Raw genomic sequence first — 144,179 nt, forward strand, 5'->3', positions numbered from 1 at the left:
GATGAATGTATCAACCGGTAGCCCCATACTTTATACTACAATTGACAACTCTCAATTCCTCAAGTTGCTTCCCTTTCCCTAGAAGTAGGGGAAGGCATGGCACTTAGCATTATTATCATAGGATATATTAAAAAGATGTAGCAGACATAGTAGACACCATGCTAGTAGCCTTGAGAGAGATACCACAGCATTATAGGTGAAGCCCAAGTCACTATATAGAAGAAAAGATAGTTATAGATAGATAAATATAGATATATGTATATAATTTATATATAATTTTCTGAAATAAATTATTAGAACAGAGGAGAAGGGAAGGAAGAGTATTCTTAAAGGTATACAGAGCAGATGTTAAAGTGGATCAAGAAGAAGCCCAGTCCAAATCACACAAAAGACAGAATTGTAACTAAGAACTCTTGTGCTTAGGTCAAGTGGCTAGAGGCTGAAAAATTGTGAATCTGGGAAAATACTATGAGATCAACATGGCAAGGGAACAAGGCAGATCGGGGCAGGAGGATGGAGGGAAGTAACTCACCCTTAACCTACAGAAAGGCCCACAAATCATGTCTTTTGAATTCCCCTACCTTTACCTTTATTGTGCCTATAATGGGAAACAGAAGAATAATTACTTCCATGATTTTGCTGTTTGCACAATTGAATGCCAGGAAATAAATTGTTTGTGACTGCTGATTTGAGAAGGAAGTGATGCCCATCTAAATTTGGGCACTGTTGCTGTGTAACTGTGGAGCAGCCCTGAATATTTATTTACTGTTGTAAATTACTGGCTTTTTATATTACTTTCATTTTCAATATATCCCTCTTCCTCCCGCTACTCCAGAACCATGTCATGATAACCAAAACAACAACAACAACAACAAACAAACGAACAAACAAACAGATAAATAAATAGGGGGAAAACAATTCAGCAAAATTAACCAACATATCAATTGAATCTGTCAGTATATTCCCCTGCCTCTGCAGAGAAAATAGGGAGATGAATTCTCTTATTGGTTCTCCTAGGTTTGGATTGGTTATTATAATCACATAGTTTTCTATCTTAATTGTTGTCATTCTTTCCATTTACATTTGTACTGGATATCTGGCACATATACAGACCCCATCAGCTTGCTCGTGTAAAGAATGCTAGGGAAAGAAATACTAAAGATGAGAAATGTTTGTGGCAGCTCTTTTCATAGTGGCTAGAAACTGGAAGATGAATGGATGTCCATCAATTGGAGAATGGTTGGGTAAATTATGGTATATGAAGGTTATGGAATATTATTGCTCTGTAAGAAATGACCAGCAGGATGAATACAGAGAGGCTTAGAGAGACTTACATCAACTGATGCTGAGTGAAATGAGCAGAACCAGAAGATCGCTGTACACTTCAACAACAATACTGTATGAGGATGTATTCTGATGGAAGTGGAAATCTTCAACATAAAGAAGAGCCAACTCACTTCCAGCTGATCAATGATGGACAGAAACAACTACACCCAGAGAAGGAACACTGGGAAGTGAATGTAAAATATTAGCACTACTGTCTATCTACCCAGGTGACTTATACCTTCAGAATCCAATTCTTACCATGCATCAAGAAAATGGGATTTACACACATATATTGTATCTAGGTTATACTGTAACACATTTAATATGTATGGGATTGCCTGTTATCTAGGGGAGGGAGTAGAGGGAGGGAGGGGAAAATTGGAAAAATTAATACTGTTAGGTTCTTACTAAGTGCTAATGAGATAATGAGATATTAGGTTCTTTCTAAGTGCTAAGTCGGTACTTGACAATTCTCTAGTTACAGCCTTTCCTGGGGAGGAGCTTGCATGCTTAGGAGGAGCAAGTTCATTGGTTGAAGTAATTCTTCCCAGAAGCCCTTGCATTATCCCACGCCCATTCTCTGGGAGGATAAAGAGGGCAGCTCTGGAGGAAAAAGGGAGTTGTTTCTGGACCAGACTTGAGGCAGCTCTCTGCAGGAAGGGAAGTGGGCTCTCTACAGGAAGAAGAATCTGTCCCAGAGATTTGAGTTGACACAGCAGATCTCCTCCCAGAGAGCGATCGACAGCTTCTGGAGACAACAGCACATTACAAGGGATAATGTTATAAAAAAAAATTACTCATGTATATATACTGTCAAAAAATTTTTATAATTATAAAATTAATATAAATAAATAAATAAATAAATAAATAAATAAATAAATAAATAAATAAATAAATAAATAAAAATTTAAAAAAAAAAAAAGAATGCTAGGGAGCTACTTCTGGGAAAACTGGGATGATTTGTAAAGGAAATGCCTTAGAGAGACTTCAGATAACCATTTTTTTCTGGCTAACCATATGGTTGGGAGGAGCCTTTTTTGATTGACTGTGGAATCAGAACTGCCAATATCTTCAACAAGTCTTTTCAGCATCAGTTACTCCCTCTGTCCTATTTGTTTCTGAGGGTACTCAGTAACTCCTTCATATCATCTCAGTGAAAAATTATAGGTAAAGGGAATGATTTCAGGTTTTATCTCTACCACCACCACCACCATCACCATCACCACTACCACCATCACCACTATCACCACCACCACCATCACCAACACCACCACGACCACCATCACCATTACCACCAACACTACCATCACCACTACCACCACCACCACTATCACTATCACCATCACCACTACCACCATCACCACTATCACCACCACCACCACCACCATCACCACTACCACCACCATCATCACCATCACCACTACCACCACCACCATTACCACCACCACCACCATCACCATCACCACTACCACCACCACCACCATTACCACCACCACCACCATCACCATCACCACCACCACCATCACCACTACCACCACCACCACTAACACTACCACCATCACCACCACCACCACCACCACCATCACCATCAACACTACCACCATCACCACTATCACCACCACCATCACCATCACCACTACCACCACTACCACTATCACTACCACCATCACCACTATCACTACCACCACCACCACTACCTCCACCACCACTATCACTACCACCATCACCACCACCACCACCATCACCACCACCACCACCACCACCACCATCACCATCACCGCTACCACCACCACAATCACTACCACTATCACCACCACCACCACCACCACCACCACCATTACCACCACTATTACCACCACCATCACCTCCACCACCACCACCACCACCACCATCACCATCACTGCTACCACCACCACAATCACTACCACTATCACCACCACCACCACCACCACCACCATCACCACCACCACCACCATTATCACCACTACCACCACCACCACTATCACTACCACCATCACCACCACCACCACCACCACCACCACCACCATCACCACCACCACCACCACCACCATCACCACCACTACTATCACCATCACCACCACTACTATCACCACCACCACCACCATCACCACTGCCACCATCACCACTATCACCACCATTACCACTACCACCATCACCACTGTCACTACCACCACTACCACTACCATCACTACTACCACCACCACCACTATCACTATCACCACCACCACTATTACCACCACCACCACCACTATCACCACTACCACTAGTCCATGGTCATTTCACTAAATTCTATTTTAAGGACTTGGATGAGAGAGCAAGCTAAAAGAATCTGAGAGTTAGAATCCAGACCTGGCATTGCAGGCAATCTAGCACTAATGAGCCAATTAACAAGGAGCTTTAGAAATGACTTTCTGGACTATTCCAGTAGTAAGACTCATATGGCAGTCTTGACACATCTGGACATGAACGAACTTGGTGATACCAATGCTATGTAAGAATTGAGCTAAGTTTTGAGCCTACTTCCCAGAGACTAAGTTGGTGTAGGGAAAAGAGAGTCCCTGACATATTGAGAAAAGTTTCTTATGTTTAGTCTTTGAAATAAATATACCTTTGTAAATGCTACTTCATGCTAAGTGATTAAATGGGTCTGGGCTGCCGGTCATAAATCCCTAATCATTAGAAGGAACACAATTTGTGTGAGCTCAACGGCAATAGAGAAAAAACATGCCAAAAACCCTTTAAAGTACCTTAATACTCTAAGGAAAAGATGTCACAAGTTTGGCCTTTGGAAGAAAAGCCCAGTGCATACATGTTACATGTTCTTGTTGTAGTTTTCCTGGTTCTGCTTATCTCACTTTTTAACACTTCACACAAATCATCCTATGTCGCTCCATATTTTTCCTATTCATTATTTTTATAACATAGTAATATTCTACTTCATTAATTTGCCATAATTTATTTAGTTATTCCCCCTTGATAGAAGTAATACTTGGTAGTAAGAAAATATACTTAGTGAGGAAATCATTCTGGAAAGTATTTGGGTAAGTATCAGTGGAAGGAAAAACAGAAGCAATGTATTTATGAAACTACACTACAATCCATGTGGGCTGAAGAAAATAAATTTAGGATTGTAGGAAACAAATAGCAAATCTGGTATTAAGACTAATATCATGGTGATGGGAATTTAAACTATTTGGACAGCTGATAGATTTCTTCTGCCAAAAAAACCCCCAAAACCAAAACATTATAACTGATGAATTCCTATAATGGTAATTTCATTCTTTAACAGATGGCAGTAGTGCCAAGGAGATTTAATATTCTAGACCTGATTCTAACAAAGAAGGAAATGATCATGGAAGTAATAATGACAGTAACTTTGGGGGCCAGTGAACACTCAGTTTTCAAATTCATGTAAAGTAGAGGGGAAAAAGTTGGGCATAACCTGATGTGTACCATAATTTTAGGTTAAGTAGCTTTTCAAGAGTTTAAGACATTTGTGTTTTTAGAATTTCTAGAAAGCCTTCCACGGAGAGAAAGGGAGCATTATCTAAAGAGACTCACACGTCTCCAAGAATTCAAAGATTAACTCAAAGATGTATATAAAAGAAGGAAGCAAGAATCATTCAGTGAAGATGAATATGATAAAAATGAATAACAATAAATAACCATCTGATAAAAAAACAACACAAAAGACTTTTATATGTGGGACAAAGAAAAGAAGGAGGAAAGGCTAGTGCTCCTGCTTGGGGTGAATGGAAGAATAACAATGATACATGATAGGATAGAACTATTGTTTGGTTTTCTGTCCTGTCTGATTTCTTGTGACCTCATTTGGAGTTTTCTTCTAAAGATATTAGAGTGATTTGCCGTTTCCTTCTCCAGCTCATTTTATGCATGAGAAAACTGAGGCAAACCGGATTAGTACTTCCCCAAGGTTTCCCAGGAAGTAAGTATCTAAGAATAGATTTGAATTCAGGAAGATGAGTCCTCCTGATTTCAAGTCAGGTAATTCTATTCACTGTAGTAGCTAGCTATCCCAAATTAGAACTACTCAACTCTTATTTTGCATCTTTGAAGCTAGAAGAAAGGGCCAGTAGACCGATAAATCAGGAGAATATATATATGCACACATGTGTTTGTACATATATCTATACATCTACATAAGTATATATAAATGCATATGCACACGCGCATTCATATACATTGAGGTTCTATTGCTTGTCTTCTTAACTAAGGAAAATCTTCTTTGAACTGGGAAAGATGGGGAAATGGCAATCATAGAAAAGTAAAAGGTAATAAAGATACCTAGCAATCTTCAGTGTATTAAAGTCAGCAAGTCCTGACAGACCACAATCTAGAAACTGAAAGAACAAGCAAATGGAATTCCTGGAGCAGCCATCCTGAACATTGTAAGATTGTGAAAAAAGGTGGTGTTGCAGATTATATAGAAAGGCAAATACTATCCAGATTTTCTGAAAAATGAAATAGTGCAAAGGATGACAACTACAGACCAATAATAGCAAAATTGCATCATTTACAGGAATTATACAAATAATTTATAAATATTTAAAAATGGAAACTGTGATCACATGACACCTTTATTCAGGACAAGTTATGCCAAATTAGTGTCATTTCTTTTTCAAAAGGTTTATTTGACTGATAAATCAGGGGAATGTCATATATACCTGCGCATATATGTGTACAATCTATATATGCATGTGTGTACATATATGTAGGTATGTATATATGTATGTTTATGTGCACACACACACACACACACACACACACACACTGAGATTTCAGCCAAACATTACACAAAGTCTTGTATGCTCTCTTTATCATTGGCACTGGTTATCTCTAATACCTTCCTTCTCACCTCCACTCTTTGGAATGCCTGGTTTCCTTTAAGACTTAAGAGCAAAAAATGTTTGTGGCAGCTCTTTTCCTAGTGGCTAGAAACTGGAAAATGAATGGATGTCCATCAATTGGAGAATGGCTGAGTAAATTGTGGTATATGAATGTTATGGAATATTATTGCTCTGTAAGAAATGACCAGCAGGAGGAATACAGAGAGGTTTGGAGAGACTTACATGAACTGATGCTGAGTGAAATGAGCAGGACCAGGAGATCATTATACAGTTCAAAAACAATACTATATGAGAATCAGCTCTGATGTAAGTGGCTCTCTTTGGCAATGAGAGGATCCAAATCAGTTCCAATTAATAAGTGATGAACAGAACCAGCTACATCCAGTGAAAGAATACTGGGAAATGAGTGTGGACCACAACATAGCATTTATACTCTTTTTGTTATTGTTTGCTTGCTTTTTTGTTTTTCTTCCCAGGTTATTTTTATCTTCTTTCTAAATCCAATTTTTCTTGTGCAGAAAGATGACTGTATAAATATGTGTGTGTGTGTATATATATATATATATATATATATATATATATATATATATAGTATTTAACATATAATTTAACATATTGAACATGTATGGGACTACCTGCCATCTAAGGGAGGGGAGGAAGGGAAGGAGGGGAAAAGTTGGAACAGAAGTTTTTGCAAGGATCAATGTTGAAAAATTATCCATGCATATGTTTTGTCAATAAAAAGCTATGGAAAAAAAAAAGACTTAAGAGCAACCTTGTTGATTCAGACCAGTTCCAATGTTCTTGTGATGAAGAAAACTATATGCACCCAGAGAGAAAACTGTGGGGACTGAATGGGGATCACAACATAGTATTTTCACTCTTTTTGTTGTTGTTTACTGCATTTTGTTTTCTTTCTTGTTTTATTTTTCCTTTTTCATCTGTTTTTTCTTGTGCAGCATGGTTTGTGGAAATATGAATACAGGAATTGCACATGTTTAACAAATATTAGATCACTTGCTGATTGGGGGAGGGGTGGAAAAAAGGAGAGAAAATTAGAACACAGGGTTTTTTAGGGGTGAATGTTGAAAATTATCCATGTATATATTTTGAAAATAAAAAGCTTCAATTTAAAAAAAAAAAAAAAGAGCAACCTTGTGTAACCTTTCTTAATGCTTCCCCTGCCACCAGTTGCTGGTTCACTCCCTACTCCAAATGTCTATATTGTGAATATACTTACATTTGCACATGGTGTCCAATTCATTAGAATGTAAAAAGATAGGCATTGTTTAATTTTTATCTGTGTATTCTAAGTGCCTTACAAAATGTATGAAATCTTTAATTCCTTAGTTTGTTGTTTAGTCTTTCAGTTGTGTCCGACTCTACATGACCCCATGGATTTTTGCCTCTGGGATTTTCTTGGCAAAGATACTGAAATGGTTTGTCATTTCCTTCTCCAATGTGTTCCATTGAGTTCCAATGAGGAACTGAGGCAAATAGGTATTAACTGACTTGCCCAGGGTCACACAGCTATTAAGTGTCTGAGTCTGGATTTGAACACAGATTTTCCTGACTTCAAACCCTATGTTCTGTCCATTATACCACCTCTCTGAACCCATATAAAGAATTATTGGTATACAAATTTCTGCCACTGAGGCATATTGTCAGGGTATCTGTAGTTTGTAATCTTAACTGTTTAGGACACTGAGAAGCTAAATGACTTACCCCTGTTCACACAGCTCCTATATTTCAGAAGAAGGATTTGAATCCAGATATTCCCAACTTGAAGGCCAGCCCTTTAACCCACCATACTACATTGCTTTTTGGCTGGTACATAGTAAATGTTTAATAAATTCTTGTTTATGGCTAATATGGAAATGTATTTTGTATAACTTTATATGTGTATTTGCTTGTCTTCTCAATAGGTAGAGGAAGGGATGGAAGTAGGAAGAGAATTTGGAATTGAAAATTAAAATGTTTTAAATGCTCATTGAATTGGATAGATTAGCATGGTAATCACAGCATCTGATATATAGTAAGCTTTTAATGAATGCTTGTTGATCAATTAATTGATTTGTTCACATCTTAAACATGTCCCTTTTCTTTAGGAAGGTTATTCTCTGGGACTTTGTATTATTAAGCCTAATCAGAAGCAAATTGTTGAGCAAACAAAGCAAACAAAATAGGGCATCTTTTCCCCCCTAGGACTGTGAGTTCTGAAATAAATCAAGAAACTGAGAGGTTTTTGTTGTGAGGTCTCTGAACAGAGTAAAATGATAAATTCTTTCCTCCCCAATGGGACAAAAATTTTTGTCTCCTCTTCTTCCTGCTATCCCCTCTTCCTAAACAACCCAATTTCTTCACTTTATCAAGACTGTCCTCTGGGTTCCAAGACTCCTAAAATCTATCTCCCTTTGAACATCAATATAGTAAGATTCCTCTCTTGCATTAATATAGCTAGGCAGCTAGTAGTGATAGTAATTAATTCCTTAATTGGACAGATGTATTTGAATTAGCATAATTAGAAAGTTATAATTATGTAAAATAAAATAATTAAGTTCAGCCCAATGGAAATATACAATGAGAATTTGAATCATGCCATCACAACCTAACTACATTTCTCTAATCGGACTTCAATACCCCATTGTCTGATACGTTCAAGTAGGAATTCTTTTTGGTTTGGTTTGGATTAAGTGGCTGCTGAGACCTTTCCCAACTTTAAAATTCTATGCTTCTGAATCACAAGGGCAAGAGAAGGCAGGGGTGAAATAAAAAGTCTGGAAGCAAAGAGACAGAGCATTGGAATTAATATAGGAAACTGAATAACTTACTCCTAAGTTGCTGAAATCACTTGCTTGGCTGAAGAAATGCTAGAGTGAAAATGTTTTTCTCATTAGCAATGCTTGAATCCTCAGGTCATGTTCAAATGTGTTAAACTGAAAATAATGCGTCTGAGTTCTCTGTCATTAATTTACTAAGTGACCTTGGACAAGTCACCACCTTAGTTTATTCAAGGGATAGGGGGTTGGACTAAATAATTGCTAAAATCTCTTCCAGCCCCAATGTTCTATTCTATATTAGACCAGCTTAGAGAGTTGAAGGTACTACCAAGTAACTCTGGCTAACATTAGACTCATTTCTCTGAAAACTTCCCAGACCCAGCCAAATGGGGTTAGGCTGAGAAAATGTCTATGTGAGGTACTGAAGAACATCTAATTAGTCACTAAGTCCTGGCAATTTTGCCTCCAAAATAAGTCACCCCCCTCTTTTCATCCCCACAATTACCAACTTAGTCTAGGTCCTCATCACCTTTCAGGGGAATATTCCTAACCAGTCACCCAACTTTCACTCTCTCCCTCCAATTCACCCTTCATCCCACATTATAATTTATGTATCACTCTGACTCAAAATCCCTCTACCGGGAAAAAACAATAATAACAGCAAAAGAATTTTTGATGACTACTTCTGATATGCTAACGTACAAATCCCTTAAGCTGGCAGTCAAAGCCCTTACTCAGTCTGATGTCAACTTACTCTTTCAAACTCCACTCCCTGCTTCCCTCTCCACATACACACTGGAGCTGTAATTCCACTAATACTGGAAGTACCTGGTGAGGATCTTTTTATATTAATACAGACCTATATCAATACCATCTCTATGAGTGAGAAGCTTAGTTTACTATTGAGAAGATAAATGACTTGCCCAGAGTCACACAGTAAGTCTGGGATTTCTTGACTTCTGAGGGTAGCTCCCTTCCTTCTTGGGGCCTTGCCTTTTTTCCCAGTAATAAGAGCTCATATTTTTGTAGTACATTACAAAACATGGTTCTTATAATAATCCAGAGAAGTGATTGGTACAAATATTAAGTTCAATTTATCAGCAATCAGAAATTAAAGGATCTGCCAAAGATCCCATGCTAAGTGACAGAGTCAGGACTCCAAGTCAGGCTTGCTGATTCCAAGTGCAGTGTTCCTTCTTCATGGTCTATCCCACAGTATTCCTCTTCATAGAGCTCATGTTCTTGCCTCCCTGGACTCCTCTCTATCCCCCAAATATATCTATATTTTTCTTACTCAGATTCTTTGTTCACCCTCTTCTATTCTGGTCCCGAATGTCTTCTTCCTTATCTCTACTTATTATCTTCTAGACAGTTCAAGGCTACCTTCTCTAGGAAGACTTCCCTCATTTCTGTTCCCCAAATAGAAGAGTCTTTCCTTTCGCAGAAGCATGTTGCTCTACTTCTTATGGCACTGAGTACCTTCTTCTTTATAGGAGTTATCTATATACTTATCCTAGCCTCTAAATAAGTCTGTGAATTCCATGAGATCAGGAACTGAGACCTACGATTATTACAATATGAAGTAACAGACAAACAAGACCAGCAGGCCAGAGATAAGTGTTCTTTTCCCAGCTCCACCACTAATTTTTTGTGTAATTTTGTACTTGTCATTATTTTACTTCTTTTATCATCTGATTCCTTATTTCCTTCCCCTCTTCCCATCTCTCCCTCCCTCCTATCCCTTCCTCCCTCCTTCCTTCCTTCCTTCCTCCCTTCCTTCCTACTTTCCTTCTTTTCTTCTTCCTTCCTTCCTTCCTTCCTTCCTTTCTCTCTCTCTCTCTCTCTCTCTCTCTCTCTCTCTCTCTCTCTCTCTCTCTCTCTCTCTCTCTCTCTCTCTCTCTCTCTCTCTCTCTCTCTCCTTCCTTCTTTGTTTCCTTCCTTCCTCCTTTGCTTCCTTTTTTAGTATGTGTGTGGCAAATCCAGGGGTTCTACCTGATTAGATTAGATCACCTCTAGTATCTCTAAATTTTTAAAGCTGTGGTTTTTGTCTCTCTCTGAGCACCCAACTTAGGGTTGGACATAAAGTAAATACCACTAAATTATTCCAAATGAACAAAGAAAGGTCTATGGGGACAGAGTCTAGGGCTACAGAAAAATATAATCTTTTCCTAAGGCAGGAAGACAATGAGGTATGTGAGTCTGTCCACAAAAAAAAAAAAAAAAAAAAAAAAAAAAAATCTGAACTGAAAATTAGAAGTTGTCCTGTTTGTTTAAAAAAAAAAAAAAAAAAAATCTACTCAGACACCTTAGTGAGGTTTGCCCAGGATAAGACAGTCCAGGAAAATTAGTTCTAAATTGTTGTCATGGTTTCCATTTGCAAAATGAAATTGAATGTTTCTGAATTTGCTCAAACCCTGTAGGATTACAAAGAGCTTCTGTGTGAGGAGAATGTGAGAGCAATATTTTTTCAAAGGAAGAGATGACTTTAAATGCAATTATCCAGCTTTTCTACTCCAGAAAGAATGAGACCAACCTTTCCTTCATGAAGATCCAGGGCCTTTACTCAGACGCCTCATGATTATAAATAAGTAATGACAGTTGGGACTAGAAGATACTTTTGGTTTATAATATGCTGCATTGATTCCATTGGAAAAGCCTATACAAGTGGATAGAGACACACAAACACACATTGTGAGCAAGGAGTTGTTGGCTGAGAGTTGTGAATTTTAATATTCATTTGGTTTGGATATTCAATACCATTTAGCCAAGACTTCAGGGAATGTAATTCCTCCCCCCACCCTCACTCTCCAAAGAGAATACATTTACTGAAAAGAAAAATCTTTCTATTTTCAGTCAAGGTAGTGAGGATGGAGGTGGAGGGTAACAGCAGCCAAAAAGCTAGTGCTGTCTCAGTCTCCATTACAGAGTTTGAAATGAGAAAAGTGATATTTCTGCTGTCCTCTGCACTAGCCAGACCCATCTGGAAGGACACTGATCAGCTGGGGCTTGTGTATCCAGGATGGGGAAAGGGTGCAAACTCAAGTCATATTCAACAATTAGGTTCAAAACGCATCCACTAAATGGTGTAAGGAGTCAGAGTACCAAGATGGGTATCCTCAATGGACACAAAAGAACAAATAGACAGTCTTTTGGAGATTATTTTCTACAAAATTACAGTCATGCAGACTGTGACATCCATTGTTCATTGATTTTCAAAAAGCATTTGACTGAATAGAATAAAATGAAGCTCTAGGGGCTCTTCTCAGATAAGATGATGCTACCACATTTGTTAAAATTATGTTAGTTCCTATGAGGGTGGATGGAATAAGCATTTTTAAATGACTACTGCATATCAGGCACTGTGGTAAGTATTTTACCAATATGATCTCATTTGATTTTCACAACAACCCTGTGAGGAAAGTGTCATTATCAGCCTCATTTTATAGCTGAGGACACTGAAACAGAGTACTTAAGTGACTCATCCAGGATCACACAGGTAGTAAATGTCTCAAGTCAAATTTGAACTTGGGTTTTCCTGATCCCAGGTCCAGTGTTCTGTCCATTGTGTCACTTAGACTAAGATTTTGGCATCAAGCCAGATTATAAAACAGGTAGACATATACTCATCTAAGTATTCTTCAGTGTCACAGCAGATGTCCTATGAAGAGTTCAGACAGGATTCCCTTTAATGGCTACACTCTCCACGTATTCACAAATTATATCATACTAACTGCACTGAGTTCTAGAATACTACAAAGCCTCCTTAGTAAAAATCCATAGTAATGAGAATGAGTGTAACCACTCATAGTGGAAAAGTAAAATGGATCTAAAATGTATTTTTATCACACTCTAACAAGTGACTAAAGGATAGTCTATATCTCTCTTTCCCTCATCCTCTTCCTTTCCCTCTTTCAATCTCCTGGTTCTCCTCCTTTGATTTCATTCCCTCTCTTTATTTTTCAATGCTTGACCATCTCCCTTTTCACCTCTATACAAATATATTCTGCTTAGAATCAAACCATGTGGATTCCTGGTGAGCCTGCTTCATGAAATGCATGATGTGATAGAGGAATCCTCATTAATTCAGAGCATTCACAGGTAGTATTTGACTATTTCCTGTTAGTTTATTGCATGGGGCTAAAACACTTTTTAATTGGTAGCTGAACTCGAACTGAATATGAACTTGAACTTTTATATTAAAGTCTTGAAAGGACAAAATCTCTCTCTCTCTGGTTGTTTCTGTCTCTCTCTGTCTCTGTCTCTGTCTTTGTCTCTGTCTCTCTGTCTCTGTCTGTCTCTCTTTGTCTCTGTCTGTCTGTCTGTCTCTTTCTCTCTCTTATCCCCTTTAGCTTCTCCCTCCCCATCTCTCTCTCCTCTCTCCTCTCCACTCCTGCTTCAATTCTACCCCTCTACTCTTATAGTAGGAAGATTCAAAAGTGCAACCCTCCAGTGGTTAAAGAGATAGGAGACACTGACATTGGCTGCATTATTTCCCTACCCAACCTATCATGTGCTTTGAAAATCATGATCTTGTGACCCTCAAAAGGTCAAAAGAACCACCAGAGATCCAGCAGCTGAATCAATAGCAAAGTCTATCAACTTTCAAAGCAGCTAGAGCTGGTAAGGAAACAGGTCTGAGGAGTAACCTACTTGACCCAAACCAGTAGCAGAGACATTGTTCCCTGCAAGAAATGAAGGAACTGGTTCACTGGCTAGGAAGCAGTCATAAGTGCACTTGCTGGGGGAGAGGGGGAGAGAGAAGGGGGAGAGAGAGGAGAGGAGGAGAAGTGCTAATAGGCAGTACCTTGTTTGATTCCATCCTCTCCAGAGTTCAAAATAGTGTCGGAGACTGAGCTCTCAGCTTTATTAAGGTATTACTTTATCTTCTTACCTTTGTAAAAGCTAATTGATGTTAAGAATTGATTGCTAAAAAGAAGAGAGCTCAATTAATCAAAATTATATTAATAATCACATATTATATATTATTGGGAAACTATTAATTGATAAAAAAAATATAGGGAGGGAAGAATACACTAAAAATGAACTTATAGGCTATAAAACTAGACAACCAAGTCCTTGGAGCTACCCTTGGAGTTCCTAGGGAAAAATAAGTCAAAGTTGGAGATCATCTTACCATTGTAGAAGTGGAGAGAGAAGGTGAGTATGAGCACAGAGTCTATATATGTAATATATGAATGTATGATATATACACAGATATACAGAAACAAATATATACATATATGCAATTTTTGGCTCAAAGAGAAAAATTGTTTGGGCCTCTTTCTTCATTAGTGTGGAGAATAATTACTCAATTCCTCATGGCTATATGAAGGGCCAGTGAAACCGGTGAGAGCTAAAGAGAAAAGAGCTTCTTTCTGAATACCTTTGGCTTCCAGCTTCAAGAGGAAAGATAAAAGACTGAAACCTTTCTTCAGATTACTGAAGAGAGAGAAAAACTCTAGAAAGTTGTTGACATGAAAGGAGCTCATAGTCTCCATGATGTCCCCATCCCCAGCATGTTACACTTTAAAGAATTTCCTCTCTGGGTGAGATACAGCACTCTTTCTTAATTGAGCCAAACTATTTTTACTCTTAATAAGAAGGTTCCTTCAATCTGTATGATTTAGTATATATTCTCTTATGTATACTTTCTCTGATTTCTGTTTGCTATCTACTTGAACAAACATGTTTGCTTTCTAGTTGCCTATCTTTATTGTGAAAAAAGCAATTTGTGGGAAGAGGATCAAGTCTTGAATATAAAGCTTAGGCCCTTTTTTCCCATGAATAAATAGTGATAGAAGATTAATTGATTCTAAAATTACCCCTAGACTAATAACAATATTTAAGGGAACAGATAGATATAATTCTAAACTGATAACCACTTTCTCTGAAGAGAAAAGAAGTGGCCATCTGCTGGCTTCAACTTCCTATTTTCCAATTCCTTCCAATTTTGTAAGGAATCAAAATTTCCCTTAAGGGTAAGGTGGGTGAAAAGAGATACTAGAGTCTGTTCTTTCCTCCCTTCAAGCCACTTCTAGAACCATATAGATATACAAAATCTGTATGGGTAACAATAAAGCAATACACATGCATACACAAAATATATGAACACAGGTAAATAGCCAATGAGGCAGAACCAGAATTAAATAGGAGAAGATCAGGATAGATCACATTTCTTAAATGTGTAAAAAACTGTATATTGTTTTCAACAATCCCAGTTGTTTGATACCGAAATTCTTGAACACAATGTTTTTCTGGTGATGCTCTATAGTTACACATCATAGAATATCATAATCTCAAAAGGATCAAAATTACAATAACAATGCAAAATTATGTGGTGGTTTAAGTAGGCTAAATCATTATTACTAATGATCTCTCATGTATATTAAAGACAGCAGGGATCTATATAGACTAGAAAAGGGGTTGGTCATATATTGACAATGAATAGTAATAGAAAACCTTAGCAGTACTTTGATCTGCTCAATATATTAAAAGAACTAAAAGAAGGACTAAGTTTTCTTTTATGAGAGAAAATTATTGAAAGTGGAGGAATATTAGTTGGACCTTTATATGGAAGATTATCTTACCAGAAGAGAAGAACCACATTCTGACATATGAAAGATCAGATTATGAACTGTATATAAGAATGTTGTCCAAGATTTAACATGTATTTCAACATATTTAACATGTATTGGACTACCTGCCAGCTAGGGGAGGAAAGGAAGGGAAGGAGGGGAAAATTTGGAACAAAAGGTTATACAAGGGTCAATGTTGGAAAAATTACCCATGCTTATGCTTTGTAAATAAAAAGCTTTAATAATCCAAAAACTCTATGTGAAAAGATACATAAGGTTAAAAAAATAAATTTAAAAAAGAATGTTGTCCAAGGACCAGCCTATATTTGGAGTGGTTCATTGCCATGCTGGCTGCAGAATACTTACATTTTCAGCCAAAACAATTCTAATGGAAACATCTACTTAAGACATAGAATTCATTCAACTTGTTTCAGTGGGGAGATGACATATCCACTGGCAACATAACACAGATCTTTGAAGCATTGACATATTCACGTCTTTTCCTCCTTAGCAAGGATGGCTAATCAAGAGACAGCAGGGAGATTGTAGGATCTTTGAAGATATATTCAGTATCTTAATTGTCCATAACCTGGTATTAGACAAAAGGTTTTCAGACAAGAGTGTTCATTTGAATCATGAAATCTTTTGAGTTAAAAAGGAACAGAGTTTGTGATCATATGGGTATAGTGAGAGCTGAGCACAGGTAGGGTAAAAAAAAGAAAAAGTTCAGGAATGATATCAGAGAGGAAGAGAACCAAGAGAGTGAAATGTCATAAAAGCCATGGGAAAGAGAGAATTTCAAAAAAAGAGGTAGTTAGCTATCAAGATTTGATATTATATATTACATGAACAGGACAAAACTTAGGATGGATCACCAATTGAAATTGCTATTTGCATTTCATAATGTTTGCCATTCTTACATCATCTAGACAGTGTGAGAGAGACAGAGACAAATAAGATACCAATCTAGCCCTATAGGAGCTCACACTCAATTAAGGAGGATAAGACATGATAATATCAATGCTTCAAGGATCTGTGTTATGTTGCTAGTGAATATGTCATCTCCCCATTGAAGCAAATTGCATGGACTCTTATGTCTTAAGTAGATGTTTCCATTAGAGTTGTTTTGGCTGAAAATTTAAGTATCCTGCAGCCAACATGGCAATGACCCACTCCAAATTTAAGCTGGTCCTTGCACAACATTCTTACATGCAGTTCATAATCAGGCCCAAGTCTGAAGCCCTTGCAACTTGGGAGCACCTCTTAGAACTTGTGATTTACCGGCAGGGTTTCAGAAAAGTCAGAGCAATTTTCACTCTAGTGAGGCAATGGGGCAATTTTAGTGAGCTGGAGTGCTAAGGGATACTGCAAGATAGCATGGCTTATGAGGATGGGGGAGAGAGAAATTCCATCCTACATCTTTGTTTTCTTCTGTTAGAGACTAATGGGCTAAATTTCAAAATACTGCTGCCTGCCTAGGCTGATTCAGTACTCTTTTAAGAACAACAAGAGACATATGGCCACAATCCCCCTAATCCTATTAAGGAAACATTCATACTTCATAAAGAGATAACAGAGGGTAGATACATTTTTACACTGCATGTAACACTTTAGCACATCATCTCTCTGTTATCTGCTCCTTACCTTCTGTGATTACATCAATGAAGTTGTACTAACTGGTTCCTTTCCCATCTGCCATCCCCACCTACACCAACTTTAGTGGAGACATGCATACATATGCACAGAATGGCCTTGAAGAATGAATTGTTATTCAGTCATTACAGTCATGTCCAACTCTTCATGATCCCATTTGGTAGTTTTCTTGGCAAAGATATTGCCATTTCCTTCTTCAGCTTATTTTATGGATGAGGAAACTGAGACAAACTGGATTAAGTGATGTACTCAGGGTCACAGATCTCATAAGTGTCTGAGATTTGAACTTCAGAAAATGAGTCTTCCTGACTTCAGCTCAGCATTTTATCCACTCTGCCACCTATCTCCCCCTGAAGAATAAGTAAAATTCATATAACAGAGGAAAGTAAGAGGAAAATCGTTCCAATGGACATACAGATAAGTAAATGGAATGGGATTAATGCTTTAAGATCAATACAATAAATCAAAGTCCATTTGACTCCAAAGAATAGAATGATGATACCTAGGTGAACACTGCATCAAGGAAGACAAGATAAATGTTTCCTTTTTTGATTCTATATAGTTTGGCATTGAACCATGAAACTAATTGGTATGATTTTATACTTAAAATTGGATGTATAGTAGAAATAGATAAGATAATGAGCATTAACACTAAAGAAAGAGATGCATATCTCAGCTTTTACTCTAATGCTTTCTGTGAATTACTTTAGTGTGTTCTGGGTGTGATCAGAAACTAACAAAAATGAGATTTCAATTAAACATATAGAGACATGAGCCAAAATGTACCTTCTTAGAGGCTGTTTGCCAAGCAGCTTAGAAACTATTGTTTGGCTTATTCATTCATTTAAGTGATATTTTATGATACTTATGAAGAAAACATAGATGAGGGAATGAGGTATAGTTGTTGACCTTCAAATGGTTCTCAGAGGGGAAAAGTCTATACACACAACTAATTATAGGGCAAGGCAGAGTGTGAAAAGGCCATAAGTTTGAGTTATGAAGGGATATCCAAAGTGGGAAAGATCACATCTGACTTCAGAATCTGGAAAAGCTCCTGTTGCTCCTTTTGTTTGGAATGCCATTCCCCTTCTCTCCACCCCCTTCTATGTCATTAAATTAGGGTTAGAGCTGAAATCCTGCCCACCTCTGAAAGATATAGGAAGTGTCCTACTCTCCTCAAAAATATTCCTCACAAGACATGATGCTTTGTTCTCCTGAATCTCTATATAATTTTAAAATTATTTTCCTGTACTTCACCATACTTTGCTTTGTAATACAGTGATGCATGCAGGGCCTCCAGAACTTCAAGCACATCATTTCTCACTGGCAGGAATGAGAAAAGATTGTTTAAAAAACAAGGTCACAGTTGTAAAAGAAGAACAAACATGGCCCTAATTATCAAACAATAATAGGTGCTTTCTGTTTTTGGACATTGACTTGCATTCTGTATTTAATCAATTATGCACAAGTTAAGAGAATTTAAAATGGATTTTGTTTTGAAAAATTAGGCATAGCTCTTGAAATACCTAGAGGCATGCTGGATGTGGGTCACTGACCTCTGGTTTTAATTTATCATGACCTGATCTTCCTCTAGAATCCTTTATATCTCTCCTGGGCTTTTTTCTCCTTTCTTAGTTTCTCTCTACTTAACCCTGTTTTCCAGTTTTATTATAGGTTCCATAATCAAGTTTTCCATATAGCACTTTGAGAGGAAAGGTCCAAGTGAGAGAACCAACAAACAAGAAAATAAATGCCCAAATTAGTAACAAGAAAAAATCAAAAGACTATAAATTCCCTGAGGACAGGAACTGTCTAGTATTGCATGGAGCTTTAAAAAATGCTTTTTGAATCATTGGGTCATAAAATCATGCTGTGATAAATACTCTATCAAAGAACTATTGCTCTAAAACTGAAGGGGACCTCAAAAGTAATCAAATCCAATATTCACTTTATATATGAAAAAACTGAAGCCCAGGGATGCAAAGTGACTTTCCTGAAGTCTCAGAGGAAGCATCAAAGATTGGACTGAATTTATGTCCACCTTAGAGGTCTAACTCACATGTTAACAAGCATTTAGTATATGACAGGCACTGTGATAAACACTGAGTATACAAATACAAGCAAACAAAAGGAAGCACTCGTGGAATTTTCAATCTACTGTGGAAAGACCATTAAAAAACAAAAAACAAAACAAAACAAAAACCCAGCTGAAAAGGTTGGAGCACTGGGGAACTGCCTATGCCCCTTATTCTTTCTCTCTGCTCCACTATTACCCATCTCCTTTAACCCCCATCCCTGCAGTTTCTGAACCCTACTACCTATTTTGTTTTCAAAATCATAAAATCTCAGATTGAAGAGGAACAGTAAAGGTCATTTGATCCAAACCCTCTCTGTTATAATTCCCTCCACTGCATCTTTGACAGGTAGTCATCTTGCAGCTGCTGGAACAATTCCAGTGGGGAGAAGGGGACAGGCTTTTAATCTCTCTTTGACAATCCATTCCATTTGGGGGCCTTTCTAATTGTTTGAAAGCTCTTCTTTATGTTGAGCTAAAAATGTACCTCTCTTATTTCTTCTCCCTCCCCCACATCACTCTTAGCTTTATCCTCTAGGATAGAGCAGACTAAATCTAATCCCTCTTCCACTTGAGAGCCCTTCAATCATTGGAAGACAGGGTTCATAGCCTTATGTCTTCTCTTAGTGTTCTCTAGGATAAATCTTTCCTGGTTTTCTAGTTTTAAGTGTTGTTCTTAAAATACAGCATCTGAAGTTAAGCTTATGTTTCTCAGGTTTGATCTGACTGAGGCAGAACAGAGCAAGATGTACCTCTCTCTTCCATATACAGTTAGTGTGAGCACCTAATAGTCCATGAGCCTTTTTAGCAGCTCTATCTTGCTGCTGATTCATAATGAATTTATGTACATGAAAACCTCCAGGTGGCTGGGAAAACTACTTCAGATCCATTTCTGGAAAAGGTTCTGGATCTCCCATTGAGAAATATCTGGCCTACATTAAACCCTGAGGGAAATTATTCTTAATAACAATTTTCTGGCACCAAATGATCACATAATTGAAACAGGATTTCCCCTTTTTTTCTTTGTGACTCTTCTACCAGTGGGGTAAAAGGAGGCGGTGGCTGGCATTCTTGTGTCTATGGGAATTGGATTTGCTCTGTCTTTAGATATGGTTGCTATAAGAATCAGAAGAATATTACCTAAAAACTGAGTACTCTAAACATTGAACTGTTATACCTCCTATTTTCTTCTGGAACCAGCATTCTCTATGCTTCTCAGACCTTTTCCTGTCTTCCACAGGAGAACTGCCAGGGTAAATTGACAGCCTATGAGTCTGCCTAAGGCTTGGGCTTCTGTGATGTAACCTCTCTCCTTCCTCCATGCTAGTTTTTTCAATCTCCTTTTATGCACAATTTTTCCTCTTTAAACTGTTAAGCTCTTTGAGGGCAAGGACTTTTTCTTTTTCTTTTTTTTTTTTTTTTTTTTTGAATATTATCTTAAAAAGCTAATATAGAAATATATTTTTGTAACGTGCCCTCCTGGCAGTTACAATTACTAGTCTGTCCTAGACCCACCAGAGTACCTTTGACCACTGTCCTTTGCAGTGCGAACTCTACCCGGCTCACCTCCTCTGAGGCCTTCTAAGGTCTCTGGCCACAATCTCTTGTATCTATAGCTTAATAACCGGTAGCGCACTCAAGAACAACCACGTGTAATCTTAAAAGCCTTTATTATACTACTCACATAATGCCCTAACTGATGCCCTGACTTGTTGGTTCCCGAGTGAACACCTGGTCAGAAGACCCATGTGTTCACTACCAAAACCCTTACCTCTTTTGGCTACCCATCTCGGCTTGGCCACCCAGGCTGGGAAGCCAGGGTGAAGAACGCCAGGTTAAAGAGAGCGATTGCTGCCTGCAGTGGGCTTACATAGGGCCTGTGAGGTCACACACACAGCCAACCAGCGAGAGAGTCACCCATTACGAAGCTATCTCAATATGGCCAGGATCCCACCCAAGGGCAGTCCTAATATCCACAGAAATTACTTCCGGACCACTCAATCTCCCGATTTGCTGTGGCACCCATTTAAAGGCCTCTTACAATTCCCTTTCTCTTGTTTTGCGGTAACCGCACATCTCACCAAGCTAAACTTTTAGCACCAGCTATAGTTCACTTGATCCATGAGATGACAGTGTTATGCCCAAGGAGGTACAAAGCAGCAGATCAGTAAACAGAAGTATGACAATAAGAACCAGGCTCAACAGTGGCCCAAGTGTTCAACCCATTCATCAAAGTCATACTCGAGATAATAGGCCAAAGAGGTTGGATGCCAATGAGGTAGGATGTCAACACTGAGGTGGGAAGTCAACAAGGTAAAACATCACAATTCTAGTTAACAAATATCAGTGAGGTAGGTTGTCACAATTCTAGTTACATTTATCACAGTTCTAGACCAATTCTAGTTTCTTACAATTTTCTGTTGCACTTGTCACAATCCTAGAACAATTCTAGCTTATCACAATTCTCAATTGCATTTTTCACAATTCTAGAACAATTCTAGCTTATCACAATTCTCTATTGCACTTTTCACAATTCTAGAACAATTCTAGTTTCACAGGTGCACATAAGCAAAGTCACGTCCAATAACATTGTCTCAATAACAACGGCAGGTGGGTGTGTTGGTTTTTCACCCACTAATTTAAAAGCATAGTCCTTCAATAGAAAGCATAGGGCAAAGCCTCTTCCCAGGCCACCATATAGAAAGTAGCCACGGGAGGAGCAAGCAGGCCCATTGTCCATTTACAGTCTTTATATTGCATATCACCCAAACAGTCCATTTCAGCTGCAACACTGGAACTGTGTCTGGTGTCTCTGGTGTCACGGTCAGGAGGGGCATCGCTGCCATCAGCGTCTGAAGGGCTGCGGACATCTGGCTGGTCTCTTCTGGACTGTTGTCTGGTCCTTCTCTTGGATCCCCAGGTTACAAATCTCTCTAGTGGGGATGAACTCTGCTGCTGGATCTGCACCTAGGAAGGAATGTCCCCGGGGCCCAACTTGGGCCTTTCCAAATGCCATCCAGGCCTTTCCACATCACAGTGGAAACAAAGTTGTTGTCATAAAGATTAACAAAAGTCAGTCAAAAGTTAGTCAGTCTATCACTTAGTTGCACTTTCTGTGTATGCCCGAAGTAAATTGCTAAGGTAAAAGGCAAAGAATTTAAAAATGTAAAACCAAAATAGTTTAAAAGTGTAAAACCGAAATAGATTAAAAATATAAAACCAAAATAACTTTAAAATGTAAAATCAAAATAACTTAGCAAGATCAAAATACTTTGAAGATGTAAAATCAAAAATGTTTAAAAATGTAAAATCAAAATTTAAAAATTGTAAGCAATCACATATCCCAAAATTCCCTTCTCTTGTTTAGAAGAGAAGATCTTGGGGATATAGTCTGTGCAATAATGACTTTACTAATAGAATTATAAGAAATGCATATGGAATGGGCAAAGTCAAATTCAATGCAAAAACACCTAAAGGCAAAGTATTTGTAAGCCAATCCATAAACTCTTAAATGCATGTGAAATTTCTACAATGGAAAAATGGTTGATCACATGTCTAGCTGCTTCTCCAGATTGGAATGAAGCCATAATGTCCATTGGTCTTAAAACATCCACTCATACAATTAATGAAAAAAGAACACTCGGCTATATCCCTGAATTCTTTTGCCTAAAAATCAAAGTTTGAGTTTCTGATACCGAATTGTACTCCAGGAGCGTGAATCAATAAATCTGATATCGCTTTTCCTCCTGGGTCAAAGATCACACACTGTCTATTTATTCTAGTGATTAAAACAGCAATTTTCCAAACCATTCTAAACATAAACACTGTTTTATAAGTACCCGTAGGGGGTTGGGAAATCAAGCCCACCTGTGGAAGTGAAAAATCCACGAGGTAAGAAAAGAGGAGTTCCAACTCTCCAAAGACGATCCTAGCAGTTTTACAAGTATAAAACTCCACTCTCTCTAACTGCAAGGTCTTATCCCTGTAAGGTTTCTTAGAAATTAACTGAACTGTATTTTAAAAATTTTTCTGATTATAGTCAATACCCCACAATTCCTTTTTGCCTTGGGGCATAAAGCCTACTCCAGTCCTTTGAAATGAAGACACAGGAGTTTTAAATGGATTAATGGGCAGTGCTGATGGTATTATCGCCCTTCCTTTTTCTCCTCCCCCTTCTCCCTTGGTTCAAGAAGGTGAGGCAGAGGGAAGAATTGGAAAATTCCCCAAAGGCTGATTTAAAATCCAACCTGACCTTTGCATATAAAAAGAACTAAACTTCTTCTCTATGGAAAAGTAATCGATAAATTCCTTAAAACAACAATATACAAGGTAAACCAACAAAACGCTAAGAAGAATTTCTACAACTGAAGTCCATGTGGTTCATTTATTTCCTTCCTTAGTTTCAGCCACTAGTTTGAACTCTTCCTGTTCTATCTGTAGTAACCTAGCTTTTTCTTCTTTCTCTATCTCAATCTGTAGTTTAACCTGCAATTCCAGCAACTCTTGCTGTGGCATTTTGTACTCTATACTGTCATACATACACATAAGCTCTAGGTTGCTCCCTCTCCGATCTATATTTAATGGGTGTGGGGATAGCCTTCTGGGAGCTTGATTACAAGCTTCCTGCTGTTCTTCAGTGGTGATCTTTGTTAAAAGATCTTCCATCTGGCTCTTTATATAAGCATTATGTTCAGCTGTGTCCTTGAGCCTGATCCCAGATTTACCTGGGTCCATATTGCTTCTCTGTCTTCCCTCTTAAGTGGCGTTTCTACCGGATCTTTCAGAATCTTAATTCTGAATATTAAATATTTTCACAACCTGATAATTCCTGATGCGTCCACGTTGAGCGCCATTTGTAACATGCCCTCCTGGCAGTTACAATTACTAGTCTGTCCTAGACCCACCAGAGTACCTTTGACCACTGTCCTTTGCAGTGTGAACTCTACCCGGCTCGCCTCCTCTGAGGCCTTCAAAGGTCTCTGGCCACAATCTCTTGTATCTATAGCTTAATAACCGGTAGCACGCTCAAGAACAACCACGTGTAATCTTAAAAGCCTTTATTATACCTACTCACATAATGCCCTAACTGATGCCCTGACTTGCAGTGGGCTTACATAGGGCCTGTGAGGTCACACACACAGCCAATCAGCGAGAGAGTCACCCATTACGAAGCTATCTCAATATGGCCAGGATCCCACCCAAGGACAGTCCTAATATCCACAGAAATTACTTCCGGACCACTCAATCTCCCGATTTGCTGTGGCACCCATTTAAAGGCCCCTTACATATTTTATTATTACATTACATGTATCATATCATAGATATGTCTTGCCTTCTCTTTTTTATTTTTATTTTTAAAACTTTTTATTTTCAAAACATATGCATGGATAATTTTTCAGCATTAACCCTTGAATAGCTTTGTGTTTCAGATTTTCCCCTCCTGCCCACCCTTTCCTCTAGATCCTCAAGCAATCCAATATATGTTATACATGTCAAAATATAGGTTAAATCCAATATGTGTAAACATATTTATACAATTCTCTTGCTGCACAAGAAAAATCAGATCAAAAAGGAAAGAAAATGAGTAAGAAAACAAAATGCAAGTGAACAACAACAAAAAGAGTGAGAATGTTTTGTTGTGATCCACAATCAGTTCCCATAGTCCTCTCTCTGGCTCTCTTCATCACAAGATCATTGAAGCTGGCATCAATCATCTCATTATTGGAAAGAGTCACATCCATCAGAATTGATCATCATTTAATCTTGTTGTTGCCATGTACATGCTCATTTCACTACGAATCAGTTCATATAGGTCTTTCTAAAGCCTCTCTAAAATCATCCTGCTGATTGTTTCTAATAGAACAATAATATTCCATAATATTCATATACCATAACTTATTCAGCCATTCTCCAACTGATGGGCATCCACTCAGTTTCCAGTTTCTTGCCAACATAAAAAGGGTTGCCACAAAAATTTTTGCACATGTGAAAGACTCTCTTTTTGCTTGTATTTGTAGTGCCTGGCATATAGTAACTGTTTTAAAAATGCTTGTTGATTTGGCTTGACCTCCAGTGGTTATCTCCACAGATAGATTGCTGCATACAAGCTGTAGGCTGACTAGGATAACCCTGGGAAATCCCATTCTGTAAATCCTATGTTTGTTCTTCAGATATAGTCTCCTTTGAGTACTCTACCCCAGGCAGATAAGGCAAAGGAGTGAGCAGCTGGAGATACAGCCTCACAAGCCAGACTAACCTGGGAAGAGTTATTTGAATAGCACAGTAGAGACTAGCCTACTGAAAGGAGAAGTAGAACTGACAGCTGAACTAAGATTAGTTAGAACTCCAATACTGCTGATTCCGCACACATCCTGGCTAGAAAATTTTGCTTCTCAGGATGTCACTGTTTCCTGAAGTTCAGCTAAGGCTGGTGGCACCTATAACTTCAGCATTCAGGGGTTGGGTTTTTTTGGGGGGTCACAAGGACCTTAGCCCAAAAATGAGCCTTATTGACCCAAAGAAAGGAAGCCCCATACTTATACATGCAGTACTTAAGTGGTCCCTTCTGCATGTGCCACAAGTTCAAACCAAATTCTTGGAAAGCACCCTCAAAAAGCCCCCAAAATTTTTAAAAATTACTTATATTTTTAATGACTACATGCCTCATTTTTTAAATGTCACTTTCTCCCCTTCTTCACAGAGAGCTTCTTCTTATAACAAAGATTAGGAAAGCTGAGTAGAATGATAATTTTAGGAGAAGGAGGAAAATGATGAGTTCTTTTGGGATCAGCTCACCAGTTAGATATCTCCCATTCTAGTAAAGGGTTGGGAAAAAGGTAAGTCTGGAGCTCAGGAAAAGGTTCAGGAGTTAGGGTGTGCTATTTTTTCAATGGCTCCCTATTACCTAAGTAAAACCATGAATTCCTCAGCCTGGACTATGAAGCCCTTTATAATCTGATTCTCATTTAACTTTCTAGACTTATTTCATATGGCTATCCTTCATGAATTTTGTATTCTAGCCAAATTAGCTGTTCCTAAAACATGACATGCCATCATCTCCCTTCTTCATATGTCTGCAGAGACAGTGTCCCATATCTGAAATAAATTCCTTCCTTATCTGTCTCTTACACTTTCTAGCTTTCTTCAATGCTCATCCTGAGTGTCACTTCCTACCATCAAGCCTTTTCTAGTGTATTGCTGCTCTCCCTTCCACCCTTAAATAACTTTGTACTTAAAGTTAGTATAGTTGAATCTCCTCAAATAGAATGTAAATTTCTTTAGGACCAGAACTATATACAATTTTAGTGCTTAATAAAAGTTTATTGAATGTAATTTAATTGGTAGAGATAGTAATTGAAGGCATCTACTATATGGAATATTTTCTTAAGCACTAATGCCTCACAAAGTTTAGATAACTACAGAATTTCAGAACCATTCCCAGGACAGCACCCTGGGGGAGATCATAAGAGTAACACCCCCCCCCCCCAGGCACCACAAAGCATTCTTAGATTCAGCTTCCACAGAGAAGTTCCATTCAGGTCTGTTGATAGAACCCAAGAATTAACGTAGAATGAATGTGGTATATATACAATGGAAAACTGCAGTGAGAGTCCAGAATCTTAGGTTCTTTCACTTATTTAGTCTTTGTCCCTTCCTCTTGTGAAAGTGATTACATATCTGTAAATCGAGTAGGTCAGATTAGATGATTTCTAAGGCTCCAAGTAGGTTTGGTGTTACGAATATGAAGAAGACTACTAAAAAGAGGGGGGGAAAGAGGGGTGGGGTTAGAGGAAGATAGCCCTAATACACAAATCTTCCTTTCTTTAGCCCTGCCTTGTCTGGAGTACCAGCCATGGAGGGAAGGGCTGAAGGAAGTTCCTAGCTTCATTGCCGACCTTCGCACTGAGTCATGTGCGGGGGCTGCCGAGGGGTGCGATAGATAACGCCCAGTGGGTTGCTGCAACCAGAAGCTAAGGAATAAATTTCCAGAATGAGGAATTTATTCTCCTCACCCCAATATTGGATATGTACATAGTGCTGCTTCTTTCGAATCCACGAGGAAAATGCTAAATAGTATATTTATGACAAAATCATAAGATGCTTGGAGAAATAGGACATTCTCCACCAGAGCGATGATGTGCACCTAGGGAAGGTAGTCAAGCTAGTCAAGGTGCCCCTTCCCTCTCCCCGTCCGGCCCATTGCCCCTGTTTGTCCAGCAGGTAAGAGGGAATGCCTCCCAAGCTAGCTCAGCATTCCCCTCGGATGGGCTAGCTTTCTGAAGATGCCCTGAGGGCTGCTCTAGCCTCCGTCCCCAGATAGGGCTTGCGCCTAATTCCCAGACTTTTCATAAATGCCTTCTCAGGTCCCACTTCCTGACAGCGGCCGCCGCCCCCCACCCCCACACAGCCGTCAGGCCATCTGCTGTCCACTCAACGACGCAACGCCGCCAGTGCAGACGCCACCCACTAGGCTCAGAGTTCCCGCTCCTCTCCCTTCTCCTTTTCTTCCCTTTTCTCCCTCTTTCGTTTTCTTCCTTCTCCCCTCCTTTTGTCTCCTTCCCTTCTTTCCTCTCCTGTCTGTCTCCTTCTAGTCCTTCTCTTTTCCTCTCACTCTCATTTTCAGTTGCTGACTCTCTCGTACCCTTCTTATTCTTCTATTCATCTTCGCCCCCTACCCCACCCCCTTCCCCTGGGGAATCTTTCCTCCCACCCTTCCACCGTTCCCAAGACAACCTACAACCAATGAGGAGCCGGGAAAGGAAGTGCAGCCTCTGCTCCGAGCCTTCACTCCCCAATCCACCTCCCTTACCACCCCCCTCCCCAACTCCACTGGCTGGCCCGCAGCACATAAGAGGCGTGCTTCTGGGCGGGCGCGGGACGCTGTGAGGGAGTCGAACTAAGGCTAGGAGGGAGGACGAGAAGCGTCGGAGCAGAGCTGAGCTGAGTTAAACTGAGCTGAGCTAAACTGAGCTGAGCTAAACTGAGCTGAATTAAGCTGAGCTGAGCCGAGCCGAGCAGAAACCGAGCCGATAGTCCGACAGTGGACGCGCCAGCCGCACAGCAGCCCGCAAGAGACGCGACACTAGGCGAGGTAGAGCCGGAGCTGACAAGATGTGCGGTGAGTGAGACGAAAGCGGATAGAGCCGCGGCTATTGCCGTTGCCTCCGCCCCTGACGTCCACTAGCCCAACTGGGCCCCGATCCAACCGGTCCCTGTCCTAGATCCCGCCCCAGGCAGGATCGCGCCGCCGATTCGGGAGCTTTGAGATCTGCCCACCGACTCTGGCGCATCAGGATCTGCCTAAAGGCGGAGCTCTGACCTGTCCTGGTCTTGGAAAGAAAGGAAACCCCGAGCCCCACAATAGAGGTGTTTCCTATCCCTAGACAGAGGGATCTGTCTTCCTCCAAACAGAAAAGTCTGCCCACGTCCTCCGCAGAGAAAAAATCCACCCCACCCAACAGAGGAGACCACCCCCAATGGAGAGGGGTATCCCCAAAACAGGGATCTGATCCTCCTGTAGAGAAGGAAATCTGCCCTTCCTAGCAATCTATTCCCTCCTTCTAGAGGAGTATGTCCACCCATCCAGCAGCATTTCCCCACTCCCGTCCCCAATAAAGGACTATGTCAAACCCACCAACAAAGGAGACTGTTGTTACCCCTACCCCAAGAGGAGAATGTTCTACTCCCTGCAAAGGGGTTTGGCACGCTCCATGTTTGGACCCTATATGACCACTCCCGCCGAACATTTAGGTCTTGTCTAGTTACAGTGCCCCCCCTCAAAAGTCTTGCCCTGCTCAGCAGAGGTGTACCCCCTCCTATAATACTTCTTTCACCTCAAGTCCTGTTATTAATAAAGGAGATACTCCTAGAATCTTCTCTTTCCCCTACCAACCCAGGCCTGTCTATTAAGAAGGTTTTCCAATACGTCCTCCCCAAGCCTCCCAAAATGGGAGAACCCTCCCTACTCTCCACACCCCCTTTCCCAAAGTTGTTGGGATCCAGCCGTGATTTTCCTTTCTCCTCGGCTCTCGTATTCCTGAATCTAGAAAGGCATAACTCACTCCTTATCCTATATAGTAGGAGTAGTGAATGGACTTGCCCATCCCCCTAGTCTGGGAAACCTAAGAATTATAAATACACTCTTGCCTCACCTTTCCCCCACCCCCAGTTCCAGAGGTGTTAACTGAACAGCTCCCTTATGCTGTCATTTTCCTCCTTTTTCTTTTCCTTTCTCCTACTTTTTCTCTCTCTACTTTCCCTTGCCTTCAAAAGGTTAATGGGAGTCCCTTATTCCTTTGGGAGGCTGATTTTGAATAAATATTTAGAAGCTCAGTTCTTGTTATAATCCAAGCTTGAAATAGTAGGTTTTCATATCATTAACATATTGCTAAACAGAGCATGTTATTAAAATATTGCTAAACAGGAAATATGATGAGGGTGGGGGAAGCTGTTTCCTTTTAATAGAGATGTTGTGTGAGTCAAGGAGGACAGTAACTCACTTCAGGTGAAGGCACAGAAATTTGCCTTCCTCAGAATTAATAGTGTAGTATCATGGAGACTGAAAGAGGGAAAGTTTCTAGTGGCTGAGCTGTGAACATGCACACATCTGTAATCCCTTTAGACTTCCTCCTGGTATATCTGCAGCCCATAAGACCCTCTGGAGAATAGGAACAGGATAAGTCCAGCTGGGACAAAAGGTCACTGTGTCTTTTTTTTTTTTTTTTTTTTTCTAAAGTGGCATAAAGTTACTCAAAACCAATGAAATGTGGCTGAATACCAGGTCAAACTTTTAAAATAAAGGTCTCTCACTGAGACCTTTTACTGTAATTTGTGTGGCCATCTCTCTATTTACAAGAATTGGATCTAGTGAAGGAGAAAAAGAGATTATATATAATGGCTGCACATTCCCAACTATTCATGTTAAAAATGGATTTGGAGGAATAAAATTACTGATGGCATTTGCTTTTTTAGATTTAAGAGAATTGGTAGGACTAGAAGGGCCCTAAAAATATGTTTATCCAATTCCTCTTAGTGTTGGGATATACATAGGGAAAAAAAAACGAGACCTGTACTTTGGGGAACCTTAAGGTAATACAGCTAGTTCAAGGGCTTTAAAATCTGGCTCTTGTGACCAGTGTGCTCTTTTTGTTTTACTTTAGGGCTTTTGAGAATCCGCATGTCTCAATAGGTCAACTAGACAATTTAAAGTCCTGGGCCCCTCAACAAAAGCTTCAGGAAGTACCTCTCTGTCATTTGTCTTTCACAAAATAAACAGACCTCCCGTAGAGAAAAGCCTTTTCTTTTGTTATGTTCCCTGAAGAGTAAAGAGGTAACTTGGTGAATATTTACTCTTGTGAAGAGGAAGTAAGGAAATAATTAGGGGTTCCCTCCTTTATCCCTGTGATGCTTGTAGGAATGCCTTTCTTGACAGTTTATAGATTTATTTAGTAGTCAATGAACACTTGTTTATTAATTAAGACTTTAGCATTTATATTGTCCAACTCTTTCGTTTTACATATAAAAAACCTGAATTTTGAAGAGATTGAAGCAGTAAAGATAAGATTCAAACACAGATCAAAAACCAGTGCTTTTTTTCTTTTTGCCATAATGTTTATCTTCCTGGCTCCTAGTAAGACAGAGTTTCCTTGAATATTTCCTTCATCATACCCCTTTTCCTTCTTAGAAGTTTCAATGGTTTCTTATCTTGACAGTTAAAATTCATACTTCATAGCATAATATTTAAGGTCCTCCCCACTGATAGAATAGGCCCTTCACATCAATAGAATGATTCTATTACTACCTTCTCCAACCCAGCTCTATGAATCTCTTTCCAATACAATCCTCATAGAACACCATTCCTATTCTCCTCTATGTGTTTAAATCTTACTCAGTTTCTAAAGACAGGATCAAATGTCATAACCTTTTTGAAATACTTATTTCTTTTACCTCACCTTAGTCATTTATATAAGTTACCATCTATTCCATTCATAGATTACCTTACAATACTAGTTATCAGTGTGTTTATTTCCTTTCTCCTTAAGGAGAGTTTCTTGATGGTGGGAACAGATCTATTTCAGCAAATGGTTTTTTGTGTGCACTATGATGTTTTGCACACAGTAGTCATTTAATAAACGTTTGTTGCTTGACTTACCATATGCCAAGGACTAAGGAGATTCAAATATTAGATAATATACTTTGTTCATTATCATTGGTTTATAGTCTAAGGAAGGTTAAGAAGGTGGTATATGACATTTATATAAATAACATAATATATGATAACAGTAGAAATGATTCGGGGAAGGAAAGAACATTATCAGGTTTGGTGGTAAGAGGGAAAATAAAGATTTCATCATATTGGTTCAGAAACACTTATTTGTGTCCTCCATAGTACCTTGTCCATGGTAGTTTTGATTCTTTGATTCATTCAACATTTTGTTAAATGCCCACTGTGTGTAAGTGCCCTGCAAGACAGTGGGAGATAATCTTAGTGAGCATTTATATCATGCTTTAAAATTCATTACTTGACTTAGGTCAACCAGTTAGGAAACACTGGGGCAGGATTTAAACAAGTCTTTTTGACCCTAAGGCCATACAGAATTAGACATCTATGCTTTGCAATATATTAGAAACAAAACCTTAAAAGCTTTGTGAGGTTTGAGTGGGAGATCAGAAAGGACTTCATAGGGGATGTGGCATTTGAAAAAGGGGAATGAGATCCTAAAATGCTAAGCAAAGGAGTTTATATTTTCTTCCGGAATATTGGTGGAATGAAGGTAATATTTAAAAAAGAAAGGCATAGAATCATTAGGATTTTTGTAATCTATTTGAGAGGTTTATGGGACATCCAAGTGAAGATATCCAATAGGCATTTAGAGAGTTGAGAGCTGGATATATATCATCTGCATAGATATCATCACTGAATCCTTGGGATTAGATGAAGTAACCAAGGGAGAAGATGTAGAGAGAAAAGAGAAGAGGTAAAGATTGGGGCACACCAATCTACACATAGATGGGGATCCAGCAAAAGTTTAAGGAAGAATGGTCATACCATTACGGAGAGTTCCAAGAGAATGTAGTGTCACAAAAAGTTAAACAGGTCAAGAAGAAAGCTTTTGTTGGGTATAAAGTAGATCTTTATTTAATAAGAATTATAGAGTTTCAGAGATTATTTAAAGGATTGTGACCTAGTAGAAAGAACCAGAGATTAGGAATGAAAAAATATGGATTCTTAGTCTCTGTTTTGCTATTTTAGCCCTCTGGGATTCAGTTTCCTTATCTGTAAAATATAAGAATCAGACTAAACAGTCTATAAAGTCCCTTCTAGGTCTAACATTTTATGATTTTTATAATTCAATTCAACAAGGATATGCTGATAAATGTATGGCAACCAGGATGGAGGGTAGGACGGAGTACATGCACCCTTTTAAGTTTAATGTGTTTCATTAACAATTTTTAAAGCCTAAATTAATAAAATGTTTGATTTGTAGCAACTGCTGATTTCTGAAGTTTAAATGCTCATACTGAAAATTTAACAACTGGCTCTTTGCAAGCCAGTTAGAGCTGGCTCCAACACACCCCTGAATTCACCATGCAATTTTTAAGCATTTATTTAAGAATTTAAACATTTATTGGCACCTATGCTAGGTGCCAGGAGAAATACTAAGTTAATAAGACTTTGTTTTTGCCCTCATAGAGTTTGAAATCTAACAGGGAAGAGAAATACATATCCCACTAACATAAAACATTGTGTAACAGTTTTTGAGAGATACACAGCAAAGTACTATATGAATTCAAAAAGGAAATGTTAACAACAGTGGAGTGAAGAAAAATCAAAGAAGACTTCAGGTAATAAGCTAGCACTTGAATCATGTTTAAAGTATTGTTTAAAAGTTAAAGAAAGGGAGAGATGACATGTCATACTTAGGAATAGCATGAACAAGACTCCAAGGCAGAGAAGTGAAGGATTTGTAGGGGAAAGAGAATAGTCTACTTTAGAGTATGTTTAGGAGAGTAACACAAGCTAAGACTGAATGGCTAGGTTAGTCCCAGCTTGTGTAGAGGGCCTTGATTATGGAACAAAAGCATTAGAACTTTACCCAATAGACAGTGGGAAATTACTGAAATTTTTGAGCAAAGAAACAGTATCACCAGTTCTATATAGTATTCCAGAATAAATTTCCACTCAATGTAAGAATTATGTCTGCAACAGACCCACACTGATTGATCTAAATCAATCTAAATTGGTGTACTAAAAGTGGTTATTCAGTCTTGTCAGGTAGGTTCCAGCCCTGTTCCAACACTTCTGGTTTTAGAGAACTCATTACGTTAAAAGGCAGCTCATATCAATTTTGGACAGCTCCAGTTGCTAAAACATTCTTCCTTATATTGTGCTAAATCTGTTTTCCTGTAGCTTCTATCCATTTGTCTTAGTTTTGCCCTCTAAAGGTATGTAATATGTCTAATCCTTCCACATGCTATTCTTTTAATTTAAGATAGTAATGAATTTAAGTTATTATTACCTTAAGTTATTTAATTCATAAGTATTTGTGGTTCTCTTTTCTAGGTTAGGCATTACTAGTTTCTTCAATTCCATATTAAAATGATTTTAGATAAACTTCCATTTTTCTAGTGTCTCCTTTAAAATAAAACACCTAGAAATAAGAAAATCTTACAGGTGTAATTTGGCCAGGATAGAATACAGCAGGACTATTATAGCTAAATACTATATTTCTGTTAATATAGGCTAAGATTATGTTATCTTTTTTGGGCAGTCATATCAGAATGACTCATGGAATACCAAATTTATGGTCAGCCAAATCTCTTAAACCAGGTCTCTCTTGTCTATACTTGTACAGTTAGTTTCTGGAACCTGAAGTGGGGGTCAGGAGGTTACATTTATTTCTGTCAAATTTTATCTTACTAGGTTCAGCTCTTCATTGTGACTTGTTTGAATCTTAAAATATTGATTCTATTGCTTAGCATATGGGTTTTCATCTCAGTTCTATGCCACCTGTAGATTTGATAAGTATGCCTCCATTCTTTTTTTTTTTTTTTTTTTTTTTTTTTTTTTTGGTGAATATCAATTTTTTTGAATCTTAATATTTATTTTTTCAAATACATGTAAAGGTAGTTTACCATACTCACCTTGTAAAACTTTGTGTTCCAAATTTTTCTCCCTCTTCCTGTCCCCCCCCCACAAAAAGAGCAAGCAATCCATATAAGTTAAATATGTGCAATTCTTCTAAACATATTTACATATTCACCTTGCTGCACAAAGAAACTCAGATCCAAAGGAGAAAAAAAAAAACAAAAGAAAGAAAAAAAAGCAAACCAACAACAACAACAAAAAAGGTGAAAATACTTTGCTGTGATCCACATTCAGTTTCCGTAGTTCTCTGTCTGGATGCAAATGGAATTTTCCATCACAAATCTATGTGAATTGCCTTAAATTGAAAAGAGCCACTTCTGTAACAGTAGTTCATCACTTTATCTTGTTACCGTGTACTATATTCTCTTGATTCCACTCACTTCCCTCAGCATCAGTTCATGTAAGTCTTTCCAGGCTTTTCTGAAATCAGCCTGCTCATTATTTCTTATAGAACAATAATATTCCATTACATTATTCTATTAAAACTTCTTCAGCCATTCCCCAACTGAAGGGCATCCACTCAATTTCCAGTACCTTGCCAGTGCCAAAAAACTCATTCTTTTGATAATATTAAATAGTTCAGGATGATAGACAACCCTTCAATCTGCCACTACAAACCTCTAGAAGAAATGAGAGGGTTAGTGAAAATATTGAAAAACTGAAACTTGAAGAAAAATTTAAATATTATGCTCTTTTATCCACAATCTAGAGAAGAGGGTAGCCAAACCAGATGGTAGCAACTATATCCATAGTGTTAGTTCTCATGTAGGTCACACAATGCATAATGCACCAGACCTTGAGACAGAAAGATCCAAGTTCAAATGTGGTTTCAGATACTTGCTAACTTGTATAACCCTGGGCAATTCACTTAACTTTGACTCAGTTCCTCATCTGTAAAATGAGCTGCTGGAGGAAATAGCAAAACATTCCAGTATCTCTGGAGTACTCCAAATGAGGTCATGCAGCATTGGCTAGGACTGAATAACAATAGCAACAGCAGCAGCTCTGAAATAAATATGTTCACTAAGCAGCTTTTATATCTGCAGTTTTGATTTATGAAATCAAACTCTAATGTTCATGTCAGTGACAACAAATGTGAGGTCTTTTTTGTCAGTTTAACTCCCTAGTGTGAGATAATCAGGGCTTTAAACAGAAGTTTGAAGGGCATGGCACTTCTTTAACAGCATAGAAATAAATGACCTTAGTTAACAGGAATAATAACTAGGTAATGATTCAAAGTGAAGTGAGGAGAATCAGGAAAACATTATACATAGTAAGCAATATTTAACAATGACAAACTATGAAAGACTTAGCTACTCTAATTAATACATTGGTGTAAGACAATTCCAAAGAAGTCATAATGAAAAATGCAATCCACTCCAGAGAGAGAACTAAGGAAGTCTGAGTATATATTGAAGCATAATTTTTTCACTTTATTTTTCTTGCTTTTTTATTTTTGCAACATGGCTAATATGGAAATATTTCACATGAAAAATTGATATCATATTACTTTCCTTCTCACCAGATGTGGGGGGGACTGTAGAAACGGGGAGAATTTGAAACTCAATTTAAAAAAAATGAATGTTTTAAAAATGTAAACATAAATATAAAAAGAAAATTTTTTTGAAAAAGAAAAACTAGTTGAAATAGGAAGTCACTTGATGACATCACATTTCAGCTAAGTTCCTACTTAACCAACTCCTGTGCCTTTTTGCCTGACATTCCTTACTTGGAGCTTCCCAGCATGAACATAAGGTGGTTTAGTACCTTCACTCCTGGGGCTTTCTGTCATGCTATCAATCAATTTGTCTTTAAAAATTGACTTTGTGCTGTTTGACTAGATTAGCAGAATTATTATTCATGACTGAACATATATCTGATTCTTTTTTTCTTTTTTAAAATGTATGCATAGTTTATTTTCAAAACATATGCATAATTTTCAACATTCAGCCTTGCAAAACCTCGTATTCAAATTTTTTTCCTCCCTTCCTTCTCCTTCCCCCCTCCCCTGGATGGCAAAGAATCCAATATATGTTAAACATGTGCAATTCTTCTATACACATTTCCACGATTACCATGCTGCACAAGAAAAATCAGGAAAAAAATGAAAAGAAAGAAAACAAAATGCAAGCAAACAACAACAAAAAAAAATGAAAATGCTATGTTGTAATCCACACTCAGTCCCCACAGTCCTCTCTCTGGTTACAGATAGTTCTCCTATCACAAGACCAGTGGAACTGATCTGAATAACCTCTCTATCAAAAGAGGCATGCCCATCAGAATCAATCATCATTATATATCTTATTGTTGTTTAATCTGCCTTGTCTTTTCCATGTTTACCAAAGACATGATGAGTAACTTGATCTTCAGTAAATTCCAGTTTTATTTACTTTTTTTAATTAAAACTTTTTAATTTTCAAAAGATGCAGGGATAATTTTTCAACATGTTCCTATACTGTGTATGTATGCATATATATAAACATATGTGAGAGAGATATACTATATAACATCTATATATATGCATATTTATACACATTCATATACACATTAGCTGTGATTTGTTTTTTTAGCTCTTAATAAATTAGATAACAACGATCAAGAGGAAGTCTTATGCAAACTATGTGCATTCACTATTTGCTAAATAATTAAACTATGAATTTATTTTAGAAAACTTTAAACATCTGGAATCATCCTTGTGACTGTCTTTGTATGTTTTGGATAAGAAAGAATGTTCTGCATTAAAATCAACTTACTAACCTTTACCTCAGGATAAAATAAGAAATTGGATGACCGATTATACACAAGAATTTATATGATTGCATGATTTCCTGGCACCACATATTAATATAAGCCCCTTTTTTGGAGCAACATTAGGAAATTTTGCAGTAGGAATAATATAAAATTGACCCCTCAACACCAAGTATAGAAAACAAGTTGCATTATAACCTTGCTTTAGCTTTTAGGTGACTCGTGGGAATTTCACAAAAGAATCAGAATAACCAGTCTGATTCTAGTTGTTGTCTTTCATCTTTGAAGAGGATCAAAATGACATCATCCTGTTGGAGTCAGGGTACAATGTGTCTCACTATGGCTAATCAGACCAATATGAACTCAGAAGTCTCTGCCACAGGTTGGGCACAAATAATCCCCATAAACATTTGGAGTATAAACATCTCTAAATTCATGCATCTCATTTTTCTTGAATTATTGCAATTCTATTTTGCTCAAAGAACAGAGCACCTTCTTTGATGCTTGTACCTCCATTCCTTTGCCCAGACTCTCCCATGTCCCACTCCAGTATGTCCTATGAGACCAACCAGTAATGTATAAATCAATTGACCTTTTATTATCAATCATGTTTAAGTTTTAAAAAACATAAAGAAAAGCAACAAAAAATAAAAACCTCAAAGACAAGGAGAAAGCAGAGGCAATAAAAGAAAGGGTAGAAGCAGTTTTGTTACAGAGACATTAAGTGTGCTGATGGTCTTCAGACCAGAAAAGAAACAAAAAAAAGAAAGTCAATGATATTCTTTTAGAGTTAGCCCTTGATGCTGGCATACCTAGTTTTATCAAGTTATCACTTCTAGTAGGTACATCGTGGGTCACTGTTACCTTCTCATCAGCATGGCTTGCTGAGGCAGCTGAAAGTTACAGATTTTATAAGGAAGGGATGAAATCTTACTTTGATTGAACATACTTGGCTTCCTGACTCCAGTGCTACAGGTAAGAAGATGGTAGATTTGTTCCTGACTGAAATAAATGTCTCCTACAACCATGGTTGTAGTGTGGATATTAGGCAGGAAAAGGGGACTTGCCAGTGTCCTGAGCAAAAATAATGAACTTCATAAATCTCACAGAGATTCATAGGTTTGTTCATTTTTTTTTCACTTCTCACAAGATATCTTACACACACACACATGAATATATGGGTATGTATGTATACCCTAGGTGATGCACAAAACTTTTCATTGGAATGTAGGAATACTAGAACTCCTCTTTAAACTTTTTAATCAACAAAAAAAAAAAAGAGAGAGAGAGAAAGAAAGAAAAGAAGTTTTATAAGTTTTACTAATAATTAATAGATTGCCACTGGTGCTTTCTTTTGGTTTGTATTTCAAATAGTCATGTGTTGTGTAAATAAAGTATGTAGGATGAGGGAGGAAGAGTGGGGATTTTAAGAAATGATAAGAGATAATGACTTATTTTTATTGAATTGTGTCATATGTGCCAAGTTAAGTGGATCTATGTGTTAAGGAAACATCATCAACAATATGGACGATAACTCTCCAATTTATACCTTTTTCATTAATTCAATATATGTATCAAACTTTTATTACAGATGATAAAATTTAGTGAAAAGATTTTACTATAGGCTTTAATTAATTCATTTGTTTATGTTTAGGATTACAATCTTTAAATTTGATTTTTCTCCTATAATATTGTTATAGTAATTAAATTTTTGTTGATTTACTAGTATCATTACAGTACTACAGTCTATGCACAGGTACATATATACCCATGTCAGAACGCTCTTCCATTCACATAAAATAAATTCCTGAATTCTACTTCTACTGATATGCTTTGAAATCTTCCCTCCCTAAAGAAAGTAGGATCAAAAGAATCTGTAAATGAAAACAAAATTCAGGTTATACACAATGGATAATTTCAGTCCCAAACTGTTAAAGTTAAAACATATATCCTTTCTTTTAACAAGTGTCAAATTGCCAAAATAGAAAGTTACACATTTACATATATATATATATATAGTTGGAACTCTAGAATTTATTTCCTATATTTCTTAATTTCCTACTTGTTGTCATCCTATGCATTTGATTAATCTGCACTTTTTCCTCTTATTTTCAGTACTTCCAGGGAAATTTCTTTTATGATATTGATGCATTTTGTTAATACATTTTGGGAAGAATCTAATTTTTAGATTGTTTCATTGATCTGTGTCCTTTAGCTTCATTATCTTTGTTGAGCTCAAATTTTTTCCAATTGTGCTGTTATTTAATTTGTTGTATTGCCTAGGCAATTTTGTTATCCATTTGAATCATTCTATTCCTCAGAGGATTTGATTAAGATTTTCTGCCAAACATTTCCAAATTTTATGTTTTTATTCAAATTATTAATCACTGAAGATTTTTGTAATATATTCAGTTTTGGTTTTGGAAGTTTTCTGTTATCTTTCCTTCTCTGGTCTTCTTGCTTTTTTTTTTTTTTTTTTTTGTCCTATAAGATTTATTGTGTGTATGTTATTGTATGTAATGGAGCTTTTTGTTGTTCTTGTTGTTACAAATTGTCATTCTCGTAATTTTCCCATGTGGATTTCTTTCCTTTCCCCTCTTTTTGTTATTCTTTTTCTTTACTTTGTGCATGTTGTGTTGAAATAATTGTAAAACCTTTTGGCATCAATTCTCATTCTCTTATCTTTTATCAATCTCTGAAAAAGAGATGCTCTTCTTCACCAAGGTCAATTTCTCTACTTGTACCCATGATCTCATCTCCCATCTCTAGCAGATTGCTTATTCAATCACCTCCCACTCTTCTAATCTTAAGTCTCTCTCTATCTGCTGGCTCATTTCCAGATATCCACCAATACTCCTATTCATTTTTATAATATTTTTTCCTAATTACATGTAAAGACAATTTTTAAAATTTAATTTTTATAAAGTTTTGAGTTCCAACTGTTCTTCCTTCCCCTCTCTAAGATTGTAAGTAATTTGATATAGATTATATATGCAATATTCCTATCTTTAAAACACTTCACTTCATTTACCATTACCTTAAATGTAATCCTAGATCTCTTTTCTACTTCAGCCCAACCCCTTGTTAAAAAAAAAAAAAAGTCATTTTCAAATCCATTGCCTCTACTTCTCCTTTCACTTTCTCTCCATTCTTTGCAATCTTTCCTCTTACCTTATCACTCACTTTATCACTGAAATGATTGAGAATAGAATTTTCCCTTATTCATTTATCTTTTTTGAAGGATAAAATTATCATTAAAATGGGAAAGGTTCAGAAAATACCTGGGTAATTAATATTCAACAATGAAGATTATGTCATTCTTTTGTGTCAGGCTTGACCAATTTCCTAAACTCTTAAACTCTGATTCCTCTTTCTGTCTAAATGGTCTATAGTATATGCTGATAACAATGTCTGTCCTAATTCTGCCTCCATTAGATTTCACCTAATCTTTACTACCATGCTTACTTTCTTTAGTTCCTGAATTTCTTCATGAGTATATTTTCTTAGTATATAATGCTCCCTAACTTTCCCTAATACCTGTCCTGTTTCTTGTCAATCATTCAATAAACATTTATTAAGCATCTACTATGTTCCAGGCACTATGCCAAGTACTGGGAAAACAAAAGAAAAATACAAAAGACAATCCTGCTCTCAAGAAGCTTACAATTTAATGGGGGAGACAACATGCAAACATACAAAGGAAATTGTGTATGGGATAAATAGAATATAATCATCAGAAGGAAGACACTTCAATTAAGAGTTGAGGAAGGCTTATTATACAAAATGGGATTTTATTTGGGGCTTAAAGAAATTCAGGGAGGTCAGTTGTCAGAGAAAAGGAGGGAGAATCTTCTAGGGATGGGAGATAGAGAAAATGCCCAGAGCCAAGAAATGGAGTACCTTTTTAATAGAATATCCAAGAAGCCATTGCCACTGAATCAAAGAGTACACAATGAGTAATAAAGTATAAGAAGACTGGAAACATAGGAGGGAAATAGGTCATGAAGTGCTTTGAATGCCAAAAAGTGGATTTTGTATTTGATCCTGGAGTATTTAATAGGGAGCTACTGGAATTTATGAACAGAAGAGTGATATGGTCATGCTACACTTTAGAAAAGTCACTTTGGTGGCTGAGTGGAGTATATTCAGGATCAAATGTAATTTTTGTAATGGATCTTAGAATAGAGGATGGAGTAGAGTGGGGAGACACTTAAAACCTATGAACAAGCTATTCTATAATCTAGGCATGAGGTGATGAGAGCTAGTACCAGATTGATGAATAGTGTCAGATACATGAATATGTAAAGTACTATGGATAAAAGAATAAATAAAGAAGAAAGTACACATTTAATATTGTTACATTCATTCCTGGAAAAGAAAAAAATGTGAGCTTCTTTGATGCCCAGCCTGAAGCTCTTATTTTCATGGACTTTAGTTGAGCTCTGCTTTTTATGTGCAAAAGCATGACTTGACTTCCTTAGAAACAAGGATTCTTTAACAATTATAGCACACTGGTAACATTGTCAAGGCAGGCCTCCAAAAGGCTGTTTTCTGCAACTCTGTAGTCACAAAGACACCACACTAAACATACGTGCCTGACATATCTTTAAATATATTGTAAAATTTGGCACAGAAATGAGTGAAGGAACTTACTTAACTAAAAAGAGTTCCATGTCTGCCTTCGGGTGTAGGGTAAAAAATTCCTGTTTTTAAATAGTTATATGGCTGCTGATTGATCATTTATGGTTGTTTGCCTCTAGTCATATAGGATGGCTATTAATTAATTTAAGTTCTATTTATTGAATTGCATGCAATATTAGATGTTATTGCCAAGAAACCAGATAAGGACATAAGCCATTTGTGATACTATGAAAAGCACTATTAAGTTCCATTGTCAACAATATAACATCTACTATAGCTATAAAAAGATCTGATGCTAATTATTTAGAGCTACTGGAATTTGATTATGGCCTCATTCATTTGTTGTCAATAGACTCATTGAATCTTGTACAAGGCTTTGCACTAGGCACTAAGGAATATAAAGGTGGTCAGTAAAACAATCCCTTGCTCTCAAGAGGTTTATAGTCTAGTACTTTAATTTACATATTCTTCAACATACAGGAGAATGGATCTAAGCTGAGAATTTGGAAGATTCATCAATTAATATTTTTATTTCAAATTAAAGAGTTTTAATTCTTTCAAGTATAATCAAGTCATAGATTTATATTTTTGATGAATGTGTCTATGTATATGTATTATATACAAATATGATCAACATTCCATTATCTAAATGTAGATTATCTGCAAGACATATTTAATTACAAATATAGCCATTTTTTTAATCCCAAAAAGCAATGTAGTATAGAGTTGATAGAGTGCTAGCCTTCAAGTCAAGAAGACTTGGATTTAAATCCTACCTCTAATATTTACCAATTATGTGACCCTAAGCAAGTCACTTAACTTCTATCTCAGGAAGCTCCTTTGGATTTTTTCTACCAACTCATAAATAGCTTGCCACAGGGACCTTGATCTTTGCTGTTGGAGGGAGTTTCCACACCAAAAGTGCTAAATAGATCATGACTGGTCCTTTACCTATGCTTTTTTAGTTAGAGTTGCTCCTCAGTATGTGTAAGAAAGAAAAATTTGTTTGAGTATTAATGAGACAAAAAAGTAATTAGGAAAGAAAATTATATTTTCCTAAATAATTTTCTTAAAATAATATACATTCCAGGTTCAGATAATTTTGGAATGAATTATGCCAAATGCTTTTTTCTATTAAGTCAGATACATTACAGTTGAGAGTTCATAGAATGCTAGATCTTAGAGTAGAAGGATCTTAGAGATCAGCTTTTTAAAATAATAACTTTTTATTTTTCAAAATACATGCAAAGATAATTTTCAACATTCACCTTGAAAAACCTTGTATCCAATTTTTTCTCCCTTTCTCCCCATCTCCCCCCTTCCCAGACAGCAAGTAATCCAATATAGATTAGAAATCAGCTGTTCTAAGTATACATACTCCCATCCTGCCATTTTACAAATGTGAAAAAAATTGCTTCTAACTAAATGATTCTTTTCATCCATTTCAATCTCATATCTATGCCTTTGAAAGGATTACGACAATCAGATTTCATTTTTTTTCCATTTTTAATAGCTTTCTATTTTGCTAAATACATGCAAAAATAGTTTTAAGCATTCACCTTTGCAAAACCTTGTGTTCCAAATTTATCTCTCCCTCCCATCCTCTACTATAGACAACAAATAGTCCAATATAGGCTAAACATGTGTAATTCAGATATTTTGAAGTCTTGTATCTTGACTTCAATATCATTTCATGTTACTGTCTAATGCATTACAAATAACTTATAAATATGTATTTATTTATTTTTGTCTTTTCCCTGTTTTTCTTTTTGTCTTTTGATAGGAATCTTTGCCTATATGAACTACAGAGTGCCCCGAACAAGAAAAGAGATTTTTGAAACATTAATAAAGGGTCTTCAGAGACTAGAGTATCGAGGCTATGATTCTGCAGGTATGACTTTTTCTGTTAAAATTAGTGTTAATATATTTGTCTTCATTCCTTTTTCTGAACATCAATTTTCTTGTTGCTCCTCACAGCCAAAACATTTTCTAGTGTTTTTCATTAAAGCCTTTTTTAAGAATATTGTGGTGCTGATTTTAGTCCTAAAATTAATTTAATCAAATGCTTAGATTTGGAACATAGAATAATAATACCTCATATAGAACTTAATATGTAATAATACCTCGTGTAATATAGTAGCTCATATAAGTATAATCCATCCAATATAAACCTATATAGGATTTCGTGGTTTGCAAAATATTTTACATGGATTATCCATCCCAGTAAGGTAAGTACTACAGGTATTATTATCCCCAAATTATAGATGAGGGAACTAAGATTTAGGAAGATAAAAGACTAGTCCATGATCACACAGTGTCAGAGCTGGGATTTGACTGAACTCAAATCTCTTGAGATTCAAGATCCAACCCACCTTATATCAGTTTCTCTGGAAATTCCTTCACCTTCAATACTTTTAAGCAGGAATGATAAAAGTCTTTTTTTTTTTTTTTTTTTTTTTTCACTAAAACTGGTTAAAAATACCCTTCATCTCTTAATAGATCAATAATCAATAAGCCTTTGTTACTATTGTTTAGGTGTGTCTGACTCTTTATGACCCCATTTAGGGTTTTCTTGGCAGAGATATTGGAGTGGGTTTGCCATTCCCTTCTTTAGCTCGTATTACAGATGAGGAAACTGAGGCAAGCAGATTCAATTAACTTGACCAGAGTCACACAGCTAGTGTCCAAGGCAAGATCTGAACTTTCATCTTCTTGACACCCAGCCTGGTACTCTGTCCCCTTAACCACCTTTAATAAACCTTTAGTAATACCTACTCCATGCCTGCCAGTAACTGAGCTAAATGATAGATGTCAGAGACAAAAATGAAATGATTCTTGCCCTCAAGTAGCTTATATTCTTACAGAAAGATACATCCATATATAAGTTAATACAAAATACATAAATACAAGTTGGGGTGGTTGTTTGTTTTTTGAAGTTGGTTTTTTTTTTATTTTTTGGAGCATATGGGGTGTAAAGGTCTCATATAGAAGATAGTGCTTAAGTGAAGCTTTGAAAGAAAATGCTGCTAAGGTATGGAAGTGAGGAAAAAACACATTGCTGATATGGAGGATTGGAGAAGAGGAAGAGGGTAGTAATGGAGTAATGCAAAGTAATGGAGACAGGATTATTTCAAGGGGAAAAAAATTAATTAGACCTGTGATTTCACTGGCTTGAGGTAGCTGGGAAAATATTCTATAGGGAAGTAATTCTGTTTTAAACAACTTTTCTGCAATTTATATTCTGTTTTAAACAACTTTTCTGCAATTTATAGTCTTAGGGAGTTGTGTGGGCTACTGAGAGTTTAAATTTAAATTTTTTTTTCAATATTTGAGTATAGGCTTTGACCCTGATATAAGCTTTCTACCCACTATACAGCCTTTCTTCAATGAGTTGGTAAGGCCAAAAATTAGCCACCTGGTGGCCAATTTTTTGTTGATGAGGTCCTTCTTCCCGCTAAGCTAGTCTGGTCTACATAGGACATCCAGACACCCGCTGGAAACCTTCCCAACTTAGAAAAGTCTTTCAGCACTTGAAGGTCATTGATTTAATAGAATCTTAAGCTTTAAGAGAACTTAAACTTATCAAGTCCAACTCCTCAACTTTTTAGATTAAGAAACTAAGGACTATGGAGGTAAAATCAGAGATATGTAATAATAAACAATAGAAGCCAGTATTAGAACTCCATTTATCCAGGCTTTTCCCCCTATACCTTGCTGCCTTGATCTAGCCATTAAAAACCTGTTGTCATTTTCTTATTTTAGTGAAACATAAATGTCTTAGGAAAAGACATTTTTTGCTTGGTATCTAGCTCAACATCAATTGGTCAATGACCTACATCCTAAGCCAAATAATTTCCCCAAAAGAACAAACTATTTTTTTTTAAGATCAAAGAGGTTTTGTTTTAACTTGAAAATCCAGTCAGTCCAAAACATCCATGAATATCTCCTAGATATAGTCCCTTCCTTGGTGCTATGAATAGCTGTAGGAATGATCTTCTCTCTCAAATTGTTAGTTATTAGTCCAAAGGAGAAAAAAAGAAATATACTTAAACATTATTCAATTCCATATATCAAATAGTAGCAGTTTGACTTTGTTACTTATTAGCTGTGTGATCTTGGTCAGTAGATCACTTACACTATATGAACCTTAGTTTTCTTACCTGTAAAAGGATAAATAATACTGGCACATCTTCTCTCATAGGGTTGTTGTAAGAAAAGGTTTGTAAAGCTTGAAGCATCCTCATAAGAGTTAACTCAAGTATTCCTTTACAGAATTACATGTAAGTGCTAGAATAAATGGTGTGACAGATAAATATCAATGAGGTTAGATAAGGATTTCAATGAGAGATGTGTTTTTAAGGAGAATTTTGAAAAGGGAAGCAGTTCAGATTAGTGACGAGGAGGATTTATAGTTTTATATATATATATATATATATAACTATGTATATAACATATGTATGTATGCTCCCCCAACTTGCACTGGGTTAAGGTCTCAGAAGGAGAGCCAAATGGTAATTCTGTAGCTTACAAGCTCTCAGCAATATATTTCCCATTAAAAATCAACTACTAATCTCAAGTAACTCTTACTAAAAGCATATTTTTTCATACAGTATAGCAAGAATGTTAGTTATGAAGGAATCCTCCATCCTCACAAATCTGGGCACCTCTCCCACATGTATATGTGTGATATATATATATATGTATATGTGTGTGTGTGTGTGTGTGTGTATGTGTATGAAGAATGGGTTTAAATTTGGACTACACTGATAGGCAGTGAGTCATACATGTAGGATACATACATGTGTGGCAAGACAACTCAACACCTGTACTTCAAGTCCTGAAAGACTTTCTGTCTTTATAGAGTCCTCATGTTACATTTCCAGGGTCTGTTTTTTGGCAGTCACACTCTTAATACCAAGGTCACAATCCTTGAAGCTGCTTCATCTCTTGGGATGAGTCTATCTCTGTCTTCCTGCAATATGTGTTTCACCTCCCCACCTATCTTCTATTGGCACAGTAACTAATAATATGGGGATAGGGAAGGAGAAAAGCCCCTCCCTGCCTTGCTGGCCCCTCGGACATATGCAAGGTTCTTTTACACAGCTGCCTCCAGCTGTATTGCTTGCTTTTTTATATCTAGGACCAAGAAGCGTGACAGAGTCCCTAAGCTGATCACTAGATGTTTTCTGTGACTTCTGTTGTCTTCAGCCACTAGTCACCAAACCTTAATGTCATGATGCCTTTGTAACAACATAGCCCCACTCATACCAGCTGGGGTCTGGGGTATTCACCCTCTCCCTTTCCAACTGAGGAACTTCTCTAATTGAAGTTCTATCAAGTATCAAGTACTACAACAAAATGGTACTTGACTTTCCCTATTTCCACTAAGGCACTACTCTGCTCTGTACACACATGTATAAACTGGATTTGATTCCCAGGGGGTATGAGAATTCTTGGTCCCTATCACATAAAGCACCTGAAATTTCTCCAAGGATCTACCCAGAGGAACAAACTCACCTTCTCTAGGCTATATAAAATAAATAAAAGAAATAAAAAAGGAAGACATTTAGCAATTTGTTCTTCCTTTTGGAGGACTCCACAGATCTTTGAGCTTAATAAGCCATCAGATAAACCTTATTCTTTGGCCCTATAGTCCATAAGGATTTCAAACAAACTGGATTTATGTAACAAAAAGTAAAACAAATGAACAAACAAACATTTATAAGTTCTTATGCTGTGTGCCAGACAAATTGTTGGATACCAATAATTCTAGGGATGCAAAAATCTATTTATATAGATTTCCATTCTCATAATGGGCATAGTTATGAACAAAACAGCTTTTTATACATAAATATCCAACTATGTAAAAATTATCTCAAAGAAAATGTTCTGACTTATAAAGAAACATACCAGAAAACAGACTATCTAGTCTAAAACAAAAGAAGAAAAAATTTTTTTAAATAATTTCCTCTTTAAAACTAGGTCATCTGTGAAGCAGCATCCCAGATGGAGAATCTCTCCAGCTGATCTCAAAAATGCTGAGGGGACCCAATTATTTGATTAAAGCCTCTACATTGTAGCATTCTTGCTGGGCTACTCCCCCAGCTTGCAGTCAAACTTGCAGTCAAATTAGATCTCCAGTGGGTGGCTACTATTTCTAATTCTTAAGGATAACCTTATGGATAACTGGCTATTTGTCCTACTGTAACTCACATGTCCTCATTGAAGTGATTCCTATTAATAATTATCCAATAGACTCAATATGCTCTTAGCAAAAGTGTTTTCTCAAATGGCATAGCAAGAATAATAGGTGCCAAATGTTCTCCTATAATATTTGTATCTCTAGGAGTACATTATGTAAAATATTTGTTAAATAAAGCATAACATATATATATATATATATATATGTGAAAGAATGAAAAGGTACTATTAAGCACTATGTGCTAAGTACTGTGCTAACCCCTGAGAATAAATTAAAAAGTAAAATAATCATTATTCTCAAAGACTTCACATTCAAATAACACATAAAAGAAAATTCTGCTACAGGGTGAATGGAAAAACCCAGACATCTTAAGAGTATAATGTGATAGATACCTAAGCCTGGAGATTCTTAAATTATATTAGATGGCCTGGTGACAGTGTAAAAGTTTGTACAGTATAGTGAAAGGGCAGATAATAAGATTCAGTATTCATGACTCTCTATCTCATTAGAAAGAACAGAGTTGGTAACTCCAATTTCATCCAAGTCTTGTGAGAAATCAAGTAGGATTGGGTTCTGGAAAATGTGTGTATGTGTGTTTCTATGCATATGTGTGCGTGTGTGTGTATATATATGTGTGTATTTTTTTAACCTAAAGTTGATAAGCAGAAAGAATTGAACTATAAACTAAAGTCCCTCTATTAAGCTAAAATGTAGGTGATAAACATAGCATATATTAGATTAGAAGCAAGATTTTACAATTAAAAATCAATATATTGGCATTACTGGTAAATAATTTTTTAATCTTTCCTAGGTTCTATTACTTGAATATGATAACTTTAAATAACTTTAAATCTAGTGCTGGATAATTTATTATTGAACCATTATACATTCTCTATTTTACATTATTTTGTGAGTTAACAAAATCTTTGTTTCTGAGAAAATTAAATGTTCATAGATTTCCTTATTTTGTGTATGTCTGTATGCTTTTCACTTATATTGATATTTATTATTGGGGGCAGCTAGATGGTGCAGTGGATAGAGCACCAGCTTTGAATTCAGGAGGAGCCGAGTTCAAATCTGAAACCCTGGGCAAGTCGCTTAACCCCAGCCTCAGGAAAAAAAAAAAAAAAAAAGTTTATTGTCACGGGTAAATAGTCTTTTAAAGTTCTTTCCGTAAGCTGTCTGGCTGCAATTATAGAACCTAAGCACCAAAAAGATACATAGATATAAACTATGCAGCTTTGTGGTAATGAAAGCTAAATAAAAATTAAATTATATGGACATAGTCTTTCTTAAATTACAGGTGTGGCAATCGATGGAAATAATAATGAAGACAAAGAAAGACATATCAAGTTAGTAAAGAAAAGAGGAAAAGTCAAGGCCCTGGATGAAGAGCTTTACAGTAAGTAGAAAATTTTGAATTATTACAATGAATAATATTTGAAATATTTTGCTCAGTTTATCTTTCATAAGAGATATTTACTCCCAACAAAAAAAAAATAGCATTGCTTAAAGAAATAAAGAATAATTCTATTATTTGCAAAAATAGATGTTTGAAAAAAAATCTCTCTAAAAGGCAATGTATTTTTTAGACTAATTAAAATCAAATAATTATTAATTTAATTATTGTATATTTTTGTATAATTATTGTAATTTTTAAAACTTTAAAAAATTGTGGTTGGTAGAGATACCCATAAAAGTCAAAAGATCACAGATTTAGTCTTAGTTGTACTATTTAATACTCATGTGACCTTATTACCAATGTAACCTTGAGCAAAGCATTTATTCTCTTTGGACCTCAGTTTCCTCATCTGTAAAATGAAATGATTATGCTATTATATTATGCCTCTGGGGATGCCTTCTAGCTGTAGCTCTATGACTAAACTAGGCAACCTTTCTGAAGTTATATTTTCCCCAAATGAAAAATAGGGATAATACTTGCCCTGCCTATATGACCGGATTGTTAGGAAAGGAACAAATGACATCAAATATGTGACCATATTTTGCACACAGTACAATGAAATCCAAATATAAAGGGTTATCATTATTATTATTTGCTATAGAACAAGATGGAATGGATTTGAAGGTAGAATTTGAAACACACTTTGGCATTGCTCACACTCGCTGGGCAACTCATGGAGTCCCCAATGCTGTGAACAGTCATCCTCAGAGATCAGACAAAACTAATGGTATGTATTGTTTTATCATCTGGAAATGCTGATAAAAGTAAGTGGTTTCATAAACTTTCTTATTCTGTATATTTTTCACTTATTCTGATATTGATTTGTGATGAGTAATTAAAAAAAAAATTCCATCTGGAAAAAAGATCAAGATGATACAAGAAGATACTTAACTGTGTGAAGATCTAGTGAATAGGTATATAGTAAAATTTTATGCACCAAGGTATTGGGAAGCACTATGTCAAAAAAAAATTTTTTTTCATTCCCCTAGTTAAATACACATTTGAAGTGAAACAGTTTTCTGTATTATTAATCTTACAAGGTTAGTGAAGTAGTAAATTGAAATCAATGATGTCAACAAATCTGAATAGTTTATCATAAACAAAAAAAAAAGGGTACAGGGAATCATACCACTTTTTGATATTGGTTAACATGGGGAAGTACTTTTTAGGGTTCAATATATCCTGAACCATTAGCTCATACCTAGAATAAACTCATTAGCCCATACCTAGAATAAATTCACTGACTCTGAGTTGAAAGAGATGTCAAAAGTCCAGATCAACCCATAGCTAGACATGGATTGCCTCTATACTATTCCCAACCAGTCAATCCAACCAGACAATCTAGTCTTTGCTTGAAACTTTGCAGTGAAAAAAATCCCACTACTTGAGAAGGCAACTAATTTCACTTTTGGTTAGCTCCGGTTTTTAGGATGCTTTTCCTCATGTCAAAGGTTGATGCTGAACCATAAAGCACTACTTCTATGGCATCTTTCCCTTCCTCCTTGTCTCTCTCTCCCCCCCCCCCCCCCACACACACACACTAGGACCAGTAGTTCTTTTTCCAAAGTATAGGAAATTCAGCAGCAGCCTGTTTGGATTTATAGTGTGAAACTATGTGCTAGACAGTTTTGTAAGTAAGTCCGTATGTCCATTAAATATACCATTCTCTCCAGAAGCAAATGACCAAAATTGTTCCTCTGTGGATCCCTGCAAACCTTAATTAGGTTCTTTTGTTGTTTGGAAATGTATCTTTTACATACACTCCCCCCCTACCACCCCATATATGGCTTTATCTAGAGGAGAGAGAGAGAGAAAGAATTGACATTACCTCATTACCTTCTACCCAATATATTGCATCTTACTAGAGAAAGATGGTACACCAGGGGGCAGTGAAACATCAGAGAATTTGGTCAAGAGCCCATTAGAACCTATTGGCAATCCTCTGAATAGGATTACAAAATTGGGCCTTTTCATTAAAGTAAATGGAGAGCTAATAGTTGATCTATACTATGTATAATCATCACAAAAATTGCCCAGATAGTGGCTGTTCATTTATAATGGAACAGTAGAAAAAGAACTGACTGTAGAAGATCTGTGTTCATTTTTTTTTTCCTAATGAATTCTACTTTTCTGAGCTTGTGCAAGTTCCCTAAATTCCCTGGGCCTCAGTTTCCTCAACTGTAAAATGAGGGTGAGCCTTTAAATTCCCTTGCAACCCTAGGTCTATGAACCTGTAATGTCACTATCATTGTTAAGAATGTGCAGTATCCATGCAAACCAGTCGACTCATTGTATATCTCTCTATTAAAAACATTCAAATTTATGATTCCTCCTGTACTGGGAAACTATGCCAGTTTGGTACAGATTCTAGATATTAGATTTTTATAAAAATCTCTCCTTTGTTATTATTTTTCTTCTATCTTAAGATGTGGTTCAAAATTCATTTATGCCAAGCTATGATCCAATTTCCTCATCCCTCAAGTTTATATTAAATAAGAATTCTTTTATTTAAGGTTTTTCATTCCTACATTCTCAAACACTTATATCCTCCTATACATATTATATTCTGTTTCTCAGTTTTCTATTTTGTTCCATTGACTATTTTTCTATTATTTTTTATAGTACTAGATAGTTTTTATAATTTGAAAGATAGTGTGTGTGTGTGTGTGTGTGTGTGTGTGTGTGTGTGTGTGTGTGTGTGTGTGTGTATAAATAAATAAATATATATATATATGTATGTATGTTTTGGATGAGGCAATTGGAGTTAATAACTTGCCCAGGTTCACACAGCTAAGACATGTTAAGTGTCTGAGGCCAAATTTGAACTCAGATCCTCCTGACTTCAAGGCTGATGCTCTATCCACTGCATCACCTACCTGCCCCTGAAAGATAGCATATTTTTAACAAATGTAGTTGAAAAATTTTCATAAATTAAATTTTAGTTATATTAGAACAAATGAAATTTCCTTTTAGCATGTAATGTTTCTTCTGATCATTTATTTTAAATGTCATCAGTGGCAACTTCTGTTTTCTTGGGCAGAATGAGAATTATTCAAATTGTTCTATCATTTATTGTAGTATGTTCATAATTGCATTTTTTTTTTCTTTTCAGAATTTGTTGTTATACATAATGGAATCATTACCAATTACAAGGATCTAAGGAAATTCCTGGTATGTCATGGAGAATCATTGGCTTGGAAGTTAAATCTTAAAATACTGAACATTCTTTCATCATACATAGGTTTAGAGATGGATGGGATTTTATGAATAAAATTCTCCCAAATTACAAATTGTTCTTTTGAAGAAAGTGAGGAACTATGAGAAAATGAAGGATCAGTAAGGAAAGGACAAGTTAACAAAAGAAGCAGTTTACACTGCTATCCTAAGCTTGATATTAGCCACTAGCTTAGAGTTATATTTTCCAAATCTGGAGGACCTTTGTTTGTTTATTTTATTGTAAACTTGATTATGCTTTCAACAAATAAAAATAAATAAAATATGCAATTAATCCACAAATAAGACCATAAGATAGGAATCATTTATAAACATCACTCCTCAGCAAATAACCCATACTTTTATCTTTATTCCCAATCTCTTCAGTATTTCAACCTTATTATTTTTGACTTTACCTCAATGTTACATTTCCAAAACTGTACTCATCATCCCCCAGAAGCTTCCTCTTTCGCTTAAATTCTCTATTTATTTTGAAGATACAACCATCTCAATTACCTAGGCCTGTGATCTAAATATCCCTTTTGATTTTTTTCCCTTTTCTTTCATTTCTCACAATCAATTAATTACTATTACCTGTATTCTATTTCCACAGTATCTTAGTTCTATTTCTCACTCTCTACTATTGTTTTATCCATTATGTTTGAGTTCTTACCTGTTCAGGCTTAGACTGATATAATAACTTCCTAATTAGTTTCCCTGTTTTCATTCTCACTTCTTTCTAGTCTATTCTCTTGTGGCTGCTATCAGTTTTGATCATATCACATCTCTACTCAGAAACTATCTGTGACTTCATATTGTCTGCTAAATAAATTTTCATCTTTAGTCTGATTCCAACCTATTTTTCTAGCTATATCATTCTTTCCCTTTTGAACAATTTATACCCAAGTCAAAGTAAATTTACTGTCTCATTTTTTGTATTTGATTATACTATGGTATAGTAAAGCCTTCTTTCTCCCACCTTTACTTCCCTCATTTGAATAACTGCCCATTCTTTTTTTTTTTTTTTTATAATTATAAGTTTTTTTGACAGTATAATTTTTTTTTATAACATTATCCCTTGTATTCATTTTTCCAAATTATCCCCTCCTTCCCTCTACTCCCTCCCCTTGATGACAGGCAATCCCATACATTTTACATGTGTTACAATGTAACCTAGATACAATATATGTGTGTAAATCCCATTTTCTTATTGCACGTTAAGTATTAGATTCCAAAGGTATAAGTAACCTGGGTAGACAGACTGTAGTGCTAACAATTTACATTCGCTTCCCAGTGTTCCTTCTCTGGGTGTAGTTGTTTCTGTCCATCATTGATCAACTGGAAGTAAGTTGGATCTTTATGTTGAAGATATCCACTTCCATCAGAATACATCTTCATACAACATTGAAGTGTACAGCAATTTTCTGGTTCTATTCATTTCACTCAGCATCTAACTGCCCATTCTTTATAGTGTAATCCAAATATCACCATTGAATGGAAGCCCCTTCTAATACCAACTTCCAATTTGTATTGATTTTTCTCCCCTCATCTCACTTATGTGAGAAATGGTTTTATTAACTAATATCTTCATTCAGATTCAGAGAGCTCCCTTTTTTCCAGTCCTGATTTTTATGTCTCTTGAAGGGTATTCCTAATAATGAGATTGCATTAACCTCTTCTCTATCTTGGTCAGAGCCCACCCAGCTTTACTAGGAATTTAATCTAAGATTGGGAAGCCTGTAGTATTCTACTCTAGCTGGGGTGGAGATGGATCCTTTATCTAGATAGCCCAAGGCTGTGGGTGGTCTGACTAACTACCTAAATAATTTCTCCACCCTTACTTAGCCCTTCACTGACAAACTGTGAGCTTGACAGCAATGGTTGTCTTTGGTCCAAGAGAAATGGCCAAATGAACCATCCTTTTATTAATAACTTACTAGCCTTATTAACAAAATGATTAAATTACCCAGAAACCATGTTTCTGAACTTTTTAAATTGTTATACTTAGCAATTGTTTCCACTTTTCTTATGTACTTGAGCACACTTATTCATTGAATAACAGGTCTGTTCTTAGTAATGTGTGGTTCTTCTCAATTTTGTATTTTTCCCAATACATAGAACAATGTTTTGCTTAATAGTGATGTTTAATATCTTCTACTTAAATTACTGAATTGTTAAATGGCCTAGGCCAAAAGTGCCAGTTTTTATAGACAAAGAAATAGGTTCAGAGAGTGTAGGAACTTGAGTAAAGTCACAGAGCTTATCAGTGGCAAATTCGGGACTAAAATTAAAGCCTCTTAACTATGCTAGTCCAATGATCTTTCCATCATCATAACAAGCTGAATCTGATAGTTAAGTACTTGCTCAAAGTCATAACCTTAGTCAGATCCTGATATGAATTTAGGTTTTTCTTGACTCCAAGCCCAGTGCTCTACCTTTTGTACCACCTCGCTGCCTCCAAAATTCATATTTTGTCAACATGGAGTTCTTCCTCTGTGGACAAAAAAAGTTTGGAGGATACTCTTCAAAAATTTCTGTGCCTGAAAAATGTAATACCATGTAACCAGTCCATCATGAGGTCAGAACTAGAGCTGAAAGGGACCTTAGAAGCCATTTAGTCCAAACTCCACATAGATAAGGAAGCTGAGGCTATAGATAAGGAACTTGCCCCAAGATTGCATAACTCATTAAGGATAGAACTGGGATTAAACCCATGTCTTCCTTCCTCTAAATCCAGAACTCTATCCACTAGGCCAGATTGACTCTAAATAATCAAAATAAATAATCAAAAATAACTTGGTAAGTGCCTACTACTTACCCTTGCATGGGTGCTGGAGATATAAAATACAGACTGAAATAGACCTTGACTTCAAACAGCTTTCATCCTATTAAAGAGTCAACATGTGTAAATACATATATATGTCTTAATATATGTTTGTTTTTTAATTCTAGGTCAACTATTTTATTGCTAATAATATTTTGGTTTTGTCCCTAGTTACATATAAAAACAATTTTTTCACAATTTAAAATTTTTTTCTCAATAATATTTTATTTTTTCCAAATGCAAGTAAAGATAGTTTTCATCATTCATTTTTGTAAGACTTTGTTTCAAATTTTTCTCTCTCCCTCTCTTGTCTCCTTCCTCCCCAAAATAGCAAGCAATCTGATATATGTTAAATTTGTGCAATCCTTTTAAATATATTTCCATATTTGTCATGTTGCACAAGAAAAATCAGACCAAAAGGGGAAAAAAAAAAACACAAGAGAGAAAGGTGAAAATTCTATGCTTTGATGCACATTCAGTCTCCAGAGTTCTCTCTCTGAATGTGAATGGCATTTTCCATCCCAAGTCTATTGGAATTGCCTTGAATCAGTGCATTGTTGAAAAGAGCCAAGCCTGTCACAGTTGATCGTCACATAATGTTGGTGCTACTGTGTACAATGTTTTCTTGGTTCTACTCAACTCAGCATCAGTTCATGTAAGTCTTATAAAGACAATTTTTAACATTTAAAATATTTTTCCACATCATTCATTTTCTCTCTCATTCCCTCACTTCCCCCATTCATGACACAGTAAACAATTTTACATAAGTAATATGTATTCTATCAAGCAAAACAAAATGCCATGATGTACATGTTTATATACATTTAGAAATACAAATTAATTTAGACAGCAAGGAGGCAGTTGAACCTGAAAACTTATCAAGAAAAGCTTCTTGCAGAAGGTGATATTCAAGTTGACTTTTAATGGAAATTAGGGATATATCTAGGGAAAAGATTAGGAAGGTATGTATTCTAGGCAATAGGGACACATAGCATAAAGGAACAGAGAGGGGAAATAGCATCTAGTGAAAGAAGTCCAGTTTGGCTAAAGTCAAAGTCAGTGAAGAGTGTGACAGGAGAATAATATATAATAAGGCTGGAAGGGAGTATTAGAGCAAAATTGTAAAGAATTTTTAATCACCAAACAGGATTCTATAATTGATTCTAGAGGCAATAAATAGGGAATCCTTGGTATTTATTGACCAAAGGATTAACATGATCAGACCAGGGATTTAGGAAATTTACTTTGGCGACTTTGTGGAAGATAGTTTGAAGAAAGAAAAGAACTGTGGCAGGGAGTCTGATTAGAAAGTTATTGTGATACTTCACTTAAGAGGTGGCAACTGATTGAGTAAGTAGAGTGAGGAGTGATTCATCTCACATACACAAGAGATATGACTGAATCCAAGGTGTTGAATCTTGGTGAGCAAAAGTATAATAGAGAAATTTGGAAGAGAGGTAAGTTTGTGAGAAAAGTTAATGAGTTCTATTTAGGACATGTTGAGTTTGAGATTCTTCCAGAGCATCCAATTCAACATGTCCTCTAGATAATTGATGATGTGGGACAGGTACTTAGGAGAAGGACTAGATAAAGCTAACTATATAGATCAGGAAATCACTCACAGTGATGATAATTAAACTCACAGGAGTTTTGAATTCACCAAGAGAGACAAGAAGAGATGGTCTAGGGCAGACTGTTGGACTTACACTCACAACTGAGGTCACCTATGGTTGATAATGTAACAGATAGACTTGAATAATCAGGTAGGTAAGATGAGATCAAAGAAAAAGCCAAATCAAAAAATCCCAGAAGGAAACAGTATCTAGAACAAGAGTAATCAACAGTGTCAAATGTTGAAAAATGTAGAAAAAAGGCCTAGATAAGTCAATAAAGAGATCACTGCTAATTATAGAAAGAAAAAAATTTGAAGTGGTTAAGTCAGAAACCACATTACAAAAGGTTGAAAAGTGAGAGGAGAGGCAAGAGAGAGAATTAACAAAGACTTTAGGTAGCTTTTTCCAGGATTTTAACTGTAAAAAGGAGAAGAGACATAGAAAACAAATTTGAGAATAAAGATTTGGTAATGATCTCCCAGAGGCAGCATGAAATAGGAAAAGAACTGGATTCACAATAAAGTATCTAAGTTCCAATCCTAGATTTTCAATTTACTACACACGTGGTCTTGGACAATACACATCTCTGAATCTGTTTTCTCGTTTATAAAGTGATGCGATTGGATGAGATCAACTCAACTCTCTTTCTGCTCTATGCTATAAACTTAGGCTGGCATACAACAAACAGACTTTGGTCTTTTACTGGTGCTGAACTCCAAACTCTTCCAGTTTAATAGGAGCTCCAGAATCTCATACTACTTTGGTATAGGTTTCAAGTCCTTGTGGGTACTTCCATGCTATGATAATTGGATCAGGCTTAGAGAATACATTTATTTTTACCTAAAGTCATGCTAAACTTTTAAGGGAGGTGGGGAAGAGGAAATTCTGGCAAATCTATTAAAATAGTTGGAATATAGAATGTTAGCACAATGGTTAGCTGATATTGCATATTCAATTAACTATTTCAGGAAACCAAAGGCTATGAGTTTGAGTCCGAAACTGATACAGAGACCATTGCAAAACTGATTAAATATGTATATGATAACAGAGAAAGTGAAGATATCAGATTCTCAACCTTGGTAGAAAGAGTCATCCAGCAGTTGGTAAGTCAAACTACACCTTTACATTCTAACTCAGTAGGTCAGATAAATGCTTATCTATCCACAGGACTTGTCTCTATGTATTATATATGATTGCTTATGTGGGTGAGTAGCAAGGGAACTTCTAGGAGAATAAAAGTAAGATATAGGGAAAATACGCCTCAACTGCGATTGATAGAATTGGTTCTTGAATGTGAGTTTTAGCATACTTTGATATTTTCAAATTAATATTCTGACAAAAATAACTTCTCACTCTGTTGCTAAATATACCATGAAATATATCATTTGTAAGAGTCACCTTTTCACTGGTAAATTGGTTAATACTTTTTTTTTTTCCCCCTGAGGCTGCGGTTAAGTGACTTGCCCAGGGTCACACAGCTAGGAATGTTAAGTGTCTGAGATCAGATTTGAACTCTGGTCCTCAAGGCTGGTGCTCTATCCACTGCACCACCTAGCTGCCCCTAAATTGGTTAATACTAATAAAAAAAGAATTACAGATATGACAATGCATCAAATATTGGTCAGTTTTAACTTCTTTTCTATTAGAAAGTACAATTCTGGAAAATCCTACATTCATTCTGATGTCAAACTTTAGTGTCCAATCTTTTATCTGATATAGTAGATAATTTCTTTGAAGCACTGCTATCTGGAAAGAAAATCTTCAATTTGAAAGTGCTTTTCTTCATTTACATAGTCACTGAATGTTGAGATTGGAAGAAATCTTCCTTCTTAGAATACAAATAAAAAGCTAAAAATATAATGACCACACAGTAATACTTTAATGACTGTTCAATTGAACTAGATTTCTACTAACAACCAATGTTGCTTAAATATTTCCTTCTCTCTTGTGTAGTGTAGTTTTGTGTAGTACTAAAAAGTAAGTACTCTCTTGTTTTGTGTAGTACTAAAGTAATATTTGCTGATAATAATTGATGGCATATCATTTGTGTCTTATAAATTTTAAATTTCAATTAAAATTTTGAAAAATAGGATAAATGAAGCTTTTTAGTGAATAATAACAAAGTAAGAAAATAGAGAAAGAAAATAAGAATGCCAGCACAATCACCAATCATTAGTAAGCACTTATTCTATTTTTAGTACATCGTTTTATGACCCATAGTCAAGAGCAAGGTATTTAAAAAGCAAAGACCTGGTCTCTCTCCATATTCGAACCAAAAAGACAAGAACCACCCTTTATTTTATAGGCAAGCAAATTGAAGTCCAAAGGTAATCTAAGGTAATGTATTGGTAATGATGAGAAGGAAAGGAAATTTTTTGAACACTCTAGACAGATCTGTGGCAGGTACTAGTATTGCCCATTGAAGAAAGCACATGAATCTCAAGGAACACAATTCACTTGCAATCCAAGATAAGGCTGACTGGTATCTTCCAGAGTCTTCTAGTCTAGTTCCTTTTGCAAGCATCTCTAAACAAAGAAGGCTTAACTATTTTCATTGTCTGTGGGGTGAAGTCATTTCTATACCAGTGATGTAATCTACTGTTTCCAAGAAGGATTTTTTGTTTTGTTTTGTTTTTCCCAACATGTCACATCCAAACTGAGAATATTTTAAAATCTTAGCTTTTTGCCAATTTCTAATTGTTTGATAAAACTAACATGATAAGTGAAGATTTAATCAGAAACAGACATTCCCAGAATTCTCCTTTTCCTGTGTTTCTGAAAAGGATAGTTTAGGGTTGAAGATCTATCTGAGCACTTCAATTCCTAGTGGCATTTACTTGTATGGTTGTGGTAAAATATATAGGATAGAATTATAAAGGCTTGGAAATGTAAATAGTCAACTTTAAATCATTATATATAGGAATCTTTGATAAATATACATAAGTATGTATATTATATATATGTACATGTGAATGAATATTGCTTAAAGTTTAGAATTGTTTTCCTTTCCTTTGATCCACTCCAGATATTGTTATCAGCAAACGTCTATTAAATACATATATTTAATAAGACAGTGGGATAGTACTGTTAATATGTCTTTTATTAAGTGGTTCAGAATTACTCATTCATAATTATTTTGTCAAGTTTTATCCATCTGTAACAATAATGATTGCTTGAATATTAATGCATACATATAAGGCTGGTAATTATTTTTAGCCCTATATGCATTTTCCTCCATTTCTGTTTTGTATGATTCCAGGAAGGAGCATTTGCATTGGTTTTCAAGAGCATCCACTACCCAGGAGAAGCTGTTACTACCAGGTTAGTTTTTAAATGCATTTGTATTTTATAGTGTAAAAAACAACAATAAAATTTTGTGAACTTGATTGGGACACTTTAAAATTGTACATTAAAATAAAATATAATAAAATTGTACATTAAATGTTAAATAGCAAATCCAATATAATAATTTTATTCTTTGTGAGGAAAAATAGTTTGAGAACTAATGAACTGAGATAACTTACTAGCTGTGTGCCTCTGAGCAAATCAATTAACCCTGTTTGCCTCAGTTTCCATCATCCATCCATCCATCATACAGAAGAAAATGGCAAATCACTCCAGTATCTTTGCCCAAAAAAAACCCAAATGGGGTCACAAAGAGTTGCGCACTGCCAAAATGACTGAAAACAAAGACAAAATCACAAATAAGCTTAAGTAAAAATGTTTTTATTAATAACTTTAAAATGTACATTTAAATTTGAAAATGACCAACTTGAAAATGAAATTGGAACTTTTTCTTCAGAGCGTTGGGAAGGGAAAATTGAATGGTAGTAGTAGTGCCATTTGAGCTTTGTTTGGGTTTCTTTGTTTTAATGTTTAAAAAATACTTAGTTCCGACATTTGACAAAAATCACATTTCTTTGTCTTTAGGCAGAATAAATGAATAGAAGGAATCACTCTTCTCCTTATTTTTATTGTGGCTAGAACCCTGTGGCTAAAGAAAATTGATGTGAAAATCCTTTCTCTTTTCCTCAGTGACTTTAGAAGGTTAAGCTTATGTTAATGAAAGAAGAAAAGGTTCTTATCTATGTCTTTGTGCTAATCACCCAGATAAAGAAGAGTAGGTGTTCTAGTTGGCCTTGCAGCCTTCTAGGACTGGGACAATATTACTTCCTCTCTCACTCATAAAATTTATTTTTAGTCTGGACCTGTGATTTCATTGGTATAAAGAACTCTCAGTGAGAAAAATCCCACTAGGGATGCAGATATGAAACTCTTATCAACTCTCTGTATTAGTGAAATGGTGAGAGGAGGTGGGAAGGAGGGGAGGAGAAACAGGCCTTGGGGCTAAGTGACTTTCCCCATATCATAATCCAACATGTGGCTGAGAGTGGGTCTATCCACTGCACTGTAGTGCCTCTTTGATAATACCATTCTCATGTTTTACGACATGATGTTTTCAAAGCATGATTACAAATATGATCTTTCTGTCTCTATGTATGGATGAGCAAATAAGCATAAAGAAGGTTCTTTCTATTGCCTAATGTCAAACAGAAGTAATGGAGCCATAAGACCAGAATCTAGATTTTCTGGAAAATGATGGAGAAAATGTTAATAATGCAGATTCAACTTAAAAGTGTGTCTTGCACACTTTTTTTTTTTTTTTTTTTTTTTGAGATCTGATTGTTTGTACTCTAGTCATAGCCTACCTGTTAAATTATAAATTCCTTCAGGAACATGTATTGTGTTTCATTTTTGTGTAATTACTATGTTTCATGGACTTCCCCTATATAATTTCTTTATGGGGTGCCTGACCGTAAAAGTGTAGCCAGGTCCTGTGCTAAACTGTGCAAATACAAAAGAGGCAAATACAAAAGATAATTCTTGCCCTCGTAGAGTTTACAATTTAATGGGGGTGACAATGCAAAGAAATGTACATAAAGCAAACTATATATCAAATAAATAGGAAATAATTAGCAGGGAAGGCACTAAAAAATATGAAGAACTAGGGAAGGCTTCCTATAAAAGATGAGATACTTAAAGAAAGCTGGGGAAGTCACTAAGCAGACAGAAAAGGAAGAGGCATTTTCAGGCAAGGAGGAAAGCCAGAGAAAATGCTAGGAATCAAGAGAATGAAGTATCTTGTTTATGCCACAGCCAAGAGGTCTGTGTCACTAGATTGAAGAATTGGTGGTAGGGTGTAGGTATAAGTAGACTAGAAAGATAAGAGGGGGTGGATCATTAAGTATTTTGAAAGCCAAATGGAGGATTTTGCATTTGATCCTATCAGCATATAAAATATGTTGCAGATTGAAAGGCCCTGTTGAAATTGAGAGGTCCTGGCAACAGACTGGCTGGAGCAAGGCAGGAGGGAGCAAGATAAGAGATAGTAAGGAATCAAAAATAACTTAGGGGCTATAAGGATGATGTTGCCCTCTACAGTAATAAAGAAGGAGAGAGGGAGAATTTAGGGGTTTCCCATTCTCTTTCCAGAATGAATTCTATTCTAGACATGTTTATTTTAATATGTCTATTAGACATTCAGCTTGAGATATCTGAAAGGCAGTTGGATTTATTATCACCAAAGTCTTATTAAAGCTTTGTTGATTTATTTAAACAGATCAGAAGGAATGTATGTGGGCTAGATTCATGTGGCATCAAAGGAATAAATAGTTTATTCATCCAAGTTGCTTAGAAGCCTTCTAAACAAATATCTTACACAAATGTTGCCTTGGAGTTCATATTACTAGAGACAGAATTCTTTGTAGATTGAAAAATTCTTTCTTCTTTAAAGGCAATTAAAAAAACTTCATATTTGTTAGTGATGCTGAAATTTTACTCTAATAGAAAGATTCTGGCTAAGCATTATCTGGCTGTTTAGAATCTTGAATTCACTATAAACTACAAAATGAAGTGTTCTTTGCTTATATATATTTTGAAACATAGAATTGGTTGTTTAAAAGATAAAATTTTAAAAATATGAGTTAGATTTTTGTGGAAGAACAGCAGTAAATTAAAACAAACACTTCTCTAATTGAATGTTGCCTCTAAGCCAGAGAAATTACTTTGTCAACAAGGAGATATTTCTTGTATATTGGCATAAGTGTAGAGTAACCAGGGTCTAGGTTGGGGGAAATAGATAAGTTTGTTAACCAAACTATTTTAATTTCTTGAACTTGTAGAGAAATCTAAAAGTGAATCTGACTACTTTCCTTGTGAAATGTATGCTTCAGAAAAGTTATGTAATATTACTAAAGTTATTTAGTGTTACTAAAATCACAGATTTGTAAAGCTCTTTGAGTTACCTCATTGGGTGTAAAAATACATAAGGTCAAGGAAAAAATCTATTGGTTTTAATACATTATACTGCATATCCAAATTATGAAACCTGGAATTTTCATAGACTATGATTGAGTAATAAACAGAGAGGATACTGTTTGAAACAGGGCATCCTGTTCTTAAAACTCTAATATTTTCCCCAAAATTCAAAATTTGTCTTAATGAAAGGTAGTTGTCTCAATATATACCTATATACAAAATATTTTTATGTGTAATGTTATTCATTGTTACATTAACAGGAGAGGGAGCCCACTGCTCATTGGAGTTCGTAGTAAATATAAACTTTCTACTGAACAGATCCCCATATTATATAGGACATGTAAGTTATTTATAAAGCATGTGAAAGTTACAATTGTTGGCCAGTTCCTCAAGACTCAGCAGATTATTTAATGCATGCCAGTTCTTTGGGAAATGTGGAAGCATTAATATGTGGTGAGGATATACAGGGAAGGGAGGGAAAGAGATGAAATGCATGTAAATGTCCAAAACTTCCTTATAATCATTAGGTGACTTGGCAGGCATGATCCAGTTTTTAAAAATCTTATTCTTTAGCAGTTTAAATATTTTTGTAGAAAAATTTGAGGTTTGTAATTAGCTTCAGAATTTGATTGCTGCAGCTAATAACCTAAAAAATTAATATTTCTCTCCCAGTGTCAATCTCTTAAAATAACTGAATTCAAGATTAAGTTGACCCCATATCTAGTGCATGTTATTTATGTTTTATATTTTAATACACTGAATGGTTTGGAGTTATGAAATCAATGAAATGATTTTATTTATAGGCAATATTGAGAATGTGAAGAATATATGTAAAACAAGAATGAAGAGACTTGATAGTTCAACTTGTCTTCATGCTGTTGGGGATAAAGCAGTAGAGTTTTTCTTCGCCTCTGATGCAAGGTAATTCTCATTTTCCTCCTTCAGAACCTCACAGAGGTGGGAGAATAGAAGCAAGTAGGAAATGGAGCAAGGAAGCAAGAAAATAGTGTCTATGACAACCAGAACAACCATCCAGTCTCTGATGAACTCCAGATCCCAAACAGCCACACTGAATAAAAGGGTTTCTGGCACACTAGTCTATGTCTGGATGTACCCAGATATTCCATATAAAAGCCTATAATTTATTTCATAACCAAGCTTATACTCTTTGTATTAGAAAGAGATTTTTCTTGTGGATTTTAATCTGAATTCTCAATATTCCTCAAAAACAGTACCAATGGAGCACTGTTTTTTTTTTTTTCCCCAATGAATTATTGAGTTAAACAGCGCTTATTCTGAAATATTAGAGAGAGATCTGAATTCTGAAATCTATTTTTGTTCCTTTAGTGCTATTATTGAACATACCAACAGAGTAATTTTCCTTGAAGATGATGACATTGCAGCCGTTGCTGATGGAAAGCTCTCTATTCATCGAGTGAAACGTTCAGCTAGTGATGATCCATCTCGAGCCATCCAGACTTTACAGATGGAATTACAGCAAATTATGAAAGGCATGCATATTATCTAAAGTTCCATAAGTATAGCCTGATTCATGATTTGATATATTTTTAACTTAGCTCTTCCTAAATAAGGGCTATATCAGGATTATTAGAAGATAGAACTCAGAAGGAATGATATTAGGTCTTCTTTTCCTGTGGGTGACTCCCAAGTGCTCCAGTTAAAAATAAGCACCAGAACAGTATCTCTCAGAGGACAATAATATTAATTACATTCATATATCATTCTTTGTTTACCCATTCCTCGATTTATGTTAATCCACTTCTTTGCCATCACAAAAAGAGTTGCTATAAATATGTTTGTACATATGGGTCATTTTCTTTGCTCTCTTTAGGCATAATAGTGATGTTGCTGGGTGACAACTTTGGGGGCACAGTTGGAAAGCAAATTATTTTTCAAAATGGCTAAACAAATTCACATCTTTCTCCACCACAACCACCAATTGATAAATTGTCAAAAGATATGAACAGACAATTTCTTATTGATTTTAGAATCCTGTTCTAAACTGTTAGAAATGGAATTTGGTCTTAGCATTTTCTCAGGCAAACATTCCCTCCATGTAAGCAGCAAGGTACAGTGGGGGGGGGGGGGGAAATCACTAAATCTAAAGTCAAAGACCAAGTCTCAAATTCCAGCAATTACTATCTAAATGGCCTTAACCTCTTGGAGAGGCTTAATTTTCCCCTCTAAAATGGATGATTTTATCTGTAAGGTACTTTCTAGCTCTTAATCCTAGCCCTTGTCTTGCTATTATATTATCTTTGCAAGCCTAAGTATAGTTAAGATCTCCATCCCTCTTCTTGAAATATTAACTATAGCCTACTTTCTCTGCCTCAAGACTTCGAGATAGATATTTTATCATCTTATTCATATGATATTTTCATGAAGTTGAGGTGCTGGTAGAATAACCAACTAGCAGAGAAGAATTTAAGGGATAATATATCTTAAGAGGAGAACCAGGTTTCCATTAAAATGAGGAGTTGATGATGCTGAGTGAAATGAGCAGAACTAGGAGATCATTATACACTTCAATAGTACTATATGAGGATATATTCTGATGGAAGTAGATATTTTCAACATAGAGAAGAGCTAATCCAATTCCAATTGATCAGTGATAGACAGAATCAGCTACACCCAGAGAAGAAACACAGGGAAATGAGTGTAAACTGTTAGAATTTTTTTTTTTCTCCCCAGGTTATTTTTACCTTCCGAATCCAATTCTTCCTTTGCAACAACAACAATAACAACAAAATTCGGTTCTGCACATATATATTGTACCTAGGATATACTTTAACATATTTAATATGTATGGGAATGCCTGCCATCTAGGGGAGAGGGTGGAGGGAAGGAGGGGAAAATTCGGAACATTAGGGAGTACAAGGGATAATGTTGTAAAAAATTACCTATGCATATGTAATGCCAAAAAAGTTATAATTATAAAATTAATTAAAAAAAAAATAAGGAGTTGAGGGACAGCTACATGGTGCAGTGGAGAGAACACCAGCCCTGGAATTCAAATCTGACCTCAGACACTTAACACTTACTAACTGTGTGACCCTGGTCACGTCATTTAACCTCAATTGGCTCACCAAAAAGAAAAAAACATCCCCAAACCTAGCCACAACAATAAAATAAAGATTGAAAAGAATTTTGGTAGGAGAATTGGAGGATATAGGGAATTTAGTGAATAAAGTGAGGGTTCTAAAGGGCCCAGTGGTATAATCTAGACAATGGATAAACTATTTTAGAATAACACTGGGAAGGAAAAGGAAGGGTTACAGGAGAGAAGAAAGCAGTCATATCAAAGTAATAATAGTTAGCATTTATAAAGCACCTACTGTGTATCAGCCAAGCATTTGTAAACAAATATTATTTCTGTTGATCTTTATAACAATTATAAGAGATAGATTCTGTTACCAACCTCATTTTACAATCTAGGAAACTGAGGCCAGCAGAAATTAAGTGATTTGCTCAAGTTCACACACCTAGTATCTGCAGCCAGATCTGAATCTATGTCTTCTTAACTCCAGGCCCAGCTCTTTATCCATTGTACCTCTTAGCTTACTACTTGGAGCTGAAGTGGTAAAACTGACTAGATGAAGATCCGAATAATGGGAGACAGACTGATGTGGCAGATGATTAAACTATAGTTGATACAAGTAAAGTCCAGGGCAGAATCTGGCATCCTGGTATTTTTACCAACTGGAGCTTTCTTCTTCAGATGTGATTCAATGAACAGAACAATGGAGCTGTGGGCTCCTAAAGGTTTTCAGGTCCCAAATAATAGAGAAGCAAAGACCTAGACCTTTCTGGGATTATAAATCAGGAGAACTGCTTTAGGTCCAGCAGTTATTAATAGGGAAATTGTTTCATTTTCTAGAGCATGATCACTTAAATACGTGTAGATTTATTGGAATATTTTTCTTCACTCTTTTTGTCCCAATTAGGGTATTAAATTGTCAATTCCCTTTGTCATCAACACCAAAGTAAAGATGTCTTTTCTGATAGCATTAAAACTAGGAAAAATTAACTCATTTAACACTAAACCTGTTTGTTTACATAGGTAACTTCAGTGCCTTTATGCAGAAGGAAATCTTTGAGCAGCCCGAATCAGTTTTCAATACCATGAGGGGTCGAGTGAACTTTGAGACAAACACAGGTGATGCTGATAATTTATAATGAACATTATACCCTTGACCTTCAATACTGAACATGCTCATTTAAGTAAGAGAACTGACCCTGATTTTCATATTCTAAAGTTTTGTTAGGTGGCTTGAAAGATCACTTAAAAGAAATAAGAAGATGCAGACGATTGATCATCATTGGCTGTGGAACTAGTTATCATGCTGCTGTGGCTGTAAGTAATTATTCCCTTAGTTTCTTTTAAGATTTGACATGGGATTCTCATTACATAATTCAAAGTAAATTTCCTTCCATACACTCCCTTGGTTCATCATTGCAAAATTAAATCATTTAAGTGAAATCAGAACAATACTGACATAGCAACGAAATTATTTTTTAAAATCAGATTTTGCATTAAAAGTAAAACTGCTCATTTCGGTTGGTACGACTCGAGGTTGATGCTTTATTTTTACTTTTAGACACGGCAGGTGCTGGAAGAACTGACAGAGTTACCTGTGATGGTTGAACTTGCTAGTGATTTTCTGGATAGAAATACACCTGTGTTCAGGGATGATGTTTGCTTTTTTATAAGCCAGTCAGGTGAGTATTGTCAATGTCTTCATTTGTCCATTATGGATTTTCTTATTTAAACACAAGTAAATCCCAAATGTTGGCTTTGGCCACTTTAGTTTTCTATTTGGGGCTCTGAATCATATGAAAACACATGTGTACATGTGTGCATATGTGCATGTATACATAAGCCATGCAGAACTTTAAAATGGAGAATTTTTAAATTTCCTCTTTCAAACTTCTCTTGGCTGAGTCTACATTGCATAATGCTTCGAATGGGCATGTGTATCTTAGTAAAGGATTTGGTCCATGGGATCACTGCTTTATGACCAAATAAATAGTCATTCATGGCCAGGCCAGAAACATGCAGAATGTCCAAGCTTAGGGGGTCAGATAAGTGGGTACTAGACATTCTTCTTGCAGTCACCTCTTGTCAGGAGGAGTGGGAGATAGTGTAGTATTATAAAAATAACAATGGACTGGGAGTCACCTCTGGTTGGCTTCCAGGATCTGTCTCTATAAAACTTTGTATCCAGAACTTAGTGACTCTTTCCTAGTTCCTAGTGTGTGCCTCTTTGAAAGGAAGAAACCGTACATTGATAAGGTCTATATCAAGAAAAGGATATTCTTTTACGTATGTGACTGACTGTAGTTTGTCCTTGAACTTGTCTAGGAATTCTTGTTTTTTATACTTTGGATAAATTGGAAATAATCTGAGGGAATGAATATTTTCATTTCCATATATACAGAAACATTGCATTGGATCGAAGTAAATTTCATGCATGAGGCACATAGAATAAAAAATAAAACTAGTTTTTTTTTCTTTTTTTTTTAATTAATTTTATAATTATTTTTTTTGACAGTACATATGCATGGGTAATTTTTTTTTTTTTTTTTTTTACAACATTATCCCTTGTATTCATTTTTCCAAATTTTTCCCTCCCTCCCTCTGTTTTCTCCCCTAGATGACAGGCAATCCCATACATATTAAATGTGTTACAGTATAACCTAGATAATAGTTTAAATTAATGTATGTGAAATGTGCATTCTTTGTAGGTGAAACTGCCGATACAATTATGGCCCTGCGTTACTGTAAGGATCGCCGGGCTCTAACAGTGGGTATTACAAACACAGTGGGGAGTTCCATATCCAGGGAGACTGACTGTGGTGTACATATCAATGCAGGGCCTGAAATTGGCGTGGCAAGCACAAAGGTAATTTCTGTTCATTTCAGTTTTTGTATCTCTCTTTGGTATCATTTTCCAATTAAACAAAGACTGCGACAGAAAGCCAGCCTAAATGAAGTGACTAATTTATATTAACAATCGCCATCATTAACCACACTTAAATTTTACACTTTAAGAATGGTTTATTACTTGAATACCCCTTTTTTGGGAGACCATTCTATAGTAGTTTAAAAAAAAACTGAACTAGGACATTGGAAAGTCTAGATTTCAATTCTAGCTCTGTCAGATGACCTCAGGAAGTGATTTTTTTCTCATCTGTAAAGTAGATATAATATGTAATCTGTTTATTTCAGAAAGTAGTTTTGAAGACAAAAATTATGATAATGTGTGAAAGCAACTAACTGTAAAATCACTATACAAATGTGAGTTGGTATCACTATTATCTACAGGCTTATACCAGTCAGTTCATCTCCTTGGTAATGTTTGGCCTGATGATGTCTGAAGATCGAATTTCATTGCAAAGCAGGAGACAAGAAATCATCAATGGATTGAGATGTTTACCTGGTATGTTAATTATTTTTAAAACCTAAAAATATTTCCAGACATATTTGGAAACAACTTTGAGAAGCAGATTTTTAAAAGTAGACAACAACTGGGAATATGGGAAACTTGCTGGTGTGTCCCTATTATATCTGTTTTATATCCCCATCTCTGGCCATGTACAATTAGAACTAGGCTCACATTAAGACTACTAATAGAGCTGTGTCCTACTATAGAATAGGGGTAAAGCAAGATTTGGAGAGAGGATGAGGGTTCTTTCCATTATAAGGCAGAAAGAAATGGATTTATTTTAAAATTTAATTCTCTTTAGGTGAAAACCACATCTGAAATTTTTATATTATAGACTACAAAATTGATAAATATATTAAGGAAATCACCTTATTAATATAAATCCCAGATCTGAAATGAAAAATTTTAGTTTAACAGGCAGAATTTTTCTAATGTGAACATAAATTACATTTGAAATTAAATTTTTAAAAAAGACTAAAGTCATCATTGATTTCTTTACAATTTCAAATATCACAATTTTTCATTAGCAACATCTAAAGAAATATGTATAATAGTGTTTACTTTTCTCTGCATACTCTAGAGATGATTAAAGAAGTTTTGTCTTTGGATGAGAAGATACATGACTTGGCCCTTGAACTTTATAAGCAAAGATCCCTTTTGGTGATGGGCCGTGGGTATAACTACGCAACTTGCCTGGAAGGAGCTTTGGTAGGTCTTTTTGGCTCCAGGTGTTTTTCTTTATTGGGCATATAGATGTTTTATTATGATGCATTGTGCTATTTTATATTTATTGAATAGCTGTTCCAATGACTCCTTAGGGGTTGTTTTCTGGTGTCTAAAGTGCTGAGACACCTGCTGTTGTTAAAAATGCAAATCCCCCTACGCTTTCTTATCCTAGGATTATTATTTTGGGTCAACCCCCTCATTTGATGTTATCTTTAAAAATTTTCCAAATACTTAACTGGGTTGGTAAATGATAGATTTAAGTTCAATAAATACTTGGAACTACTGTGTGCCATACTTCTCCATATAAGCTATGGGACTGTGTGGGGAAATTCTGGGAATTTCTTAATCACATTTATTATGCATCTATTGTATATCAGGCACTATACAGACCATATACAAATTATATATATGTATTAATACTTTGTATTCTTTATATTAATATTCCAAAGCTGAACACAAACCCTTCCATGCCCTAGGATCACAGATTTGAACTAGATGAGACCCCAGAGGTCCTCTAGTCCAAATTGCTACTTTTGATAGATGAGAAAATGGAGGCAAAAAGGTTAAATGATTTATTCAAGATCACAAAGGTAGTGCATGATTGTTAATCTTGTATTTCCGAAAGTCATCCATAAAGGATTTATCCAATTTGGAAGCAGCCTTCATTGGGTTAATTATCATCTCAAGGGTACTGATGCAGCACTTGGAAGTTCAGCTTGTTATTTCTCATTGCTACTACATGACTGACCTACTTTCTTTCCCTCAGTTTTATGTCACTTATTAGGTAAAGATATTTAGGTAAAATGCCAAAATGTAGGCATACCTACTAGTTATATACCCATCATCCTTTAGGTTACTTGTAATTTTAATCTAGTCGAGATTGTTTATTACATGATGTTTTGCCATTTAGCATCACTGAAACAATATTAATGTTAAAGAGAGCAGTTTTTGCATCCTTGAACAGTCTGGGATCATTGAAAGCCTGACACAGTTTTTCAAATGCCCTAATTCAAATGATGTAGCCTGATTTTTCACTTCCTGCTCAATTATGAAAACAGTTGATTGTCTATCTACAAATGCCTATCCTAAATTGGTAATATCCACCTGCATTTCCCTATTTGTGCAATATATAGTATTCTTACCCTTAATTTTTTCAGTGTCAATGGTTCAATTAATTTCTTGTACATTATGCTGTATTTTACTAAGGGAGAGTACTATTACAGAGTTAAGTGTGATTAACACAATATTATCTGTACATTTAGAGACACTTACCATGAATAGAATCTTTTTTTGTTTGGACCCTTTGGACAGCGAGGTGGTACATGGATAAAGTACCAGACCTAGAGTCAGGAAGACTCAACTTCCTCCAACACTTAGTAGCTGTGTGACTCTAGGCAAACCATTTAACTGTATTTGCCTCAGTTTCCTTATCTATAAAATGAGCTGGAGAAGGAAATGGCAATCGCTCCAATATTTTTACCAAGAAAACCCAAATGAGGTCATGAAGACTCAGATCTAAAAAGACTGAAAAATAGCAACTGAACCCTATATAAAACATCTTTCATTGCAGAAACAATCCCCTTAGACTAGCATTTCTCTCTTTGTACTTCATTAGATAAACTTCAATGGAGCACTGAAAAAAGTTATAGTTTTTACATAGTTACATTTGTCAATCTCATATAATTTTCACATTCATGAGGAGAATTTTCAAGACTGAATTTTATTCATATGTTTTTTTATGAACAGTGGACATGGTAGGATCCTATGAATCTCAAACAAGCATATGACATTCTGCTGAGTTTCAGTGTGATCTCCTAAGGTTTTGAGGCTACATTCAATTTTATCTAGACATGATTACAAGGAATGTCGTTATCTACAGCAAATTCATCCATAAAAATCTGCCTGTTCTCATATTTAGATGAAAACTACCCTCAATGAATGCATAAACCAAACACAAAAATATTTTTTTTTTTTAAATAAGAAAACATATTTAAGTTGATGGTTGAAGTTTTATGGCTTTTTTTTGTTTTGTTTTGTTAAAATCACTACTATTTTATGTAAGGATAGTAAAGAAAGAAGTATCTCCCTATTTTTAAAATATCTTCAAAATTTGTCCTTGAACATCTTATGAATTTTTGCCTATGTTTGGTCAGGTCCAGCTTCTGTTCCCAAGTTCATTTCCATAAGTGTTTTTTCCATTTCTTTATGAGTTTGTGTCCTAAATCAAATTCTCTTTGGCTATCATCCCTACTGTTTGGCAAGGAGATTGTGTTTGCTGGCTAATGTGGATTAATTCTTGTTTTGCTTCCTAAATTTGGTGATTATTTTGTATCAATTAAACTTTTCTTTGATTTATTTATGTATCATTTACAAGATATATTAATATGGGAAATTCTATATAATAATAGCATATACAATTTTCATTCCATTCTGATTTTTTAAAAATATTCATGACATATATATATGAGACTTCTAGGTTTTTGACATTCACCATTTCTTGATCTCAATATTTTTTCAACCTAATTTTTGCCACATTCCCCAAGACTCACTTTCACTGAACTTGGAGAAGTAGAATATCTGTTGGCTGAGTTTGGAGAATCTCATTAAATTTTTTATTTCTCTCTTTTGCAACAAATTCTGTCACATAAATAGCAATTATCTTCCTTATTATCCTCACATAAGGCACCATAAGGATCAAATATCCTATAAATTGTATTTTTTGCCTGGGGGTATATCAACTCAATGTTTCTTCAAATTCACTTAAGATTATCTTTAGGTCATAGGCATTTCTACTTTTCCCTAAAGCAAATCATTAGCCCACTGTTTTTCCTGTCTTTCCCAGCTAAGACATCTCATCCAACTTTCTTAGACTTGCCTAGGCAACTTTCTGAATGTATTCTGAAACCAGAAAGACCCTTTGTTTTTAGCAATAAACTTCCTTCAATTACTTGACATTTCTTGCTCTGATAGCTACGATTTGTAAAAATTTACTTTTTTTCCTTTAAAAAGTCATTCAAAGTTCTCTACTATCTAGTTCTTTGATTCATTTTGTATAACAAAGTTTTCTGATGTGTAGCTTGATTTCCCTAGGACTACCTTAAAAACCCTTCTCTATATACTTTATAATTGCAATTTGGAATAGTTCCTTATTCCTAGAGATTCCTCTCTTCCCCATCTCCACTTTCAGAATCCTTATTTTGTTCCAAAATACATCTCAGTTGCTATCCCTAATCACCTTGACCAAAAGTATCTTTAGATTTTGTATAGCAATATGTCTACATATCTCCTTTGTTTTCATCTTCTTATACTATACGCCAGTATAATGTAATCTCCATGAGGACATGGACTGTGTTAATTTTCTTAATATCTTTCTCCAGAACATAATACCATGACTTCTTACAGTTGTTTTTTTTTTGTTTGTTTTTTATTGATTAAAATGACTGAAATAAATTTGATAGAATTTTCATTTTTTTCATTCAATATTGTTAACTTTGCTTGAGATAACAACTTTACATTAACATTAACAACTTTAGCAAGTTTATTAATTTGGTTCTTGTTGCTCTTTAATGAAGAATGATTATTTATAATATTTTATACATTCATAAGAAGTATGTTTCCATAGGAATATTAAATGAGAAGACTTTTGGGAGAGGTTACCAGGGACCTCATAATCTCTCTGAAAAGTAACAAAAGAATTTTCAATTAGACAAACAAGGAGACTCTCTTAAAAAGAAATGTTTGTTGGGAAGTGTCTTTTTATCTGTGAGGCAAAAAGGAAGGAAGACTCCAAGTACAGAGGTGGCTTTTTATAAAGTTTAGATGAAAAGGGGTGGAGAGATTATAACATTAGTGGGGAATGGAGGACTAATAGAGGAATTTTTTTAGACATTAGAGAAGAAGCTGTTTATTGGGGAGAGATTAAAGCATGGAGCTTGATTTTGAGAGTGACAGCAATTTATTTAAGATGAATAGGCACATCTCAAAGCATGAGATCACCAGAGATGAGGAAATAGTAAGGAAATATAGAGAAAAATATTAAGGAAATAAAGAGAGATATATAAGGATGAGAAGGATTATGATTAGATAAAGGGATTTGGGAGTTATTGAACATAAATAAAGTGCCAAGCCTAGAGTTGGAATATCCAAGTTCAAATCCAGCCTCAGAGTTACTAGTTGTTGCCTCAGTTTATTCAATTATAAAAGAGAGAATACCTATTTCACAGGATTGTTGTGAGGATCAAATGAGATAATATTCATGAAAAGCACTTACCACAGGGCCTGACACATAGTAGGCCTTATAATATAGATTCTTATTTGGTTCCCTCTTTCCTTAACTCTGGAAGTGGAATATTTATGTCTAATGGCAATATCAAGAGTAAGCATAATTATCTCTGTGTGAAACTAAGAGTGGGGGAAGAGATTATGAGAACTGAGCAGACCGATCAACTGGGAAATTGTATTATAGGAGTGAGACCTCAATGGAATCCTCAAGTCTTGGCTCTTTCATTCTTTGTTCCTGGACCAATATATTTTCCAATTTATTTTTTAACTGTCCTCAACTACTCTCATCTTTATATTGAAGTCACTTAGTATCATAGTATATGTTGATTTTATTTTGGAAGATCATAAGTTCTTAATAGAATTTCTCTACCATGACTTGCCCAACAAACATTGATAGAGAAGCTACAATTATTTTCAAGGTAGTCTTTTTGCAAATACTTATCATAAATATTGCAATATTGCATAAGATTTTTCTTGTCTTTTTTTTATTTAATAAAACCACCTCTTTTATCTGTGGTTGGTCATTGTGTTGATCAGAGTTCTTTATTCTTTCAAAGTTGTTTCTCTTTACAATGTTGTTATTGTATAAATTGTATATTTGTTCTGCTTACTTCTCCCTGTACCAATCCATACAAACCTTTCCAGGTTTCTCCAAAAAAATTCTATACATCACTTCTTACAGAATATTATTCTATTATATTCCATACTATAATTTATTCAGTCATTCCTTAATATTGATGAGCACTTCCCCTTCATTCCCAGTTCTTTGGTATCAAAAAGACTATAAAAAATATAAGGCATTATAAAATATTTTCCTCTTCCTCTTTTGTTGCCTTTGGGTTTTAGAAGACTAGTGGTATCACTGAGTGAAAAGGTTTTGCTCAGTTTAGCAACTCTGGAGGCATACTTACAAATTGTTTTCCATAATGATTATATCAGTTCAGTCCCAGGACAATATATCAGTGTGTTGTTTTTGTTTGTTTGTTTTTTGCCATTCTCCCAACATTTGCAATTTTCCTTTTTTTGTCAATTTTGCCAATCTGGATGAGTATGAGATAGGCTAGCTTTAATTTGCATTTCTCTACTTGTTAGTGATATGGAAAATTTCTTGATATCTATTGATAGTTTGAGTTTCTTCCTTAGAAAATTGTCTTTTGAAATCTTTTGACCATTTATCAAGTAAGGAATTCCTCTTATGCTTAAACATTTGAATCAATTCCTTATATATCTTGAAAAGGTAAACCTTATCTGAAGAATTTATTACAAATATTTTCCCCATTGATCTGTTTTCCTTTAAATTTTTGCTCAATTGGTTTCATTTCTGCAAAATGTTCAAATGTTATATAATCAAAATTGTCCATTTGATCTTCTTTTATTATCTCTATCCCTTCTTTGACTATGAACTCTTTGGCTATAGACATTGGTCTGAAAAACAGTTTCTTCTTGCTTCTCTAATTTGCCACATTTATATTTCTGAAAGATAAAGAAGACCTTGTATATTATCAATGGACTTTCTGAAGTGCTTTTTATATTTCTTATGCTTCAGTTGTCTGCATGTTCAAGAAAATTACTCTGTTAATTACATGAGTTTGCTGTTTAATGATTTAATCCATTTAATCTAACCAATAATCTGTAAACAATTCATTAAATATTTCTAAAAGGAGAATTTGAGGAATATTTTCTAATGCTCCCTAATTAAATGACCCAACTTTATTGGTAATTAAAAATAAAGTTATATGTACTTTGAAGTGATTTTTTTTAAAAAAAAAGTAATATGAGATTAGAAGTGGAATAAAAATAATCATATCCTACAACAAGAAATTTGCTTTATGGAAAGAATTGGGGTTGTTTAAAGTAGCAATATGTTAAACTAATCTGAGATAATAGTTTTTGCTTTTAAATTATTGGTGTCTGGAACAAAGGAGATACTTGACAAATAGCTAATTGAAATATTTTCATTTTTTCTTTTATATTCACTTACTAGAAAATCAAAGAGATCACATATATGCACTCAGAAGGCATCTTAGCAGGAGAGCTGAAACATGGACCTTTGGCCCTAATAGATAAGCACATGCCAGTTATCATGGTCATCATGAAAGATCCTTGCTTCACTAAATGTCAGAATGCCCTGCAGCAGATCACTGCTCGCCAGGTAATTACAGATTCTACTAAAAATTAGGTATATTTTTTATCTTTCACATGGAAATATGCACCTTGCTAATGCTCAATTGTTTTGACATGGACTGCAATGAACCATTTACATACCCTCCTAGGCCTCTGTATTAGAATAACAGCATATATTTAGGGATTGATTGGCTAGGGGTACGACACAATCTGTCAGGGTCATAGAAAAGAATTAGTCTGATGACAATGTAGACTATGATGTGGTTTTGTTAATAAATAATTATATAGTTTGCTGATAATGCATGGATACAGTTTTACCAATTCAGGACACACAGGATGAAACATGACTAGGTAAAGGAATTTCCCCCAGTTAAGTCTCAGTTTTGGAAATTAGAGGAAAGAGGTCAAACCACAAAATTTTCATAGACATAAAAGCAATAGAAAGGTTAGATTTTAGCAAGTAAATAAATATGACTCTGGTGGAAAGATGCATGAGTTCTGAGAGAACTGAAATTGTTGTCAGGATCTGGTTCAGATCTCAGTGACTTTGAACTAGTCTTTTCTCTGATCCACAGAATCTTTCTTTTAAAATGAGGAACTTGGGCTAAAGGGAAGAAGATGGGTGTAAAGGAAGGTGAGAAGCCTAATGAGGAGCTAAAGGTGGTAATAAAGGACATTTTGAAAACATTTCAGTAAAGACAGGAAATTGAAATCCAAGAAATTCTTACTCATTAGAAGACATCTAATCACCTTAGTCATAAATAGAAGCACTGGGAAAAACTTAGTGGCAGGCATGCCAAACTTAACTTAAAAGAAATAGGAGGGGAGGAAAGGAGGGAAGGAGAAAGGAAGGAAGGAAAGAAAAGAGGGAAGAAGGAAAGAAGGGAAAGGAGGAGGAAAGGGGAGAGAGGAAGGAAGAATATTAAATGCTTACTATGTGCCAACTACTATCTTAAGCTCTGGGAATACAAATATGAAAGCAAAACAATCCCTGACCTCAAGAAGTTTACATTGTAATGGGAGAAACAACACAAAAGAGACCTACATTCTGTGTTTAGGGTATCTGCTGATAATAGAAAAAAGGTATTCATGTTTTCATTTGTATTTGTTTTAGGGTCGACCAATTATATTATGTTCTAAAGATGATACGGAGAGCCCAAAGTATGCATATAAAACGATTGAACTGCCACATACAGTTGATTGTCTCCAAGGAGTCTTAAGTGTTATTCCTTTACAACTCCTTTCATTCCACCTGGCTGTTCTCAGAGGATATGATGTAAGTCTAATCTATTTTTAGATTTTCCAATTAGGGCAGTAAGGATGAGGGCACTTGTTAATGCCTTTCTCTTCAGACAGAGAGGAAATGGGCATTAAAGTAACTTGAATGAAAAAGCTCTTCTCTGGTTTTTCAAAGACACTTTAGCATAGAAATCTATATAGTAATGGATTTTAAGTACCTGTACTTTAGGATATGAACCTTAGTCTGTGAAGAGAAAAAGTACTCAATTGACAGTCTTCTACACAAGTAGTATTTGTGGTATTAGCCAGAATTTTCTTTATATTTGTAGGTCACAGGAGGAGATTATTAATGTACTTTCTATCATTTTCTGGCATGCTAATATGTAGAGTAGATTGCTATAATATATTGTATACTGAGATCCTGTGATTTCTCATTCTAGGTGGACTTTCCTAGAAATCTGGCTAAATCTGTAACTGTGGAATAAGAACATGAGATTTTGGGGGATATGCATTTGCCACTCAAGTGTTGCAAAGCTCTACAAACTCAAAGGTTTGTAGGTTACACACCTGTCAATAGAATGAGAAGATAAACTGGAAAGAGAATGCATTCTAGAGTACAATGTTTAATTGCAGCTTTAAAAGCTCTCAATGTGCCTTGTACCCAAGTGCTTTTGCTTATAGCAAATACTGTTTCTAGATGTCCTGGAATTGCCAAAGGAGAAGGAAAATCATTGTTTACATATGGTATACAGGATGAACTTTTCTACTACTGTGCAATATATATATATGTATGTATGTATACAGCTCTCTTCAGAGTAACTGTGAACATTTTTTTTAAGCCAACACTTTAGTTTTAAAAGATAAAATATTTATAACTACAGTTGTATAGCTTCTAAGTTATTTTTTTAGTATTTTGCTTGTCTATAGCAGTGCTAATGCCCAGCCTGTAAATCCTGAATGTGCACCAGGGCTTTGTCTGTTTGTGATACCAATCTACAGGTGTAATTCACAACCTAACTTTGAATGGAAAAGTGTCACTTTGCTTCCCTTCCTACTTTCTTCACCTAGATCTCTAATGCTTCTCACACCATTGCAAAGCCCACATATCTCGGGTAATTCTTTGGCAATTTCCTCTCTTACCTGTGGCTGAATTTCCTTAAGCTCTCAAACTTCAGTTTTATCTAACAATAGCTCTCCTAAAACCAAAGCAATGTTTTGGTTCCTTTTTAAAGCTGCTTGAAATTAACTCCTTCAGGAGGCCAATTTCAAGCAGGATACTTTGATCTCTATTTATAAGCCTGTATAATTAAATTACTATGCAATCAAAATAAAAATATTGCAATTTTTTTCTTGTGTAGTCTTTTACTTGGTTCCTTTGTACTCTTAGAATAATGAATGCATCCAACATCTTTAGGATCTGAATATCCCCCCTTCCCTAGAAATCTCTCTAATAAAATGTTGCTCTTGAATTGTGGATAGTCCTAATATAAAAAAACAGAAATTTCTTTGGTTTTGTAACTTATACAAAACTTATTGCTAAAATGTAAGGCACCACCTGGGCATTACAATATAGTGAGCAGGACAGGAAATCACATTTGGATCCCACTTAAGTTATTGGCCAGTTCCCTTATTACCAGGGGAAATTCCAACCATTTCTCTATATCTCTATACATTAGCTATTCAAATTCCTGGATTATTGCCAGATCTGCATGATTTTTAAAGTAACCAAAATTTAAATCAAGTTGTTTTGCTAGTAGGGATGAGAACTGAGGTTGTCTCCAATTTGATACATTGAGCATCACTCTAGCTAAACAGAAGCATAAAAACTGCTGCAATATTAGCAAAAGCTGGTATAATCATTTGTATATAGGTTTCATCTCATATAAGATCCATTTCTTTTTTCTTGTGCAAGCCATGTAGCACAGGTCCAATATTAATGGGCAAGAGAGTGTTAACTATTATCAAATGTGAATATTAAAAATTAAAAATAGCTGGGTTAAATGAAATTCTAAAAATAATTTTTCTCTAAAACATCATATAAAGAATAATTATATATAACAAAGAGAGATATTCCCTGTAGATACCCCAAGTATACCTGTTTTTGAATGTTATACTGACTGCATTAAGCTCCATAACATTATAGGGCCACTTTGAGAAGATCCATGAGTACTTAAGAGAGATCTTACCATAAGAAAAAAACTAAAGGTATGAAAAATACCTGTTATCCAATTCTTGGCATAAAGTTGAACAACCAGTTCATTTAATCAGTATGTCAGTGGTACATCTATCTGGAACAAGTACCTAACATGGACAGTAAATTGAACTCTCAATTGAATAATTCAATAAACATTAAGTATCTACTATGTGCCAGGTACTAGGCTAGGTACTGGGGATACAAACAAAAAAATAAAATAAAAAAAGATAGCCCTTGTCCTTGAGGAGTTTACAATGTAATAGAGGAAGACAACACACAAATGGAAGTTGGAAAAAAGTGGAGGAGACACCAGGAGATTGTTGTTTCAGAAGTTAAAGGCTGTTAGGGAGAGTTTCTGAAACAATATTAATTTTACTTCATTTTAAATGAAACCTAATCATTCCCTGAGGTGTAGCCCTCTCCTTTGGAAACTACTCTGTACATTATCCCTGACTTTCAGAGCCAAGTAGAATGTAGATGAACTCATCTCTTCCTCTTATTTCTCTTCTATTCCTTCTTTTGAGGGAATAGAAGGCCTCTTTTTTCAATACCCTTGTGGTTAATTTATAGCATTCATTCTCTATCCAAACTAATTGTTTTCATTTATGAATTTCCATTTCATTCTCCCAGCTTCCTTAATAACTTCAATACCTAAAGCTTTCATTCTTCCATTCCATCTTATCTCTGCTATCATTCTCAGGGGTCAGCAAATATTTTTTGATATCACTACTTTCTTAACTTCCTCATTCTCAGTATCCTCCATTCTGTTTCAACCACATACCTACAGGGTGACATTTTGGATTTCATAGCACAAAATTGTACTGCTTCCTCAGAAGCAACTTCATAGTTATTTCTAGTGTTTCACACACACACACACACACACACACACACACAAACACATACACACACACACACCCTAATCAGTTGCCAAGTTTTACCAGTTTCACTGTCTTAAAACTAGTATCTATCCCCTTTTCTCTATGACACTATTACCATCTTAATCCAGGCCCTAATCATTTCTCACCTAGACAACTACAACACACTTCTGATTGGTCTCCCCACATTCAGTCTCTCCCTTCTACAGCTTATTTTTACACAACTGCCAAAATGATATTCTTGAAACAAATGTGTGAAGCTCACAATAGAGAGTAGCAAGACAAGTACAGGTTGTAAATTTTCTTTTTGTTATCCCTAGCCCATATAAGCAGAGTGTCCACACATAGTAGGTGCTTAATGATTGATCCAGAACTTGAAATTTCACTCTTAGGTCACAACTACCTAATTTTTCCATCTGTTTAAAAATAGAGTTTAGATTTTTGAATCACAGATTACAATCCTGAAATATACTTAACAAAGGCTAGTAAAATATGTACCAGATATCTTAGAAAAAAAAATCAAAAAATGATGGAAAACCTGAGGGAAAGTAACCATTCTATTCTACATTTTGTGAGAGGAAAAAAAAGGAAATTTGGTCAGTCTAGGAAAGCATATTATCAAAGAGTTTAGAGGGGGAAATAGAGAGACTCTTTAATGGAGTAAAATATTTTTAAAGAAATCAGCCTAGGAGAGATGGTAGATAGTCAGGAATAAAATTCTAAAAACATGGGAACAATTCCAGTAAGAAGGAAAAAATATACTCAACGAATATGGAAATATGTTTAGAAGAAGTGCACATGTTTAACCTGTATTGGATTGCTTACTATCTTGGAGGGGGGGTAGAGGTTAAAAAATTTGGAACACAAAAGTTTTGCAAAGGTTAATGTTGAAAACTATCTTTGCATGTATTTGGAAAAATAAAATATTTAAAAAGAAATAGCCTCTCTATTCTTTGTAGTACACTATACTTTAATTCCCAGCTTTAAACATTTTCATTGAGTATCTTTGCCTGGAATACTCTTTTTCCTATCTCTGCCTAGTTTTGTGGCTTACTATTTATGTATCAGTCAAAATCCTACTTTCTGCAAGAAGCCTTTCCCAGTCCCCAATCTATCCTGGATATATCTTACTTGTATTTAGATGTTTTCATGTTCTCTCCATTATTAGACTTGAGTTTCCTGAAAGCCAGGGCTGGATTTTTGTTTATTTTTTGTTGTTATTGTTCGTTCTTTGTATTCCCATCACTTACCAAAGTATCAGGCACATAGTAGGAACTTAGTAGATGCTAGTTGTTTGACAGACCTGTTAGATTATGAGGGATGCTGGGGCAAGTGTTTATATTTCAATGAGTTTTATCAATTATCTTATACTAATCTTGTAGAGATGGTATAAAGTTATGGATTATATTATAATGCAATTAAATGGATTCAGAACTAATTAAAGGGTTAGCCTGGAAGAGCAGATATTAATGATTCATTGATAATATGGAAGTATGTCTCCAGTGGAATGCCATAGGGTCCTGAACTTGGCTATTAAACATTTTTATCAATATAAAGGCATAGGTGGCAGATTCATCAAATTTGTTAATAACACAGCTGATAGGAATAGTTACAGAGGACTGCAGATAGTGGGGGGACTCTGGGTAATCTATAAGACCTTTAACCCAGAAGAAACCAGCTGACAGGGAGGGGTAGAGCTGTAGACAAAGGGTAATTTTTTTTTTTTTTCAGGGACTTGGCTCAAACTGGAAGATGTTTCCCAAATGAAAACCTTCCAAAGCTGGGCAGGACCTTTCTGGATTGGAAAACTTTTGAAAATGGTTCTGTTGATAAAGGCATTACATGCCATGTTAATTGAGGGTAAAGGTGTGTAAAGTCCCAGACTAGCTTTCTGGAGACCTTGGCACCAGCCTTGCTCTTTAGTGGAGGACTGAAGGAGGCAGGAGAGCCACCAGGATGGTCAAAGATGGAGAGTATGTCTATTTCCAGTCTTCTCAACACTTAACTACCTCAGTATGATTATTATATCATTACAGCACACGAAGTATGTGTGCTCTATAGAATGATTATCTCATCAATCACACTGAGTAAGTGCTAACTATAAGCAACCTGCTGTAAGTATCCTTTGCTTCAAGTAGAACACAGGTGGTCATACCCTCCTTGACTTATCAGGAAAAGGTGTGAACACCAAGGGAAATGGGGAGCCAAACCACATATTGTCAGCAGGTTTCTTCTGGGCTAACTTACACAGAGTTCCCTCATTATCTGTGGCCCTCTACAAATAGTAACACCATAGACGACAGAGTTGGGATTCAAAAGAAACCTGAATGTTTAGAGCATTAAACTGAGCCTAATGAGATGAAATTTAAAAGGGGTAAAGTCTTGCACTTGAATACAAAAAATCAACTTTAAAAATCTTTTTTCCCCATTAAGGGAATTGGGGTAAAGTGACTTGCCCAGGGTCACACAGCCAGGAACGTGTTGTGTCTGAAACCAGATTTGAACTTGTCTTCCTGACTTCAGGGCTCTATCTACTCTATCCACTTTGCTACCTAGCTGCCCCAGCTTTACAAATCTTAAGCAAAGTAACTATACAGACAAAACTTGAACTGATCCAAGTACTAATTCACATAGTAATATTTTGACTTTGTAGATGGCAAATTTATATCCAAAAGCTTGAAAATTTAGACAAAGGTAGAACATTATGCAATGGCCAAAATAAGCTGGAACATCATGTAGAGCAAAAGTATTTGTAAGGGAAAACAGCTTCAAAGGGATAATGGCTCTGTGTTTAGTCCAAGAAAATGTTTTACATATATGAAAATAGTAGTGACAAAGTAAAGACTGCTATCATTATAATTTACTTCTTTAGGGTTAAATGGTAATGCTTAGAATTGATACATAGATTAGTGAGCACCTACACAAATGAAATAATGAAGATAATTAGACATCAAAGTGTAAGTCAGTTCTAACTGACTAACTGACTAACTTTGATCTTCCTGGACAACATCTGTAATCTCCAAAACAATTCCTTTTTCTGTGAATGATCATTTTGTCTCCACAATGAAATGACAAGTCTAATGAAGTCTTCAACTAGGAAGAACTCAACACCTCCCTTCTGAAGTATTTCATTTTCGATTTTAAGTCTGTCTGATTAGATTTATATGTGTTCAATGAAAATATTTTTCCTAGTCCTCAATAGATATCTCTGAGTCATTTTGTGAGAGATGGCCAATGGTGTAGTTTCCTCAGCCCAAGTATCACTTCTACCAGAAAAGTTTTGTGTTAAGGCCTCAATTTTCCAGATAAGTTTCTATAGGAAGATACACATACCATTCTCTCCTCATTGGGTATTTTTAAACATGGTATAGGGGTGTGCATAATGAGGGATCGGGAATTCTCCACTTCATTGGTCTAGAGGCATTATAAATAATTATGATAATGAATGATCAGGATCTATTTGCACTGATTAGTTAGCTTTTCCTGGGAGATTGTGAGCCAATCTGGTCAGGTAATGACAAGATGGACAGTGACAGGGGGCGGAATTAGGAGATAGGGTAAAAAGAAGCAATCGAGCCTTTTTTATGAAAAAGAATAAAGGAGCTGTTAACTAAAAAATCTTTTCTGTACTCTTATTCAAACTCAGGATTTTCTGTTTGAGTGGTCCACATCTTGCACAATTTCTACATCTTAATGAAAGCTCATTCTCAGACTTAACTTTGTTTACAAATTGTTCAATTCCGAAATCTGTATTTCTTTTCTGAAACTTCTACAGTTTTTTTGCTCATAATTTTCATCTTCTCAAACAATTGTTTTCCTTTTCAATACCTCTACTTCATCTCCAATTCACTTTTCAGCTTTTTGTTATCTTTTTTCCAGTTCCACTAGGATGCTGTAACTATTTTCATCAAGATTATCCACTGCCAAACTTGAAGGCCTTTTCTTTTTTTTCTTTTCTTTTTTTTTCTTTCTTTTTTTTTTTTTTTTTTTGAGGCTGGGGTTAAGTGATTTGCCCAGGGTCACACAGCTAGGAAGTATTAAGTGTCTGAGATCATATTTGAACTTGAGTCCTCCTGAATTCAGGGCTGGTGCTCTATCCACTGCGCCACCTAGCTGCCCCTAGAAGGCCTTTTCTTGATCCTCATCTCCTTTGACATCTCTTCAGCTTCTGACAATGTTTGGTTTCACCAAATCCTCTTGATAACCATCTCCTTTCTTTTCCATTCTTTTAAAGTACACTTTATTATTCCTTATAACCTGGAAAGCAATTGATCTTGAGCTGGGAAACGACTATATATTTTGTGCAAAATTTTCTGTAGTTTACCATAAAAGTATCCATACTTGCCATACCTCCCATATCTGAGATTTTGAGAGGGAAGTTTTTAGATTCAAGATAGTCCTGTTTGAATCTTGATGCTAGATCACGGACAACTTGTTTTCCTGTGTATAAAATGGGGATAAATAACTAGTATCTACCTTACAATGTTGCTAAAAGGTTGAAATAAGATAATATGTATTAAGCCCCTTGAAATGTCAAAGGGTTCTTATTAACAAGTTTTCTCAAATGCTTTTAATACTAGTTTTGAAGGCCTATTTTCTTTTTGAGGAACTTAACTGCTAGTAGTTCCTAGGAGATACTTTTATCTGTATTGGGCTTTTCTGTTACTCCAGGAGGCTACATGATGCTTTGATCCATAATTAGCAGGTTCCTGGCTAAATTGAAATGCAAACAGAAACTAAGCACAGCTGTAGTCTCAAAAGACTTAAGCAGAAATCCAGTTTCCTGCCACTCCTTTTTCTCTCTTTGCCCAAGTGATCAGACTTCAAACACCTTAGCTTCCTTCTCTTTGCTGTCTCAGCATCTTTCTTTATTACAGTCCAATACATTCACATAAAGATGTCTTTGTTTGAATTTCTGTGGCCTCCTAAATTTAAAACTTTTGAAAAGTTACAATGTTCCCCTTCTTTGTGCTTCATCTTTCAAAGATCTTGATTTCCTTTTGGGGGAATTGGAAGGAAATAAACATTTATTAAATGCATGGCATCAACTGAGAATTTAAAAAAAATCAATATAATAAAATGGAGGTCTTTAATAGGAGCAAAGGAGTTGCAGCCCATGGTACCACACAGCAAGTGCTAGAGTACCCACATAGGGTGCTGGGAACAGAGCTTATAGAGTACAAAAGACAGAAGAATGACTAGGCTACAGATGGGAGGGGTTAGATATCTTACTGAAACTGTAATTTGTTTTGTGTACTATGCAAAAGTCCATAAAGAAAGCTTGGAAATCTGTGAAGGAGAGATTTTGGGAGGTTTACAAAATAATCTGAAACCAGAATGAACTGGTCAATTCTAGTCAATTCATTGGCCTTGTAATTAGAAACCAAGTTGGGATCAGTTAATTCTAACTGTTTGTCTATGGCAGGGGATCTTAAACTTTTTTCCACTTGAGACTTCTTTTCACCCAAGAAATTTTTACTCAACACCAGATGGATAGGTATGATAAGGTTTAGATTTAGGGAACCAAAATGAGATTAGGGTTTCTGGTGGTCAGGGAGTTAAATGATAAGGTCTAGTGGCAGGTTCAGCATTCAGGAAACCAAAGGGAGAAGTTTGGCTCCCCTGCACCCCTTGGGATTTGGTGCAAGGGTAGGGAGTTTTGGGGACTTCCTTCTGGCAGCACAGGGGTTCTCTGTAAAGGAATTTACAGACCAGAGAACCTAGATTGATAAAAGAGGTTTATTATGGAGATTAGGAAGTTAGGTTAGAAATCCTGACAGAGGGGCATAAAGTCTGGTTAAGGAAATAGATGAGGGTAAAGAGAGGGTAGCACTGGAAAAGAATATTCCAATGAACAGAGGCCCTTGGCATCCCAAGCATGGAATAGCTGGCATGTTTGGAACCTCTCCGAAAAGAGAGGATTTTAGTTTGGCTCTTTTATATTAAGTGTCCTAGTGGAGGCTGGGAGAGCCCAAGTTGGCTCAGACCTAGAGGAGGTTGGGAGAGCCCAGATCTCCTATTGGAATTCAAAGGGATACTTTTTGACCAGGATTTGTAATTGAATCAAAGGCTCTGGCATCCTGGAAAGACAACTTGTCTGGGGAGGATATGCCTCGGCCAGGAGGGGCTGGGAATCTGACAGGAATCACAGATCAACAGGAAATACAATTTCTTAAAGGGACTACAACCTGCTTCAGGTATATGGAATAGGTCAACAAATCAAACATTTACTGATAAAAAATAATAGTTTCATAACCACCACATATATGACTCCACAGTTTAAGTAGCTTTACTCTAAGGCACTCTCCTATCTCCCTTGATGACTTAGTCTTCCTCCCTAATTCAATACCACCTTTATAGTTAGTGACTAATGTTCATATTGATAGCTCATTTATCAACCTCAATTTCCTTTTTTTCCTAGTAGTATTTTATTTTTCCAAAACATGCAAATATAATTTTCAATATTCACCTTTATAAAATCTTATGTTCCAAATTTTTCCTTCCCCAAGATAGCAAGTAATCCAATATAGGTTAAACATATGCAATTCTTCTAAACATATTTCCATATTTGTCATGCTGCACAAGAAAAATCAGAAGAAAAGGTGAAAAGAAAACAAGAAAAAAAAAGGAAACAAACAACAACAAGAAGAAAGGTGAAAATACTATGTTATGATCCACATCCAGACCCCATACTCCTTTTTCTGTATGCAAATGACTCCTCTCCATCACAAGTCTATTGGAATTTGTCTGAATTACCTCATTGTTGAAAAACAAACAAACAAAAAAAACATCAAAGCTGCTTATCACATAATCTTGGTTGTTTCAGTATACAATGTTCTCTAGGTTCCGCTCACTTCACTTACATCAGTTCATGTAAGTTTTTTCCAGACTTTTCTGAAATTACAGAACAATAATATTCCATTACATTCATACACCATAACTTATTCAGCCATTCCCCAACTGATTCATTCAACTTCCAGTTCCTTGCCACTATAAAAAAGGCTGCTACATTTTTGAAATCCTGTAGTAGGATTATTCAAACCTAGACCCAATTAAGTCTATATTCAAATCTAGGCCCCATAATCTATAAAGTACAACCTGAACTAGAATTAACGCCTAAACTATAATTGACACTCAGTAAAATTGGAGAGCAGATGGTTCTTGAGAACCTGAAGGAAACATCCTTGTGAGATGCTGGCCAGACTCTAGGATGATCATGATTAACTACCTAGGGATTCCCTGGGGTCATATTGTCCTCCGAGGTCATGGGCAGATTGCCCCCCACCCTCCAGCACCCTCCAGAGCCTTATGTAAGGACTAGTACTTTGCCAACACCTTCTGGAAGAATGCCTTTTTTATTCTCAGACTATTTAACAGAGAAAATAGTTACCTAGTTGGAGTGTCACTCATGGAGAGAATGCTCTACCTGGGAACTTTCTCAATTGGAACTCAACTGGCTGCCCCAGGGATTCTCCAGCTGCTGATTCTAGAGTTGTCAGTCCCCTGGGTTAGTGATATTTTCTATAACTATACTTTATCTCTCTCTTTGTTTTACTGTATTGATTATCATTTTAAGTTACTTAAGATATTGCCTCTATAACTTAAATCAACTGTTGCTGAGTGAAATGAGCAGAACCATTAGATCACTATACACTTCAACAACAATACTGTATGAGGATGTATTCTGATGGAAGTGGAAATCTTCAACATAAAGAAGATCCAACTCACTTCCAGTTGATCAATGGTGGACAGAAATAACTACACCCAGAGAAGGAACACTGGGAAGCGAATGTAAATTGTTAGCACTACTGTCTATCTACCCAGGTTACTTATACCTTCAGAAGCTAATAACTAATGTGCAACAAGAAAATGGTATTTACACACATATATTGTATCTAGGTTATATTGTAACACATGTAAAATGTATGGGATTACCTGCCATCGGGGGGAGGGAGTGGAGGGAGGGAGGGGAAAATCTGAAAAAAATGAATAAAAAAAATTAAAAAAAAAAAGATATTGCCTCTATAAAACTGATATGTTTTTGCCTATTCCTTAAGCATTTTAAAAATTAAATCTATTTGCAGAATTGTGTGTATATGTGATTTTGTAGGAGCAAATCAAAAAAACCTTGACTTTACAACATTTGACTTCTTTTCCCTCTTTTAATGATCTCTTTGGGATACAAACAAAGGGTATGGACAATTTTATAGTCCTCTGGATATAATTACAATTGCTCTTCAGACTGTTTGGATTAGTTCACAACTCCACCAACAATGTATTCCTGTTCCAGTTTTCCCACATCCCCTCCAACATTTATCATTATCTTTTCCTGTCATCTTAGTCATTCTGAGACATGAGAAGTGGTACCTCAGAGTTGCCTAAATTTGCATTTTTTTAATCAATAGTGATGCAGAGCATTTTTTTTCATATAATTAGAAATGTCTTTAATTTCTTGGCCTGAAAATTGTCTTCAACCTCAACTTCCGTGCCTATTTTTCAAAAGTCAAGTTGGTCCTTCTCTTTGAAAGACTAACCCCTCTCTATTCTTGTTCCAACATTCTTTCCAGCAACCTTCTCCTTCACAAGAGTTCTACCTCTTGTTCAAATGGATTACTTACTGACTGTTCTGATTTAATTAGTGGAGCAGTGTTGGGGTAATAGATAAAGTCTGGTCTTAGAGGCAGAAAGACTTATGATTGACCCCAGTCATTAACTGTATGACCATATAACCATAAGCAAAGCACTAAGCCTCAGTTTCCTTACATGGAAAATGGGAGAGATCATACCAATTTCACAGGGCAGTTGTGAAGAGCAAAAAAATAACATATGTAAAGAACTTTATATGCCTTAAAGTGTCAGCTATTGTTATTATGCATCTCAAGCCTATTGCCACAAGTAAAATGCTCTTCAGTAGTTTGTTCATTCACTCATTCAGCAATAGAGCTGGAGATTCACAAACATAAAAGAAGCAATCTCAGCCTTCAAAGAGCTTATATTCTATTGGTTAAGGAAGAATATGCACATCAAAAGGCAAATATAACATTATTTACAAAGTATTCACAGGGATTCATGGGCTCTAGTAATTAGGAGATAACACTTGTGCAGGATTCTGAAGGATGCCAGAGATTCTTTGGGGCAGAGGTGAGGAAAGAATGCATTCTAGGCACGAAGGATAGTCTAAGCAGAAGGATAATCTGAGGAAAATGAAATGCCATGTATGGGAACAAGAAATAGGCCATTCAGACTGAAACATAGAGATAGGGAAATAATGAATAGTAAGTCTGGACAGTTAGGTTGAAGCCAGTCTACAAAGGAGTTTAAAAAGCCAAACAGAGAAATCTGAATTTCATCCTAGAAGCAACAGGAAGCTACTAGTAGTATAGTCAAGTCCGTGAGGCCTGAATTTGAGTCCAGCCTCAGACACTTACCAGCTATGTAGCTTGGGGTAAATCACTTCACCTCTGTTTGCTCAGTGTGTTCATCTATAAAATGAAGGCTAATAATTGTATGTAACTCCCTGTTTTTAGGATAAAATGAGATAATACTTGTATTTAGCACACAGGAATACCCGGCACATAGGAAGTCTTATATAAAAACTAGCTATTATAATTTTAGTAACATTAGATTTTCATTTATGTGGAGGATGCATTAGAGAGAGGAGAGACTGGAAGCAGAGGAAAGAGATGATAAAGATAAGATTTGGCAAATTAGTAGATATTAGCAGTGAGGATGAGATTAAAGAGTAAAGGATGCAAAATTTGTATGAACTGATATAGAGTAAAGTGAGCAGAAAAAAGGAGACCAATTTATCCAATAACAGGATATTATACAGACAAAAAATTTTGAAAAATGTAGTAACTCTCTCCAACACAATGAAATTCCAAAGGATTCAAGATGAAACATGATACCAGTCTTCTGATAGAGAACTAATGGATTCAGAGCACAGACTGAAACTTGTTTTTAACATGGCCAACGGGAAGAATTTCTTTTGCTTGATTACGCCTGCTTGTAACAAGAGTTTTGTTCTTGCTTTTTCAATCGGGGGAGGGAGATAGGGAGAAAATGAAGATCTGAAAATAAAATAACATTTATGTAGAATTTTTTAAAGAGGAGGAGGAGGAGACTCAGGTGTTTAGGACAATAGTGACACTTCAAAAGAGACATGGAAAATAGGGGCACACAAAAGGTGAGAAGAAAGAGTGGGAAGCAGGGAAGAATAATTTGAAAAGAAAACAAAATTTAATTAGATTAAAAAAAGAATAATAGAAGGCAATTTCAAGATGGAAGATCTAGGTGTCTGGGAGAAGAGAGAAGCTGTCAGTGGAAATAAGGAAACTGAGGAAACAGGTGGGATGGGGGAGGGAGAAAAACAGCTCTGCTTGGGGCCTGTAATTTTAGGATGCATAAAGGACCTGTGACTCATACCTGACCGGCAGCTGGTGCCGGGCTAGTGGAGCTCGGGAGAGACTCGGGCTGAACGCAAGTGTACACGGCACCGCGTGTATCACTGCTACGCAGCTGCGTACAGTACAAGTGTAATCAGCTCAGTCCGGCAGCACCGGCCCCTAATTGCACCTCATCTCTGCACAGAGGTAACTGTTGCGCGGAGAGCGGATGAGGTTATCGAGAGACAACAGCACCGAGTCTATGGCAGGTGGTTCATCAGGACTGTGGAATGAATGAACTGTCTCCCCTCTCGGGTAAGCAAACAAGACAGCTGGATTCGGGTGTCTACCCGTTCCCACACTTGGCTGGATGACGTGGAGAGGATGGCTTACCCTCTCCGTCCTTGGGAGGCGATAGGATCGAAGGCCACTGCCGAGGGGCGTCCAGAACACCTGAGAGCACTGGTCTATGGCAGCCCCACCAGTGTGGTGCAGCCACACCTCCGGCCACAGGATGCCCTCCCGGCAGCCCCGGCTCCGTAGCCCCGCCCCCTCTCAGGATTGGCTGCGCCTGGCTTCGCTTCTCGCTCAATGATTGGTCGTGATGACCGTCGGTCTGGCGAGCTGGGCCCCGGCGGCGGCTGAAGACGGAGCCATGAGCGGAAGGGCCTGAGCTCCGCTCCCAGCTTCAAGCTTGTACCCACTGCGGCGGTGGCGGCGGCGGCCCGGGAGCTGGGGCTGAGCCCTGAGCGCCGCCCGCCCGCCCGCCCGGACAGCCGCAGGGAGGACAGGTGAGGTGGCGGAGAGTAGCTGGGCCCGGGCACGAGAGCAGGCGGGGAGCCGGGGGCCGCGGCTGGAGGGTGGGGGGTGAGGCGGAGGTTCTTCTGAAAGAGGGGGAGGGGACGAAGCAGGGCTTGAGCTAGCGGCGGGACCAGGGGGGCTACGCCGGCCGGGGCAGGACCAGGCCGGCTGCGGGCCTCGGGAGGCCGACTGCTCCTGGCACCATGCCCCGCTCCTCCTCCCCGCCCGGAGAGTGCCGCATTCTGTCTGTCAGAGGCGCCGGAGGGACCCAGGCTCGTGCCAGCGCCGCGGAGCCGGGCCAGGGCCGGGTCCGGGGCGCAGCATCGCGAGGCGGGCCCCCAGAACCGCCCTTCCCGCTCCGTCTGCCTGCGTGACCTTGGCCCCTGTGTGACAAGAGGGGTTTGCACTCGAAGATCCCACGACCCCTGTAGCACCAGGTCTCGGCAACCCAGCCCCCTTGGGGCTTCCCAGCTGGGGGCTGGACGTCCAGGTATTCTTACGTCCCTCCCTGGTGCCTCCCTTCCCAGCTGTCATTCTTGGGCTCTCTCCTTCCCTCCCCCTCCCCATCTGGAGCCTCTTTGGGGACTGATGCCTCCCACTCCAGACTCTTGTACTGATTCATCTTGGAAAAAACAAGCCCTTGTGCTTTTCACCCCTTACACTCGTTCTTTGGAAAGGTGAAATGAGAAAAACATCACCTGAATGAAAGTCGCCTAGATTTAAGTCTCTTTTCCCAAATCCTTCAATTTTTGAAGAATTGCATAGACATCAGACTCGGGTATTATTGGTGATAATTCACATTATCGTGTAGTTGTGTGAAGTGCTTTCCTCCCAACCATCTTGGGAAGCAGGTAGTGTAGGTATAATTATTCTCAATTTACAGAGTAGGGAACTTTGAGATTTTAAATGAAATGGCCAAAGTCACACACTTTAGTAGGAAGCAGAGTGGAGAATCAAGTCTTTATCAGACCTTATTGGCATCTCCTAGCTTCAGTTTCTCAGAAAAACTGCTGAACGGGACTTGGAGAGATCTGGAAGAGTGACACTTTGTAGAGTGTCTTAAGAGAGGCCTTAGGCAAAGCTGTGCTTTCCTAGATTTTGAGCATCTTGAATTAGGTATGTTGCCAGTCTCTGCTTAGGGAACCTGGTAGACCATTTTAGTAAGTGAGGCAAAAAATGTCTTCCATGAAGAACCTTGTTTGTTAATTACAGGGAGACTTTTAGGGTTAAGAAGAGAAACGGTTTAGCTCTTGATTTAAATTTCTTGAGACCAACTTTTATATGGATTTAGTTAATAACTTGTAAGTTGTTTCCCCTTGTTCTGGCTCTTCAGCACAGTGAAATTCATTTTAATTTGTTGCCATCTTTTAGATCCTGATACATTTCCTTTTGTTGGTAAATTTCCAGACCAGCAGTTAGATGAATGTTAGCATTGACTATCTTTTAGCTGTAATTTGCTACAATGCAAAAAGGGCATTTAACTCTGATTCAGTCAGGGTTCTTTTTTTTCCCCCTATGCAGTCTCTCCTCCCTTCCCTCCCTTTTTAGAGGATTCTTTATAAATTAAAAATCCCTGCCTAGCTCTGTAACCCTAGGCAAGTCACTTAACCCCAGCCTCAGGAGGAAAAAAAAAAAAAAAGTTAAAAATCCCATTTTTAGCATGGTTTTCCCTAAGGAAATCATGATTCTCTTGTTCTCACACTGTTGTTAATTAAAGAAAAGAAAAGAAAAAAAAAACAACTGTCAGACATGTAAATATGAGGTAAATTTAATCTTTGAAAAATTCATATATAAATTAGTAAATTTCATATTTGTCTCAATAATAACTCAAATTATATTTCTTCCATTTCATAGCATCGGAAATTCGTTGACCCAGATGTCAAATATAGAGCATTTGTCAATTATACCAAAGTTTCCAAAGTTAAGCACAATTCAGGTTCAATTTCCCAATATTTTTTTTCCCTTTATAATATTTGCTAATCTAACAGTTTTGAGGCCTATTTTTCTAAGCATATGGGGACTAGGATGATATATATATATATACTTAAATGACTAAATGATAATAGTGCATAGATACAGGTGCTTTTACCTGTACTAAGAATATTTTTAAAATTGTCTAAAATCTTGTGAAATTTTCCCAAGTTTTAAGGTGGGGATGGAGGAGGAAATCATGCAGATTTTTTTTCCCCCAGATTTTTCTATTACTATTTGTTTGAGTTTGAGAAGTCAAATCCCATGAGAATGAATTATTTTTTAAAATATCAATTTTCTTAATACTTGAAAAAATTAAATATTGAGCATTAAAGTAACATTTGATGAACATTTGACTTTATTTTAAATAATCCTTTAGCAATCCAGATTCTTTCACATATTCTTTTTAAAAATTCTTTATATCTGACATTTTGTTTTGATAGGATGACTTCTCAAAACTCCACCTCCATAGCTCTATCTCCATAATTCCCTATAAAAAGTTAAGCAACACTACTAAGATAGTGATTATAATTGGCAGCATGTATCATTTTCCATTTTTGTGTTTTGTGGAACAAAAATTAAGGTGTATGATTTGACTTTAATAATTTGAAATCAGGATTGTCTATTGTATTTAAGTTTAATTTTGTTGCCTTTTTATATTATCTTTTTTTTTTTTTTTTTTTTTTTCCTTTTTGGTGAGGCAGTTGGGGTTAAGTGACTTGCCCAGGATCACACAGCTAGGAAGTATTGTGTCAGACCGAATTTGAACTCAGGTCTTCCTAACTGTGCCACCTAGCTGCCCCTAGTATTATCTTTAATATACATAATGACTTAGGATCATAAATTTAGAGTTGGAAGAGGCCTCAGAGGCCATCACATCCACTTCTTTCATTTTACAAATGAAGAATCTTAAAAATTTTAGACTAAAGATCTTTCTACATTTTGTTGAATTTTTCATATTTTCTCTTCCCTCTGGTGTACTATACAACACCACATTTCTTTCAGTCATTCCTTAGTCATTAGGCTCAGAGCAGATAAATGGCAATTGTTTTTGTTTTTCAGAAATCCCCAGGGTCTTCCCCTCCCAGTTTGATATGTGTATATGTATCTATGCATGCCTGTATACTTAAAAAAAAAAAAAAAACTAGGTAAGAAACCTTTTCCTGCCTCCTGGGCATTTTCTCAGTCAAACTGACTCCATCCAAGGCTATCTTCAGTTCTCCTGATCTATATCTTTTTCACTGGACCCAGCTGGCTCTGGAGGGAAAAGTTAGACTAGTGACTTTGTACAGCCCTTTCTTACTTAAATCACATTCACTTGCACATCATTGCATCATTTCCCTGATATGGTCCTCAAATCCAATTCACTTGTACTTCATAGCATCATCTTCCTGATGTTACGGTCCTTTTCAAGAATGAAAGATAAGCCATTGGGCACATAGTTTCTTTCCCTTTTTGACTTAAAAATATTATGACTATGACTATTTCAATGCATTCAGGTCCTTTTTCTTATTGATTTCCCTGGAAAATACATCTAACATTGAAATTTCTGGGTAAAAAAACTAAATGGTTTATCTGCATTTCTTGAATAATTTCATCCTGTTCACCAAATGTGTTGGGCTAATTCATACTTTCAGCAGTGAAGTAGGGTGCTTTGTCTCTCTTCATCCCTCCAGCATATTTTCATTGTTTCATAAGGAAAAAATATTTGAGGAAAAGGCAAACAAGGTTGAGAAAATGTAAAAAAGCAAGTATTAATTTTCTTGGAGCAGAATAGGGGAAGAAGGCCAGGACTTGGAATTGGGATTTTGATATTGTTGCCTAGCTTTGGATATTGCCCATGGACAAGTTACTTAATGTTTCAACTTTTCTGGGTCTATCTGTAAAATGGAGATAATATCTATATTACTTTAGTCATAGAGTTGTGAGAATAAGATGAGGCCGTGTATATTAAGAACTTGAATTTTTAAGTATTGTATAAATGTCAGCTATTCATGGGCATTAATAATTTTCTGTTGTTAGTTTATAGTTATCTTCTGGAAATATATCTAACATAATTTAACTTAAAACTCATATGCATAGAGTGCTTCACAGTTTATACAGAACTTTCCTCAGAACTGCCCTATGAAGTAGATAGCTAACATAAATATCTTTATCCTCATTTTGCAGATTAAAAAACTAAGATTAAGTGAATTTACACAACTGATTCTGAAATGCAACTAGTTGTGACCTCTACAACATTTTATCCCATTGAGGGTTAGGTTGGGGAAAGGATATTAATCTACAATTCTATAACTGAATTTTGATTCATGTCATCTGTTGTAAAACAAAGGTAAATGAATCATGCCGAATGACCTTGGGTAGATAATTTTAAATCTCTGGCCATAAATCACTCAAATAAGGAGTGAGACTAGCTGATATTCCTTTTAATATTAAAACTTGATGTAGTAAGCATTTTCTTTAGTCTTAACAAATCATCTAGAATTAAAATTTTAGAGTTGAAATGGATCTTAAAATTTTAGTGTATTACTGCTATTAAATGACTTGTCTTGGATTGGACTAGTAGATGGGTAGAGAATAAAGCTCAAGGTTACTGCCCTTGGCCATCTTCTTGCTTCTCCTGCCTTCTTATTTAAGAACATCCTAGATTACAAAAATGTACTTTTTAAAATCTTGTTTATTCTTTCTCAGAGTTGTTCATTCTATTAGTTCATACACTCCTTTTCAGGTTAGATTTTGCATAGAATAGTATAAATATGTATGCTATTTAGTGCATTTTAACAAAAGCCCTTGAATACCGCATCATGTATGGAGATGACTGCATTCTGTAAGGCTATTTCACCAAAATGAAAACTCCAATAAGTCCCACTAAACTAGAATGGATTTATTAGTCCAGCAACACAATTTTTGCCTATTGACTGAGGACTGTTCTACCAAATTTGGAAAAGTTCATCATCAGAAATTTGGCTACCATATGGTTGGGATGTGTTGTTTATTTTGTTTTTGTCACAGCAACTCATAAAACATCCATTGAGACATGAAAGAGTTGAGGATCCATTTTGGAGCAAATACCCAAATTGTGCAGTCATAGTTCCTTGCAGTATTGAACTAATTAATAATATATTTGTAAAGGAAACAGAAGGTCATTGTAGTTTCCAAAAGAGCAGTTATCCAGTGGAATAGTAAACAAAAATGTTATTGGGCTAAAGATAATTTTGGACCTATTTGCCATTATTTAGCAAATGAATTTTAACTGCTCTTTGGAGATAAAGTATTCTTGAATCCTGGCCTCCTTCCCCTATACTGCTCCAGGAAAATTAATACTTGCTTTTTTATATTTCCTTAACCTTGTTTTCCTTTTCCTCAAATATCTTTCCTTATGAAACAATAAAAATGTGCTGGAGGGATGAAGAGAGACAAAGCACCCTATTTCATAGTATAAAAGAACCCAATGTAATAAAAGCATACAAATCAGAGCAGTAATGGAGAAGAAAGAAGGTGTGTATGTATGTATGCATGCATGCACAAGTGTATGTATGCACATGCATGTTCATATCATCCTCACAAATGTGATAAAACTAGATTTCAATCTCTTTCCCCAATGCTGTTGTTTGTATGGAGTGAAGCAAGTCACAGAATTAAGTTCATAGCAAGGATTTATTCTTATCCCATCCTATCCCCAAGGGTAAGGGATCAACTAGGATGAGTCTAGATTTAATTCAAAACATCGATAGTTTCTACATCCAAATTAATCTGTGTCAATATTTAGTCTAATAATTAATCCAAATTAATAATCAAGATTTTTAAATTATAAGTTCCTTGATCAAAGATTTAGGAAAATAATTTCATTTCTTGCAGCAGAATGAAGATAATATATGTAAAGCACTAATTATAGAATTTTCAGGCACTTTGTATTATGGTTTATCACATTTTACATTTTATTTTCTATAGTAAAGAAATTGAGATATGTACATAAGGCATAATGATAATAATAATAACAATAATAGAAGCTAACATTTTTGTAGTGTCTACTATGTGTTAGGTACTGGGCTCAATGCTTTTCAAATATCATATTTGATCTACAACTCTTCAAGGTAGGTGCTATTTATGATTCCCATTTTTACAGATAATTGATACAGGTAGAGGTGAAGTGATTTGCCCAGTGGCACATAGCTAATCATTGCTAGAGACTGCTTTTGAACCCAGGAAGAGGATTTCTTACTAGAATGAAACCACAAAAAAATTGAATAGAGGTAAATATGAAACCCACACTTTTTGAATAATCAGTTATATCAGTATAGAATGAGAAAGGTAAGGTTTCTCAGCAGTAGGTGTTTACATAAGGACAGAGGCTAAGGAGGAAAATTAGAATTTTAGTTTGATCCAAAGTTCTATATGAGTCGGTATGATGTGATTACAAAAGAAACTTAAATCATCAATTGCCTTAGCAGGACAATTTCTATTTCACTGACAATCCAACTATATTCTGATCTGATAGAAGACATCATGTCTCTTTCAGAACCATATTTTAAAGGCAACATTGACAAATCAGCATGAACTCAGAGGAAGGATATAGAATGATGAAGAAACCAGGCCCATTGACTAAGGGTTGAAGGAATAAGCTATGTTTAGCTTAGAGAAAAGAAGATAAAGAATTGTTGTGGTAGTTAAATTCAAACATTTAAAGGATTATTACATACATGAAAAATTAGGCTAATTCTTTGTTTCTTGAAATTTCTAACTATTTGATGTAACAGAATATAATTTTGGCTCTCACCATATAAAAAACTTTGTAATCTATAAAGTTCTCTAACCTATTGCAAAAGGGTTTCTTCTTGAGGCTGGAGGTTTTAGTACATTATATTTAAGGCTCCTTCTAATGCTAACATTGTATCATTCTGATGGGAATAAAGTGTAGCTCTAGATAGATAGTAAGAGCTATTGAATTTGAAGTCTGTCTTTTAAATATCTTCCCAAGTCCTTTTTGCCTAGCATAGTCCTTGGCTGGGCATCAAGATATGGTGGGTAGAGAGCCAGTCTTAAAACCAGAGAAACTTGAATTCAGGCCCTGCATAACACACGCATTACTAGCTATTTGTTCCTGAGCATGTCACTTAACTTCTCAGTGTTGTAAGTAGTTCTGTAAGATTATAAATTGAAGTAGTGTTGACCTTCCTTGGTAGAGGAAGTTTATTTAAATTGAAATTCTTTACACTATTGAAATTATAGGGTCAGCCCCTATTTCTTATTCTGTAATTTCTGGCTGACTTTTAATTTGCTGCTTTGAAGTTTCACTTTGTTGTGGTTCTTCCTGATATGGGCAATTACCTACCTTGAAAACTTCAATTTTTTTTTCCTTATGAAAATTACTATGTAGTTATAACTAATTGTTAGAGTTGAGCAATAAACCAGAGGCAAATAAATTTGAAAAACTGTGCCCCACTCGTGACCTAAATATAAATAGTTGATAGTTTTTTCCTATATTTCTATTTACTGTTAATAGCTGAAGCTGGTACATTCTGCTCCAAGTTCTTGTAAGTGATTCTGGCTCTCATTCTGGGAGAAAGAAAGAATTAGATCAAATCCCATAATTTTTTGTTATATAAAGTAGAAAAATATCCAAGCTTCAGCCAATGTTCCTCATTTTAGCTGAATAGAGCAATGTTTGTGTTAGCTGATATGTCCATTTTCTAAGCATCATTTTGTAGGTATTTTCTGTGATGCTTATGAAAGCAGCCAGAATTGAAAATACTGTCATATAAACATGGACTAGAAGTTGGCAAACCTGGGTTCAAGTTCCAGAGCTGTATGACCTTAAACAAGTTACTTTACCTCTCTAGTCTTTTATTCCTTTCCTGAGGCCACTAGATGTCATAGTAGATAGAAGATTGGACTTGGAATCAGGAAGACCTGGCTTTTTGCCTTTCCTCAGATACTTTTAACTGCATGATGCTGGGCAAGTCACTTAGCCCCTATTTGCCTGCGTTTCCCCCTTTATAAAATAGGAATAATAATAGCACTTACCTTCCAAGTTTGTTATGAGGATCAAATGAAATAATCTGTAGATTGCCATGCAAACTTTAATGTGCTACCTTAAGACACTAGCTATTAAATGCCAGACATTTTTAAAATGGATAGTGCATTATCTACACATTAATATTTTGCAAAAAGCACTTTTTAAACCACACAATGTAATATTTTGTACATTTATTACTATTATTATTTGTTGATGATGAGAATGGCTAGACCAGAGAATATCTGGTGTCTAGAAATTATAAATCCACAGTACCTTTACATAGATATAGTTCAGAAAATCAAGGTAAATGCTGGACTCAGATGCAACCCAAGCTGCAGAGACATTCAGCAAGGTTCACCTTCTCTTCACGATATTTTAGTGAGACAACCCTTAAATTCAGGGGGAGCTGTACCACATCAAGTATAGGTTGAAGCATTTCATAGGTTTTCCTGTTAGCTTATTTCTGCCTATATAGTTATCCCTTCTATAGTTTCTATACCCTTCTAATTTAAATGCTAACTCCTATTCCCTTATCATCTAGAAACATCTGCCCTTCTGCTTTTTAGCCTAACTTTATCTTATGGACAATTGAAGTAAGCAAGCTAATGTTGGCAGGTATTACTTTCTTCATTTTTATTTAGTCATTTAAGAACAGGAAGAGTAAGAGGAGGTACAGGGTTGGTTACTCAGAAATAATGGTTAAAAGACTTAGGATAGCAAAAAGTCAAGGCAGCTAAGGATTTCAAATGGTGAAGAACATTTGAAATGACACAATAAGACAGTACAGATAATGTGTGTAAAAACCCTAAATGATAATAACAATAAGCTAGTACTGATAATGTGTATAAGCTCTAAAACTACATAGCTATTAGCTATAACTTTTTATTATTAGTCAATAAGAATTTATTAAGCACCACACATATTATAAGACCTGGAGATACAAAAAGAGATAAAACATCTCTTGTCTTCAAGAAGCTCACAGTCTAATGCAGGGAGAGGCTGGAGGAGACATATGCCCGAGTTGATACCCTGGCTTTTATAACTTCTACTTGCTAACATGACAAGGGCAAAATCACTCAACCTGTTTCCTTCTCTGTAAAATGAGGATCATAATGGCTGCATTACCAGATTATTACAAAATTATAGGAGAAGCTCTGTGTAAATCTTAATACTCAAATGGATATGTGATCATATCAATCATTTCCCAGTGGCACTTCAGTGTGCATTCCACTTTTACCTTTTCATCCTTTGTATTTCTTTTCCAAGTCCTCCCAAGAGGCTTATTCAGTGTGTTGGAAGACTTTCTCATATTCTCTTAACATTGTAAAACACTGACTATCCGCCCCTCTCATTCCTTATCTTTGCTGCATGATCAACTTATATTTTCTTCCTATTAAATATTTCTTTGATGATATTTTTTACCCCTGTTCTTCAGAGATCCTCATTTATTATATGTTGCAGCCTGCTTATACCCATATACTTATCCATTGCTTTGTGTTATATCCTTTTTTTTTTTTTTTTTTTTTTTTTAAATTAAGTTCTTAGGTTGGTGTTCTGTTCCTTGTCTTGCTGACATACAGCAAGACTGCCTATGTTGGCATTCAAAAGATAATTTTTTTTTTATTCTTCATTCTCTTGGTTAGTCAAACCAAAATATTGAGTGATTACAAATTTCTTCCAGGAAGCTCTGCATTTGAGGGGGGGGGTGTGGAGATTTGAGGCAATTGGGATTAAATGACCTGCCCAGGGTCACACAGCTAGGAAGTGTTAAGTGTCTGAGACCAGATTTAAACTCAGCTTCTCCTGAATTTTTGTCAAATAATGAGTTATTTTCTTTTTTCTTTGAAGCTGGGGTTAAGTGACTTGCCCAGGATCACACAGTTAGGAAGTGTTAAGTATCTGAGATTGGATTTGAACTCGGGTCCTCCTGAATTCAAGGCTGGTGTTCTATCCACTGCTCCACCTAGTTATTTTCTTAAAATATAAGTTATTTTCTTAAAAATTTGTATCTTTGGGTTTATTAAACACTATATTACTGTAGCTACTTCGTACTGTTTATTGTATGCCTAATCTAATCTACTAACCCATTACTCTGTTTCTTAGCCAGTAACAGATTGTTTTCATGATTACTGCTTTATAGTACAATTTGAAATTTAGGCTATCTTCAATTTTTTTTTTTAATTTTCAATAGTATTTTATTTTTAAAATACATGTAAAGATAGTTTTCAACATTTGTTTTTATAATATAAGTTCTTGGTTGTTTGCTTGATATGATACTGAATAAGTAAATTAGTTTAGGTAGAATTGTCATTTTTTAAATAGTGATTCAGTCTACCCTAAACAATTAATATTGTTCTAATTATTCAGATATGATTTTGTTAGTATGAAAAGTGTTCTGTAATTGCATTTATAAAGTTCCTGAGTTTGTTTTGGCAAGTAGATTTCTGAGTGTTTTCTATTTTCTACACATACTTCCCTATTTCAATGTAAGACACCACTATTCTTTTTTTTTTTTTTTTTTTAACTTCAAAAAACCTTTTTATAATATGTGCAATCAATCTGCACAGAACCAATAGTACACAAAGATGCATAGTGGAAGCTTCTTTCCACCATTCTAAAAAAAAAAAATTACAGTACATAAAGTAAGTTTCTTCAGAAACCACAATAATGGAATGGCTATTTGAATGATATTGCCATAGGAATTTCCCTGGTTGATGCAAGTTAACTTGCACATACTTTCCAAACATTTAGTTTATTAGAATAAAAAATAAAAATGGTATTGATAGAGGAAAAACTAGGTCAAAGACAGATATTTGAAATTCTTCTAGGAATACAGTCTTATATAAGACTTTAACAATTCCTATACATGAAATTAATAGAAATCTAAATTAGCTAAAACTGTAAATTGATGTAAATTAGTCTGACTCACAAGACAGTTTAAGTAAACAAAATCCAACCAACAATTATGCCATTATCCACAGAAAATTTTCTATGAGATACAAAGCTTTCACTAGGAATTCTCAAAGGTACTGAGTCATAATTCTAATGATATTAGAACTAAACAAAATACAGGTCATCCTATTAAATAACCATCTAAACATAAACATCCTACTCTTATCCTAATCATTTACTATTATTTGTTTTTTTCTGTAGTCATTTTGTTGTTTTATAGTTTTAGTTTCAAGAATAACAATATCCTTAAGTAGTGAATGTTTGATTTGTCTTAGGAAATCTTAATTCACTTTTATATGGGTTTGCTAGTTTCCAAAAAAAAAAAAAAAAAAGAACAGAAGGTGAAGGGACTATCAGAACCAATTCCAGTAGCTGTCAATGTAGGCAAATTTTTTGTCTCACTTAAAACAAGGCTTGTTGGTGATAAAATATCAAATTTTCATGAAAAAAACAACAGAATCATAAAATCAAAGAAATAATTACACACTGGTAAGAATTAGAATCTATAATACACTGAATGATTTGATGATGTCCACATTCAATATGTCTGTTCTTTAACCTGCACAGCTATGTAAGATAAATCGATCTGTTCACTCTTGATATCCCAGTCAGTATCTGTTTCAGAATCACTGGAGTAAATGTCAAATAGAGAAGATGTTCTAGGAACAGACCATAATTCATCTGTTTGTGTAGCTGCATCACATGGTTGCTTATTTGATATTTTTACTTTAGCCTGAATACCTGGGCAGTCGCGGGCCTTTTCCTGGAGGGGAGGAGAGGTTTGCAGGGGGGGGGGGGGGGGGTCGGCGGGAGGAACGTCCGGCTGCTGAGCCGGTTCTGAGGGGTTCTCCATGCTCCTCCGCCGGGCGCTCCTCCGGAGGCAGGGCCGGTGTCCGGTGCAGAGTGGGCACAGCGCCTGCCACCACCCGCAGGCGCTGGGAAAAGTGCAGATTCTTCTGGATGACGGACCAGCCATCGAAGCAGCAGAGGGCGAAGTGGTCAGAGCAGATAACAGAGCCATCATTGCCCCCGTACCAGTCGGCGCGGTGGCCCTGCACGAAGCGGTCCCAGAGCAGCCGAACCGCGCGATCCTTGGGGAAGCGGAACAGGGACTTGCCTGACTTAGTGGTGTTGCCACAGTGGGCGGCCACGCAGCGGGCCGGCATGGCAGGGAACCCGCCCGCTGGCTGCCTACCGCACTCGAAGCTTCAGTGGGCGAACTCTCCGCGTCCCGGCTCTTTCTCTTTCTCCGCCTCTAGGACAACTATTCTTCACAGGGTTATTTTTTGGTTACATTTTGACTTCCAACCCTTTCAACTCCACATTATAGAAGGCCAGCATTTGACATACACATATATATGGAGCTATACAATACAAATTTTATATAACAGTTCTTTCTCTGGAGATAGGTAACATTTTCCTTTGTAAGTCCTTCATTTGATTTCAATATTCAAATTACTCAGGATAGTTTAATCTTTTACAGTTATTCTTTGAACAAAAATGCTGCACAATTTATTCAGCCATTCCCTAATTGATGGGCATCCCCTTAATTTCCAGTTTTTTGCCACCACAAAGAGTGCTGTTATAAATATTTTAGAACATATAGATGCTTTTCTGTTTTCCTTGTTTTTCCTTTCTCTTGGAAAGCAGACCTGACTGGTATTGCTGGATCAGAGGTACATACAGTTTTTAAAATCTTTGGGCAAGATGATTGGATCAGTTCACAATTTCACCAGCAGAATATTAGTATCCCAGTTTTTCCATATCCCCTCCAACATTTATCATTTTTCCCTTCTATCAATTTTAGTCAGTCTAATAGATATGAAGTATCATCATAGAATTGTTTTAATTCACATTTCTTTAATTGATGATGTTTAGAGCATTTTTTTCACATGACTAGATAACTTTGATTTCTTCCAAAAACTGTTGACATTCTTTGACCACTTACCAATTGGGTAATGGTTCACACTATAAATTTAATTCAGTTATCTATGTATTCGAGACATGCCTCAAATTCCTTTATCCTAGAAGCTATCTGTACAATATTTTTTTTTTTTTTTGCCAATTTCTTGCCTTCTAAGCTTGATTACATTGGTTTTATTTGTACAAAGCCTTTTAATTTAATGCATATTTTGGCATTAGTTTCTGCTAGTTTGCTTTCCAGTTTTCCTAGCAGTTTTTCAAATAACGAGTTGTTATCCCAAAAGCTTAGATCTTTACATTTGTCAAATGTATTATCTTTTAATTGCTACTATGAGGCTTTATTAAAAGCCTGTATTTGTATACACATATACATAAACACATATGAAATTAATAATTGCTTCTTGGAAGCAGCTGGTGACACAGTAGATAGAGCAGGTAGAGCACTGGGCTTGGAATCAAATATGGCCTCAAACTAGCAAGTCTTGTTAACCTCTGTTTCGGTTTTCTCTGCTGTAGAATGGGAATAATAATGTAATCTACCTTGCAGTGTTATTTTGAGGAACAAATGAGAGATTTGTAAGAAGCACTTACCACAGTACCTGATATATCAAGTGGGTGCTATATAAATGTTCTCTTCCATTCCCTTCCCTGCCCTTTTCCTTTTCTTACTTAACAGAAGACTCCTAAGTAAGAATTAGGTACATTTTGGGAAAGAATATATTCCTTCTCTTGTTAGGAAGTGTAAGAATGGGAGCTATTGAAAATTACATTATTCATCTAGAAAAGATGATTATCATCTATTAAAAGACATGTAAGAGCAATTAACTTGAAGTAGGTTAACTGTTTTGGATTTACTGTTTGACTTCTCTCCACAAAAATGAAAGTTTGAAAATTATTACAGTTAAAACAAATAATAATTCAATTCACTTGCAAGTTAAGATATCATTTTTCTGATGTCATTGGTTCTCTTCAAGAATGAAGAACAAACAATAGCAACAGAATAAACAAGCAAAGACAACTCCTGCTATAGTCAACCTGATAATATATGAGATTCTTGGACAATAGGTAAACATTCTTTCATTGGTCCTTTTATATAAAGCTTAGTTGTCTTGATAGGAATATTAAAAGCATTAGGAGGCAATCTGGTTTCTGTTGAAAGAATTTGGAGTCTAAAGAAGTGGCTTTTAATCCCATCTTTTCCAAAATCCTGTCCTCTTGATGCTAATACCTTCTTTTCAAGATTATCTTCAATTTATCCTCTGTGTGTGTGTGTGTGTGTGTGTGTGTGTGTGTGTGTGTGTGTGTGGATATATTAGTGTTTATGTAAGTGTGTATATATAGGATACACACACACACACATACTATATATGTTTGCACATAGTTTGCATGTAGTCTTTCTCATTAGACTATGAACTTGAGAGTGAGAACTGGAAGAAGTTGGTGGTACCTTTTTTCCCCCCAGTTCTAAACTTTTGGTTTGTATAGTTCATTAAATGGTGATTTAGAAACTGTTTTCCAAAAAATGATGTTAGAATGAATGATAACTGAAAATAAAAATAACATAAACAATTTATTATATTTTAATAAATATATTATATATTGTATATATAACATATTATAATGAGTACTAATATACATGATAAAATTTCTCTACTTTCTACATGGTTGACTCAATTACTGATTCTTTACTGAAGACAGTCTTAAAGTAGGTCTCAGCATAAGTATGTTTCTTAACAATCTTTTCAGTAAAGCTTATCAGGTTGTTTTATGTTGTATAGTTATATACATATAGGTAAACCTCAATTCTGAAGGAGATTATATTTTAAAACTCCGTGTGTAGCTAGAAAGTAATTTCATATAAATATTTGTGTGAATTAGGCTCAAGGCCTACTTTATAAAAATGATAGCATATACACCTGCTTCTCTCAACTTTAAACCGTTGTGGTATTGCCCACCTATATTCTGGAACAATTATTGACAAGGTACAAATCTCATAATTTAGGATCAGACAGTGGAGGTTAGAGCTAATTGAGGTGGCTCACCAATGGAGAAGCAGCAATTGAACCTCCTACTCCTCTTTCCTTCTTCCATGGATCTGGAGTTCATTCAATTTAGACAAAAGAAAAGTAACTAGGATAGGATTTTTCTTTAGGTATGAGGTACAGAAATAAATGTTTCAGGGATTAGAAAAAAGAAAGTATAGAATCTAGGATTATCTCCAAGACTCCTATTCTTTCTACATATTAACTTCTGACCAAGATCTCTCTCTTCTCTTTGGCTGTTAATGTTTGAAAGAAATAAATAATTGAAGATTTCTTTTGTGATAATATTTGTAATTTTGTGTTTTTGAGGGCCAGAAGATACTCTAATTTCCATCTTCACTGAAGATTAATTCTCATAACTTGTTTTTAAAAATGGAAAATACTAAAATAGATAAGAATAAATGATAAATGAATAAGAATAAATATTTTAGTAAGAATCCATGTATATTTTGCTTTTCTTAAAGGAATTCAAACGGTACCAGGTCTTTGGAAAACTACGTGGCTCTGCATCATGAGTGACAATAAATGTGATAGTCATTTTTATAGTGTGCAAGTTGCAGATTCAACTTTCACAGTACTGAAACGTTACCAGCAATTAAAACCAATAGGATCTGGAGCTCAGGGAATTGTTTGGTAAGTAATAAACTTTGCTATCATGAAATGGTTGGGGTGCAATAAAAGGTAAAGCTGACTTTCCAGAATTGAAAATGCTTATATTGTAATGCTCTATTTTTTTTACTACAGGATTATGAGCTAAATTGAATCTACTTCTTGCTGTAATTAAACATAGTGAAATTATTTGCAGGATACAAACCTCAGTTCTTAAACCTCTACATAAATTATAATAGATGGCAATTTTCATTTCTTATTTCCTTTTTGTTTTGTTATTTTCCCCTAATAGTTATAATAGTAAAATATATGATTTAACAGTGAGTTGGTGAGAGATTCTGGGGTTTGCTCATTTCTTCATCATGGCCACCTTTTTTTCCCTCTTACCCCCTTTTATTCCCAATCACTCCTATCCATTTCTAGGAGCCATCAATGCAGTGCCTTGCCAGTAACTGGCTGGATGAGGCAAGTCAGTATCATTATCACTCCATGGAATAACCAGGAAGGGATGCTGTGTGAGGGGTTGGGCTGGCCGTCTCCTCTTTGGTGTGTTACCTCAACTATGTCCAGTCTCTACTGTCTGATCCTGAATCTTAGTCTCTTGCTTGGTAAGACAATGAGCTGCCACTACATCATTGGGCCAGCTAAAGGTAAAGTTTTTCAAATTTTTTCTAGTCTACAGCTACCAGCAATTCCAAAACACTTTTTTGTCCCGCATTTTACTGGGCAACAAGCTCTTTTTCCCCTCCCTAAAGACAAGAATGGTCTTTACCATTTTTAAACAAAAATAAAATTAAATACAAACTGGTAAGTAACATAAAGCTAAGGTGAAGAAGAAATCAAATTAGTAGTTAGAGTTCCAGTTTGAGAGATTTGTACCCTGAGGCAGTGGTTAAAGAAGAGCCCTTTGGACATTTTAACTGAGGGTGTTGAGTTTGATTCTTTTTGACTGGTTACTTAATAAGAAGTGTATTTAGCTTTTTTTCATCTGTTGTAGTTCTTGGGTGATCAGGAAAAAATATTTGGAAGAGGTAAAATTTGCAGTCCATATTTTAAACAGTTTATAAGAAAAAGGGACAATCTTTGGGAGTCATTCATTGGTGTTTTCTAAAATGATAGTATTAACTTTCAAATGGGTACCATTTTGTATAAAACTCATCCAATGTGTTATCAAAGAGTTACCAGGGAATTCATGGAATTTAAGAAAATTTTCTTGTTCTTAGTGTGACTTTCTTTGAGATGAAGCAAACTTTAGTAGGTTTATATTCCATCTTATTTTTTAGAGCCAAACCATTTGACTCACAGATGTGTTTTCCTGAGAATAATCTTGAGGACATTTAAAAATATTTATGGCCTGCCATCTATAAAAGGATTTTTAAGTGTTTTACTATAAATTAGTTAAGGACAAAGTCAGTATTTAATTGTCATAGTGAAAGCTTTATTATTTATAAAAGAGAAAGTGAAAAGAACTACCTTATTAGAACAGTGGTGTTCATCACTAATTAATCATGCTAAACTAACAGAATGTTGGTTTCATTTGATGATTGTTTTTTTGATTCCTGGCATGTGCCAATTATTTTAATTTTTTTTTTTTTAAAAGGAAATTTTGATGAAATTCTATGAATTTTTATTTGAACAGAATAAAACAAATCACAAATTAAAATATGTAAGGTTTATTACCATACCTTCTTCCTAAGAAAAACTTCTCTAATAGTGGTAGTTAAAAAGGCATTTTGAATTTTTCAGAGGAAGATAAAAAGAGCCCTTGATTTTTTTAAATCCGAAGGTCTGGGTATATTTTTAGGTTCTAATACTTTCTGACTTTGAGCCTTAGTTCCTTCTTCTGTGAAATAGCAATAATAATTCTTGTGAATAACCCATCTCACTGACTTGTAAGAAAAGTTCTTTTTAAATCTTAAAGTGCTATAGAAATATGAATAATTTTTATTTGGATATTTACAGTCATTTAAACACTGAAACTAATGGGTAAAAATGCCATAAACTGACAGTATTAATCTAGAGGCTTCTGATACTATATTCCAAGTAGAATTTTGAAATTTTTCATTTCTTAATAATTATTTTGCTTTAGAAACATACTAATCATTTTTATTAGAGTATTAAGATCAGAATGAAAGAAGAACCTAAGGAAAGGAAAGATTGATACATTAGAACTAGAGGGGATTTTTTTGGATCATATCCCCCCAACTTACTATTTCCCTTTTTTATTGTTCTTATGGTCCATTGAGTTTTCCCTATCACAAAATCTTTGTTGTTCACTTTTCTTTCATTCCTCACTTTAATTTTCCATATTTATTTCTACCTCCATACTTTTGTTTCTTCTGCTTTATTTAAAAAAAATGGGGGGAAGGGTGCTTCTTCACTTAATCTACCCTTATCCTACCCATTCTTTGCAATCAACTTTATGAAATATTTACACACCTTAGTGTAATTTCCCTTATTGTGAAGATTTTTGACATTTGCAGACAATCTTTAACACAGTATCATGTATTTACTTATAAGCATACATGCTGGAGAAACTGTACCACTATGTATGTTATTTTATATATGTTATTTTAGATATCACTTCCTTTTCTCAGAACCTCAGAGACCTTTTCTGTAAAATTGAGGAGATTCATAAAAAGATTATTTGTTCCAAGCTCTAATATTTTTTCATATGAATGATAAATGAGAGAGCCGGCAGCAGAACCCAATCTTTCTAATACCCAACACCAAGATGTTTCTCAACTTAAGAGAAATAGAAAAAGATGTTAGTTAACACCACTTTCAGTCATATATTGATAACATTTTTTTTTTTTTTTTTTTTTGCTATTGGTTTTAGGGAAGAGGGATATTATTTTTATCAGTTTTTTCTTGTTATACATAAATATTTACAGAATTAATAGTTTTCTATCACCAATATTTCCTTTTTAAATGTACAAACATGCAATTTCTGAACCCCTCTCCAAAAATCCAAGCTGTTGAATCAAAATAATGATGATTTGATTTCTAATTCAGTTTTATGAAGTGTTTAATCTTTTAAAAAGTTATTTTTAGATCTTGCAAAATTGGAAAATGTAATTAGATCCTTGTTACAAAATACCTAATATATCATTCTTCTTTTTGCTTTCTCCAATATTGTATAAGTAGGAGAATCCTGTGCTAATCCTCTTGCTACTTTTGTATTAACTTAACTATTCTTTCATGAAAAGAAAAAAAAACCTATAGGCCATGGTTTTCTTTTATATAAAATTATCTATATATAAAGCTCCTTCTAGTCATAGTAGCCTATGACTTTTTGTGGAAGTTACTGCCTGTTTTATTTGGTTCAAACTCCAGATTCTACCATAAAACATACTTTTGTTCAGGAGGCTCATTGTCTCTTTTACATTTAACTTTACATGTAGTCTCTTGATGTTATAGAGAGAACACTGGACTGGGTATCAGAAGGTTTAGTTCATAGCTTTAGCTCTTCCGCTGTAATAATATAGTCTTGGGTAAGATACATCATGTCCCAAGCCTCAACTTCACTATGCATAAGATGAATATGACCTTTTTGTGCTAGGATTCTATGATATTCTATTCTAAAGAAAATAATTTACTATTGCTTTTAAATAACTTGTCAAATTGAACAAATGGTACTTTGGTTTATACTACTTCATAAGCCAAAAGAAAAAAAATTGCAGAGGAAGAAAACAGGAACTTTAATTCAAATAGATAATTCAATTCTATGTCATTGTGAATATATCTTTGATAGTTTTGGTTCTTCTCTTTTAATCATTTTGGACTTTGTTTAAGGCAGGACTGAAGAAGTACTAAAAGAAAAAGATCTTGGAATTGATATCTTATGTTTCCCAATTCATGGAATATGAACATGGAGAACATACTATTTCACTTCAAAAGTTCAATGATTTCAGACTTGGATACTTCTTCCAGTGCAGATCAGATCACAAATCCTTGATGACTTTCATGAATTTGTAGTTTTAAAAAAATGAACACTTAGCAGTACATCTTCTCATTCTGTTACCTCGAATGACCCATGGATAGCAGATAGTCCTATGGCCTCATTTTCAAAACCTTTCTTAATTGATAGGACCTTTCCTGAATATTTGTATGTGTGTTTAGTTTGTATAGCTGTTACAGATACTGCTCTAATTCTTCTTTGGCATATGGAGGAGTCTATAACCTCAAAGACTCTGTCTCAGGAGTACAACTGATAAGTTTGACCAAAAAGTAGAGGTACAGTGATAACTAACTATCGTCTGAGCACCAGCACAATATACTTCTGAGAGGCTTATTATCAGAAAATTGCTCACAAGGTCATGAAAGTATCATTATCATTATTACTATTTTGTTACACCAGCTTATGAAACTGTGCACTAAGTGTACAAAGGGGTTGTAGTCTATCTTAATGAAAGGAGTCACTTAACTGATAAAATGATAGCTATTTTGAAATATTTTCATGTACACATGCGTGTGTGTGTATATATATACATAAGAACTACATGAACACTTATACGTGTGTATATGTGTGTGTATAGAAATAAATAGAAGCCCCCCATTCTTCCAAAATTGGTTTCATATAAACTTGAGTGTGGACTACAATTGATGTATATCGACATAGTTGTCTTTATTTATTTTTTTTAAAATTAATTTTATAATTATAACATTTTTTGACAGTACATATGTATAGGTAATTTTTTACATTATCCCTTGTACTCCTTCTGTTGTGAATTTTTCCCCTCCTTCCCTCCACCCTCTCCCCTAGATGGCAGGTATTCCCATACATATTAAATATGTTATAGTATATCCTAGGTATGATATATATGTGCAGAACCAAATTTTGTTGTTGTTGTTGTTGTTGTTGTTGTTGCAAAGGAAGAATTGGATTCAGAAGGTAAAAATAATCTGGGGAGAAAAACAAAAAATGCTAACAGTTTACACTCATTTCCCAGTGTTCCTTCTCTGGGTGTAGCTGATTCTGTCCATCATTGATCAATTGGAATTGGATTAGCTCTTCTCTATGTTGAAGAAATCCACTTCCATCAGAATACATCCTCATACAGTATCATTGTTGAAGTGTACAATGATCCCCTAGTTCTGCTCGTTTCACTCAGCATCAGTTGATGTAAGTCTCTCCAGGCCTCTCTGTATTCATCCTGTTGGTCATTTCTTACAGAACAATAATATTCCATAACATTCATATACCATTATTTACCCAACCATTCTCCAATTGATGGAGACATCCATTCATTTTCCAGTTTCTAGCCAATACGAAAAGGGCTGCCACAAACATTTTGGCACAGACAAGTCCCTTTCCCTTCTTTAGTAGTTCCTTGGGGTATAAGCCCAGTAGTAGTATGGCTGGATCAAAGGGTATGCACAGTTTGATAACTTTTTGGGCATAATTCCAGATTGCTCTCCAGAATGGTTGGATTCTTTCACAGCTCCACCAACAATGCATCAGTGTCCCAGTTTTCCCACAGCCCCTCCATCATTCATCATTATTTGTTCCTGTCATCTTAGCCAATCTGACAGGTGTGTAGTGGTATCTCAGAGTTGTCTTAATTTGCATTTCTCTGATGGATAGTGATTTGGAACACTCTTTCATATGAGTGGATATAGTTTCAATTTCATCATTTGAAAATTGTTCATATTCTTTGAGTTGTCTTTATTTTGAAAAAAACATGTCATTAAAGGGATACTGCCTAGATTTGGACTAGGGTGTGTATATGTGTGAGAGAGAGACAGAGAGAGACCATGAGCGAATATGAGTGGGAGGGAGAGAGGGAGGAGGAAAGAGAGATGGGGAGAGAGAGAGAAATAGAGAAATCTTATTTGGGGTTTTGGTTTTGGTTTTGGTTTTTTTCCAAACTATATCTGATAACTCTCTATGTAACCCTGGGCAAGTCACTAACCCTTCCTGAGCCTTATCTTCCTCATCTGTAAAATGAGGAATCTGGATTAGGTGGTCTGGAAGGTTCCCTCCAACTTGGACACATCCCTGAACAAGTCATTGAATCTCAGTGCTGTCAGGTAACTATCCAAGATTGGAGTATATGGGACAGTTGATCTACATTGACAGGGGAAGTGTCCTCAATTGAGTTCTCTACAAGAATGATATAAAATCATAGATCCAGACCGAAAGAATTTTTAAAAATAATTATGAAATAGGTAATCCTAGTATGTGTCTACCTCCCTGGACCTCTGACTTTATTTTAGGAAATGATTGCATTATGATATTTCTTATTTCTATTTTTTCTATTCCATATTTCATCTTAGATGGACTATATTATGCTTCTCTTTTTCTTTTATAGTTCCTAGGATGTATAAAAATATTTCTTGGTGATAATGGATGTTTTTGTCTGTTTGAAATTTATAAAACTTAGACCTTTTGTACAATATCATATGCTTTATTGCCATAAAGTATATAACAGGTAACTCTTGACTTGAATATAGTTTCAGTGGCCTAAATTCACAATTTCACATACAAAAAGTAGCCAAATTTATGCACTATATGTTGACATAGAATCATTATACTTACAAACTAATTACTTTTATACTTGGGAGAAAGTAGGAATGGTGCTGTAACTTGGAATACTCACTGAGTTTGACTCTTGGCTCTACAACTTGTCCATGGGCCCCTGGCATGACCCATCCTCAGTAGAGTCAATGTTGGATTCAGAAGAGCAGGAGCCTCTTTTGCAGAGAAATTAAGAAACTTGCTTGAGATCACACAACCAGAAAGTGGCAGAGCAAGGAACCTCTGAAGTAGGAATGATTATACTTATATTTTCTATTTTATATGGTTGTTGTGAAATCAAACTTACTGACATGCAAAGAGCATTTGAAAATGTAAAAAGCTAGCTGAATATAAAGTTATAATTACTAGATAGAAGACAGTATATACAGAAGGTCTATAAGTGGTGTTTATTTTAAATAGAGGCAATTCTAACAGAACTCAAATTCAAGTAGTCTCATTTAAAATGTTACCTATGTTTGATACTCTGTTAATATGTAATTGGTACCTACCCTGGGGCCTTACATAGTAGAGTTAAAACAAATGGTCAGAACCTCTCCATTTCCAAATACATTTCAGTGGTTCAAATGATTGTTCTTATGGGGAAAAATTTTATATATTGTGCAAATCTTACTTTTATCCAAAGCTGACGGTGAACTATTTGTTATGTTTCACAATTGCAGTGCTGCTTTTGATACAGTTGTTGGAATAAATGTTGCTGTCAAGAAATTAAGTCGACCATTTCAGAATCAAACTCATGCAAAGAGAGCTTATCGTGAACTTGTTCTGTTAAAATGTGTCAATCATAAAAATGTAAGTTAGCAATATTTTCATGAATGTATTAACTTGAGTAGCATGTTCTGTTCTTTGTGAGTTCATGGATTTTTTGTTAATTAGGATTGTCTTCAAAAGGCAAGTTAAGGATAATAGCTGAGCTTTAAGGGATTTTTGGGTTGAACTATTGCAATATGTACTTATTTGTAAAGTTTAAAATTCTGTTTTTTTATGGAGAAATTAAATGTAGCAAAAGAAGTGATCTGCATACTACTTTGTTCTTCACTTTGCTCTTTGGTTCTAATGGATTTGGTTAGGTTTTGGTTTCTTGAAATATAGTATCCAGATTTTTTTTTTTTTATCATGGTTTTTAATAAGTTTAGTGATTCCTAAATTATCTTTCCATTATCTGATTTCCTAGTCAGCTGTTTTTAATATTAGATATCTTATGTTTTATTATATTTTTCCAATCTCTTAGGTAAAGTTTATAACTTTTCTCTTCTAAGTTGTTTCTTCCTTTAGTTCTTTTCTCTGTAGCTGTTATTATTTTTTTTTTTTTTTAATTTTTGGTATATTTCTTTCTCTCTCTCTCTCTCTCTCTCTCTTTTTTTTTTTTTTTTTTTGCTGAGACATTTGGGGTTAAGTGACTTGCCCAGGGTTACACGGTTAGGAAATGTTAAGTGTCTGAGTCTGAGATCAGATTTGAACTCGGGTTCTCCTGACTTCAGGGCTGGTGCTCTATTCACTGGGCCACCTAGCTGCCCTGGGTATATTTCTTTTAGGTATTCAAGTAGTCCTTGAGGAAAATCCATTTTTTATTTTGCATAACAGTTGTTATGAAGTTATCCCATTAGGGGAATGTCTTAGTTTACAATGACTTTTTTATACTAGCAAGTGTTTTCTTTTATCTTTTCAGCTTTAGTCCCTGAATTAGTGACCTTTGTGTCAGGATCATGTTCCATCCCATGCAGTTCTCCTGGGTTTGATGACTAGCCTTACTTTAGCTTGCCCTGGGTCATCTAGGTTTATGTACTCACTTACATCTCTGAGTTAGGTTCTCCTTTATATCTTTGCGATTCATATCCCTGGATCCTAAGGGCTTTCTGTAACATGCCAAGGCAAATTGTTAAAGTTTCTTGGTAGGAGGGTTCTTGCTGATTATTTAATTTTTGCTCTGCTTTAAAATATTACTTTAACTGAATTATCTATTATACACAAAAGATGTAGTAAAATAATTGATAGTAAATTTCCATTTTAAGTGAATTTTGTAAATGTTTAAAAAATATATCCTGATAATCTAAATGAGAGTGAATTTTCTCTTCCCAGATAATTAGCTTATTGAATGTGTTCACACCACAAAAATCTCTAGAAGAATTTCAAGATGTGTAAGTATTCTTATTTCTACTCATATCCTTAGCTAATAGATTTAAATAACTAGAGAAGTGTAACCAAAAGACTGAGAAAGGCAACTATTTTCCTACTTGTCACTTTTTAAAAATAGCTAATAAAAACTCCTCCTAAGGATAGAGGATAAGAGTTTTTTGTTTTGACACTTCCTCTGTTGAAATGAAACTTTTGCAACTTTATTTAATCATTAAGATTAAATAGTTATAAATGTGTGTCTGTACACTATGGAGAAATGCTTGGAAAGACTTTTTAATTACATTTTTAAAATTAATTTTATAATTATACCTTTTTTTGACAGTACGTATGCATGGGTAATTTTTTACAACATTATCCCTTGCACTCACTTCTATTCTGATTTTTCCCTCCTTCTCTCCACCCCCTCCCCTAGATGGAAGTAGTCCCATACATGTTTTTGTTTTATTTTGCGTTTTTTTTTTTTTTTCCAAGCCATCCATGATTTAATTTGTCAAGCTAAAATTTTCATACCAAATCAGGTCATCTGACTCAGATGTCAGAAATAAGGAATTATTTACATAGATGGGTTTTATAACAAACAAACAAACAAACAACAACAAAAAAGAGAAACTGGAAAAATAACAGAAATTTGTTTTGATATAGTTATTTTGGACAAGGTAGGTCATTTATTTAGTTTCTCCCAGACTTTCTTAATCCTAATCCAGATGTAATTTCTTTCAGATGGTGTCTTTTTTTATTATTATTATTAATTTTATAATTATAATTTTTTTGACATTACATATGCATGGGTAATTTTTTTACAGCATTATCCCTTGTACTCACTTCTTTTCTGAATTTTCCCCTCCCTCTCTCCATCCCCTCCCCTAGATGGCAGGCAATCCCATACGTGTTAAATGTGTTATAATATATCCTAGATACAATATATGTGTGCAGAACCGAATTTCTTATTGCACAGGAAGAATTGGATTCAGAAGGTAAAAACCTGGGAAGAAAAACAAAAGTGCAAACAGTTTACACTTATTTCCCAGTGTTCCTTTTCTGGGTGTAGTTGATTCTGTCCATCAATTGGAACTGAACTAGATCTTCTCTTTGTTAAAGATATCCACTTCCATCAGAATACATCCTCATATAGTATTGTTGTTGAAGTGTATAATGATTTCCTGGTTCTACTCATTTCACTCAGCATCAGTTCATGTAAGTCTCTCCAATCCTCGCTGTATTCCTCCTGCTGGTCATTTCTTACAGAGCAATAATATTCCATAACATTCATATACCATAATTTACCCAACCATTCTCCAATCCATTCATTTTCCAATTCTAGCCACTACAGAAAGAACTGCCACAAACATTTTGGCACATACAGGTCCCTTTCCCTTCTTTAGTATTTCCTTGGGATATAAGCCCAGTAGTAGAACTGCTGGATCAAAGGGTATGCACAGTTTGATAACTTTTGGGGCATAGTTCCAGATTGCTCTCCAGAATGGTTGGATTCTTTCACAACTCCACCAACAATGCATCAGTGTTCCAGTTTTCCCACAGCCCCTCCAACATTCATCATTATTTGTTCTTGTCATCTTAGCCAATCTGACAGGTGTGTAGTGATATCTCAGAGTTGTCTTAATTTACATTTCTCTGATCAATAGTGATTTGGAACACTCTTTCATATGAGTGGAAATGGTTTCAATTTCATCATCTGAAAATTGTCTGTTCATATCCTTTGACCATTTATCAATTGAAGAATGGCTTGATTTCTTATAAATTAGAATTACTTCTCTATATATTTTGGAAATGAGGCCTTTATCAGAACCTTTAACTGTAAAAATGTTTTCCCAGTTTGTTACTTCCCTTCTAATCTTGTTTGCATTAGTTTTGTTTGTACAAAATCTTTTTATTTATGATCTCTGTTCTTTATGCCTAAATCATGGACCCATTTTGATCTTATCTTAGTATGTGGTGTTAAGTGTGGGTCCATGCCTAGTTTCTGCCATACTAATTTCCAGTTTTCCCAGCAGTTTTTGTTAAATAATATCCCAAAAGTTGGTATCTTTGGGTTTGTCAAACATTAGATTGCAACAGTTGTTCACTATCTTGCTTTGTGAACCTAACCTATTCCACTGATCAACTAGTCTATTCCTTAGCCAATACCAAATGATTTTGGTGACTGCTGCTTTATAATATAGTTTTAGATCAGGCACAGCTAGGCACCCTCATTTGATTTTTTTTTTCATCAATTCCCTTGAAATTCTCGACCTTTTGTTCTTCCATATGAATTTTGTTGTTATTTTTTCTAAGTTATTAAAATAGTTTCTTGGGAGTCTGATTGGTATAGCACTAAATAAATAGATTAGTTTAGGGAGTATTGTCATCTTTATTATATTCGCTCATCCTATCTAAGAGCACTTAATGTGAAAAGACTTATTTAAAAAAAATTACCTTCTTTAGGAGGAAGCACATTATAACTATAATATCTGAAGCTTTGTTCATAATCAAATGTTTTTAATACCCAAATAATTATAGATCTTTTCTGGAACATTAAATTATGTTATTTCTGATCAGTTATTGTATTAATTACATACAAAAGAAATTACTATTTGTAACTGATTAGTAAATATAAATGCTTTCTTCCAAAAATCATGAAGTAGAATCTTAATTTGTTATATTACTATATATTATATTAACACTTATTGACATGGAGATCTTTGAAAATAGCCTGTTGTCATAGTGTTGAGTTTGGAATTTGTATGCACAGGATTGAAATCCTGTTTCTAATATTTATTCATTCTTTGAGCTTAAATCTTTCGATTACTTTGTGCCTCAAGAAATTCCTAGGATTTAACTAGTTTTATAGGAGTTATAATCTGCCCTGGTTGAGTTGGAAGGAGATCCTGCAAGCTGCCAAAATTAAATATCCTTTGCATTTTCCAATATTGGGGACCTGTATCACATGACATAAGTTATTTAATATAATAAGTTATAGATATGTTCTTTGAAATACAATTTTTTATTAATCATGACACATTCTTCATTTCTCTGATAATTGATAGTACATTATATTTCTAGAAAACTCAAAAAATAGTTTTATTAGCAATTTTTAAGCTAGCCAATGTAATAAATAACCAGATAAGATTTAATGTGATTTTCTACAAGTTTCAGTTGGATATACATCCTTTAAATAGACATTCAACTCTGCTAGTGTACATATGTGTAAAAAAGAATTTCTTATTCCTTTCTAGGTATTTGGTTATGGAATTAATGGATGCTAATTTATGCCAAGTAATTCATATGGAATTGGACCATGAAAGAATGTCTTATCTTCTTTATCAGATGCTCTGTGGTATTAAACACCTCCATTCAGCTGGTATAATACACCGAGTATGTAATGATATAACATTAATGGAAATTGTTTTTTTTTTAATATTAACTGGTTTACCCTCAAAACAGTGGAATATAGAAGTAGTACTACTAAAATGTTTCCATTTTAATTACTTTTATTGCTCTAGGTCCAAGATTTAAATATAGGGTAAGTTACTTCCACTAACAGGGATCCTGAAAATTTATGGTTAATAACAGCTGAAATCAGAGAATTTCAGAGTTAGGAAAGACCATAGATATTTTCTGATTCAACCTATGAAGTATCCCTGACAAGTAGACATCCAACCACTTTTTAACCACCTCCAAGGATAGAGAGCTCACTATCTATCTAGGTAGCTCATTTTACACTTAGGTAGCTCTAATGTTTAAGGACATTTTCCCTTTATTTTGAATTGACAGCTTACTTTCTACAGATCTACTTTGAATATTGATATGATATCCTGTAAATCTTATCCATGTAAAACTTCTCCACTTTTTACAACAGATTCTTTCCAATATCTCTTCCCCTCTTAGTTACCTTTCTGGTTTTGTTTCAATTTAATATCCCTATTAAAAAGATTTGCCTAGACCTGACCATATTGCTATAAATATAATCTGACTAGGGCAGAAAACACATCAGACTCCTCCCACCACCACCACTTTTCAAGCTTTTCAAGCTACTTACAAATAAGATTGAAAATCTGGAAGCAAGAGTGATCTCATCTTATTGAAAAGATAGGGTTTATGGCATTTCTTGAATTGTTGCATTATTGTTTTGAACCATAATTGAACATTTTTTAAAAGTTTCTTTTTGAATTGCTCATGCATGAATATATATATATATATATACATATATATATATGTGCATATATATATATGTTGCACATCTACATTAATTACATATGCATACATATGACATATAATTGAACAGATAATTCTCTCTTTATGATAATTGTCTCAAGATGTGTTATAATGAGATTTTGGAATGGGAAATTAAATACTATGTCATATATAGAACCCAGTGATCCTGAGCCACAGGAAATACTCCTGTGGTGGTCTAAAAAGCATCAAGAAAGGAGGAGAGTAATTATGTAAGACAAACTCCTGAAGTTTGAAAAAGGCTGCAGGGTCCTTAAAAAATTGCATCTAATTCTGTAGGCAACATACCCAGGTCTTCCCCCACTACTTATTATTTTCACCATAGTTCTCTGTGGGTTCCCCCCTTCCTTCCCCAAGAAATGTGTCTGACTTCATGTTTGATGCCAGTGAAGACAATGGATTTGCTTCGTATAAATTCTATCCATTTTTCCTCTACTGTATCTATTCTATAAAACAAGGAATACTTGTTTTAATAAATAGAAGTTCTGTCTAACTAGTTTTTAATATTCTGTCATCTGATAACTGTGGACTTAAAGCTTAAATTAATGAAAAAGTAATTGTTAGGTGTTTGCCATATGTAAAACACTGTTAAACTATGAGGACGCAAATGGAAAAGCAAGACAGATTACAATATTTTTGTCAAAAGTATTGTAATAATAAGTCAAAATATATGTATTATTTTCCCATTTATTTTTAAATCATTGTACTAATTTAATTCATTGGTTTATTAGGATTTGAAACCCAGCAATATAGTAGTAAAGTCAGATTGTACACTCAAGATTCTTGATTTTGGCCTGGCAAGAACAGCTTGTACTAATTTTATGATGACTCCATATGTAGTCACACGGTATTATAGAGCACCTGAAGTTATCTTGGGGATGGGATACAAAGAAAACGGTAAGTTCCCAATTTTAATGAGGAAGTTGTTCTTTAAAATTGTGCTGTTGGCTTTATGATTTATTTATTAGAGTGACTTTAAATTTGAATATAAAATTGTGTGATTGCTTATGTTACTTATATTGATTAAAAAAATAACTTCAGCATTAATTTAAAATCTGAAAATAAGTGATTCCTAAAATAAGAAAGTTGTTTTCTCAATTTTTAACTTTTGTTTTCTTAAGATTCTCTATTATTTTAAAAGAAATTAAGCCTATTTTAACTCATAAAGAATAGAAGCCTAAATTCAGTGTGATCACAAGTAACAAAATGTTCCCTTTGCCATAAACATTCTCAAACTTATTCCTTCCCTCACATTGACTTAAACTCAGTCATAACAGACCTGATGAATGGTGTTGTTACTGTCACCTTATTTTTAAAAATGCCCCACACAAACAAAATAATGGTCACCAAGCTATGCCCTTATTTATCCCCATCTCCTCATAAATATTTTTTCTTGGACAAAACTTTTCATGCCTTTTGTGACTTGGTTGATGAGTTCATCCTGGGCTTAAAAGAAGTTACATTATTTTATCATTAGCAATTGCTAAAGAGAAATACTTGATTGAACTCATTTGTTCTTGGGCTTTAGATTTTTTATCTTTTAAAATGAGGGAATTGTACTTACATGATTTGGGGTGGTTTTTTTTGGCTCTAACTTATCAAATTGGGATAAACTTCTGGATTTGCTCAGACATTGTAGTATATGTAAATGCATATAGCTAAAGGGAGCCCCCTGCTGGATATTTCAGTTTGAAATACTTCCATTTGAATCTGAAATGAATGCCTTAAAAAGTATAAGAATGCCAAATTACCAACTTAATCATTTTTCAGAAGATTGTAAAAACTCTGAATTGAGTTAATTTTAAAATGAGGTAGCGTGAGGATGATGGGGTTCTTTCTATGTTTTTGTTGTTTTGAAGGTGTGTTGGGGACTAAGGAGGTATGGGGTATCTTTGGTTAACTTTTTAATCTATGTTCTCATTGCACCTGGCGTTGGGTAGTGGATATCTGGTCTGTTGGGTGCATTATGGCAGAAATGGTCCTTCATAAAGTCCTGTTCCCAGGAAGAGACTGTATCCTTCACAGTGATTTCTAAAAATATGAAATAAATTAGTCAGATTGGAAATTGGTCTTCAGGTTAGTTTATCATGCATTTAACAGCATGTTTTAACAGAAGCATTAAGTATTACAGTTAGTACTACAACTGAACTTCTATCTAATTGAAAACAACAAAAAAGCAAAGTTCATGCTGTGTCTTTAGCTAGTTGTTTATTTTTCCATATTTATGTGTCTAGTATAGAAACTAGAATTCCTTTTTCCCGCCTTTATTTTGTTCATGGCACTTCATAATTTTATCATTTCATTTTATTTTCAGTTGATATCTGGTCAGTGGGGTGCATCATGGGAGAACTGGTGAAAGGTTGTGTGATATTCCAAGGCACTGATCGTATCCTTCCCCAGTCATCCTTGAACCCCAGCCATACTTTCTATAACCATCAAAGACAAAATGACTTTGTTTATCTGCAATAGATGAGAATACAAAAAGGAAAACATCATACTTCTTGAGTATGTGTTTGAAATGATCTTATTCTGATGTTTGTTAATTTAGTATCACTAACCAAGCTGCACATAATTAACTTTCATTCCTGAATTCTTTACTGTGCTAAGCTCTACTGCTTAATATTAATGTCTTTACTCCAGGAGCTATTGCAATAGATGACACATTGGCATTTAAATGCATTTAAAAACCATGTAGATATGTAGGAATACAACCATGTTAAAGAATAAGATATAAATTGCCCACCAGATTAGTTAATTTGTCTAAGAAAGTGACTATTTCAAACGCAGTCAGGATGTTGTATTTAAAGGATTCTACTAATATGCTGTGTTTGTTAAAATTATCAAAATGCACTAATAATATTCTGTTTAGAAACTAGGACCAGAAGCACATTAAATGAGACCCAAACAGAAACTATTCAAATGAGATTAAAAATTTGTGACAAATTTTAATTCTAATTCTTATTCGGGATTTTTTTTTTTTTTTTTTAAATCACCCCATGTATGTGCTTGTTTTTTATTTTGTTTTTCTTTTTAACTATGGTTGTTTTGCTCTGGCACATTACAAATACAATAGGAACATAAACTTCAAGTTTTAAAATTAATAGACAGTTAAGTTATTCATGTTAACATCACTAAGCAGGAGAAAAAAATCAAATTTAATATTTTCTGTATGCCATTTCTTGTCTGTAGAGTCATGCTTTCGTCATGTGAATGCTTTTCATCCTAACCATTTCTCATTATGATAATCATTGAATATTTTCATTAGCTTTTCATTTTAAAAAATTATTAAGATAGTTTGACAGTTGACAGATATTTTTTTTTCTAATTAATCAACCTGTCTTCAATATCATATATATTATGTGAACATGCTTTTTCTTATGATCTTTTTATTGGGCTGATTTTTCCTGATGAAGTAGAGAGAAAATGCTTAAGCAACAGATACTGTTTTGAAAGGGCTTTTTTGTTTTATTATGATTAACTTTAGGAATGTTTTATGTATCAACTATTTTGGAAATATTTACTATGAAGTTAGATGTTGTGTTATATTTTAGGAGTTCTGAATAATTGTCTAGAAGTTAGGCCCTATTTTAAGTTCACCCATTTTAGTGGTTAAATAGACTTTTATTCTGAAAATAAATTCAACTAAAAAACTTTAACATAATAAAAAACAATCTGTTTCATCTAATATTAAGTAAATTAGTATCCTGTTTATGTCACTTTTTGTTTTTGTGCATTTTATGTCTTAGCTTATGTTATATAAAGAGATAATTGAAGCTTTAGGAAGTACAGAAATGAAAAAATGGTACTTTTTAGCAAATGAAAAAAATTGTTAGGAGTTAGGTTAGACTTCACAATTCCACATGATTAGCAAATAATATTACTGTGGAAAAAATAGCTTTGTGCTGAGGGGAGAATCAGTCTGGTGCATTTTCAAAAAATAATAAAGTATTTCCTGTCATAGTTTAAATGAAAAAGAAAACAGATCTTATTCTGTCAGTAGATGTCTGGAATAGGGCACTGGATTGAGAGTAAGATGTCTCAGCTCTTCCCAGTCTGTGATCTTGGGGTAATTATTTTACTTTCCTGAGGTGAGGACTTTCTTCATCTCTGAAACAATCAGTGATATTTATCTTGCCTCCACTTCCCAAGGCTGTGAAACAAGACTGGAGACATATAGTGCTTTGTTTTGGTTTTTTGTTTGTTTGTTTTTTGTTTTCCCCTGAGGCTGGGCTTAAGTGACTTGCCCAGGGTCACACAGCTAGGCAGTGTTAAGTGTCTGAGATCAGATTTGAACTCGGGTCCTCCTGAATTCAGGGCTGGTGCTCTATCTACTGAGCCACCTAGCTACCCTCCCCATGATGTGCTTTGTTAACCATAAAGTAAGCCATGAATATAGATTGCTATTTTTGTGAGCAACAGTAAAAATAAGTGAGATTACTGAAACCTGGAAGAGCTTGGATTCCATTGTCATCGTCTTTGGAACCTATAGTGTGGTATTTTCAAAGAAAACTTTTTTAACATTTTTAATGAAAGTTAACTATAAATTATGATAGGCATCATGGCAGTAGAGGTATGAAAATCATCCTCAGATCTAGCAAGACCTGCATCTGTCATATACTGGCAACATCACCCTGGACACATCATTTAATTTCTAAAACTTCTTAACTTCTTATAAAGCGGGTGCCAGATCTACATTGGAAGAGGAAGTTTCCTCACCTGTAATCCTCTACATCATTGAACAGGTCTGGTTGTCTTTCTTCCCACCCTGCAAAATAAGTACCCCCAAAAACCCAAGTTACTTATAACTTTTAGCTTAAGCTCTAATCTTCAGTTAAAAGAAAATTATCTCATTGGCATCCCAAAGGCACAGCAGTATTCATTAGAGAGGGTAGCTTGATAGGTTAAATCAGAAGACTACAGAAAATAGAGAATTTCAGAGTCATAAGGATTCAGGTAGGTAGGGACAGAGAAAGAACTAAAAACTGGGTTTCTTTCTACCTGAATTGCTACTTTTCCTTTTAAGTTTATTATATGCCCATATCATATAGTTTGTATAGTGACCCCCATAATTATCTTTCTCTTGAATAGTCAGAACTTGGAATTCTGCATGTTCATCATTAGATGGTATTTTTAAAGTTGCAGAGTGGGATTTCATTCATTACTTGTTGGTTTGCACAAATATACTTTAGCTTTTTTTTTTCCTCCTGGGTTATATTTTGTATAATATGGTTGTTTCAGTTATATTTTCTTAAAGAGGTCCACAGATATTGATCAGTGGAATAAAGTAATTGAGCAGTTAGGAACACCATCATCAGACTTTATGAAGAAATTACAGCCAACTGTGAGGAATTATGTAGAAAACAGGCCGAAATATCCTGGTATCAAATTTGAAGAGCTTTTCCCTGATTGGATATTCCCATCAGAATCTGAACGAGATAAACTGAAAAGTAAGACTCTTTTTCTTATACTTGAGTTCCCTAATCCACATGAAGGTTGTTTTTTGTTGTTTGTTTGTTTGTTTTTTTAATTTATATTTACATTCCACAATATAAATGTGATATGATATATTTACTTCATCTGTAAAATGAGAACAACATCAGAATACATTGAAACTTTGTAATTATCCCAGCAATCGGAACCCTCACAAAATACCTTGCCACTCCTCAAAGACAGAGAAATCTCAGATGAAGAGAATCAATGTCAAGATGAACACTTGAAACTTGAGATTCTTCTCTTAAAGTCTGCCTTTTTTAATTCTTCAAACAAAATTGGAAGGCTTCATAAATTAATTTGAAATATTGTATATATATTAATTACAGAAATTAGAGTTGTCAAGATGGGAATTTCACCGTTTGTCAGAGGTTCCAAGTAAAATGTATTTTATCTTACCAAATTATCCCAATCATTCTAATTATTTGCCTTTTTTCAGAATACGACCTTTTTTTTCCCCTTCTGTTTGTTGTTTGTTTTTGCTTTTAATAGCTTTATGTGGAGTTAAGAGACTAGGCTTATGTATGTTTAATACCTAGCATAGTTTCTGGCACATAGTAGACAACTTTTTGATTGGTTGATGCAATCTTTTTCAGAGAGAGGGAAAACACTACATTCCTTTTCTGGAAGTGGGCCTTTTTTTAACTTAGAAAATAAGCTTTGTGGGGAAAATGGCCTTATTTTATGGACTTGTAGATTTTGATGGCTAATGATTGTTTTCATTGTGCTTCAGAAGTCAAATCTCAGTTAATCAGAAACTCATTTTAGGCAAAATCCACAATTCCTGATCTTTCTGGTTAATAAGTTTTTAGAATAATTGTTTTTAACATTTTTGTGTAGGTATGGGAGAGGAAATAGCTAGGGAAGTAATACCCAAGATTTTGTTTTATTCCCCAGAAGACAGAATCAGTATTGTCAAACCTCAAGACAGTTCCAGTTCTTTGGTCCTTTTTCTTTCATTCATTGTAAGAGAGTGCTGCCCTTTCTAGCTATTTAGAGTAGACATGTAGTCTGCACACAGCCCCATCCCATGAACATACTATTTCTTGTTCTATTCTTGTACTATTTCTTGTGTTTTTTCTTAAGAAATATTTCATGCTTGTTTTGATGACTGTGGAAATAACTTTTAACTTTTTAAAAGTCACTTAGTTTTGATTTTGATGTTAGAAACTTGTTTAAAAGTGGCTACTCTTAACATTTCATAATCTGAACTTTTTTGATCTTATCCTTCCCTGTACTGCCATACTAACATTTTTTTAATCGTGTGTTTTTGTTTAATTTTCAAATTAAAACTTAGTTCTAAAACTCTGATTCATCATATGCTTTGTTTTTTTTCCTAGCAAGTCAAGCTAGAGATTTGTTATCAAAAATGCTTGTAATAGATCCTGACAAGCGAATTTCTGTTGATGAAGCTTTACGGCACCCATATATTACTGTTTGGTATGATCCTGCTGAAGCAGAGGCAGTAAGTATTTATTTAAAGACCAAATAAATCTTTTTAAGCTCTGATTTTTATAGATAGAATCAAGGCATATCCTGGAAGTTAAGAAAGTTAGAAGATTTCTCTTTGTTCTCCTGTCTTTTTCTTCTCCCTTCTATTTTCTTTCCTTTCCTTCTTTTCCCTTCTCTTCATCCTCTCCATCTCTCCCATAAATTATATCTTTTATATCACATAAATAACATAATTATGTTAAATAAAATAAGCATAGCCAGTCCATGGTTTATGCACAACTTAGACATCCATATGGGAATCAAGAGTGTCTTTAGTCTAAACTTGTCACTTCTTAAAAGAACCAGTTACTTCCTTTTTATTCAATTTAGAACTTTCATGTGAATGCCCTGCTTTTTTTTATGTAGATGCAGATGTAGATGTATAGATTGTAGCCTTCACTTATACAGATATAAGAATATAGAGAGTTATAATTTGCTGGTGCCAGAATATACCTATTGCTTATTCCTAGCAGAGCTCTAATTCTCTTCCTTTTCCTGCTTCCTCCACCTCTGCCCATTTCTAATGCTGAATTTCGGAAGTATGAGTTTGCCAATTTATATCACAACTGGAAATCCATTATCTTCAAAGAAACCTTGAGCTCTCTGCATGCTGTGACACTTGACTCCCTTCATTCTGGATACTCTCTCTTCCTTTGGTTTTTGTAGCACAGCTTTGCCATGATTCTCTTCCTACTTATCTTTGTTGAATTGTAATCTAGGTTCTATTTCTGCATCATAGTTATTCTCTAAAACTCCATCCTGATTTTGCTTCTCTTTTCTCTCAGTCCTCTCTTCATGAATTCATCATTTTCTGTATCTTCAATTATCTTTATCATTCTGGTAACTCCCAAATCTAACATATACCTTTCTAGCTTGCCTACTAGACTGCAGTCGAATAATAGATAGTAACTGTAGGTGTCTACCTGAGTCTTCAGTAGATAATTAAAGCTCAATATGGTCAAATTAGAACTCATTGTCTCCTTTCCGAATCCATCCCTCCCTATTTCTTTTTCTTTCTAAAATCATTTTTAACAATCATTTTTTTAAAAATTTGGGTTCCAAATTTTTTCCTTCCCTAAGACAACACACAATTTGATATAGATTATAATATTTAACATATTTAAAGTAATTAAAATTAGCCACTTTTGGCTAATTACATCCCAAAATGCTCTCTTGCTTTTGTTTAATCCTAAATTTTTCCCTTATCAATATATGTGACAGGTAAACTATTCTATACTTCCCTAATTTACTTATGATATCATCCTTTATTTTAAATCATGTCTTTATTTTGATGTTACCTTGGTATATGGTATGAGATGTTTTATACCTAGTTTCTGCCACACTGCTTTCCAATTTTCCTAGCAATTTTTTTCAAATGGTGAGGTCTTGTCCCCAAGGCTGGGTTCTTTTGGGTTTATTAAAACTATGTTATTGTGGTCATTACCAGTATTGCATACCTAATCTGTTCCACTGATCCATTCTTTCTTAGTACCATTTGTTTTGATGATTGCCTCTTTACAATACAATTTAAGATCTGATACGGCTAGACCACTTCCTTCACAATTTTTTTCTTGTTAATTCCCTTGATAGTCTTGACCTTTTGTTGTTCCAAATGTAATATGTAAATTTTTTTTTCTAGCTCTGTGCAACAAGTTTTTGTACTTTAGTTTGGCACTGAATAGGCATATTGATTTAGGTAGAATTGTCATTTTTTATGCTGGCTTGGCCTACCCATGAATAAATTTTAGTATGAAAAGTATTTTGTAATTGTATTCATATAGTTCTGGGTTTGTCTTGGTAAGTAGACTCCCAAGTGTATCAGTTGCAAGCCTTGTGAGTTCTACCACCACATGTTTTGTATCCATCCCTTCGTTTCCACTAACATGACTACCCCAACAGGTTCAGAATCTCATTTCTTCTCACCTGGATTATTGCACTAACCTCGCAATTGGACTCATTGTTTCTAGTCTCTCCTCATTCCAATCCATCCTCCACATAACTGCCAAAAAATCTGTCTAAGGCATATCTCTGACCATGTCAATCTCCTATTCAGGAATCTTGAGTGACTCCTAAATGCCATTAAAATAAAATAAAAATTCCTTCCTTTTCCTTCCTAGACATTTAAAGTTTTTCACAACTTGGCCCTATCCTTTCTAGACTTATTTCATATTACTCTCCTTTATGCATTGTGTCCTAGCCAAACTAACTAACTTGCTATTTTCTAAACAATATTCTATCTCCCCCTCTATACCTTCGCACATACCTAGAATGCATTCCATTCTTGCCTGCACCTCTGAGAGCCTTTAACTTTCCTCTAAATCTACTTGAGGTATCATTTCCTTCTCATGATCCTCCTTATTAGTCTTCTTTCCCTTATCTGATGATCTATATTTACCTATGGACAAGTTAGTTTCTTCTTCTCAGTAGATTGTAAATTCCCTGAGAATAGGGACTGGTTTTTTTTTTTTTTTTTTTCTTTTGTCTTCATTTCTTTGGACATAGTACATATTTAATAGATGCTTACTCAATATTATACATTGGGCAAGTCTCTTACAAACTCCATACACACACAGATGTGTGTGTGTGTTAGATTTTTTTAATAAGACTTGTTTTTTTCCAATTTAATTTTTAGCCACCACCTCAAATTTATGATGCCCAGTTAGAAGAACGAGAACATGCTATTGAAGAATGGAAAGGTAATGACTTAAGTTATTTTAGGCATTTTTTTTTTCCAATTTTTTGGGGTAAGTGTAGCGTAATTTGTTTATCAGTATTTCTTAACACAAATATCAAAAATCAATTTAGTGTCTATTTTCTAAAACTGTGGGGATATTTTTATCCCCAAATTCTTATGCTAATAAGTAAGTTTCTTGAAATAGGTTTTTATTAGCTATGTTGTCTTCACTACTTGTTATCCTAGATCCAGAAAAAAATGAATTTCTGATCATTTTATATGACTTATTTTTTAACAAAGAAGCATTTTTTTTAAAAAAATTAGTTTTTACTAACATAGCATTGTTTTAAGACTTTGAAGAGGTTTGAAGATAGATTTTGAGGGGTTTTTTTTGTTGTTGTTGTTGTTATTAATAATAAAAGCATATTATACCTAAACATCTTTTCTATTTGTGGCTAACTGTAATATCTTTCACAAATTAGTAAAAAATCTTAAGGATAATTTAATCCAAGTGCTCTCATTTTCCAGAGAGAAAAGCTTGAGGCCCAGAGAAAGCAGAAGACTTAGCAAAATTAATTAGTACAGAAAGAACATATTGGATGTGGAGATAGAGACCTAAGTTTGGATTCCAACACTGCAGCTTAATTAATTATCTATGTATCCATGAGCGAGTCATTTAATTACTCTGATCCTAGGATCCCTAATTTATAAAATGAAGGGGTTGGACTAAATGATTTTTAATATTCCTTCCAGCCCTAAATTCTGTGTTCCTCTTCAGTAGGTCAGAATGAGGTATTGAGTTAAAATTGATAGTCTTCTAACTTCTAGCATAGAACTTTTCCCCCAAACCACACTGTGTGCATGATAGATAAAAACCTTAGCAGGGTATATAAGTACATACAAGTTTCTCACAATAGAACAATAAATTTAAAACAATGGTATCCATTGTATTTCATAGATGTTTAATCACTTTTTAGGTGCCATTAGATACTTCATTTTGTATTCTTCCTGTAATGTTCAAATCTGTTTTAATAGCATTGATTTAGTTACCAGTAAAGCATTTTGAAAAATTCATTAGCATATAAAGATACCATTAATGATTATTATTCCTTGTTTTGTTTTATTTTCTTTTGAGCCTGACCAATGATTTTATTGGTATAGGAAGTTCCCTCTGAGGACATTGGTCTATATCTGCTCTGTAGCCCTGGTGCACTGAGAGATATATCTATGGTCACTCAGCCAGGATGGATCTAAGACAGGCATTGAATCCAAGTCTTACTGATTCCAAAACTGCTCTCTTATTTCCTATAGTATATTGTTTCTCATTATTTTCTAATATTATCTTGTTAACTATTCTAAATTATAAATTTTTCATCATGTTTTCATTATGTTTTAGAAATATTACTGTCTTATTACTGTCTTAATATATTCTCCAGTTGTTGTCTTTTGTAATTCTAGACAAATAAATTTGTCAAAGTATATTAGACTGGGTCTGTTTAAACAATCATAGCACAGAAATGGAGCATATGTAATACATACAGCTATGTAGACTAGCTTAGTATTTAATTCAGGGATGTCAAAAATAGGCCTTTTATTGTAGTGAAAGTTGATTTTGAAATAGTTTTTAGAAATATAAGGAAACTAATAAAAGGATTTAAATTTAAATTTAATTTAATTTAATTTAAATTTCTATTTGAAGAACTAATATACAAAGAAGTAATGGACTGGGAAGAAAGAAGCAAGAATGGTGTGGTAAAAGATCAACCTTCAGGTTAGTGATTAGTTTAATAGTTTTTACTTCTAAGAGTCTTTCCTTTAGCTAAATTAAATTCTAACTATTGTTCTGTGCTAATCAGTTTTTTGCCTCTTCTTGGCACTTTACTCATTCTGATAAATGTGAAGCTATCTTCTAAGATACATATAATCCTCTAATCAAACTAAGCAAAGAATTAAAGCAATTTGTTCAAGGATAAATTGGCCTTTATTTCTCTAAATATTTTTGCTCAAATTTTTCAATCAATTGCTAATAATATTTTTTTCCATTATTGGTAGTCTGGAACCTATGAGCTCCCCTTTATTTGAAAAATTGTAATAGTGTATATAATTTTTAAAGTACAGAGGCTCATTAAATTACTTTTACAAGGAACAATTAGGTGGCATATTGGATAGAGAGCTGACCTGGCCTCAAGTACTTATTACTTATGTGACTCTACACAAATCGCTTATCCTTCTTTGCCTCAGTTTCCTCATCTGTTAAATGAGCACAGGAAACTATTCCAGTGTCTTTGCCAAGAAAACCCCAAATGGGGTCATGACAAGTCAGACAAAATTGAAACAATTACCAATAGCAGCATGCAGAGACACTTGTGAACTGTGGTTTGGTATTCTCTTTCCCACTATACTTGCTGCTATTATACAAAAAGTATGTATGCAGAATGTGTTGGTGACTTCATTTTTGTATTAGAAACCAACAAGTAGTGTTCAGGGTAAAGATGACAGTGCAACTGAAAAATGTACACAATTTGAGAATTTGAAAACTATACTTGTCCAGAGTCCTCTCCTTGTCGGACTGAGCCATAAAACTGAGCCTTAGGAAATATCCTGGGGTGCTTTAAGTGTGATCCTTGACTTTTTAAAAGAAAATTCTAAGTCTCTGGTAATCATTTTGGGGGCAGACTAAACTTCATTGCAGCTAAATTTGTCATCACTGAACCTTAATCTTAAAGATGGGGCTTGTTGCCTTAGACTTTAAGTAGATTACAGTGGTGTGGATTTTGAAGTCTTATTTTCCACAAGCTTTTTGAAGAACAATAGTATTTGGACAAATGTAGTGTTTTTTGTTTTGTTTTTTGTTTTGTTTTGTTTTTAGTCTTTGTGAAGTGAAAGTGTATTTTCAGCACATAATTGAGTGTACTCTTCTAGATCAGAGGCAGAATAAGTAGAGAACCAAGCCAGCTGGAGTTTGAGTCCTGCTTCTAACACATCCTGGCTTTGTGACTCTGGGCAAGTCACATAACTCCTTGTGTTCTAAGCAGTCTCTGAGCTGAAGAGGAGGGACTGACCTTCACAGGGAGAGGCTTTTCTCATCTAACATAATAATGAAATTGAAAATCCAGGCTCTGGTTCCATATATAGCTATATACTTGATGCTAGACAATTCAAGCTAGGAGACTGAGGAACCTAAGAGTGGAGAGAACTTGAGAAAATATCTAACAGTTAATCTTGCTAACTGCACCTCACTGACTAATTACTTCTTAAGATTGCTTTCCTGCCTCCAGAATTGGGATCCAGGAATTGTCATAATGGGTTGGGAAATAAAAGTCATTTGTCTGTAACCCTCACTGTTTTGTTTATTTTTGTAGCAATGTCTTGCCTCAGATTTTATTATATTTGGTTTACTTAGCACAGATGCAGCAGTAAATAGCAACACCACTCCTTCTCAGTCCTCATCTATCAATGACATTTCATCCATGTCAACAGAGCAGACATTGGCTTCAGATACAGACAGCAGCCTGGATGCCTTGACAGGACCCATCGAAGGTTGTCGATGATAAGTTAAAAATTGCAAGCTTGCAATTGGAAAAGAACTCTTGATTTCATGATTGTAAGTTCATGGAACCAAGCAGGGAAACTCCATGTTCTGCATGTCCTAGTCAGTGCAATGCCTGTGTTCTTACTCAGCTGTAATTTGATTGCCTGCTTGATGTTATAAAAATGAAAGCAATGCAATGTCTGACAAAAAATCACAAGCCACTCATAGAATATTTCAGGTGAGCAATTATAGTTTGTTGGGGGAGGGAGGGAGGGAAAGATAATTGTGATCTCAGCAGTGACCATGTATCTTTAGCAAACTTCTGGACTTACACACATGTGCCATCAGACGTTTGCTTTATTTATTTAGCTTGGCCTGTCTCACATTCAGAAATGTGTGTAAGAGTTCAGTGATACTACAGACAGTGTATTTTTTCAAGCCATTTCTTATTCCTCCTGAGTAATATGGTGACTACAGTAGAAGAAAGAAATAGTCCTGTGAGGTTTAATCATCTATTATTGCCTATTTTGCTCTCTATCATTGTATGCTTCATCCTATACCTTTTTTTTTCTTTCAAGAGAACAGGCATTTTAAAAGTATATATTCAGTAATTTTTTAAAAAAGGCATTTGCTTTCCATGAATTAATAGCATTCAAGGCTGAGGATGAATCATTGTAATTTAAAGAAATACACACATACATGTATACATTCATGCATATATACATATATATATATATGTTGATGTTGAACACTACCCAAACAAAAATATTTACAGGGACATTTATTCTTCTTAAATTGCTCTGTTCTGTATTGATATATAAATTTGACTTTTTGGTATTCCAAAGGATGTTTTATTACATGCAAAGTCACATCTGCCTTTTAAAAGCCTGTCCATTTAACTTACCCTTGATCTAGTAGTACTCCAGATATCTTAGTTTGCAGTGCTTTAAGAAGCCCTGTATATCCCAATATATATTGTTAGTTATTTACAACACTATTATTATGGTACATGGAGTCTTAAATTTATTATCTTCATCACTGATAGAGTAGATTTTTTAAAAATTCTGGCTGGGTGGGCAGAGTGTTGGATTTGGGGAGAAAGGAAGGCCTGGTTCTCAATTTTGCCTCCGATGCTCAATAGGCATACACTTCACTGTAGACCAGTCACTCAATATCCTTGAACTTCACTTTCTTCACCTATTAAAAGAAGAAAATAATCCACCTAGTGCATGTCTCATAGGGTTGTTTCCAGGCTCAAACATGATCATGTATAAAAGATATATTGGAGATTTTTAAGTACTACAATAAATAACTTATGTGAAAAGTCAAATTGATTTTCAATTTGAAGTTAATAGTGATTTCTAGTCTAAATTAAGAAAAACAATAATTAGGATCCCTAATTCAGACTTTTATCATGTTTTTAAATGGAAGATATTTAAAATATTTTTTAGAAACTTTTGGTCTTTTTTTTTTTTTTTAACTTTTTTGAAAGATATATAAAGAAGTCTATCCTGGGAATACTTTTTTTTTTTAAAACTAGCAAAATAATTACTGAAGTATGACTTTGGGATTTGAGAGGACATGCTGATGAACTACAGTTCATAAATAAACTGATAAGAGATTTGTAACTTGTAATTAAACTGCTCACCTGAAAGAGATACATTGAATATTATTAATGTGTTTTTATATATGTATGCATATACATATATATATATATATATATATATATATCAAAGTTCATTAAGACACTGAATATCTAAATGGCATTGCAGAAATGGAGTCAATTAAAACAATTGCATTTCAACTATGTTGCTCATAATTTTTCCCCCTCAAGAGCTTATTTTTACAGACTAATATCTTGTTTTTAGTCATTTTGGAAGCTATTTGGACTGAGCATTCGGTAGAATATGTTTTGAGGAAATATTTTAATAAGAAAAGTCTTATAAATACTATATAAAAATGAGAGGTTTTGTCTACACCAGTAATGTCACATGGTTGGTCTTATCACTGGAAACTGGAGCCTTTTGCTGGACAAGAAAGCAAACTTAAAAGAATCTCTGAAATCATTGTGTATCGAATGTTAAAAACCAGTCAAATTCAGCTAAGAAATAAACACATTGGTGACTCTAGGATGCCAGCAGAAATATCCATTATAAAAATTAATCATCAGTTGTTCTTAATGTGTTTGAGGGGAAAAAAGGATATCACTATGCATATTAGGATGGCCCTTTTTGTAAGATTTATTGTTTGAAGAGCAACAAATCCACATGCCTATATTTCTCTCTCTCTTTTTTTTTAATGCACTTTAAAATAATTGATGACACTTTGGTAATTTTTCTGCTTTGGAAGTTTGTCTGAATAGAAGTACCCTAAAGCTTAAGAGGGTACTTCCTCCTATCATCTACCAAAGGATATTTGTGAGTGGTCCATTGTAACTTGTCCATGAATTACACTGCTGCCCATTTATTTTTAGGTGCAATTCCAGATGTTCATTTTCATTGACAAAGCTCAATATGATTTAGATAATGATTACTGTTGGCACCATCTTTCTTTTTATGTTAGCATTGCAGTAGAATTCTGTGAATTTGTTCTACATGACAGATCTAAGACTTAAGACCCTGTGCTGGAAGCAACATATTTTTCAGAATGATACCTCACTGCAGTTTTAGAATTCCTATCCCAAATCTTGGGCTGGCTGATCTTTTGGTTCTCGTACAATGTGAATTGTTCTAGTTTGACCTTTCTTGACAGATACTGAAGATGGATGGAAGATTACAAATTTTGCATGTCTTTTTTCATCTTTGCTGTTTGTCTTGTTTAAGTAACCCTTTGGGAAGTGCATTCTTATAGTCTAGATAACTTAGAAGAATCTTGAAGTTGGAAAATTGGACTTTTTTTATTGGATCACTTTTTAGTCCAAAAGAAAAGTGTTTCTGCTCTGATTTCACATGCTAGTTCCCGAGCATGAGAAGCTCTCAGAGCACAGTAGCAGGTCAGCTCCACAAATATCAAGTGTGGACCATGTTCAGGGCACAAATCTGGCACAGTGGGTACCAAAAATGAAATAAGACAAATGTGCCTTCCCTCAAGGAACTTAGAATGTAGCAAGGGCCAGGGAAATTTGAAACACCAATTAATTTTTTTTAATAGTTTTTCTTGGCCTTGATCATTGGCACGTGGATTTCAAAGCAGCAATAATGAAATAACAGCTAAGGAAGAAAATTATCTATGGAATACTGAATGTAACTTGGTTTAATCAAGATTTAATATTATCATAAATTCATCTGGGTAACTTGTCTGATGACTACACTAAGTATGGTCACAGCCACTCATGACCAAACATATCCCGATTATATATATATATATATATATAAAAACTTTAAATTTGCACATCCAAAAAGTAAATGAATTTATCTAAGTTTTTAATCATTTAAAAAAGAAAAAGTCTATCCATTTGGATCAGTGAAAGTTCCTGAGGCCAAATTTTCAAATAGGACTCCTTTATTTGTACCTATTTTGAAAGGTATGGTGGCAAATTGCATCAGTAGATTGTGACTGCATAGATTTGCAAGTATACACTTATACATAATGTGTAGGCGTTCCTCTTCCCAGGTAAAGCCTCCTTAAAAGATTGTGACCAATGGAGTGCTTGTTAGCTGTCATTTGTGTTTAGGTCTTGCTGCTTAAAAATCCTAATGGTGCTTGCAGTTTTGCACATGAACCATTTCAATTTTTTTTTTTTTTTTTTTGAGGTACTTTAATGAGATGCTCTTAGCTTAGCATCATAGTTTTGGAAGGTTCCTCTTTCTTTTCTTATAGTTGAAGGACAGAACTACCCTGACTATCCCAGACAAGTGAGCACAGTATCTATTTTATTTTTAAATATGTATATGAAAAATCATCTAATATATAATCATCATCTAATATGGCTTTGATTTCTCTCTTATTGTCATGTTACTGATCCCTTTTTAAATTTAGAAAATACTGTTATTTTCACCTGCATATTAAAGAGTCCAGTTCTAGTCATCAATTTAAAGCATACTTTTGTTTTATTTTAAAGAATTAATCTAAAAATTAATTCCTTGATCCTGTCCAGAAGACTTTTGATTACGTGTAATGAATTTAAGCACTAGTTACCTAGTTGTTACTAAATGTGTTTTGCAAAAACATAATTATAGACTTTAGAAAACCATTATGTTAAAAACATATTAGTTTCCTTGATTTTAAGAATGACATGAAGAGCTACAGTTTATCTCCCCTGTTTTTTTCACAGCCTCTGTTTTTCATATGTACTTCAGGTCAAAGCTGCCACTTTTGGGGAATTTTAAAAGAGAGAGGCTTTAAATTCAGATTATGGTCACTTTCTTTGACTGTGCATAGAGTGCACCCAGGTCAGAGAGTGATTCAGTAGCTGTTAGTCAGAGAAACTTAAACTGGAAAGGATTTTAAGGCATCTAATTTAAATCCTTCATTTTATAGATGAGGAACATCCAAACCCTGACATGAATTGATTTCATTACAGCATCACATTTCTGCTTAAACCTTGGCAGAACCAGTGCCAGAGCCCATGTCTATTGATTGTCTAGAGGCTCAAGGCTCTTTGAATTAAACTACCTACCATGCAGTATCTCACTGTTGTTATGGCTCCATGGGAATGCTATTTCTTAGGTATTTAATGTTGATACCAGAGCAGAGACAGAAGATCTACTAAAGCCTCCTAAGTTAATTTTTTAGTATTTCTCTCCCCTGCAACTTTTTTGTTTTTAAGTACAAGGTAGATTTTTAGAGTCCTCATTCTAGACCTCATGACAGAATTGAAGAATAAAGGAAGGAAGGAAGGAAGCTCTCTATAGGTCCTTTTATTTAGGACCTGTTATTTAGTAGCGAGTTTGCTAGTGGACAAACCTTAATCTTGACATTAGAGCTTCGTGAAAATATGCATGAAGCAAGATGTTAACTATCTGGACCATCTTCATTATGGGTTTTTTGACTAGATGGAATATAATTCTTTACTTTCATTTTGAATCTATGCTTTTCTAAGAATGTCATCTTCTTTACTCTCCCAAAACTTTCCCATATTTTAATTCCAATGAAAATGATTTGCCTTTGTCTTTATGCCTCATATTTGAATTTTATAGAATTTTAAAGTCGGAAGATACCTCAGAGGTCATCTAATCCAACCTATAATTAAACAAAAATCACCTTTATTATGTCTTCAGTAATGGCCATCATCCCTCTATTTTAACATTTCCAATGACTGAGACTCGCTACCTCACAAGCCAGCCCATTCCATTTTTTCAGCAATTTTAATCATTCTAGATATGTTGAACTAAAATTTGCTTCTCTATAACTTTCACCCAGTGATTCTAATTCTGGCATTTGGTGCTGTATAGAATTAACTCTTATCCATCTTCTATCTGAGAGCAGGTATTTGGAAAGATACAACACTTCCTTCCCTTCTTTAAGCCATTTTTCATATAAATTGATTCATCCTACTTAATTACTTCCTTCAAACCCTGGTTTACTTTCTCTTGACTTCATTTTACCAATATCCTCCTTAAAATGTGGCATCTGAACCTGAAAGTCTTTAGCTGTGGCCTGAACAGAACCCTACACTTCTATTAATAAAGCTCTTAAGGTTGTTTTTATCGGGGTTTTTTGGCAGCCATCTCACTGTTAACTCATATTGAGCTTGCAATTATCTAAAACTGCAGTTCTTTTTTAATGTGAAATTATGTTAGATCTAGTCTAAGTGCAAAATGTTTAATTTGTGAACCCATTCTTCCAGCCTATGTAGATAATTTTGGATCATATATTTTCACCTTCCATTTTATCTTCCTCCCAAATTTGTGGATGATTTATCCATCTATAGATTTGGTGAGCATGCCATCCTTTGTCTTTACTCAAGTCAAAATAAAATTGTTGAACTAAGTAAGGCTAGAGACAATGTCCTATTTCTGTGATTCAGATACTGTGATAGTACCCTAAGGCATATTACTAGAAACCTCCCTTGAAGTTTTGCTTACTTAATCCAGCCATATAACCTTAATATGATCATCTAGGCCACATTGTTTCATTTTGTCCACAGGACATCTTGAGGCCTTTTGTCAGAAGTCTTACTGAGAATGCACACATACAGAAATACACATGTACACATAAGCATACATATGTGTTATGTGTACCCACATATGTGTCTATTTCCTAATTACCAGTCTAAGCTATTTGAAAAATAAAATGAGGTTAGTTTGACATAAGTGCTTCTTAGAATCCAAATTTGGTCCTGGGGAATCATTGCTTCCTTTTTTTTCTTTTTTTTTTTTTTTTGGTTGGGTATAGAGAGTGGGGAGGAGCACCAGCTTTTTACTTTAGTATCACAGTCTACTTTGGCTTTATCCTATGTATAAAATGCACATTGTTATTGAGTAGTTCAGCTCATCCCTGTGTATTTTAGTCAATGCGCAAATTGGGAGGTGGTAGAGAACAGGACAGAAATAGTATTATGTCCTAATACCACTAATTTATATTCAGAATTTTTGACTTTATTTTGGTTACACTTTGTGATTTCAAAAGGAATGATGTGTGCTTTGAAGTCTGTAATACTTGTAGAGTTACATGAAGTGGCTTATATTGCCTATTCCATTGGGCTTTGTTGATGCTGCCATTTTGTCATTCTTGTTGCCTGTTCAGTACAAAAATGTTTTATGTAATGGCCTTGACGATTTTGTCTCATGCTGGATATAATTTCAAGAAGTTTTACCACTTAAAATACATTGTTTTATAATGATGGCAGTTGTATTTCCTTGTTTTCATTTGATTTTAAAGTAGGCTAGCATTTCATAAAGAATGTTGTTAATAGTTAAGTTTGAACTGCTAGCTCTGTCATATGAAATTTTATTTCTTAAAAGCCTTTTTAAAGAAGTAAATTATCTTACTAAAAACACTGTAAAAAAATAAATATTTGAATGGCAAACATTCAACTGTCTGTGTTGTTTATTTAAATCCTTTTCAAAGTTCAGGGTCCAGAATGCTTGCCATTATCTGTGATACTGTGGACCAAGGATTTCATGGATAATTTGAATTTACAAAGGATCCCCAAACTTAATTTAGTGAGTAGTTATCAGTCACAAAGCCTTTTTTAAAAACCAAAATTATTGACAAGAATAGACTAATTTGAGTAATGTCTCTTGGTCCTTTGATAGAGGTTCTAATGATTATAAAAATGCTTAAAGCAGTACTTCCACCAAACAATGACTCAAAAAAAGCAAACTATACTAATCGCCTGAACTCTAGTCCAGAACAGATCTTGGTATTGGTTTCTCACTGAATTGAATAACCAAACCCAAATTGATTTCCTCTTTCCCATCAATGCCTCTCCCTCAAAAAAGGCATTTAATGAACCCTTTAAAATTAAAATAATCTGTAAAGGATGATAAGATTTAGAGCTGAAAGGAGGCTCATCATCTGGTCCAATTTTTTATTTTACATGTGAAAAATCTAAGGCTCAGAAAAATTACTTTGTTCAAGGCCCGCCCCATATGTGATAATGGAGAAGAGATTTGAACCTAGGTCTTCTGATTCCAAATCCAAAAATTGCAGAGCAGGTAGTGAAATTACATTGGTTATGATGATTTGTTGACAACCACAAAAGAATATGTATGTTTACATGGTATGAAAAACACTTAGTTGCTTTTGTAATTAGATAATTTCTTCCTAGGATTCAGATGTGTCAGATGTTCCTTTGTTACCTTCGTATTAGCCTGAGAATGAGAACAAAGTTTTGACAAAAGCACTTTAATTCAGCTTATAGAACTCAGCATAACGTGCCCCAAGTGAGGAAGTGATTTTTTTTTTTTTTTCTCAGAGGGGCTTCAAATAACTAAACCTGTTACTACAGAAAATCTCCAAATGCCTGGTAACAGAAGTAGACCCATATTTTTATTTATTTTAAAAAAAAAAAAAAAAAGACATCTCTAGGAATTCCAGAATTACCTGCTTTGAAGACCTGCCATTCTTAGAACTTATTCTGTTATCAGAATTGTATCCTGCTACAGATAGCCTATTTATTGAGGTAGGCTGAGAGATGAAAATGGATATAAAGGGCTACAGTATAGCCTACTTGTTTATAGATAGGAGACTTTAGGTGTAGGAAGCCTATTGAAACAGTAGATGGCACATTTGTAAAATGTTTCCAAGAAAAACTATATTTTAAGGGGGAAGGAAAGGGAGAAGTCAGTAGAGGGTTAGACTTGAAGTACAGCATTTCTGCAAAATATTAGAAACTTGTCACAATGAATCACTGCTGTTTTATTGTCTGTATGAGATATTTTTAATTTTACCTTATTTTCAAATTTTTCCTATAAAAAGTGGCTATTGTACATCTTTCATAATTTCATATTATTCTTATAGGTGTTCATGGTATATATAGGATAATAGTACAATAGAATAAATTTGAAATTGGTTGAAAGACCAGCTCCTAAATGGTAACATCAACTTAGTGAAATGTTTTTAATAGAGCATTCCAGTGATTAGTCCTTGCCCTTATTTCATTGTGGTTAATAGTCACTTAAATGATGCCAAAATGGCAATGCTTATCAAAATATGAAGGTTTAAAGAAAAGTTAGTATGTTAGTAGATATAATATGAATCCAAAAGATCTTTTTTATGATAGCATTTTGTTTTTTAAAATACATGCAAAGATAGTTTTCAACATTCACCCTTGCAAAACCTTATGTTCCAAAATTTTTCTTCCTCCTTTCTTCCCTAGAGAACAAGTAATCCAAATATAGGCTAAACATGTATAATTCTTATAAACATATTTCCATATTTATTATACTACACAAGAAAAACAGATCAAAAAGGGAAAAAAAATGAGAAAAAAGCAAGCAAAGAAATAACAACTATGTTGTGATCCACATTTCAGTCCCCACAGGCATCTCTTTGGATACAGATGGCTTTCTCCATCACAAGTCTATTGGAATTGGCCTGAATCACGTCATTGTTGAAAAGAACCAAATCCATAACAGTTGATCATCACATAATCTTGTTGCTGTGAAATATGTTTCTGCTCATTTCACTTACCATCAGTTTATGTTATATCTCTCCAAATCTTTCTGAAATCAGCCTGCTGATTGTTTCTTATAGGACAATAGTATTCCATTATATATACTATAGCTTATTCAACCATTCCCCACTTGATGGGCATTCATTCAGCCACTACAAAAAGAGCTGCTACAAAAGCTTTGCACATGTGAGTTCTTTTCCCTTTTTTATGATCTCTTTGGGATAACAGAGTAGAGGCACTGCTGGATCATAGGGTATGCCCAGATTGATGACCCTTTGGGCATAGTTCCAAATTACTCTCCAGAATGGTTGTACCAACAATGTATTTGTGTCACAGTTTTTCCACGTCCCTTCCAACATTTATCACCTTTTCCTGTCAGCCAATCTGAAAACTGAAGGAATCCAAAAGATGTTGACAAGATGAAATGATGGACTGATCCTAATGAATAAGGATAGGAGGTTAATTAATAGAGAGAAGTTGCAAGGTAATCATAGGTCATAGCCTGTAGAGGGCTGGAACTCTGGAGAAGTATACTTGAAACAAGGTGTTAACTCAGTGGAATTGATGAGATCATGGTCCTCTAGTTCACAGATATACTTAGTATGATGATGTAATAGTTCTCTAGTTCATTCATACTCAGTATACTGTAATGATGTAATTGTAATAGGGTATTTAAATTGGAGCCAAAGTCAGACTCAGAGGGAGACTGGTTCAGACTGGCAAACTGGCAGACTCCTAGAGGAGATTGGGTCACACTGAGACTGGATCAGACTATGACAGGCACAGACTGTGTAAGAGACAATAAAGACTGGACTCTATTCTTGTCCATTCTCATGATGTCTATCCTGCTGAGACCAAGGCCCTTCTGGAGGATCTCCAGAAAGCTAGCTCGGACATTACAATAGCCTCTTTCTAAGTAATAGACATTGAAAAGAAGCAAAACTCCTTAAGAAATA

The 144,179-nt window shown here is 35.1% G+C and overlaps 2 protein-coding genes and 1 pseudogene across 10 annotated transcripts in view; 2 read left to right on the forward strand and 1 right to left on the reverse strand.

Moving 5' to 3' along the window:
- The first annotated feature begins 27,756 nt into the window (after positions 1 to 27,756).
- GFPT2 (glutamine-fructose-6-phosphate transaminase 2) lies at positions 27,757 to 79,649 on the forward strand. Its single transcript, XM_074292333.1, has 19 exons — positions 27,757 to 28,415; positions 43,618 to 43,725; positions 49,340 to 49,438; positions 50,100 to 50,225; positions 52,611 to 52,669; positions 58,117 to 58,251; positions 60,408 to 60,469; positions 63,727 to 63,806; positions 64,270 to 64,387; positions 64,814 to 64,977; positions 67,548 to 67,643; positions 67,744 to 67,841; positions 68,086 to 68,206; positions 69,233 to 69,390; positions 69,813 to 69,927; positions 70,514 to 70,641; positions 76,925 to 77,092; positions 78,179 to 78,340; positions 78,744 to 79,649. Exons 1-19 carry the CDS (start codon positions 28,409 to 28,411, stop codon positions 78,786 to 78,788), a joined length of 2,049 nt encoding a protein of 682 aa, XP_074148434.1. The 5' UTR covers positions 27,757 to 28,408; the 3' UTR covers positions 78,789 to 79,649.
- A 12,727-nt stretch (positions 79,650 to 92,376) lies between these two features.
- The window catches only part of MAPK9 (mitogen-activated protein kinase 9), a 69,034-nt gene continuing 17,231 nt past the window's right edge, over positions 92,377 to 144,179 (forward strand). The window contains exons 1-12 of one of the 9 annotated variants that reach the window (XM_074292337.1): positions 92,395 to 92,548; positions 107,927 to 108,095; positions 115,272 to 115,401; positions 116,689 to 116,747; positions 119,979 to 120,117; positions 121,707 to 121,872; positions 122,916 to 122,987; positions 126,240 to 126,422; positions 127,806 to 127,930; positions 130,589 to 130,652; positions 132,330 to 132,401; positions 134,039 to 141,134. In XM_074292337.1, coding sequence (XP_074148438.1) covers positions 107,974 to 108,095; positions 115,272 to 115,401; positions 116,689 to 116,747; positions 119,979 to 120,117; positions 121,707 to 121,872; positions 122,916 to 122,987; positions 126,240 to 126,422; positions 127,806 to 127,930; positions 130,589 to 130,652; positions 132,330 to 132,401; positions 134,039 to 134,181 — 1,275 coding nt within the window. In that variant the 5' untranslated portion in view covers positions 92,395 to 92,548; positions 107,927 to 107,973 and the 3' untranslated portion in view covers positions 134,182 to 141,134. Of the gene's footprint in view, positions 92,549 to 107,926; positions 108,096 to 108,494; positions 108,722 to 115,271; positions 115,402 to 116,688; positions 116,748 to 117,793; positions 117,940 to 119,978; positions 120,118 to 121,706; positions 121,873 to 122,915; positions 122,988 to 123,289; positions 123,362 to 126,239; positions 126,423 to 127,805; positions 127,931 to 130,588; positions 130,653 to 132,329; positions 132,402 to 133,552; positions 133,972 to 133,992; positions 141,135 to 144,179 lie in introns of those variants that run through there. The other 8 variants (XM_074292342.1, XM_074292336.1, XM_074292340.1 and 5 more) reach the window with 8 other exon arrangements.
- On the reverse strand, positions 102,276 to 104,663 carry LOC141552887 (THAP domain-containing protein 10 pseudogene; annotated as a pseudogene).

Source organism: Sminthopsis crassicaudata, chromosome 2 (genome assembly GCF_048593235.1).
Source record: "Sminthopsis crassicaudata isolate SCR6 chromosome 2, ASM4859323v1, whole genome shotgun sequence".
Classification (NCBI taxonomy): Eukaryota; Metazoa; Chordata; class Mammalia; order Dasyuromorphia; family Dasyuridae; genus Sminthopsis; species Sminthopsis crassicaudata.

Bases quoted from the DNA above. Each gene is read 5' to 3' on its own strand.
- GFPT2 (XM_074292333.1), top strand. The intron at 64,388-64,813 runs GTAATTCTCATT...TTGTTCCTTTAG, and splicing joins TTCTTCGCCTCTGATGCAAG to TGCTATTATTGAACATACCA. The intron at 77,093-78,178 runs GTAATTACAGAT...TATTTGTTTTAG, and splicing joins AGCAGATCACTGCTCGCCAG to GGTCGACCAATTATATTATG.